The sequence below is a fragment of the Adiantum capillus-veneris genome, chromosome 3, assembly GCF_014529385.1.
Source record: "Adiantum capillus-veneris isolate H3 chromosome 3, ASM1452938v2, whole genome shotgun sequence".
In the NCBI taxonomy this organism is placed as follows: Eukaryota; Viridiplantae; Streptophyta; class Polypodiopsida; order Polypodiales; family Pteridaceae; genus Adiantum; species Adiantum capillus-veneris.
The window spans coordinates 3,196,664-3,340,842 of record NC_140933.1 but is presented as its reverse complement, the minus strand read 5'-3'; the positions used below and the strand labels follow the sequence as shown (position 1 = coordinate 3,340,842).

Below are 144,179 nucleotides of genomic sequence, written 5' to 3'. Positions count from 1 at the left end.
TGAGAGACCGATATACTTGCTGCTGCATTTCACATGTTCAAATGTCCTTCCTAAAGGATGCCATAAATCACATGCGAAGTTCTGTATTCGATCTGCATGGAAAAGCTTGTCAATGTCAATGAAACATATGCAAAGACAATGGTGGATGCAAGGCACCAAAAAACCCTATCAAGAGTGTAACAGCCTTATTGGACTCTATACTGTGTCCAAAATCGGATATGTCCACCTTCCATGCCCTTGCCTGCTTGAGTGGTCAATGTAAAAGGTGTGGCCCGGATAAGTTAGACTTTTGTGCTGCAGAGGCTGAATTTATTGCTAAAAAGATTGTGGTGAAGATTTTTGAGGACCTAGAAGTAGGAACTGCGCGTGACGGTCTGAAGAAGAAAAGGAAAGTCTTGTCGTATAAGGAAATATCATGCCAGGATCTCTCAGTCATGTTCAAAGACCATCTTAAGAAATACATAATGCATAATTTTGTGTATAGATGGCAAGCAGAACAATATAAGGAATGTATACAAAGCTTTCCAGAAGATATTGTTGGGTCGGTTGTTGAATTTGCTAAAAATTATAGTTTCAAAGAACAAAATGAGATTCAGTCCATGCACTGGTATTCAAATCAAGTAACTATTTTTTTGCACATAACATATTTCCGAATTGCAGGTAACGACATCACCCTAGATCAGTATTATTTCTTTTGTATTAAGCCTTCAATAATTTCTGATTTTTATATTATGCAGGTGACATCCACAAGACAATTCACTTCTTCAGTTCAGATGACAAGCAACATGACACACATTTTGTTCAACACTGTTTTCTGAAACATGCGGAATGGCTAAAGCAATTTGTTCTAAACATAAGGTGTCATTGGGTATGGTCTGATGGAGCAGCTTCACAATTCAAAGCAAGAAGACCATTCTATTTCCTTGCCAGGTATACCATGTTCTAACAAACATTATTTGAAGGTGGTTTTAATATAGAGACCTATAATATTGGCATTAAAGTTGTAATAAAATGCTTGTCTAACATCAGTAATATTATAATACGTGTTTTTTTTTGTAATTTTATCGTGCCAAGAGTATATTAATCTTCTTCTATCCATTGAATAAATTGCAGATACAGTGTTTTTACGGGATGGAAAATGTCTTGGAACTTTTTTGGATCCAGCCATGGTAAGGGAGAACACGACGGTGCGGGAGCAGTGATAAAAAGGTCTTTAACTCAATACCAATTGCAGCCAAACTGCCCAAAGATAGACTGTGCTGTAGATGTTGTGGCATTATTGAGACGGACCTTGTCAGATGGTGCTACAGTCACCTATGCATCCCAGGCCCGTTATGTAAGCAGGATTTTTTGGGTGATTGAATTGGGAGATGTCGAAAGGGAAAAAAATTGGGATGTAAAGGCTGTAAAAAATACCCGCTCAATGCACTCTGTTTCTGCATATTCAGAGCATGATACAACTGCTTTGAGAACACGTTCACTGTCGTGTTTCTATAGTGCATGTAAACAGGAAAAGTGGAGGAGATGTGTGAGAAAGTCACACGTTCCTTTCTAGACATACCTTATTTTGGAGCCTACAGAGAAAGGGGAAGACGATGACGATGAAATAAATGAGGATGCAGCGTATGAAGGACACTATGACACCCTCAGTCAAGCTCTTATTGTTGGTGATAATTTTGTTGTTCCCACACCAAATGACAATGAAGAAAAAGTGGATTTCTATATAGTGAAATGCACTGCAGCTATTCAAGAGTTTCATTCAGACGCTAAAGATGACTGGGGCAATATCATTGGGCGAGGATCCTATGCTATCAAAGGGTTTTACTATCGTATGATAAATGAGCAGACCTACGAGCTTTTGGACAAAAAGCCAGAAGTGTTCATATATTCACATCTTGTTCGGGCAATCAAAATCCCCATGATACCCCATTCCAGCAACTCAAAACTATATACAATATCACTTGATGTCAGTGAGTCTATCTACAATAGTATGCCTTTTGAGTTGTAACCATCTTAAGAAATGCATAATGCATAATTTTGTGTATATATGCCTTTAACTGTAAACTGAATTATCTCCCTCTCCCACTCTCTCTCTCTCTCTCTCTCTCTCTCTCTCTCTCTCTCTCTCTCTCTCTCTCTCTCTCTCTCTCTCTCTCTTTGTCACTTCTCAGTATCATACCAGTCACTTCTCAGTATCATACCGGTATCATACCAATCAATTCCCAGTATCATACCGGTATGATACGGTTTCATACCAGTCATTTCCCAGTATCATACCCATATCATACATTCCCTCTCTCTCTCTCTCTCTCTCTCTCTCTCTCTCTCTCTCTCTCTCTCTCTCTCTCTCTCTCTCTCTCTCTCTCTCTCATTTCTAAACATCATACCAATCACTTCTGAGTATCATACCGGTTCATACCAGTCACTCCTCAGTATGATACCGAAATTATACAAGTCTCTCTCTCTCTCTCTCTCTCTCTCTCTCTCTCTCTCTCTCTCTCTCTCTCTCTCTCTCTCTCTCTCTCTCTCTCTCTCTCTCTCTCTCTTTGTCACTTCTCAGTATCATACCGGTCACTCCACAGTATCATACCGGTATCAAACCAGTCCCTCTCCCTCTCTCTCTCTCTGTCACTTCTAAGTATCATACCGGTCACTCCTCAGTATCATACCGGTATCATATTAGTCACTTCACAGTATCATACCAGTCACTTCTCAGTATAAGACTCTCTCTCTCTCTCTCTCTCTCTCTCTCTCTCTCTCTCTCTCTCTCTCTCTCTCTCTCTCTCTCTCTCTCTCTCTCTCTCTCTCTCTCTCTCTCTCTCTCAATCTCAATATCATACCGGTCACTTCTCAATATCGTACCAGTATCATACCAGTCACTTGAAAGAATCATGCCGGTATCATACAAGTCACTTCTTTGTATCCGACTCTCTCTCTCTCTCTCTCTCACTTCTCAGTATCATACCAGTCACTGCCCAGTATAATACCGTTATCAGACTCTCTCTCTCTCTCTCTCTCTCTCTCTCTCTCTCTCTCTCTCTCTCTCTCTCTCTCTCTCTCTCTCTCTCTCTCTCTCCCCTCTTTTATTTGCAAGATACTTCAAATATAGAATACAACGTATTTCCGTGCAACTTGCTTGTAAATGTATTATACATGAATTTTGTTACATTGATTGACAAGAAGGCTGAGTAATTCTCCATTTACATCCATCGACAAAAAAATACATCTACAAAAGTCGCCCACTTCACAGACTTTATGAAGCTTTCTTTTTATATAAAAACTCTGTTCCTTTCTTCTTGAAAAAGTCAATCCGCCATTTCCAATAAAAACGACGCACATAGGTGTCGTCAGGTTGTCTGTCTGCACAAATTACAGTCCTCTTTGTATACTCAATTATGTCCTTAGAGTACAACCAGTGTGCCAGCCAGTTTATGACAGTGGTTGACAGAAAACAGGCGCGCACTTCTTTAGACTGCTTTTCTAGCTTGGGAAAAACAATAAATGACCCCAATGGATTAAACATTAGCTTATATCCAGAATCATCAAAGATAAGTGTGTCAGGTGGTAGGTCAGGAAAATTTTCCAGATTCTTGTGGAACACCGGTTTATCTGTCGCGCCCAATTTAAAAGGGGCCCTTGTGCACTGCGCCTAACTTACCACGAATCTTTTGTTGTGGTCAGGGAACACTGTCGCTAGTGTGCGTTTGAGCTTCTCAAACTCGCAGCAGCTCCATATCCACACTTCAAACCATCTAAAACAAAAATTCAGAAACACTTCTACATCGGACCTTACCCAAAACTGTGTATCCCCTTCAACAACATACCGCATTTCTGGCCAGTGCGGCAATTCTTCACCATATTTTCCATCAAATTTCTTGAGCAGTAATCCATTAAGGTCCAAAGTGAGAACCCTACGTTGGACGCTCAACGGAGGTGGTGGCCTTGGCCATATCATTGGGATTCTTTTAATTAGTCTATACCATAGAGGAAACACGAGCATTGCAGGAGACAACACGCAATTCCATATTGCACAAATGTCAGCCCTGCCATTCTGCTTGTCAGCCCTGAACCTATCTGCAAGGTGCCATTCTTCAACTAAAAACATATCTGCAGCTGCAAAATTACATAAGACTCAAATTTAAATATGCAATTAGGACATATCTATAGATTGAAATCATACAATAAAAACACACAATGTTCAAAAATTAGGCACAAGATGAAAGAGACGTCGAATGGGAAAGAAAGTTATATTAATTTCAGAAGTGGTTACATAAAAAGAAACGTAGGGGGGGCAAACTATAATCTTTTGCAGGCTCTGGGTTTAGGGTCAGAACTTGTGCCGGTATTCTGCATCTCCTTAGTGTCTTCTATGTCCATCTCCTCTTGTGGCTGCCCATGGGTCTCTTCCTCTTCCTTGATTTTTTGCTCCATTTCCGGCTTCTCATCTCCAGTCTTCTCGATTTTTTTTCATTTTGCCTTTCTTATATGTTGAGCAAGGGTCTCCTCGGGACTTCCCTCCAGCCTGACATCTACACGACCATCAGCTTTAGAAAGCTGTGCAACAAAAGATCACTTATTAGAGCCATAATCAATGAAAAAACTCTTGCCACGTTGGCCTCGTTTTCTCGGGGTCTTTGATCTTGTCACCCGCACGCCAGTGTCTAGCAACAAATTGTCTTCCTCATTCTGGGTTTTCCCTTCTGCACCAATCGTACTCTGCTCCTTTACCTCAAAGTTTTGTTCTTCTTCTGTTGTTTTCGAAATAGGTTTCTCAGCATTACCAGGGACATTTTCATCAAGCAATACCTCCACAGGTGTCTTGTATGCAGGCGTCACTGCATCGTTCCCTGTGTCTTTACCGGCAGTAGTTCTGAAGCAGCTTGACTCTAAAAAAACATCAGAGAAGACAAAAATCAACCACCTGAAAAAACATCAGAGAAGACAAAAATCAACCACCTGATTACCCATTGAAACAATTTTCTCACCTGTTTTTGGGCATGGTTCAACTGGCTTCTTCTTTAGAATGGATTGGTCTTCTGCAGAAATAACTCTGGGGCAATCCTTAAGCATGCACTTTCCTTTCTCAGCCAAGTGAGCATAGCAGAATGCATGGTATGCATGTGAACAAGGCAATAGAACAACATGGCTTGAGCGATTGTGATCATGAATTTTTACACCACAAGCATTGCACACATCAATGAGAACAACACTATGTCCAGGAGCTGAAACTCGTGCAGGCAAAACTATGGTTTCAGGTAGCATTGATTGACTAATCATGTCTATCACAAACGTGACATAGAGACCAAAGGTTTCTTCCTCACAGTCCAAGCATTTGGATAATTCTTCCTGTAGGCAAGAGACCTCTGTTATCAGACAATGTCAAACATGTATAAAATCGGTATGAATGCTTGAAAATCGATAGAATTATGTTATCATACCGGTATGATTACATCCTGCCGGTATGATGTTATCCCATCGGTATAATGTTATTATACTGGATAGTATAACATCATACCGGTAGGATAACATTATACTGGAAGCATAACATCAAAACGGTTGGATTTTATCATACCGGTTGGATCTAACCATACCGGTCGGATGTAACCATACCAGTAGGATGTTATCATACCGGTAGGATTATATCCTAAATCCTACCGGTAAATAAACATCCTACCGGTAGGATATAATCATACCGGTAGGATGTAATCATACCGTTAGGGTATAATCCTACCGGTATGATAACATCCTACCGGTATTGTCATCTACCCTTACCGAATATGATATAATCCTACCGGTATGAAAATCATACCGTATGGTACTTTGCAGGTATTATACTACAATCAGATGGAGTTAAAAGCATGCCTGTGTCTGCTGTAGGGTGTCTTTTGCTTGGTCAAATTTTTCTTGGAGGCTGTCAAGCAAGCCTTTTGGTACATTGGCATCATCAGGGAAGTGCATTCGGATGGTGTCAAGGGCACCCTCGCAACGGTGCACATCAGCAACAGATTTGACCACTGAATCCTTAGCCTTCTGACACTCGGCTGATACATTGTCATTAGATTTTCTAACCTCAACAAGAATTTCGTCGCAAAAAGTCCACTTTCCATTGGTGTACTTCCGGATGGGGTATTTACTAAGAAGATGGCAGAACCACTTGGGGTTCCTGTGGATACTTGGGAAGTCTCTAACTTCCATTGTTCTCTTTTCCTATCTAAGTGACCTTCATTGGTCACATTATTCACCACCTCAGATGCAAACTCAGCCCACTTTACCGGACCTGTGCATACAAAATAAACATATCCACGTGCAAACTTGACTCCCAGCAGATAGTTTGGTGGTTTGGATTGGTACACCTGCTTGTAGAGCTGGTAGAGTGCCTTGTAGTGATCCGGCCTTGCTGTTTTTATCGGCACTTTTTTCTCCTTCACTGGAAGACACGTGAAAACTTTCATCCAGTCGGATATGGGCACATCTACATCTGTCAACTTCCTAACATCTTTCCCCTCAAGACTTAACCCATATTCCCTATGAAAATCCTCCTTTGTCGTGCAGAATGCCTTTAATGGCACCTCCACATCCTTGGAGTGAACAAAGCGGCTGATTTTAGGAGGAGGATAGTTTGGTGGTTTGGATTGGTACACCTGCTTGTAGAGCTGGTAGAGTGCCTTGTAGTGATCCGGCCTTGCTGTTTTTATCGACACTTTTTTCTCCTTCACTGGAAGACACGTGAAAACTTTCATCCAGTCGGATATGGTCACATCTGCATCTGTCAACTTCCTAACATCTTTCCCCTCAAGACTTAACCCATATTCCCTGTGAAAATCCTCCTTTGTCGTGCAGAATTCCTTTAATGGCACCTCCACATCCTTGGGGTGAACAAAGCGGCTGATTTTGGGAGGAGGATGTAACTTCTGTCTCTGAAAGGAATAAATCCATATTCATTACTCAATGTATCCACACCTCAGTACTCTACTACACATACAGGTCCGATGTACACAACACATAGAGAGGTGACATACCTTCGTGGGAGAATGTCGGGTCTTTGTGGGGGAGACCTGTCGGGCTGCATTCCTTGGGCTCTTTATTAGGTTGCTATCCATAGTGAAGGATAAGCAGCGTGCACAGGGGGCTGTAGAGTGAGCTGAGAAAGGCGCAAAAGGAGAAAGGCACAAAGATACAAAGAAGTCATAGTCATGAAAACATTCGACTGAACATTCGTTCTGACGTGGGCTCCACACGTGTTTTTGAATCCTCCACATGATTTTTAAGATTTTGTATCCTCCACACAATTATTTAATTCAAACAATTCTTGCCCATAACACCAGTTTCATACCCCCTAAATTTTAAGCCTCCAAAAGAAACTTTCAACCGGTTAAAACCGGGCCACCTATTCATGCATCCACCCATCAACCAATAGCTTGAGCAAAGGTTTCCAAGTCACCTAAGTGAGCAGGTATAGTGGGGACAGGCACTCTCAAGACTGCATGTGGAATGGGGGTTGGCATTGTGTTTGGTGTATATGCAGCCCTAGGGTTCCAAGTTGGGTACAATGTTGTGCCATGTGGTGGCCCAAAGTTCATATGTGTGGCCCTAGGCATAGCAGATGTTGGATGTGACATGCTAATGCTAGCCGGTATGGTCCCATTGAAATAAGAGCTTGGATGTTGTGTTTGTGGAGCATAAGTTGTTGAAACAATGGGAGGGGTAGGAGCTACATGAGCATGAGGACCCATAGGTGCATATGATTGATACACACTTGTAGGTATTGTTGCAGGCATAGGGGCTACCATGTAGTGGTGCTTTACTAACAAATGAGGTCCGTGGCATGTTTTTTGTCATGCCCATCACTGGGATAGGCATGGTAGCCGTGGTGTCATCAAGTGAGAGATGGGCTAAACTTGGAAAGGTAAAGCTATCACTTGTGGGCTCAGATTGTATAGAGACCCCTAGAGAAACAACATATGGAGGATCCATCGGACTTATCGAGGGAGTCTCTATTTGTGATAAGGTTGGTTGCTTAGCCTTCCCTGTATCCAAGAATCTCATGAGACCCGTTGAAGGCATGTGGATCCCTTTGTTCTGCCTTTCTAGCTCAATAACCCTATGGATAACATCACAAACTCTTTGTTGTTGATCCTCTATGCTAGTAGCACCTGTTTTGGATTGTAGGACATCTAACCAACCCATGTGATAAGTGTGATCTATATATAGGTTGGTTAGAGTTTTTTTTTGTAGTTCATACTCCCATTTATCAATTAGAAACTCTCCATCTAGGATTAAGGTGCTAGGTGTGTCCTTTGAACTAGATGCAATGTGGCTCTCTATCGGTTGACCCTTAGTGGTTACTAATCTAGGAGCACTTGATTTCTCGACTAGCATGGATGTTGACATAGGGGCCTTTGCCTTAATCTCTCTCCGTTGCTCCGCCTTGCGTAAGCTCTCAATTTCCTCGTCCATCGCTGCAAGGATATATCCTCGCGTAAGCTCTCAATTTCCTCGTCTCTCACTTCAAGGATATATCGCTCAACCTCTTGCACTTCGGCAAGGCTTCTACCATCAGGCAATATAACCTCGGAGGAGAATAACTCTGAAGAGTCAGGTGGTGCAGTGGATGAAGTATTCACATGCACACTCTCCAGGAGCATGGGGTCTACGTTGGTCATGAATGGAAAATTTACTTCCCCGCCCCCTTCATTCACATCGTTAGCTCTATGTACGGAGCGAGTGACTCTACTAAAAGTCTCCTTCAAGTGGCTAAGCACACTCGGTCTATACCGTGGGCCCATGGCATGCATGTCTTGGCTTGAACTATCAGTATAGGCATCATGTAACCTTCCATAATGTCGTAATCAGAGGAAGAGTCACTAGACGCAATATGTGGGTCCTGAGTGGTACTACCTTGGGTTCCCGTTGAGGGCCTAGAGCCTAAGGTGGAGGAATAATGAGTGCCTGTGTAAATGGAGACACTCTCTATGTGATTGTCCTCTAGCACACGACCAGAGCGTAGGTGCCTGTGACCTCAACACTCTAGAAGTGTTGGTGAGTGCCCATGAAGGCTGCTCACCTAGTTTTTTAGGTGTTTACAACCCAGATTTTTTTTTTATTTTTTATCTTTTTTGTAACCAAGCCACGGAATATGGCATGTGATAGCTCAAAACGAGCGTCTTGGCTAGATGGGCGTGTTGTGCTTTACAGTCCCCAATTCAGTTACATAAATCCCTCGAAATTCTAAAAATAGATTTTTCCCAGGTGGGACGAGGTTTAGAATTAGTAAATCCAAAGGGTGAGTGTGAAGGGGATGGTGGAGGACTTGAGGAACTTGTCCCATGCCCTCCCTTCACTTGAGGTCCTAGTCTTTAGATATAAAGTGGTGTGTATAGTATATCATAAGACTAAGGATTGAGGCCTGGGCTCGGGCTCGGGCTCGGGCTCAGGCTTAGGCTCGGGCTTGAGGGAACGATCCCAACCCTTCTTTTTAAGATAAGGTTTTTTTAATTTTCTTTTTGGTGTCAATATTTTCGAGCGTTTTTTTTTAACGTTTCTCAAAAAATATTTTTTTTTAGGATAATGTTGCCGCGTGGGCGATGAGCTCACGCGCACGCACAGAAGCTCTTAGCAGCTATGTATAGCCTCCTTACAGCTAACATAGCTAATTACCCACTAATTACCTCTTCTCACACACTCTCTAACACAAAACTGCACACTCACAGACAGTCAACCTTCTCACTGTCTACTCTACTACTCACTGTCTACACTAACTAACACAGCAAAACTGCTCACTCACAGAGTACTCAATCTACTCACATAGCACATTACAGATTTACACCAGCTAACAGATCTACCAACATCTGCACATTACAAAGCTAAGCAAATCTAACAAAATCCCTGCACATTTCAACACTAACAGATTCTAACAAACCTGTTAAACCTACACATTACATCCACTTAGTAGATCTACACAAACTCAGACAAAAACTAAAAACATATGGAAGTAAGGCTTCCAAAGGTAGCACTGAGTGATCCTCAAGCTTACTGCAAGACAGTCCCTGGAAATGGCGCCAAAAATGTGCGCTTTGCTGCATGTGTTGGAGACTGGGAACTGCCTGTGCACTGTGTGCAAGCCTTGAAAGGCTACAAGCACACAACTAGACAGTCCTAGCAAGCTCAAAGGAACAATGGTGTGTCACTCACCGCTCAATGCTTCCGTCATGAAGGATCTTGTTCCACGAAGAAGAAAAAGCTGTTGTCGCCACCGCACTCAACCGCCTCGCTGCCATCGATGCCGCTGCAATGTTCTCTCTCTCTCTCTCTCTCTCTCTCTCTCTCTCTCTCTCTCTCTCTCTCTCTCTCTCTCTCTCTCTCAAGCATACACACACACATACACACATACACACATGAGTACACGAAGGGGAAGGAGACAGAGATGGAGCAAGAGCACTTCTTAGCTTGCAACTCAAAGAATGTGGATTTTTAGGTCAAATGGACCTTTTATAAGAGTTTGACCCATTCACACATGGGCGCCCATAGTGGCCAATTGTTGCAAAATTACTGTAAAAATAAGATAAGTGGTGCGCCTCTCATTGGCGATCACCTACACACCTATTGGACCGACAAGCCCGATCCATGACTCGATCAAATAAATAATAAGGTGTTCGTCGAAGGTCATAGGGTGTTCATGAGGGTTAACACAGAGCCATCGCTGCTTGCTAGAGTTCGAGCAGGCCATGAAAGGAGCCACCACCGTTTGTAGGGTGATTGGGAGAAACAAGGAGGTGTCGCCTTACAGGGGGTTTGCCAGGGCGAGGAAGCTAGAGAGAGAGCCAGGCCGAGCGTGACTCATGTAGGAGGGGGCACCGCCGTAAGTAGGGACTAATGAGCAAGGGAGAGAACAGATATCAGGAGGCCATGCAGGCCATAGCCACGAGCAAAAGAGAGGTAAGAGAGCGATGGGGGAGCCCGAGGCGAGGAGAGTTGGGGGCTTCCATTGTTGCAGAGTCGAAGGGTGACGGAGAGAGCTGAAAGCCTGCTTTAAAGGAAAAATGAGAGAGAGAGAGAGAGAAAGAAAGCTCTGTTTGAGCGGGCTGTCAAGTCCAGTTGAGGGAGGAGAATTAAAAAAAAACATGAGGAAATCTCCATTTAATTGAAACCCACAAGGGGGGTGCTCCCACCACAGGAAGGGAATCAAGGAGGAGAGAGAGATCAGTGTTGAAAATGAAGGAGGGTTGGAGAGAGAGAGAGAGAGAGAGAGAGAGAGAGTTTATCTTGGGATAGTTTCCTATGACGTTAAAATACTCTTCTTTTTCTTCTTCTTCTTCTGGTTGAAACCTAGAGAGAAAGAGAGAGAGATCAAATCTCTCTATAAGAATGAGAGAAAAAGACATAGGGAGAGAATAGAGTAGTCTATTCACTCAGCATTTGAGAGAGAGAAAGGGATATGTAGAGACAAGTCTTTTCATGCGCCATATTTGATAGAGAGAGAGAGACGAGGCTCTATTGAGAGATAGAGCCAAAGTTTTGTGCTACTGGATATGATGAGTGTTGTGCTGTCATATGGGTGTAAGCCAATTGCAAGTGCGCTACCTTATAGGGTGTAAGCCCATCGACATCTGTTATTCAAAATTTCTTAAAGCTTGGAGCCTATGAAGCTGCCTCAACAAAAGTTCAAAAGATTAGTTTTTGCTAAGCTGTTATAAAAACAATATTTTCAATCTTCATAATTGCATGATAATTCAGACAAAATCTCGTCTTTCTCTCTCTTTGAAATAAGACAACATTAAATTCCTTTGTCTCTCTTTTTTGATGAATGGTGGCATGATCACTTTGTTTGTGGATAGTCATTGATACGATCTGACACAGAGACTGCATTGAACGCTCCTTGAAAGTGGATTTTAGTGGCACATCTCCAGCCAGTTGGTGGGCTTGGGTTGGGGGTTTGATTATTATCCTTGCTTGGTTTTTCTTGTCTGGGTCTGCTCCATGGCCTAGGCCTAGAGAAATATCCATCAGTTATTCATACTCTCTTAAGATTTCTACCCTTCACAATTTGACTCTCATCTAATTTAATCACCAAAATGGCTTGCCCATTCACCTTCATATGTTGAAGATCATCAAATTTTATCATTGCCCTCTACAAAGTTCTCAAGTCAAAGAAGAGATTGTTGAAAGAGTTAAACTTGAGGTCTTTCTTCTTACCGGGATATATATCATTGGTGTGGAAAGGCTCTCCAAGCATCTCTATGACCTTTGAATTAATTTTGAGCATGTCCTATTGAACAAGTGATGGCTTTGGTAGCAAGGATCCCTTCACTCTTGATTGCTTTAGGTTTTTATTGATGAGCTTGAATAGCTTTTGATAACAAGTTCTATTGATTCTAACTTTGTCCACAGTGCCTTGAACTTCATCCTTGTCCAAAGGAGAACTTTGCAAAATTCCATTGATTCATTTTTTCCTAGTAACCCTATATCACCTTTATCCAATAGGTTACCAGTAAACATGTGGAATTACTTCACAAAATTATTGTGATGCACCTCTTATGTTTCCTTGTGAACATTCTGGTTGAATTAAGGACCTAAGGTAAACACAAACAAAGACTACAGCCAACTTGCAAGACAAAGATATCAATTTGAAAAAAAAAAAAATTACTTACTGCTTGATTCCTCTATTGCTGTCTTCACCTCCTCGCTTGAGACTCTCGATATTCTTCAACTTCCTTTGTCCTTGTCTAAAAGCCCAAGCTCTGTGATCTTTCTTTTGATTGTATTCAGTAAAGATTGTAGGTTCTTTACCTTCTCCTTACTTTCTTGAAGCATTGATGATTAAGAGATTCCTTCGAGTGTAGTAGCAAATGGTACTCTAGTTTAAGAATGTCCCTCTCTGTTGCAAGAGTAGCCCTTTCATACCATCTCTTACAAATTTCATCAATGAAGAGTAGTTGAAAAATGGTGGGGTGCATTTGGTGATGGGGTCTATGGGATACAATCTATCATCCTTCCATAGGTCAATGTGCTTCTTTTTTTCTAATCTCAATGCTTCTACGGGAGAAGCAGGAGCTTCACAAAAGCTAATCCTTTTTTAGAGGAAAATATTCATCTTCCAATTCAGCATGGAGATGATAGATACCTCTCTTAGTAGGGTTCATGGTCAGAGTTTGGATATGGGGAAGATGATGAGTTAGATATGGTGTAAAGAAAGATGCAGAGAAAGGTGTAGAGAAATGATGAGTTCCTCCTCTCTCCCTTTCCCACATTTGAAAAACAATAAAGCTCCCTCCTTTTAGGGGCTATTGATGGTATCACCAAAAGGTGCAAAAAGTGGTACCACCTATACATGATTTGACCCTATGTTCAATCCCTAGGAGCCCTCCTATTCTTTATCATCCTCATCCATAAGCTACTAGCTTACAAATTCTAAAGCTTCAATTACATCTTGAATGTACCCAATCATCTTTATTTTGAACAGTAGAAAACTATATCATATTGTCAATGTAGCTACTCTCACGTTTGGGATAGTCACTCTAGAAAACTTCATGATATAGTCACCATAGCTACTCTCATCTTTCACTTCTCTCATAATATAGGCTAAAAATCCCTCTTACATTCTTTGAACTCAATGATCCAACATCTGCACAAAGATCACAATCTAGGAGGTTCTAGCTACATCTTCTAATGGAGCAAGATCTCAGATTCCATCCTCTCACCTTAGCCTACATTCTGATTCTAACGTGAGCATTTCAAAAATGAACAGAGTTCAAAAGCGAACCCATATCTCAACTCATGTAGAGTAGCTCATGTAACCGATTGAGCTAACATGTGATGTAGCAGAGATCGCGATCTGTAAATTTCAAATAAAAGATTGTTTGCACGCCTCGAGCACCTCGCAGGACACCTCTCGCGTGCTTCTTATTCGCCAACCTCTAGCAGCATCGTCAGGCGAGCTTGCTGCCTCCTCAGCCCGCAACCTGTTTTCGTCGTGGCCTGCATCCATGGCTCTCCTTCTTGCATGCTTCCTCAGCTCCCTCCCACGATCTGTTTTTGCCGCCATGGATCTCCTTTACTTTGACTCAAAGCTTGCGGTAGGATATTGCTACATTCTCATTAATGGGATTTTTTTCAAAATCGTGGTCACATACTTGTCAAAAGAAACAACCAAATCTAAGGTCAACAATAAACAGACCAACTTAGACACTAATATGAAGCAAACCAATTTATAAGTTACAAAATTAAGGGTCACAGACATCCTTTTAGCCATAAAAGAGTGTAATCCTCCTTTCATCAATTTTCTTGCGGTAGGTGTACACATTGGGTCTCAAATATTTTTATCATAATTTGGATGTGATGGAGGAAATTTTTGCAAATAGTAACTTTAGCCATTCTACATTTTGCTACCCTTGGGTGCATAAAGAGGCATGGAACAGAGGAGAGTGAGAAGATCATTGACATGGACAAAAGGAACATTATTCATTACAATGTGGACATTGGATTCATAGGCATGGGATGAGGGAACAATGGCAGCTATGTTAACGTTTGAGGGAAAATGGATGTCATCTAAGGAAGAGGTTAGGGGCTTGCCAAGGGCCCCAAAGTCAAGATGAGTGTCCACATTGGTGGTGGGAAGGCTTGTAAACAATAGGACTTCCATAGGTACAAACCCGCACGAGCAATGCACTTGCTTGAACTCATTTGTGCAGGTTGTGAAGTTGAACTCTAGGTTTGCCTCCGCTTCTTGAATGAGTTGCAATGTGTAAACAAGGGGCATGTCCATCAAGTCCTCGGCCCTTGCTTTTGCTTGGCAATTGAATGCAAAGGAGCCATAGAAAGCAATGGGATGGTGTTGCTCAGCTTTGGACATAAAAAACAACCTGCCATTTGATGTTAACTATATTTTAACCTTAAAATTATACACAAGAAGGTTGCAAACAAATATTCTTTAGCATTGATTAGTGCATGCCTAGTGTTTGTCCTAGGATCAGTAACCACTTTGAGATCGCATCCATCCAAATGGAAAATGTAAGAAAACAATAGCATGAGAGCTATACATCATGAGAGGGGAGTTATATCATACACTATAGAGTGGTCGACACTCGATCTAGACCATTTATAAAAAAAAAACAAAAACAAAGGGATTTAATATTCAAAATGACCCCTGAGGTGGTCGCTTTTCAAAATGTGTGCCATATCTAGAGAGTTAACCGGAGAGGATTATTAATACTCCAGCATTCATGAAAAGATATACCTGGTTTCAACATTGCTAGGAATGTGCAAGGCTCTCGTCCTCTCACGCCACACGTGTGCCATAAGGATTTGTAAGGCTGTGCACGAGATCCTTTCTTCCACAAGCATCCACTCTGTGTGTGCCTTGATCACTTCAAAGGGAATGTCCACCTTGACTTTCTCTGTTATGGGTGCTTTATAGATTTTGCTATGATGTTGACAAGAGAATGTGCCTTGTCCTTCTTCAATTAACTTAGTAGCTTGCTTTTCCAAATTAGGTAAATGAACTTGGTGCCTTGTATTTTCATCAATAGCAATAGGGTTGATGGGTAGGGAGGTTTGATATCTTGAACTCTTATCAATATCAAGGGTATCAGAAAAGGAATCCTTGTGCCTTGTCTTATCACCCCATATAGGTAACACAGACACATGTGGCTTCCCTCTTGCCATCTCAGCCCAACCACAAAGAAAATGTATGAAGCCGGCAGCATCACAAATCCCCTTGTATAATTTGATACTCAAGATGAAGCCCCCGGTTTCAACTTCGGTTACCTATAGATGCAAAGCCATAAGACAACTAGAAAACAAGGTGAGGACTCGTGTAGGGATTCTAAAACAGAGAAAGTCAAATGGCACATTAAATATCTAAGAGAGTCTGTTGCACTCTAAACCAAACAAAACAAAGAAACTTCCATGCTTCACATGCCAAGGTAGGTCTGCTAGTTAGAATTTTGTCAAATGTCTATCTATCTCACTTCTTCTCTATGGATTGTTTTAGAAAGCCAAAAATGTTCAACGCGACAGTAATTTGTTGAGCTTAGATGATATTAAACATTGAAGCATGAAGATAACTAATATGTTTGATGGCACATTGTCTATCAATCGAATTTGTAAAACCCTTGCCCTAGTATGATAATAATAGCATGGATAAGGATTAATACTCCTAATGACCATTTGAAGTGTCATATTCAAAATTATATTTGCGACTTAAGAAACAAATACCATGTTCTACCCTTTGTCATTACAATGCGAATGGTAATGCTACATAGAATATGCATGCATTACCTTGAAAAGCTAGTGCATGCAACTCTTGTAAGTTTGGGGACGGTCTCTCCTAAATGTATAGATATAGCACGTGAGAACAACATAAAGGGTTTCTTAACCATGCATTTTAAACATACAAAAGGGTGGTGGTTTTTTACACAGATTGAATAGGAAAAGGGTGTGGATTATTCACAGACACAAAAAAAAAAATATTGATTAGGGATTATATAATTAAGCTTTGAACACACATGATATGGAGGGTTTATATATAGGAATTTGTAACTTAAGCCATGCATGTGTAGGAGGTGTCGCTCAAAGTCCCAATTTGGGGGCCACATGAAACACAAAATGTAGATCCGATCGTACCTGAACGACAAGTGTCGGAGAATGAGCAGGGGCGGCCGGCAATGGGGAACGAGAGGGGTGCACAATGACAGTTTCAGGCTCAAAGGAGGTCGCAATGTCCATGTGACTTGGTTGGACAACGATCTCTTCAAAATCGGGGACAGTGGTGACAATGTAGACGGCACCTTGGCCGTCACATTGCACCTCCCAACCGGTCTCATTCTCGACGATGCGGCCAGCCAAAGGGTAGTAGGGGACCAAGACTTGGGAGAGGCCGGAGCGGACAATGTCGGCGGGGCGAGCACCGCCCAAGTCCTTGTCGGGCTTGAAGATGAGGACATGGGAGGTGGTCAAGGTGTTGAGGCCGGCCATAACACTACCACGGGTGAAAGGGATGGTTTCAAAGGGGGTGGGTTTGGAAGGAGGGACGAGCATGGGCACGGATTTCATCTCCATAGCTCTTGGCAGCAGACACAAGGGTGGGAGCCCTTCTGTATAAACGACACACACACACACACACACACACACACACACACACACAGAGAGAGAGAGAGAGGGAGAGAGAATATATAAGCGCGCCTTTGCTTTCACAGCAAACCCTCTCTCTCCCTCTCTCTCTCTCTGCCGTCGCAGCCATACGCAATGCCTGGGCCTGTGCGGCAGTAAAAGCCCCCGATCTTTTTGCAAGCGATGCCTTTCGAAGAGTGCCCACTAAGACAAGCTTCGAATCTCACTCTATCGCTCTCTATACGTGACACACACCTCTCAATGGGTTAATTGGCAACAGATCAATAATAATCCCGATTTAATAATCCTCTTTGTCAACTATGCAAAGTGTGTGGGTGAATTACGCGTGCAACGAGGAAGCCTAAAGTTTACTTTATCCTTTCACCAATTGAATTATTAAGTTGTGTGCACAGGCATAACGATAAGCCAATCAATGGCTTGGAAATAGTGATGTTTCTAGTTATCCCTTTGGCTTTTTATCCCACTCAAGGAAACAAATGGCTATGTTCATCGAGCATCTTGAGCCGTCAATATCCTTTAGATTGGGGGTGTCGCAACTCACATACCTCCAAGTCACACTCTTTCATTTAAGGTCCTTTTGTTGGCACGTCGTTAGCCAAGGCTTACACAATGTGTCTTAATGACAAGTCAGTTCTTTCACTTTATTTTTCCACATTCAATCTCTCTCTCTCTCTCTGTGTGTGTGTGTGTGTGTGTGTGTGCAAGTTTGCACACAAGTAGGTCCTCGTAAGTTTCTCACAAGTTCTTTACTGGTTTAGACATAATGCAAGAATTTGCACAAGCATCCTACCACTCACTACAACAAAAACAGGTGCCTTCGACGCAGATTTTCACGCAAACCATCGAAATCCTCGTCCCTATGAAACAGTTGAAATACGCGTCGATATCTACGTCGAAGGCACCTGTTTTCGACGCGTATTTCGACGCCTGTATCGACGCATATTTCGACGACCATATCAGAAAAAAAAAATCTTGTGCAGAGGACAGGCAGCTTGGTCTGTGCCCAATGAAAAGATGGACACAGCCACAGCTAGACTGCCTGTCCTCTCCCCAAGAAAGCGAGCAACACCAAATCAACCGTGCTCCCGCAAAAATTTCGGCAGAGTTCCTTTCGTTTTAACATAAACTTTTCAAAAAAAACCATATGTATACGCCTCCTACCTGATATCCATGTAGAATCTCACATGAGATTTAAGGCACAACTTGATGGAAGAAATGAAACGAACTTTGTGCAAAACCATAACCATAACGAACTTCATATATAACGAATTTTGTGCAAAACCGTTGTTGTGGTTTAACGCTATGAAGCCATGGCGGTGCAGAGAAGGAGATGCAGCAGAAGGCGAGAGAGAGAGAGAGAGAGAGAGAGAGAGAGAGAGAGAGAGAGCTCGACACAAAAAAAAACGGTATTCTATTGCTTGATTGACAACCTTACATATAGAACTTTTGGTCATGCAAACTAAAGTGCTTTGCATGCCTTTAGGAGGCATTTCCCACTGACCGGCAAAGGGCTTGAACCCAACAATCCCCCCCTCAAGCCCAAACTGGACAAGCAACTCATGATACCTCGAGTTTTTGGTATACCCGTCAACCGTGAGTTTTAGGTTTTCTCACAACCAAGGATTTTTGGTTTATCCTTAACCTGGTGCTAGGTAACTAACCCCCCCTTGAACAGATAGGGTGTAGGCCAAAATATTTAGCTACCAAAAATGGAGTTTTTGGTTCACTGCCAAACCTTGGGTTTTAAGGTGCACCCATTAACCTCATGAGGAGCGGACAAAATGGTACTTGAGGACAAAAACTAATAAATTGGGAGGTCTTACCACTTATGTGTGGCAGTGTCTATAGCCCGTACAATTTATTTTGACTAAACAACATGAAAAGAGTTGATCTAATAAATTTCCTCATCAACAGAATATATTGGAGATTCAGTGTCTCCCTCAACCACATGAATTTGAGTTTTACCCTTATGAAAGAACTTATTTGACGGATGATTTGTTTTACCACAGTGAACACAAGGATTCTTCTTGAAACAGTCTTTCGTCTGATGATTGTTACGCCCACAAATGGCACAAGTTCTGGTTCCATTGAATGGTCGAGATGAAGCTGCTGTAGCAGCACATTAAGTGACTGCATATGCACTGGAAGTATTAAAAGAACTGGTGGGTGATACGACATTCGAGACTGTATATGCCCTGGGAATAATAGTAGAATTGGTACTAGGTACCCTGCGTTCTTCTTCCTGCAATGAATTGATGATATCATCCAAGGAGGGCAGCGGATCTTTCTCTTTTAAAACAATAACAATCTGATGAAATTTGTCAGTCAAACTTTTTAACAAAATGGCTATGAGATCTTCTTCTGGTACTGAAGCTTCGACATAAACAAGTTGAGTTCTAATACTCTTTAGTCTATTGGCTAAAGCTGCAATATTTTCATCTTCACGCATGCGGATGGAATAATTCCATTTTTAAACTCATTTGTGAATACTTAGCTTTGGCACCGAAAAGCTTCTCTAACTCTATTCACGCAGCACTTGAAGAATCAACATCGTCCAAATAATGAATAAAATCATCTTCTAAGGAGGTTAGGATAATACCAAAAGCTTGTTCATCTTTCCTTTATAGCTCAGCAGATAGTGCCCTTGTAACTGCAGCGGATGTGCCGGATTCGTCAGCTACAAGAGGTTTGACCACGTTCCATAAGTTTTTCCGCATCAAATAGCCTTTAACTTTGATCTGCCAAGTGTGGAAGCTGGTCCGTTGAATTTATCCACCTTTGAGGCCATATTCGATATGTCAAGGATATCTTGGTCTTGTTTGCTATGCTTGCGAGGACAAGTATACCTTGGCTAATAGAATTTCGAATTTATTTTGGATCCGTAGCATATAAAGTCGAGAAGATTGTGTTTCGACAATGTTGATAGAAACACAATTGCTAGTCACTATGGGAGATAATGCCCAAATAACTGCCAATAGCTGCAACTCATGAATGGACCTCACAAATTTTGGCCGATAAAGAATCACACTGTGTGTGAACCGTAGCTTGAATAGAAGACATGTTATTAATCAAAACTTTGATTTGTTTTTTTTTTTTAATAACAATCTGCACACAGTCGGCTCTTTGAAGTACCGCGAGCAGGGAGCGCTCTCTGAAGCATCGCGAGCAGCAACTCTGTGCTGGCTAAATTGTGCCTTGCATCTCTATTATCACCAAACTATGCAGTTATGCACCATCCACAAGCTTTGCAATTTGGCCAAGCGCTGCAATCGGCAGCAGTTCAGAACGTGCCTGAGAGCTATTTCATGCAAAACTCGACGTCGGCTTTATCACCTAAGAGATTTTCTTTGCCTCCGCTTGCCAAGGATGTTGTGCTGATATGATTATCTTCCTGCCTGCCTGAGAACGTGACGGTCTGTGTGCCAACGTTTCGAGATGGGAGGTTTGAAGCGCCACTGTATGCAGTTGCAAGCTGTGACACCAGTTGTTGTGGTTTAAGGCTATGAAGCCATGGCGGTGAAGAGAAGGAGATGCAGCAGAAGGCGAGAGAGAGAGAGAGAGAGAGAGAGAGAGAGAGATCTCGACACACAAAAAAACGCTATTCTATTGCTTGATTGACAACCTTACATATAGATTTTTTGGTCATGCAAACTAAAGTGCTTTGCATGCCTTTAGGAGGCATTTCCCACTGACCGGCAAAGGGCTTGAACCCAACAACCATAACCAAATTAAAACCATAACCATAACCATATTGATCAAAACCATAACGATAACCATAACCATAAACAAAACAATAACCATAAAGTTAAACATAACCGTAAACAAAACAATAACCATAACCATAACGTCCATAAACAATAAACAATAACCATAACCATATCCAACAACAACATCTTAAACCGTCTGAAGCTGACTTTCAAGATATCTGACACCAGACCACAGTAATCCAGGTTGATAGTGCTCTCGTTCGTGTCTCTGGCACTGGCCCTGCTCTTTTGCATGAAACTAACCATTACCCCACTGTCAAACATGTTTCTTCTACTGTCAATTTGTTGTGTTCTGAAATGCTTTCCGTGCAACCAGAGTGCCACGTATGTATGATACCTCTAGTCACATCCAATAGCCAGCTCTTCCTCTTCTGGAGATATGGGTTCTCCGATCTGTCGAGCTGCTCTCACTGTCTTGTCCAACCATGCCATTGTAGGGAATTCAGGTAGAGGAGAGACATGGTCTGGCACTTAGGATGAAGACTTTAGCTGGCACTGACTCGCCAATCGCATCTTGTTTGTAGCGCATTGCTCCGCACTTAGGACAGGACAGACAATTTGTGAATTCATTGCGAAAAATAATGCAATCATTTGGACATGCATGAATCTTGTTGTAGTCCAAGCCAACTGAGGTCAATAGTCGCTTTGCGTCTGGCCTAGAGGGGGACATTTCATTGCCAGCCGAGAGTAGTTGGCTTGTTGTAGTCCAAGCCAACTGAGGTCAATAGTCGCTTTGCGTCTGGCCTGGAGGGGGGCATTTCATTGCCAGCCGGGAGTAGTTGCTCCTGCAACAACCTGTTTAAGCCACATTAAATTAAAAGCTCTCCAAGCACGTCACCGTTGCAATTGGAAAATCTCTTTTGTAAGCTACGTACCTAAACAAAGCAGTGACGCTTGCATCTTACCACCCGTACACTGACTGCAGATTAAAAAACGACAGACAAGTACGAAGCACAAATATTTTGGCGCCTTCATAGATTGGTTGATGTGCCAACTTTCTCAACATGTCTTCGGGAGATAGGCGCACCTCTTCTGGTGCTGCTTCGTTAGCGTTCTCCTCGCTTGTCTGGAAGAAGGCATCCAGCATCTCCTCCATGCCGTCGTCTTGTGTCTGTAAGCCCTCCTCTGCTTCCATCCTTGGCTCTGGATTGGTCGGACCTTCACGCATAATCCTTTTTCTCTCTCTCTCTCTTAGATGTAGGTGTTATGTCACAAAAATCAATGCCCGTTCTGTAAGAGTCATATCATAGATTATGTACGGTTTCTCTAGCAAACTCTCCGTACTTGTGCACATGCTCATTACATATCCTACACTTGCGCAGGATTTGATACTTGTAGAGCGTGCACGAGCATGCAATCTTTTCCTCCATGTTAGTTGATGACGTTGCCATCTACAATGATTATGAATGTTGTCTTAATATATATACTCCTCACAATGTAAACTACCTCGCATTCTCTAGCCTTGCCCAATCTCCGCACACCTCTGTCCAGAGGTGTACGGAGATCAGGACCACCGGGTCAAATTCTCGTCTTTATTAGTCAAATCCTATATGGGTTGACACATACGTGTTCTCCCAGGTGTACATGACAATGCATGTAGCGAACAAAACCCCTTTGCCTCTTTTAGTTCCATAGTTTCTTCTAGAGGGAGAGAGAGAGATAGAGAGAGTTTCTGTCCTTTTCACACAATTGGTCAGTCAAGCTAACTCTTTCACCACTACTCTCTCTCTCTCTCTCTCTCTCTCTCTCTCTCTCTCTCTCTCTCTCTCTCTCTTATATATATATATATATATATATATATATATATATATTCTCTATTTCCCTCTCTCTCTCTATTTCTCTCTCTCTTTCTCTCTATCTCTATTTCCCTCTCTCTCTCTCTCTCATTCTCTCTCTCTATTTCCCTATCTCTTTCTCTCTCTATATATATCACTCTCTATCTCTCTATTTCTCTCTCTCTCTACTTTCCTATCTCTCTCTCTCTCTCCTCTCTCTCTCTCTCTCTCTCTCTCTCTCTCTCTCTCTCTCTCTCTCTAATTTCCTACACACACACACACACACACATACACACATTTCTCCCTCTCTCTCTCTCTCTCTCTCTCTCTCTCTCTCTCTCTCTCTCTCTCTCTCTCTCTAATTTCCTACACACACACACACATCTCTCTCTCTCTCTCTCTCTCTCTCTCTCTCTCTCTCTCTCTCTCTCTCTCTTTAATTTCCTACACACACACACACATTTCTCCCTATCTCTCTCTCTCTCTCTCTCTAATTTCCTACATACACACATTTCTCTCTCTCTCTCTCTTTCTCTCTCTCTCTCTCTCTCTCTCTCTCTCTCTCTCTCTCTCTCTCTCTCTCTCCTACACACACACACACAATGTAGCTTGAGAGAGAGAGAGAGAGAGAGAGAGGGGGGGGGGGGGGGGGGGGGGGGGGGGGGGGGGGGGGGAGAGAACAATGCCTACGCTATAGGTTTCCAAGAAGGTTCGATCTGTGCACGCGCTCGCAGGCGAAAATAACCGTCTACGCGCGGATTTGGTTTTTTCCCCAAATTTTTTTTCGTCGATATACGCGTGGAAATATGTGCCTTTCGACAGGCATTGCCATGTGTATCACCACGTATGCCCGTCGAAATGCACGTGGAAAGGTACGGTGCGTCGAAATATTGCGCGTCGAAAAGCGTGTAACATGTTGTAGTGACTGGCCAATACATGCTTTGAATAGCATGCATTAACAATGATAACAATGGAAAAAGTAGGAGTAGTATCAACAAGAACTAAATTGTATTAAGGGGCATATGCATTGACTATGAAATCTCATGACACTATGTTATGGTAAGCAAACCATAAAATTTGATGGTAGCTCTTGTTAGGAATTGGATCGTGCTAGCTATGGTGGATGAAAGAGAAACATGGTGCAAGTGTGTGAGTGTGTGTAAGCAAGGTTATCACTCAAGTGAATTAGGTTCCAAGATAGAATTAGCTTGGACTCATAAACACAATCTTGAGTATTGACTTAGCTTAGCACAAGCTCACCATAGACAATCATGTAGTGCAAAATGAAGTTGTTGTTTATTCATTCAAGAAATAAGCTTTAAGTAGCTCTACAGCCTTGCTCCACAGTATGTGGGATAAATCCACTCTCCTCTCCTTGACTCACACCTTAGGACAAAGCTCACACTTTACAATCCTCCCCTTGAGGTTTAGACTAAGACAAGATATTGAAGATGCATGATCCACATAGGCTAACAAAATCCACATAGGATGGTGATATCCACACAGGAAAATATAGTCCACAAAGGATGGTGGTATCCACACAGGATGGTAAAAAATCCACACAAGAACATATAGTCCACAAAGGATGGTGATGTCCACACAGGATGATAAGCTGGTATCCACACAGGAAAAAGTCCTCCCCAACAAGTAGAGAGTCTGCATCTTCAAATGGGTCTTCATAAAAGACAACGCTTTGTCGTTACCTGCAATTCGGAAATATGTTATGTGCAAAAAAATAGTTACTTGATTTGAATACCAGTGCATGGACTGAATCTCATTTTGTCCTTTGAAACTATAATTTTTAGCAAAGTCAACAACCGACACAACAATATCTTCTGGAAAGCTTTGTATACATTCCTTATATTGTTCTCCTTGCCATCTATACACAAAATTATGCATTATGTATTTCTTAAGATGGTCTTTGAACATGACTGAGAGATCCTGCATGATATTTCCTTATACGACAAGACTTTCCTTTTCTTCTTCAGACCATCACGCGCAGTTCCTACTTCTAGGTCCTCAAAAATCTTCACCACAATCTTTTTAGCAATAAATTCAGCCTCTGCAACACAAAAGTCTAACTTATCCGGGCCACACCTTTTACATTGACCACTCAAGCAGGCAAGGGCATGGAAGGTGGACATATCTGATTTTGGACACAGTATAGAGTCCAATAAGGCTGTTACACTCTTGATAGGGTTTTTTGGTGCCTTGCATCCACCATTGTCTTTGCATATGTTTCATTGACATTGACAAGCTTTTCCATGCAGACCGAATACAGAACTTCGCATGTGATTTATGGCATCCTTTAGGAAGGACATTTGAACATGTGAAATGCAGCAGCAAGTATATCGGTCTCTCAATTTCCACACAAAATATGGCTTCATATACTCAAACTCCCGCTGCCTTATTACAATTTCTGGGTATTGTTCTTTGAAGTTGAGAAAGAGCTCCACCTACAATGAAAGACATATATGGTTAAAGAACATTGAAGAAAACTGCAGGTTTTTATTATCTTTGAGGAAAACTGTTACATTACTATAAAGCAGTATTTTTATTTCAAACCACTATGTTTTTTCACTTAATTGGTTAGGTAAACCAGTATATATGAACACATGTCCTTGGTACGTACCAATGGTATATAAGTGTCAACCAGTGCAAATGTTCTTACTGCTGATCTAAACAGTCTTTTCATTTATAACCGGTATGTTATTTACCTAACCAGTACAAGTGAGCACTTAACCACGATGTTTACCAGTGAGAAATAAGTGTTAAAAAGAATGAACACATGACCTTGGTACGTACCAGTGGTATATAAGTGTCAACTAGTTCAAATGTTCTTACTACTGATGTAAACCAGTTTTTTCATTTATAACCGGTATGTTATTTACCTAACCAATACATGTGAGCACTTACCCATGATGTGTACCAGTGAAAAATAAGGGTTAAAAAAATGAACACGTGTCCTTGGTACGTACCAGTGGTATATAAGTGTCAACCATTTCAAATGTTCTGACTGTTGATGTAAACCAGTCTTTTCATTTATAACCGGTATGTTATTTACCTAACCAGTACATGTGAGCACTTAACCACGATGTATACCAGTGAGAAATAAGTGTTAAAGAAAATGAACACATGTCATTGGTACGTGCCAGTGGTATATAAGTGTCAACCAGTTCAAATGTTCTTACTGCTGATGTAAACCGGTCTTTTCATTTAAAACCGGTATGTTATTTATCTAACCAGTACATGTGAGCACTTACCCATGATGTGTACCAATGAAAAATAAGGGTTAAAAAAATGAGCACATGTCCTTGGTACGTACCAGTGGTATATAAGTGTCAACCAGTGCAAATGTTCTTACTGCTGATGTAAACCAGTCTTTTCATTTAAAACCGGTATGTTTTTTTACCTAACCAATACAAGTGAACACTTAACCACGATGTATACCAGTGAGAAATTAGTGTTAAAAGAAATTAACACATGTCCTTGGTACGTACCAGTGGTATATAAGTGTCAACTTGTTCAAATGTTCTTACTGCTGATGTAAACTAGTCTTTTCATTTAAAACCGCTATGTTATTTACCTAACCAGTACATGTAAGCACTTAACCACGATGTATACCAGTGAGAAAAATGTGTTAAAAAAAATGAACACATGTCCTTGGTACGTACCAGTGGTATATAAGTGTCAACCAGCTGAAATGTTCTGACTGCTGCTGATGTAAACCAGTCTTTTCATTTAAAATCGGTATGTTATTTACCTAACCAGTACAAGTGAGCACTTAACCACGATGTATACCGGTGAGAAATTAGTGTTAAAAGAAATTACACATGTCCTTGGTACGTACCAGTCGTATATAAGTGTCAACTTGTTCAAATGTTCTTACTGCTGATGTAAACCAGTCTTTTCATTTAAAACCGCTACGTTATTTACCTAACTAGTACATGTAAGCACTTAACCACGATGTATACCAGTGAGAAAAATGTGTTAAAAAAAATGAACACATGTCCTTGGTACGTACCAGTGGTATATAAGTGTCAACCAGTTCAAATGTTCTGACTGCTGATGTAAACCAGTCTTTTCATTTAAAACCGGTATGTTATTTACCTAACCAGTACATGTGAGCACTTAATCACGATGTATACCAGTGAGAAATAAGTGTACAAAAAAATTTATTGGATATGTAAACCAATATTTTCTTTTCAAACATATATGTTTTTTACCTATCTGACATGGCAAACAGTACATGTGAACACTTGACGAGTACATGTGAACACTTAACCACTATGTATACCAGTGAGAAATAAGTGTTAAAAGATTTTCATTGGTTATGTAAACCAGTTTTTTACCTAACCAGTTTATACATATCATACGCGTGTGAAAGTATGCGTCTGCAAACGTATGTTACAACAAACATATGCGTATGATAAAAACTATGTTTCCATTTATATTCTCCTTCACATCCAATATTTATCTACTCTTAGTCTAGGACCAAATACAGATTCCTCTTATTTCCATTTATAACTTCCTTCATATCCGATTTCATATCTACTCTTATCAACCCAATTATAGTGAATATAGGTCATGAATGCAAATATTAGAAAACAAAAATGGATATAGTGAAGCAAGTTATTACCTGAGATTGTTCAAGAAGATGCACAGGATGTTTGACATATGAATTTCTTCCAATATGCTTTCTGCACACATCCTTCTTATTGGATGAAACACGAGTGTTAGACATCCAAAAAGAGAAGATAAACTCTTTCTCATCAGGTGTTATGAAACCACGATCCATGGGATGTTGAGCACACAAAGAGATTGGAAAATTTCCATCACGTGCTGCCCTCAACCGATTCTTTGCAGCTATGAAGTTCCTCTTGTGCAAATTTAGCAACTGAGATGCAGCTGAAACATTCACTTTTGAGGTAGATGTACACTCAACATTCATAAGCATTGTGGTGATGAACCTTTTAAGAAAGAGCTCCTATCCGCTCTTGGGTAATTTGATTGCATCTATTGTGTTGCGTATGGCTTCAACGAAGGTTTGCGTATGGCTTCAATGAAGGTTGTTTGTGCCCTGGGCATTTCAAGGTCTCCAAGAGAAGGATGATTGACAAACTTGCACAAAATATCTGAGCGTGATGCAACATCGAGGGCCTTTGTACGCGGATTGAAGAGCATAACAAGGTCATTGCAAAGTTTTTGACGCTTTGCATCATCAACACCATTTTGATCATTATCTTCCTTACGTGTTGCCTACTCAAGCTTGTTCTTAGCACGCTGCTCCCTCTTTCTCCTAGCATGATATTCCTTGACCGCATCAACATCATACCTAGCACACAGTTCATAGTGAGGCTAAGAGCAGTCACATACAGTGTGAGATTCTTGCTCCATGCTAGAGAGGGAGAGATTGAGCAAGGTCATAGGGCTACAGAGAGCAAGAGTAGTATATGAAAGCAATAGATGTGTGATAGGCCTACAAAGTAAAACAACAATCTGTGCTCCTACATAGAGAGTTAGAGAGAGAGAGAAAAACGAGAGAGCGGGAAGACAAAGAGTTGGCTGACGTGCATAGTTAAGAGCTACAGAGCCGTCTTCTATATTTGAAAAAGAGACGTGGAAATAGTAATGGTGCAAAGAGTTGGCTGACGTGCATAGTTAAGAGGTACAGAGCCGTCTTCTATATTTAACAAAAAGCTGTGGAAATTCTATATTTAATTAAAAAGTTGTTCAAAAGAATATATCCAATTGAACTAATAGAGATGGTTTTATGTACCGGTTATAAAACCTCTATCCGAGACAAGGTTTTTGGTCCACCTATTCATGTATCCACCCCGATCCACTGCTGAAAACATGCGTAACATGCTTGATAGAGAGCCTAGAAGTAAGGTAGTACAAATGGCCAAGCTCACACAAAAATTTAGTGGAGGCGGATATGTGAAAAAGCATATCAAAGTATTTGAACAAATATACGATTCCCTAGGATAACATAATGACTTGCATAAGAGTAATGCTTTAAGCCCGACCTTAAGTGGAAAGGCTGGGGATTGGTATAGAACCCTAAGGGGGGAAGAGAAAAAGATTTACCCTACTCTTAGGATATTGTTCTTGAAAGAGTACATACGAGAGGGAGTGCTTTGGGGTGTAGCATCTCAGCTTCAGAAATCCCAACGAGAGGAAGAAGAGTCCATGAGAGATGTTATTAGTCGCTTGAAGCATTTGAATTCTCCTTGTAATCCAAATAAGCGCTTCAATAATAACCAATTGCTTGATAGATTCATTAGGGGACTATGATATGAGGATATCTACAATGGACCAGTCATGCGAGGCATCACCACTTGGGAAGAAATCACCACCAATGCGATCCAATTGGAGGACAATTTAATGATTCAAGGAGAAAGAGTGTCTATTGAGCCTAAATCTACTAGCTTGCAAGCATCAGGGCATGAGCCAATGAGCATAAAGCCTATTGCTAAAGAGCCAAAGATATGTGAGATGAATTTAGCAGACCTCACCAAGGCCATTCAAGAGAGTCTTAGAGACAATATGTATCTAAGAAGGGAGCAACAATGGTGCTCAGTTTACTATGGTCCACATAGTACCAATGAATGCCCTACTTTTGGAGTAAATTTTATGGGATTTGCAATGCCTGTGGAAGATATGGTCATCAAGCCAAGGATTGCATAGTATTTAAACGCGCAATGGCCAATAGACCAACCTTAGCATGGACAGACCCACCTCAAGTGCCTGCATTGATGTCGGCCCCACCTCTTGAACAAACGTCACAATACATGGTCCCTAGGGCCCAAAATGTTGTTCAAACAACACCCTTATCACCTCCAGTGCTAGGATCGCAACCACCACATCCGAGATTCACTTCTGTGAATCAAGTGGGTTGTGAGTCATCTATTGTTGGTTTGGAAGGTTGTGAGGAAGATATAGACCCTAATATTGCCTATGGGATTGATGCACTTGAAGAAAGTCCACATTATTACATGGAGGACTATTACAGACAAGTCAAACCTGTTTATTAAATAGATGCTCTTGTGACAAGAGACCTAAATATCAATCAGACTGCCAAGAGACTACCTCTTGAATGCTATGAGTGTGGAGGTCCACATCGTGTAGCCGAATGTCCTATTAGGCTACAAAAGAATTCCACACTGATGTAAACCAATCAAGAGAGCACATCCACAATGCCGCTACGGGACAAATCAAACCTGTCTATCAATTAGTAGCTGCTCTTGCGGGGAGAGGCCAAAATATAAATTACACTGCCAAGAGACTACCTCTTCAATGCTATGAGTGGTATCTCCACATCGTGTAGCCGAATGTCCTATTAGGCTACAAAATAATGCCACACTGATGCAAACAAATCAAGCAAGCACATCCACAATACCGATACTCATGTGTAATCGATGCGGCATAGATCATTTGATTGCCCAATGTCCTAATAATCAAACTGCACCAAAGATATCGGCATTGAATTTACTTGAGTTTACTGAGGACCCAGCACAAAGTACACCTGTGGTACCAGTAAATGTACTCACACGATCGATGCTCCAAAACCAAAATTATATTATTGAAGAAAGAGACACAACATCAATTGCCAAATATCAGAAGAAGAAGAAAACACAAGGAAGAGATACCAAAAAGCGGCAAAGTCAAACCCCATTTCAAATACCAACATAGGAACTGATGACGAACCCATATATATGAACGAAGCTGAAGAGGGTTCTAATTCAGGTGAAACCAGGAGGCCAAAACAACCATTAGAAAAGAAAAAAACAAGAAAGATTGTCATGAGCCACAATGGCCAGGAAAAATGTGTTAGGTATGTTCATAGTGGAATATATCATAGTGGGAATTGTGTAACAAATTCGTGTGTGGACTTTAATATCATTGTTGCACGTATTTTGTAGTTTATTTTACTGGTGGCCATTGAGGGATGTTTGTCTCTTGACGTCCGTAACACAATCTACAAACTTGCGAAGTTGGTGCAATGGATCTCACAAAAGGAGATCAACGTAGACTCCATACCGTTCGCCAAACTAAACGCTTCAAAAATTGTGTGCATGTTTGAGAAACACTTTCCTACTACCATGCTAACCATTCAGTTGCATCTTCTTGTTCACATAGTTGATGAGGTGGAAATAGCTGGCACAATACATTCCAAATGGATGTTCTTTTTAGAACGTTTCATGAAAACGCTCAAGGGATATGTGCGTCAGAAGGCACGTCCGGAGGGTAGCATGGCAGAAGGTTGGCTAGTATCAGAGTCCCTAGTGTACATTGGAGAGTGGCTAGACAGATTTGATAAAGCCTGGGATACGCTATGGCGAACCATAGATGATGAGCGCATATCTGGGATTGTCATGTGCAATCTCGGCGTTGAAAAGAAGATGATGGAATATCTAGAGGCTAAAATCAACCAATTTTGCATGCTTCACAATCCAGTGATGCAAAAGTGGATTTCACAATATGAGGATGCAAAGCAAGAGCGACAAAGGGCATGAATCGAGTGGAGACGGGGAAGACGACCACCGATGCACTATCCGACGGGTCTGGAGAGCCTACCAACATTCATGAGCTTAAGATGGTTGCACAATCAATTGAAAAGCACACAATATTGCGGTGAAGAAGTGACTGAGGAGGAGTGGGAGTACTCTCGGGGTTGCGCAACCAAGGTAAGTTTGCAATGTACGACTAGTGATTTTCTAGATGTTTGAACGGCCACTCATAATCTTTGTTGGTTGTAGTATAAGTCATACATAGCAGCATGGCGTAAAGGTCGACATTTTAAGATGGAACGGATCGACAAAAAGCGTTTTACTCAAGATTGTGGAATCATGGCAAAATTTGAACAATCTAGTCGACGATGGTCCTCTGATGCATATCTTGTGGTGGTGGAACTCACTTACTTCGGCATGCTACAAGAGATTTTGAGGATCGATTATAGAGGATTTTTTGTCAACTTATTCGACATGCAATGATTCAAGATAATCATGGAGGGTCACAATGCTACTATACATAGAGGAGAGTTTAGTTTTCTTGAGGTGGATTCAACTAAGAAATGGACTGACCTAAGAGACACTTTCGTACTACCCGAGCATTGTGAACAAGTAAGTATGTAAATATTTAACATCCAATTTTAGAAGTTATGTGCTTAGAAGCTCTCATTAAAGTTATGTGGCTTTGGCAAGTGATATTTCATCCTACAAAGTCTGCATCAAACTAGTGGTAAGTCATAGAGGTAGCCCCTCGTAGTGCACGGACGTATGAAGGCTACCATGTGCCAATCACAGCGGCATCAATGGAGGAGATCGAAGAAGATGCTTAGTCAGAAGCCGCTGAGGTGGTGCCAGAAGAGCATCAAGCTGCTACTCTCTATGAGGTGCATGCAGAGGATCTACAAAATGAAACGGAGGACATTTTTTTAAATGGAGAGCTCTATATAGATATAGGAAGTTATGTTGAGCTTTGCGAGGATGAGAGAGAGACCTCTTAAAGCCATAAATATTATATTTGAACAATTCAGCTCCGTTTTATAATGTATATTGTATTCACGTGGCTTTTTGTCCATTTTTCTCTATATGCATCATGCATCATTGTATTTCATGGTCATTGTGTCATTGTATTTAATGGTCTTTGCGTCCACTCCAAGTACGTATGCTCTAGGTATGTTCTCACAAGCAGGGACGATGAGCACTGCGCTCCGAGTGGGATGGAGACTGAAGCTACAATCGCGAAGCTGGTCTACTCAATATAGATTCTGCTCGTCCCACCGCTAGATCTAGTTGATCTGGTGAAAGAGACACTAAGAAGCACTACTATTGCTTCTCAACGTCTCTTTCACCCGATCAATTAGATTTAGTGGTGGGGCAAGCAACTTCTATGAGCAGACCTTCGCGATGCAGCTTCAGTCTCTATCGCACCCGGAGCGCAGTGCTTTTACAAATTCACATAAATTCAGCGAAATCTCTCTACACAAGAATCCCTCCCCCTTTATGAGTCCTCTCTCTCTCTCTCTCTCTCTCTCTCTCTCTCTCTCTCTCTCTCTCTCTCTCTCTCTACTTGTCCATGTTTTCTTCTCCATTCATTCAATATTAAGTTTAAATGTTCATGTGTTTAATGCAGGTATGGATGATGAGCAGTTTCTTTCTTCTTTGTCACCGGAGCAGAGACAGTGGTACCTGGAGCGTCGTCGCTCTGGCTCACCATCGCGCATTCCTACTCCTTTAGCGTCTCCCTCTGTTTCGGAGCATTCCGCGTACTCCAAAGCTTCAGTGTCATGAGACAATCTTCACACTCGTCTAGGCACCGGCGTTCTAGTGGTGGCGGTGGCGGTTGTTGTGCGGATGCCGCCGCCGATTCCTCGACACCACCTCGTGTTTGACGAGGCTCTTTACCCTCCCCTTCTTTGCCCTCCCCCACACCAGCCACGGCATCGCCATCTACACCAGGTTAGTGGCTACACACCACTAGCTAATCCTCCAGGAGTCACTCCAATTGACACTCCTCGCTTTGGGGCCCAGACTCCAGTGGAGACACCTGACGTCCGTACCCCCATCGACACCCCGCTAGAGACCCCTGTCGGGACACCCAGGTTCACGCGTCACCGGCGAGAGGGCTTGCCTTACTCCGTTGACTTCAGCGGTGGCATCATCTTGGATGATGAAGGCAAGAAGGTGATCTCACGCATGCGCGGTCTTTGCGCTCAGGTGTTTAGACACTATATACTAAACACCTGGAGTGAAGTACCAAGTGATTTAAAAGACAAAGTCATCAGCATGCTTCATGACGAGTTTCTCGTTCCAACACGGGATGACCGCTTCAATGAAGACCTGATGAAGGTCGAATGCGCGAATACTGCAAGCACAAGCGTTCTGAAGTGCAAAAAGCAATTAAGCATGGGTGGAATAGACCAAATTGGCTGGCCAAAGAAGATTGGAAGAATACGAAGAAAGAAGCACACGAGAATCCCGACAAGTGGAAGCAACAAAAGGAGGCAGCCAGAGCGCGAGTAGAGGCAGGGAGCTTGCACCACTTGGGGAGCGGCAGGTGGGCATCATTTGAGGCTGATTTTGTAAGTGTTTTTGCATTGCACTTTAGGTTTGATAGTTTAGGGTTTAGGGGTTTTTAAATTCTAACATAATGGATTCTTTGTATGTTTTGACAGTGGTCGATGTTGACAGGACATGACCCCACACCGTATGAGCGCGAGTGTTGGACGGGGAGCGGCTCACACACCCATGAAGTGCATGCAAACACTACCTAGATCAACATAATGTCAATCGAGGACATAGATGACACGATAGGCACACAGAGGAAATCTCTTAAGCTTGTCAGGCTGAGACCATCCTACACATACAACACTCTGGAAGGCCAACTATACCACAATCAAGAACCTCACTGCTCTCAACTACACCACCTAGCCACATACACACATGCGGAAGGTAACTCACCTAATCATGCCAGATTCGTACGAAACTTAAGGAACACCATCCCCTCACTAGGATACACCTGTCCCTAAGCTTCTACACTCAAAACCCTCACTCTAAACCCGTATGCGGAAAACGCATAGGATGACAAAGCAGAATTTTCAAAGTGCCCGAAACTGAATTTATGAGTACCTATGCGTAGCTTATGTTGCCACGATTCTATAGACTACTAGCACGCAGAAAACAGACATCGTTTGATACACTTACGGCCACAAATAGCTCGTAGATGCGTCAGCGTGTGCGCTTCGTCTCACGTGGAATGCTTGGCATTGTCGCGTAGCTCTCCTTGAGCCTACAGCAATGGTGCAGTCGGATCTCCAATGTGTTGAGCTCACTCTCTTTCTCTCTCACACACAGTAGACGGCAGCGCTAAGTTTTGATTATGATAAAAGTCACCTTTACAAAATGACCTAGGTACCTTATATACTAAGGCTACCTTAGGTTTAACCAAAAAATGGGGTTGAAAGGGTCAAATGGCTTTGTATTTACAATCTAGAAGTGCCATTGCACCCCGGCTTCTGAAACTAGAATAACTACTCATTACAAATGACATTTATAGCCATAATCCGCAGCATTTCATAACTCGCAAAAGATAAGACTTTGGTACGAAACTTGAGTTATGTCGTGTTGTTGACCCAGCAGTCAATAATCCCCCCTTCCGCGTTCATGTCGTCCCCGACATGACCTGATTGTCGATGGCGATGTGTTCTTTGTTGTCGTTTTGTTGTTGGAAAGAAAATATAGACTATAGCCTTTGCAGTAGCTTGTCTTGTTCGTCCAATCCGATGTACATAGTCTTCACATGATTCAGGAAAATCATAATTGATGACGAACTTTATGTCTTTCACATCCACGCTCCGAGCTGCAGCATCTGTTTCTGTCATTATAGGTCTACTGCCAGATCTAAATTCAAAAAGAACCCAGTGTCGTTTAACTTGACTCTTATCATCATGGATAGAGAAAGCTCCATCCATCATTTGCTCCAGCAAATCTGTGCATTCGAACTATTTGTGATTCTCATAAACAACTTCTACAATCTGTAGAATTGAGTGATTGGATTTCTCATCTTGTGAGCCAATGACAACTTTGTAAGGATTTTGGAGAAATTGTATGGCTAAACCCTTAACTGCAAAGTCTGTCTGTCAGGCCGAATCCAGAACTTAATTATTCTAATTTGAGGTTCAAAACCCTGCCGAGCATTCAATGCGCTTTATCAAGGACAAGCTTTTGAGATCCTCTGATTACTTTTATGTCTGCTCTTCTTCATTGGGGACTTCTTTGTTCCTGTGCAATCATGTTGTTAGTGTTGTCTGCAGCTTTGTCATGTAGGCCATTCTTCAACTCGCCATTGAGGAGAAGCATGCTATGATCTGAAATTGGTGCTCCAATTCATTTGTCAATTGATTTGAGTAGCATTTCCTTATTGTTGATGTAGAAGGAATATGTACAAGAGGATGGTGATAGGTGTCTTTAGATTAGGTTCTAAAACCTGGATGACCAAAGGGAAAAAACCCGGTGGGAAAAAACGCCTTTGGTATACGCTCTTATTGGAGTTGAGCAGTTGACGTGAAGTACATGTTCATGAAAGGTGAGTGCTTGGGTGAAACACGGAAAGAGTGCCTGATGCAAGTGCCAATTATGGGACACTCTATATGCATATGAGAAATTTTTCAACAAAAGCATGCAATGTGAAAGAAGGAGATGATGGGTGTTTCGAGGAATAAATGTAGCAAATGTGACATCTTTTGATGTCTCAATAGCTTCCACCTTTCCAAGAAGGGTTTTCAATGTAGAAGTTTTTCCACTCGTATCTCACTGTGCTCAATACGTGAGTGTCTTTTGGACCTTCTCCTTCACTTCACCAGACTTAAGTACTTAGACTTCGACTCTTTTGCTCACCTATACCATCATGAGCGACACAACGTAAATATGCTCAACTTTTCCAGCTTGAGCAGTACCTAGAATAGCTAAGACGCTTAGACCACAGAGAATATTACTTGAAGCTTTGGGACTAACACCTCACTCATTTTGTGGCTTAGCTACTCGACTCTGACTTTTATGACTTGTCGGTTGCCTCTTGACACTGCTTTGTGACAAGTTCTTCGGCTGTTGTAGTGGCTGCTGAGACATACTTCGTGAAGTTTCATCGTTTCCCTGTACCTTCTTCTCTTTGTAGTGCTCAGGCCTCTCGTCAGTCTTTTCTTCATATGGATTATGGATTTTTTAATTTTTTCTTAATAATAAACAAAGAAAATCTTTAAAAAAACTTAACAAAAGAAAAATCATTCAAATAGAAATCTAAATGCTATGTACACCATACACATGTCCCTAGGGGCTCATATATGGATTTTGTCCCCATACTCCTCTGTAACACTACTATGAGGGCATATACTCTAAATTTCGTCAAAAAATTATCACAATAAAACGCAAAAATTCAATGCATCTCACAAAACATTGCCCTCTAATAGCTATAATATTAGGTCCGCATTCAGAATGCCTCCCCCCTTCCTATTTGGAGTCATCCTTTACGACAGGGTATCACAAAGGGTATGTGTCGTGCTTGGGCAATTAAAAGTTGTGCCTATGCAGGCCTTGTAATGTAGCCCTATTATGCATACACAGTCAATGCATGGAAAAGATTTATGTTGTGCAAGATGTGGGTATAAGCAATTTGCTTATTGGCATTTGTTGGCGAGGCTTCCTATTCTAAGCAATGTAATGGTCTTTGAAGCTCCTGTATCGTTGCTTGATTGAAGCGACTTGCTCTCTTCTAATTGTACTATAATCGTAGGAAAAATTGTATGAATTCAAGCGGCGATGCACTGACAGCAGTTTTGTTGTTCTTCTTTGGGACCCATTTCTTTGTGATTATTGGCTGTTTTGTTGCTGACGCTCGTTTGGGAACCCATACTTGCCCGTGCTTCGTTTGTGTTTGAAGAGACTTCTTTGGGATCCACCTTTTTGTTGTGTGAGTCAACAGTGATCTTTGCTTCAGCCCTTGTACGCTTGGTTGGGGACGGGATTTAGGCTTTGAAATTTGATACTGTGGTTGTTTTGAAATCCAAATGAATTCCTGACTTTTTTATGCTTCAATCAACTTCTTTGGATCCCAAACCTGAGTTGTGAAAGCTTGAGACTTTGTGATATTCTTACCCGTTCGTGCACGGTTTCCTTGTTTTTGTTTTAGTGTTGGATCTTGTGATTTGTCATTAGAGATCTTTGTCTTCTTGATCCATATCTGCTTTTGGCCGATCTGGCTTTTTGGTATCCAGATTTGTCGAGCTTTTTGGATTTGACTTGTTGTCCTGTTCTTTTGACCTGTCATGGTTGTTTCTGAAGGGGTTGGTGATAGTGATGGCCTGAGTTGATGATAGGGGATGTCGTAAGATTCATCACTATCGCTACTATCCTCAGCAAGGTTGACTTCTTGTACTTTCCCTTGATTTTTTGGCTGGTAGTGGAAAGTTACTGTCTGTTTGCTCGTGGGTGGTAGTTTCTGGGAGGACTTTTCTAGCCCATTGATTAGAGCATTGTTAGCTCGTTGCTCTGGTCGTATTCCTCCTAGATGAGTCTTTGCATCCTTATTAGGAGCCATGTATGAGGATGCTTGTGGTGGCTGTGTCTTTACCGAGGACTTTGGAATCCACTTTTGATACACTTTATTCGTGTAGCGATGACATTGATTCCCGAGTCGTTGATCTTCTTGAAGCTCGAAGTGTTCTACAGAGTCATAGAAGTGGTCGTCTTCTTCATCTTTTGATTCTCCACATTTCTTTGTTTGCTCCTTATGTCGAGAGCTTGTTGATGTCTGGTTCTCTTCGTTTTCCTGGATTACACTCACTGCAAAATAAGGAACGACATCATAGCCATTTTCATCACAAAACTTTGTTGTGGGAGCATCCTCCACGGCGCACACGTCTAGAGTAGCCAACATGTGTTCCCATCCAAAAGGCTCTAACTCTTGTTCAGGAAATGGTTCTGAGATATAGTCCATATCCTCTATAACCAGTTCTAGGATACATTCCTCACGTTTCAAGCTATCACATTGTGAATCTCCACACATCCACAGTTCTTTAGGCTTACCCAACCAAGCTGGAAGTTCTGATCCTGCTACTGTGGCGGAATCAAACTCCTCAACCGGTGTTCTCGTCACATCCCTATAGCTATGGTCCCTCAAGTTTACCTTTGTTATGGTTTCCATATGTCTCAGGTAGATATGGTCATAACCCCAATCTTGGACCATTTTCAATTGTCGCATGAATGGTCTTCCTAGAATGATGTCATAGTTGTTCTTCTTGCCAAAGTCAACAACAGCAAAAGTGTGTTCATATTCAATGCCACAAGAAGTAACAAGTACTTTTTCTAGCAGTCCTAGGGGCTTTTCCTTGTGTCCGTTTGCAAGCTGCAGGGTCATTCGTGTGGATATCAAGACAGGTTTTCCCCATTTTTTCCAAACCTCTTTGGTTGCAATGGCCACACCAGCTCCACTGTCAAGGATTACCATGGTTTTTACATTATTCCTTATCGGAATCAAGCATATGGATGCTCTACAGACATCTACACAAGCCAATCTATACACTCATGTTCTCTAGTTCTTCTAATTCCAAGTGTGGTTTCCGCTAGAGCTGTTTTTCTCCAAGATTTAGAAGTGTTTAACATAGGTGAATTCGATGGTGCAGTTGTTGTTCTTTCCGACGGTGTGACCGGTGCAAGGCTATAGGGGCATTCATTTTCACTGTTGTTTGCACTCCACAACGCTGATAGCGACGAAAATACATTGGGTTTTTATACTCCCCGGCATCGCTAAGACCGTTGCTAACAGCGTCGATACGGGAACGTCGCTATGGACGTCGCTATAACGGTCGCTATATGCATCGCTATAGGCGTTGCTATATAGCGATGCCTATAGCGATGATCATAGCAAAGTTTACAGGCCACCTATAGCGACGTTTATAGCGATGCTGCAGAGCCTTATATAGCGACGGTCATAGCGATGCCCGAGAGAACTTCTTTTTGGTGGCAAGGCATTCAATGCCCTGCCACCCATCAACCATATTGAATGTTTCAATAATTGAGTAAACCTAAATGAATCCAAGATAAGCCTAGATTCACAACATCATAGGCAAAATCACTTTACTGTTAAACTTTGCAAATGTAATAGTTACAACACCATTGTCATTATTGAAAAAATATACATGGTTTTCAAAAGGAAGTATGAACGTCATCTCATGATACATATGCTATGACAGAAGGAAACTAATGCTATCTTGCTACAGTTAGACTGACGTCGTCTAATCAGACGTCTCATCGCGTCCAAGCGGCGTATTTGTCGGATTCTGCAAAAAAAAAAAAAAACTTTTTGTAAGTATAAACATATAATCAATAAAACAATACAACAAATAGAAAAGAGTAAACCCTAATACTAACCATGCCACCGCAAGAACTCAGAATGTTCATCAGGGCGTTTAAGCCTTTCCTACCTGCGTACTCGCTGTTGACCGCTGGGTCAACAACACGACATAACTCAAGTTTAGTCTTATCTTTTGCGAGTTATGAAATGCTGCGGATTATGGCTATAAACGTCATTTGTAATGAGTAGTTATTCTAGTTTCAGAAGCCGGGGTGCAATGGCACTTCCAGATTGTAAATACAAAGCCATTTGACCTTTTCAACCCCATTTTTTGGTTAAACCTAAGGTAGCCTTAGTATATAAGGTACGTAGGTCATTTTGTAAAGGAGACTTTTATCATAATCAAAACTTAGCGCTGTCGTCTACTGTGTGTGAGAGAGAAAGAGAGTGAGAGTGAGCCTTATCCTCTCGCTACGCCCGGCTCGCTCAACACATTGGAGATCCGACTGCACCATTGCTGTAGGCTCGAGGAGAGCTACGCGACAACGCCAAGCATTCCACGCGAGACGAAGCGCACACACCGATGCATCTACGAGCTATTTGTGGCCGTAAGTGTATCAAACGATGTCTGTTTTCTGCGTGCTAGTAGTCTATAGAATCGTGGCGACATAAGCTACGCATAAGTACTCATAAATTTTAGTTTCGAGCACTTTCATAAATCTGCTCTGTCATCCTACACGTTTTCCGCAGACAGGTTTAGAGTGAGGGTTTTGAGTGTAGAAGCTTAGGGACAGGTGTATCCTAGTGAGGGGATGGTGTTCCTTAAGTTTCGTACGAATCTGGCATGATTAGGTGAGTTACCTTCCGTATGTGTGTATGTGGCTAGGTGGTGTAGTTGAGAGCAGTGAGGTTCTTGATTGTGGTATAGTTGGCCTTCCAGAGTGTTGTATGTGTAGGATGGTCTCAACCTGACAAGCTTAAGAGATTTCCTCCATGTGCCTATCGTGTCATCTGTGTCCTCGATTGACATTATGTTGATCTAGGTAGTGTTTGCATGCACTTCATGGGTGTGTGAGTCGCTCCCCGTCCAACATTGGCGCCGTTGCCTGGGACACAAGGACCTAAGTAGGTTTCCTACTAACACTCATGGATGGTTGCTTGATTTAGTTTCGACTAAAGAAAGCGTTTCTTAAGTGGATCCGGAAGAGGATATTCCTCGATCAAGTGGATAGCCAGGAAGCGTGTGTCTTGCCGAGGGTCTGCGACTAGATAGGTTTAGTTAGGATCTGTGGATTAGAGTAGTTGTTGGTGGTCGAGTGATTTGTGAGGTGATAAAAGCGTTTACTAGTCCGTGTGTGGCAGTGAAGCGTTTTTCTACTCATAGATGCAAAAACCCATATGATTTGTAAGAGTAGCTTTAGGTAAGTGATCCGATTTTGATCTAGAGCTATTCAGCATTGAATTATTTGCTTAAGTGTTTGATTGCATTTGAAATCACGGAAAAGTGTGCTTTTGAGGGTAAAAATGCATTAAACAAGCTTTTGTGGATATTTTTGTATGACTGACTGATGCTGTGCATATAAAAGAGCATTTGCAAGGGTTCTGTGAAGGAAACTTGCAATTCTGTAAACATAGACATCCTACGCGTAGGATGTCTCAAGGGGGTTCTGGAGACCAAATTTGAAAATTTTGACTGCACCAGTGGGTTCAGAGGGTAGGCTTTACCCTATTTTCATATTGACTTGAGTGTTTTTCCCTATTTTGTTGACCAAAAGCCAAAAGGCGGAGTCAAAAAACGTAAAATTTCAGCAAAGGCTTAATTGAGTGATTTTTGCATGTTTTTGCAATTGTGAAGCATACTTGCACTTGCTGAGAGCATAAGGAAGCGTCAAGGACACTTCAGTAAAAAAAAATAAGCAGTAGACATCCTACGCGTAGGAAGTCTACAAGGTGATCTGGGCATTTTTTTTGAAAATCTGAGCTTACCAGTGTGTTCAGAGGGTAGGTTTTACCCTATTTTCACATGGAAAGGGGAACTTGACCATATCTTGACAGGATAGACCAAAAGAAGAAAATTGCCAAACATCCTACCCAAATTGTGTCCAAGGCCTAATTTTGAGACCAAACCATAGGATGACTCCATAGGCATGTTCTAAACGTTGTATTGAGTGCATGTGATAAATTTCATCTCATTTGGGTCAGTGAAAGGGAAGATTGAACATAATTTAGCATTTTTTGACTGAAAAAGGCAAGGATAGCTAGTTTTGGGGTCTTTTGACATCCAAATTGAAATCTAAGCATAGCATTGGGTTGCTGACATCAAGGGGAAGCTGTGGGACAAGTCTGGGGTCAAACAGGCCAAAAAGACATCCTACGCGTAGGATGTCTTCTGTGTGATTTTGGACTCCAAACAAAATTTTGAGCATACCACAATGATCAGCACCTTAAGAAGAGTCTGTAGTTCTAATTTGGGGCAATTCTGAGCAGTTAAACATCCTACGCGTAAGATGTCTAATGCATAATTCTGAAACCAAAATTCTATTGTGACCATACCATGCTGTCATATAGCCTGTGATAAGCCTCCTAAGCAAATTTGGAGTTGATTTGACTTAGGAATTCATCAGAACAGTCATCAGGCTTTTGAAACAGATTCTTGATCATTTGACCAACCTATAGGTGTCAGAATCAAAAAGTAAAACTAGCTGTGAGCTTAGCACATCAAGGGGAAGCTACAGTGCAAGTTTGAGCTGAAACAGAGCAAAAAGACATCCTACGCGTAGGATGTCTCTAGCTTGATTTAGGACTCCAAACCAACTTATGAGCACACCACTGTGATCAGCACATCAAGGAGAAGCTGGGGTGAAAATTTCAAGTCATTCTGAGCAAAAAGACATCCTACGCGTAGGATGTCTCAAGGCCATTTTTAGGTCCAAATGAAATTATGAGAACACCATTGTGTTGCTGGACTTAAGGGGAGTCTTTGAACCAAATTTTGTTCAATTCTGAGCATATAGACATCCTACGCGTAGGATGTTTCTAGGCCAGTTTTAGGGTCTAACTGTAATTTTGATCATACAGAAGTGTTCACAGTCTCACAGAGATCCCAAATCTTCTTTTAAATTTGAATTTGGACTCATTTTGACCATTCTAAACTGCATTTCACTGTTTTGGCCATAACTTTCACAAACGGTATCGGATTGGAAAAGTTTTTATATCAAAACATAGCCTGAGAGCGGATCTACAGATGTTGGAGAAAAAGATGAGCTAAATGCATGCCTACGGCAACCAATTAGGTCGATTTTGAAAAAAAAACATCGTGTGAGGCCTCAAAATTCATCCGGAAGTCAGGGGTGTCTAAAAGCGACAATTTGCGAGAATTGTGACGAAACGGTTGCGGTTTTGGACATAGTTTCGACTTTTCCCTAACCAAAGCACTTGAACACAGTGGACTAAGTCTACTTGAACCAAGAAAAAGCTCTTAAGCCCAAAAATCATGTCTACCCTAGATTCAAACGCAGCTTACACAAGCTTGGAGATCCCGACGATAGAGGAATATCCTCCCACAATGGATCTTCCAAACTTGCAATTGATAAAGATCCATCTTGTTGAGAGAGTTTGGATGATTGGTCATGAGAGTGAAGGACTATATAGATACATTGACGACAATGAGGTCAATCTTTATAGGTGCTCAGATCCATACCTAGAAGAGATAACGGATTACAAGCTCTTATATGTCTACACATACGGAGTCGAGTGTCAATGGAGATCTATAGTTGTTTACAAGTATGGACGAGAATACAGAGTTGTAGAAAGCACAAATCCACAGACTGTACTAGAAAGAGGTGGATATTTGGTCAATGATGGACCACAAATGCCTCCACCAAACACGAGAATTCCTATAGGAATTCCAAGAAGAGAGCCACCAAGATTCCCTTCAAGAGCGATAACGAAAGAAGGATTGGGAGAGTCTCTGGTTAGACTTGTAGACAATCGACGAGTTAGACCATCCCAAGTCCAGAAATAGGTAAACAGAAAATACTCCGGAGATAAAGATCCGAGAGATCACGTAACGGCTTTTAGAAGAGTGATTAGAGCAGAGGAAGTTTCAGATTTTGCGACACAGTTTGCGGGATTTGGATTGACTCTAGAAAATGATGCAGCTACATGGTTCGACTCGGTGGAAAAATGGGATTTTGAGACCCTAGATGAGCTGTTTGATGAGTTTATTGAAGAATTCTCACCAAAAGGCATTGCTCACAACACGGTCTCGCAAATCCATAGATTCAAATCCATAGAATCAGTATGCAAAGCATCATTACGGCTCAAGAGATATGTTAAGCTCTGTCCGAGAGCAGAATTACCTACGCAAGCACGACTGATGCTGATCTTTATCCAAGGAATGAGAGATGAGGGTCTTCAGAAGGATCTGCATATGATAAGGAGGATGACGCTAAACGAGTTGATCAAAGAAGCTCTTTATCCAGTGGATAATTGTGAGGCATACAAAGAAAAGGACTTAAAGAGTCAAGGAGATGACACATCCTCTCAGCACAGTGTTTCACAGATAAGTGAGTCCATTGCCAAGCCAACGGCACCTATTGATCAAGAAAAGCTTATCGACGACTTGGTCAAGAGGTTGATTCCTCTTGTAAGGTCTGATTCGGGAGAGCCGAAGTGGTGTGAAATTGAGAGAAAATGGACGAACCATACGGAGGAAGAGTGCTATTATAGCATGGAAAATGCTAGGGAGAGGTATGTACAACCTATTCCAGAAGCACCTACTCCACCTAGATACATTACGGGGAATGCGCCAAGACCAGTAGGAGTTTTAAGGCCACAGCTTGTCTTAGGACAACAACCTCCGGTGCCAGGTGCTAGAATGCATGTAGACATGAGATACATGCCAATGATGGAAGCATCAAATAAAACAACGCCAGTACCAGCTACAATGTGGTATAGCAACCAAAGTGAGTACTACCCTTCGGAGCAACAAAATGTGAGAGAAACACATGGAGTGGTGAGGCCGGTACAACCTCCACCTCCTGGGTTTCAGTTGAAAGAACGAAGGTATGAAATGGACGAAAGGACATTGCGATTCATTGCAAATAGCGGCTTATCTAGGTCAAAGCTTGCTTATAGCCAAGAGGAAATGCTAAAAGAATCTCCTCAACCAGAGAAAGATTGTCACAAAAGTCGTGACAACCACTTGGTCAAACAATGTCCTCATACGGAGATCACTGAAGTAAATGCCTATTGTCTTGAGTGTGGCATCACTCACTTGATCCCCGATTGCCCGAAAAACCCAAACCAAATCAGGAAAATCACGACAAATATATCAGGGATTGTTCAGCTACCTAGTAGCTCAGAAAATGAAAATGTCGTACCAGTTCAAGTAGTTACGAGAGCACAAGCTCAAAAGAAAGCTGATGAGATTCCAAAGACAAAGAACACGGAAAGTGACATGAGTCCAAAGACAAATGATGGACCAAAGACAGACGCACCTAGTCAGAAAACCAAGAGCAAATGAAATAGTTGGAAAGCTAGAAAGACTAGGAGGAAAGCACGCAGGGAACGAGAGCAAAAATCCCTAGCTGAGAAGCTTACCGAAGCTGAGGAGAAGATAAAACAACATGAGGAAAAGGAGGCACCTTCTCTTACACAGATGGTTAAACCTCTAGAAGAACCATCCACGGATGAGAAACCGAGAAGTGCTAGTTCAGGAGGATCTGTGTTGGCAGAGAAGGTTAATGAGATATTAGATATCCTCTTAAAAGCCTATGATGTGAGGCTCAAAAACAACCAAACCCAAGAACAGAGGTGGATGACATATCCCGATGCGGAACTAGAAAAGCAAAGGTTTGAAATGTGCCAGAAAATGATTCAAACAACCCAAGATTTACTAGAACCACGAGTTGCAAAACCTGAGGATGTGATCCGTGTCATGCCTACACAAGTAATCCCACCAAACTAGGAACTAAAAGAGCCAGATTCTAGTCATGAGCATAGACCAAACCTCAAAGACCCAGCACTAGAACCAAGGATAGTACTGAATACCACAGATAACTCTTTCGAGGGATTTCACCAAGCTATACCTGAGGATTGTAAAGAGGTAGATGGTCTTGACAAATTGTGGAAACAATTCAGAGAGGCCAATGAAGCCGATGACCTAAGAAGACGAGTAGACAAAACTAGTGATGAACGAGGAGTGTTTCTACCACCAATAGAGGAATTTGAGATTGGATCTCAAATGAATCTAGACGTGCAATCGTATTGGGGCGAAAAAGGATCTGTACAATCTATGGATAGTCAACCCCATTCGCTAAGAACACTACCGTCCTACATGGGACAGTACGAGACCAAGTCAGATGTGGTTGCAGTCCCATCACAGAGACTGTCTCCCAACAAGGCCACTGATTCAAAGGGGCTAGTAGATATTCTATCTACCCCAGTCACTTGTACAATAATGTTAGCCGAGTTTCTCAGAATAAGACCAAACATGTGGGCTAATGTGGATAAATGTCTAGAGAAATTTGGTGTAAGAACCCCAATGACTCAAATCGAGGAAGGCATCAAAGAGCTCAAGAGTCAAGTCACCAAAGCTCTCAACGCGCTTGCCTTTTAGATTTTGCCAAAACTTGCCACATGCATGTGCTTTCTCTTGTGCTAAAAGAAGTTGTTTTTCGACTTCCCACCTTCTCCTCTTCTTTTGAACAAGTGCTTTGTATGTGTGTGAACATTCCAAGTAAACTTCCTTGTCTTTGATTACATCCAATCTTAGCAAGTGTTTTCGGGCTTGACTACATTCCATGTCAAACCATTTCTTCTTGGTGCTACCCTTCTTAGACCTTTTGCAAGACATGTGTTTCACCGAAAAGCATTCCTTCGCACAAGAGAAAATTACTTCTTTGAAAACTTTCCACTTGCATTCTAATGTTGGGCTCCCTTGATGCTCTATCATGCTTAACATTTGGTCCACCATATCAGCATATATAAGTGCTCGTTTGAAGTCTAGACGTAGGTACAAATGATTCACATCATGATTGGAGGCTACATGCTCGGGCCGTTTACCACACTTGAGGTCAATACATAACATCCTATGATCCGATTCCGGATTCCATTCACCAAGTGTAAAGCTTTGTATGCATTCTAGAGTGGCTTCTGAGAACAACATATAGTCAATCACGCTAGCACCATTGTGTTTTCTACATGTAAAGTCATTGGTGCCTTGCCATAGAGATACACCATTTGCAATGAGCATTCCGGTACTATTGCACATATGTAGAAGTGACTTTCCATAGTGATCCACTTCTTTTGCATCATTAGAACTTCGATTATACATGTATGAGTCATCCACTCTTCTTGATACATGCGGCATGTCGACTTGTTGTGTGTCGTGTTGTAACATATTTGTGCGAGCATTCATGTCTCCAAAAACAATGACTTCACCTTGATCCTTGTAATGAGCAATGTCTTCCTCTAGTTCAACAAAGGGCTGATCTCTATCCATATTCAAGCGAGCATAAAAGTTGGAGTCATAGTGAGGAATGTAGCAGCCGGCCACAAACATGACTTGACCATTTGGTGGGCTGATTTTCAGCCATAAGTAGCGTTTATACTTATCTTCTTTGACAATGGAAACATCTTTCAAACCCTTTTTGGTCATACATGCTACGCCTCCTTGGCCTCTTCGTTGCTTTGCATTTTTGGCCCACATCAAAGAATGTACATCGTATTTGTCAAATCCAAGAATTCGTTGCGCATCATGCTCCCATGTATCGACAAGAAGTATCACATCGGAGTCATTGGTAAGCTCATCAATGCCAATTCCCGCATTCCATGGATACCCGTTACAATTCCAAAAGCTTATTCGCAAGCGTGAGTTGGTCTCATAGATCATGTGTCCCTATTTGTTGGGTGGACTTGCATCCTCCTCAAGTGACTTTTCTTCTTGAGATGATACCTTAACCTTCTTGCTTCTTTCCTCGTATGCTTTGCGACGTACATTTTGTTGCATAAGAGTGCGATCCTCATATACATTACAACCCGTTCCTTTGAGGTAGATCCAACCATTGTCAAGGATGATCTTTCTCTTTACCTCATCAGCCATGGTACATACAATAGGTCTTTCTCCCGAGCGAGGGACTCCTTGTTTTCCAACTCGATGTGCACCATAAGCCATGATTCCTGACATGCCAAAGTGTGTAGCAAAAAACTCTTCAATAGCAACCGCAAGAGATTGGGGTGTTTCCATGCTTTCCTCCTTGATTCCACGAATGACGATGTTCTTTGAGCGTTTTTGTCGTTCTTGCAATTCTTGAGTGTCCACATTCTCTACATTCTTTTTGAGAGAGAGAGAGAGAGAGAGAGAGAGAGAGAGAGAGAGAGAGAGATTTGACAAGTGATCGGAAATGGTAAATTAAAATAATCCATAATCCATAAAAATACAAGATAGAGAGAAGGAAATCAAATGATATTAGCGTCTTCAAAAGGCTAAAAGTCCTATGAGACCAAATTGTTACATGATTGTGAAGATAGAGAGAGAGAAATGAAATGTTATACTAATGTTTTTAAAAGGCCAAAATGATCTATCAGACCAATTTGTTACAAAATTGTGAATGTTTTGACCTAACTTAGGTAAATTAGGTCAAAAGGCCAAAATAACCTATGAGACCAAACTATTACAAAAAATGTGAAGAGAGAGAGAGAGAGAGAGAGAGAGAGAGAGAGAGAGAGAGAGAGAGAGAACGAAGTCGAATGAAATGAGATGTTATATTAACGTCTTCAAAAGGCCAAAATCAACTATGAGTCCAAATGTTATAAAACTGTGAATCTGATACCATGTCTGGGTGCTAAAAGACTAGAACAAAAATACTACTACTACTACTAGAATCCATCCTCATTTTCACTCTAGATATCGAGAGAGTATGGCTCAAATCCTTTGTTGTACTCTCTGCTATGGAGTTCTACCAGACATCGAGCGAACTTATCCGAGCAAGTTCCAAACCGAGCAAAGTTTCCAAGTGAGTTTCTCACGTGTATATATATACTTCTTTTCTAAAAAGAGATATCATAGAGAGAGAGAGAGAGAGAGAGGTAGATAGATAGATAAAGAGAGAGAGAGAGAGAGAGAGAGAGATAGATTTCTCTAAATCCAATCAATAAATGTCAGCACCATTGCTCCCGAATCATGATTATACAAATCTAGTCGTCCTTATACATGTCACCATTGCTGGCAAAAATATGTTTTTTTGGAAACTTAAATATAGATCAATTGAACAGCTTAGTTGATAAAGATGGAAGATGCGACTCCTTTCCATTTTGGATCATTGTTTGGAAAAATCTAGAAAATGTCTAGAAGGCCATAATTTGTTTGCGGCAAATTTCAATCTCTTTTGAGCTTGTGTCTACTCAAGTCAAGGTGGTAAGGAAATCTTGCTAGTTGGATGAGGGAAAGGGTTGCATCATATTGATATCCCATTTTTTGCAGATGATAGAGACTTGCCAAACCAAGAGCTACCATGTATGTCCACTAGGAAGAGCGCTATTAAGTGAGAGAAGATGCTTAGACCTCTCTCTCTCTCTCTCTCTCTCTCTCTCTCTCTCTCTCTCTCTCTCTCTCTCTCTCTCTCTCTCTCTCTCTCTCTCTCTCTCAAAAAGAAAAAAGAGAAACAATATCATTATCACCGACTATTTTCATCATATACAAAACATCTTTACAAGAAGATGTTGAGCTTGGAGAATCTCCAAGAAAAAGTTTTTTCACGTCTAGGGACCAAAGCTAACCAGGTCTACTTCGATCTTTGACTTATCTTTCTTCCCTTTCACTTCACCTTGCACATTCTCCCACTTAAGTTTTAGTCCTCATGAAAACCAAGCCAACGTGTGAGCACAACCAAAATACCTTGTAGGATCTTCTCTCTCTCTCTCTCTCTCTCTCTCTCTCTCTCTCTCTCTCTCTCTCTCTCTCTCTCTCTCTCTTCTCTCTCTCTCTCTCTCTCTCTCTCTCTCTCTCTCTCTCTCTCTCTCTCTCTCTCTCTCGCCGATTGAAAACTCAAAACAACCGATTGAAGGGAGGGAAAGAGGATAGAATCCGGTTTGAAAATTCAAGAAAATAGAGTTTAATTGTAAAAAATGCCGTTATTTTGAGAATTTTCCTCTATGGATGTTTATGAAATTGATTTTTCTCGGGAACACTGTCTGAAGCATGTGAACCGGTGCTCTCTCTCTCTCTCTCTCTCTCTCTCTCTCTCTCTCTCTCTACGCTGAGCATACACTCATTAGAAGTATAACAAGCTGACATTTGTCCAAAAATGATTTGTAGGAAAAAACCAGCAACAATACCACAGAGTGAAACTTACTTTAGCGGCACTACATTCTAGAGAGGCACCTACCTAAGATTAATTAAGCTAATTCTATGGAATCTTAACATCCCCATCGTCACACAATCTCTGTTTGTGAATCCTTGGGATCCTTCCCATCCACAGAGCAACCAACAAAAACATAGTGCTGAGAATTTCCTTTACTGTGCCAGCAAGCTCCTTTGCCATTGAACAGGGACGCATCAAATGGGCAATCTCGATCAAATCATCGAGAGAAATGTTGCCATTGTGCTTGATGTTCTTAAATGTATAAGGAGAAGTAAGAGGAATCTGCAGGTTGGAAACCGGCTAAGAGCCCATGTGGCACACTAGCATGGAGCAAAACTTATCACCAATGCTAGGATTGAGGCAAGCAGAAGAAGAAGAAAAAGGCAATCGAGTGCTGCAGTGGCTTGCATAGTCAGATTAATAAGAGGAATTCTGACAATGCAATTATGAGAGTACCCACTGGCCACCAATCATGAGGAGCACCTGCAGTATAACAATGTCATAAATGCAAATGATGGCATCTCTGATGTTTTTGTCAGTCGGCTTCATCATTGTGGTAATAATTATGCAGTAAATGGACAGGAATCTGATTGTCAGAGATCGCCCTCTTTGAGATTAGGAAGGGAGATAATTGTTGCACGAAACTTAGAGCAGATTAACAAGGCACTTAGCACTAATCATGAGCAGCTCCAATTGTCTTCAGAGAAGGCTGTGTTCACACCAGAACACAGGCGCCCACCATAGCAGTACTCGTTCTTGAGCAACGGTTATAACACGTTTAGCTACTATTTCAGACCCGCAAGGAGCAACAACTGTAGCAATGCATTCATCCTCTTCCTATCGCGCTCGGGCTCCTCGAGGGATTTGATCAGAAGGGCAGCGGTGCTAATTGCTCCCTTACTTCTAGTCTTGCTCCAGTTCAAAGTCACCATTTAGGGAGCCACCCGTAAACTCCACTAGACAGTAGACATGAAGCTGAGTGATGCATGTTTTGCACCCACGATGAAGATGCAATGCTGATAAAGAAAGGGCAACACGAATATGAGGAGGTGGTTTTTGTTTGTTTAACAGGAGGGGAAGTTGGAATGCCTCTTCATTGGCGCCCAAGATCGGTGTTGGAATTAGGGTTGCAGAGAAACGCACACAACTTGGAGAAGATGAAGGAAGCTCAAGGCACACAATAGAGAGTGTGTTACTTAGTGTGCAATGGAAAGATAGATAGCCCTAGAGTGATGGGCATATATACAATGCTCGGGGGAAAAAACCTCCTAAAGAGGGAAAAAATGCCCAGGTGGTCCTAGTGTGCTCACACACATCACTACTTCATGTATATGGTAACAAATCCCCCTTGGAGTGACGCAGTGAATGAGAGCTGGCACATGAGTAAAGGGAAGTGCCATGCCCTGAGGATATGATTAGTCCACAAAGAGGAGTAAGCCCAAAGCTTTGCGGAAAGCTTCAAGCTTCTCACGAGACAATGCCTTTGTAAAGAGATATGCAAGGTTGTCCTGTGTTGGCACATAAGCCAAGTTGATCTCTCCTGCTAAGAGCCTCTCCCTGACATAGTGGTAATGCACCTCAATGTTTTTTGTGGGAGCATGAAAAATTGGGTTTCTCGCAACTGCCAATGTGCTCTGACTGTCAGTGTAGATAGTGTTGGAAGTGTCCTGTCCAACACCCAAACTAGCCATAAGGCGTCTGAGCCATACACACTCAACCGTAGCGGTGAAGACTGCCCTGTACTCAGCCTCACAACTCGAAGTGGCCATAGTAGGTTGCTTCTTTCTCAACCATGATATACATGAACTACCAAGCATGAAACAAAAACCACTTGTGGACACTCGCGTGTCGAAACAGCCAGCCCAATCTGAGTCCGAAAAAGCATGTAAGCCTGTCGCGGCAATGATCCCCCCTTGGGATAAAACAAGCCAAGATGTAAAGTGCCACTACGGTAGCGGAAAATCCTCTTGACAACCTGCCAATGCTTAGACCGTGGGCTATGCATAAATTTGATGACCTGTGAGACTGCAAATTGGATATATTTCCTTGTGTTAATGAGGCAACCAATAGCAGTTTGGTAAAGAGTGACATAAGCAGGATCGCCAGCATCATGTAGACTCAACTTCAAACCTATTTCCATGGGAGTGGCAATAGGTTTTCAATCCTCAAGTCCAAACTTACATAGCAATGTCTCTATGTAACTTTTTTGACACAAGGCAATACCACCATCAGGGCTGCTTAAACTGTATACCCAAGTAATGATGCAACAGCCCCAAATCTTTCATCTTGAAAGTAGCATTCAAATCAACCTTAAATTCAGCAATATGTCTCTCATTTGGTCCAGTGATCAGCAAATCATCGACATAAAGAACCACAATGAGAAGTACATCACCCTCACACTTTACATACAATGTGCTTTCTGTTGGACTGTTACGAAAGCCTCGTTTAACCAAATGAGTGTCAGCTTTCTCATACCAAGCACGAGGAGATTGCTTCAAGCCATACAAAGCCTTCTTACATCTGCACACTTTGTCCTCTTGTCCTTTTATAACAAAACCGCGAGGCTGTGTTACATAAACTTCCTCAAATATGTCACCATTCAAGAAAACAGTAACAATGGCTGATTGATGTACATCCCAACCAAAATGAGCTGCCAATGCACATAGAAAACGCACAGTAGTCATACGAAAAGTGGGAGAAAAAGTCTCTTCATAATCTATGCCTTTTTGTTGTGCATAACCCTTTGCAACAAGTTGAGCCTTATGGCGATCGATCTCACCATCCGGCTTGGGTTTCAACTTGTAAACCCACTTCATACTAGTGGCCTTTTTGCGAGGAGGAAAATCACATAAAGCCCATGTGTCATTTTCTATAAGTGCATCATATTCTGATTGCATGGTAGCCATCCAATTTTTTGAATTCTGTGCTTCATCAAAAGACAGAGGCTCCTCAACATCATATAAGCTAGACACAGCCAAAGCATAACAACCTGATGCATAAGATGCATGGCGAGAGCTTGAACGAGTACGACTAGACAAAGGTGCCAAGTGTGCACCAACCATTTTGGCATACCTCTAGCCTGCTCATTTTCAGCCCTTTCCTCATGAAGTACATCATGTACATCATGTACATTTTCAGCCCTTTCCTCATGAAGTACATCATGTACATCTGCATCAGTAATAGGCTGATCTGTAACATTTTCAGAAACCCCCATAGGCTGTACTTTTGCCTCATTGGAAATTACATTCGTATTTCCACCACTGAAAAGAGGCAACAAAGTGTCATAAATGTCATGTGAGCTTACATTACTGTCTCTAGTACATGACAGCAAGGGCTGAACAGAATCTTCCACAAACACTACATCCCATGAAACTAGAATACGTTTTGTTTGCGGATGATATAACCTGTAACCTTTGCTTTCAGCACTATAACCAACAAAAATACATTTGACAGCCTTATCATCCAATTTTCTGCGATGTGTTTGTGGCACCAAAGCATATGCCAAACAGCCAAAAACACGCATGTGCTCAATAGAAGGCTTTCTATCATGCCATAATTCATATGGAGTAATAGACTGCAAAGCTTTCGTAGGACACCTGTTAAGTACATAAGTGGCACACATGATGGCCTCAAGCCAAAAAGAATGCGGCAAAGCTTGACTTTTGACCATACATCGTGCCATTTCTGTCAGTGACTTGTTTTTCCTCTCAGCAACACCATTTTGCTGAGGCGCATAAGGCATTGTACATTGGTGTCTTATCCCACGACTAGCCACAAATGCATTAAATTCATGAGACATATACTCCCCCCCTCGATCGGAACGGAGGGTGCCCATAAATGCCTGGATTAATCATCAATGAAAGTCATGAAGTATAGGTAATTGCCCAAGGACGGAGTTTGCATGGGCCCACAAACATCACTATACACAAGCTGCAACCTGCATGTGGCCCGAACTGAACCATCCTTTGGAAACTTAGAACGCTGCATCTTACCCAAAATACAGCCTTCACAAACATGTTTTGGCAGGTGCTCCAAGAGGCAGCAAAGAAGCAACCATATCAGATTTCTGCAAACGTAGCAAATGGCAAAATTTAGATGACCAAAACGTGCATGCCAAAGTTTTGCATCTGAGATAGCTCTTGAATCTGCAACAACATTTGCAAAATTTTTCCCACACTTGTCATACAAAGTAAGCTTATACAGACCATGGCACAAAAGGCCAGATGCAACAATTTCATCACCAAAACTGAGATCATGAACTGTACATCTGTCATCCACAAATTTGACTACAAGTCCAAGTCTAGCAAGTGCGGATACAGACAAGAGATTCTTCTTGATCCCAGGTACATAAAGTGCATCGACAGTGTGAAGGAACTGCCATTTGCAGCAGTAAGCACAATCTCCCTAAACCGGATAAGAGGCATTGTTGGCACAAGTGACTGAATTCCCATGAGGGACAGACTTGAGTGAGGTGAACAATTCACAATGTTAGGTTATGTGCTTTGTAGCACCACTGTCGAAATACCACACATGTGAATCTGCAGCCAATTGACAAGCATGCATCATGGACAACAGGATTGTAAGTGCACTCTACACTAAAAGCCCATTTTACATCAACATCAGCATTACGGTCTCCTTTTATAGAAGACTCAACAATGGCTGCATTTGTAGTGGAACCAGCATTTGCAGTGGAACCACCCTCTTTCTTCTTAGCCTCTTTGCCTTCAACTTAGGACACGACTTGATTAAGTGATCATTAGCTTTCCAATAATGGCAACGCATTTTCTTTTTGCCCTTATCAACAAAATTTCCAGATGAATTGCTGCCACCAGCAGAAGCATTAGGAACATAAGTTTTGCCACTCACAGTAGAACCATAAGAAGTGGCCGCATTGCTCTTACCACCCTTTCTTTGAGAAGCAATAAAAGCATGTTCAACTGCACACTGCCTAGTTCTGTTTTTTCTCAAAACTGACTCTTGCAACAGAAATGTGCATAATGCATCAAACTTGACAACTTCAGGATTTCCTTGGGTCATAAATCTCCAAGTACTAGCAAAAGTCTAGTAGGAATCTGGTAAGGCATCAAGAACAGTCTGCACAAGGGAACTGTCTGAAATGACTTCACCTGCAAAAATAAGTTGCTCATTGATATCCTTGACACTAGCAAGGAAAGTGTCCACATCATCTTCCTCATGCATAATCTTTGACTCCAGCTCTTTACGTAGCAAAGCAATGTTAGCTTCATTGCAACTTGCATAAAGACCAGCCAAAATATCCCAAGCCTGTTTTGCAGATTTTGTTGAATGGATGTGAGGAACAATGGTGTGCTTCACAGACAACGCAATCAATGCATGAGCCTGCACATCCTTTACATCCCAACGAGCTTGTTCTGTGGTAGGCAAAACAACTCTAATAGCAGCAATCCTTGCAGCAAGACCTGCAACATCCTCAACATCGCCTACATCCTCCAAACCAGGACGTACATCAATGCCCTGCACAATATGCCAGACTCCCTTTGACACAAGAACGTGTTGCATCATATAAGCCCACATAGGGTAATTATCCCCATCCAACCTGTCCTCAGCCAGCAAACATCTTGAACACATATGTGTTGTTGTTGTCAGCTATGGTAAATGTTGCACCTGATGTAAAAACTGCCCAAAATAGGAGAAACGGAACGAGAACAACACATGCTATATAGCACAAACCGTAGAAGGCTATAAGGCACCTGTTATGCAAAAAACAGCACTGATAGAATTTCTGCACAAAATGACGAAATTGCATGTGGAAACCTACCTGTAGTGGAAATGGAGGCCCAAATGAGCCCGAATCAAAAATCTGAGCAAACTAGGCTCTACGACCTCACCCGAAATATTTGTCGACTTGCGAATGCTTGCCAAAGCTCACTAAAATCAGAGAAAGTGAGCAAGCGTGTACTGGACCTGCTGCCGACTGAGCCCGGGAGGATGCAACCTGCTCTGATACCAATTGTTGGAATTAGGGTTGAAGAGAAACTCACACAGCTTGGAGAAGACGAAGGAAGCTCAAGGCACACAATAGAGAGTGTGTTACTTAGTGTGCAATGGAAAGATAGATAGCCCTAGAGTGATGGGCATATATACAATGCTCGGGGGGAAAAACCTCCTAAAGAGGGAAAAAATGCCCCGGCGGTCCTAGTGTGTTCACACACATCACTACCACATGTATATGGTAACAATCGGGCCTCTGGGCATGTCGCCCAAGAAGGTAGGAGAGGACATTTCCAAGGAGACTCCCAAGGACTAGAAGGGCATGTGCATTATCGTCAAGCTCGTTGTCCATAATCGTCAAGCCAAGGTCGTTGTCGTCCCTTCCACTATCTGCGAGGGATCCAATTTGGAGGGCACATCCTGCACGTAGGATGTCTACTGCTCCTTTTCTCATACTAAAGTGTTACTCTGCCTTGCCTATGCTCTCAGAAAGTGCCAATATGCCTTACAAGTGCAAAAATATTGAAATTTCTCTCAATTTAAACCTTTTCCGAACTTTTACGTTTTTTGAGTCCGCCTTTTAGCTTTTGAGCAATTCAATAAGGGAAAAACACTCAAGTCTATATGTTACTAGGGTGAAGCCCACCCTCTGAACACACAGGTGACCTCAGTTGGCTAAAATCCCTCTGGAGACATGCTACGCGTCGGATGTCTACTATTTTAAAATTTAAATTTTTTCTGACAGAAGTACTCCCTATGCTCTGCAACTCTCTCAGAAATACTCACAGAAACTTTTGAACTTCAATTCAGCTTCTAACACTCTTTTCCGTCTTTTACAGCTCTTTGATGAGCCTAACAGCAAATATAATATGCATGAAGTGCTCCATATCATAAATCATGATGTCCTACTTACCCTACTCCTACTCATCATGTGAGATGGTGATTTTGGTGTCTCGGTTGCTTCCTGGCCTCCCCGCACTCTCAAGCTATCCTCTCACCGCCTCTACCACTCCAACTCCTACTCTCCTACCTAATACTACCTAAGTCGAAGAATCTAGGCCAGACACTCACTTCCTAGACTCCTCCTAAGACCTAGAGAGTCCACCACCCTCTGATCCTATCTAAATGTAAAATAATACTCTGGAAAGCCAGAGAATCCCTATCCTCAAGGACTAGTCTCGGTCACCTACCGAGGGTTTTCGTCCCCGAAAACGGCGCCAATGTTGGCGGATACGCCGCAACGGACGTCAGCACTGCGAGAACTCACCTAACAAGATTTTTCATCTAAGGACGAAGCTCGACCTGCAGGCGCGTGGAAGCAAGCATAGGGTGTCAACCTACACTCGACCGACTATTGACTACTTCCTACAGAGGTCTCTACCCAATGTCTAAGTTACAGCCTTCAAGAGTACATAAGAGGAGATTTCCTACAACGCTTTCAAGAGCCAAATATCCATCAAACGTTCTCGAAACGCTACGGAACTTGAGGGAAGTCCTATTAACACCAATAGGTCGCTCTCCCTAAGGTCCGTGAACCAAAACTCCAACCATAAACACCCGGTGCAAAATCACGTAGGATGTCTAGTCAAAATTTACACGTCGACGTTTCTGAAAACTAAAGTGCTTAATGTATAGCTCTACTCATTGCAAACGTGTGGATATGCTGAAATGCAAAAACGGATAACGTATGCTCATAGATATAGCTTGTGGGTTGATCTCGCAAAGCCGGGCCGTACACCTACAATGTAGGTGTTGACGCGGAGCTCTCTCTGGGGGCAACACGATGCACTTCTCCACACTTGATTCCGACCACCAGTGCGCACGTAGCGTCAAGATAAACTCTCACTCTCTCTCCTACACAGAGTACGCTCAACTCACACAGACAAAAACTTATATGAAAAAATGACAAAAGGGTCTTTTGCATTAAGGTCAAAAGTGGTATAAATACCTTACAATCTCAAACCCTAATGTTCCAATTTAACCATTTACTAAGTCTAAATGTCAAAAATGGGATACAATTTGGAAGCTTCTGCAAGCCCCACTATTTACAAAGGTGAACTGACGGTTTCTTCTCAATTAAGGAATAATTACAAAGAAAATTAATATCCCGCCGGGCAATCATCCTCCTTTGAGTGTGTCCAGCCGCTAACACTCCATCCCCACACTTTCTATCCATTTGCACATACTTCATGCTAGGCCTCTAATAGTCGGGCCTTACATGAAAAGGTGGGCAAGGTCTTTGCTAGCCAATTTGCACCCTGAACATCTATCGGACCCGACGCCACGTGCTTGAATCTTGATGCCTATCGACAAGGCCCCCCACAGTACCTTCCACAAAAATATCTTCATAAAATGAGGCCTCTGTGGATTTCAAATATTCTTTGTAACATCAACCCATCTAGCCTCCGTCCATTGTTTCTTCCACTGCTTGTTCAAAGGGGAAAACCAATCAACCTCCTGTATTAACGCTTGGTAAATGGTTTAAAGAATTGGCTAGTGAAAGGCCATTTTCAAGCTTTCCACTCAAAAGTAGATTCACATATCGGCATCAAAATATTGTCCAGGCCTTCTACTATTGTGTTAACAAGCAGCTTCTTCGTGCCATTGAGTTGAAGTTGGGTTTCCACCTCGTGAGAGGATTTTCAGCACTTGAGAAGTGGCTCAATGACTGGAGTCCTTTATTGTTGATCCTTCTTGCAGCTTCTCTCCAATAAGGGTTCAAGATTACACTAGCAGCTTTAGACAGCCAAGGGAACCAGTGTGAGATGCAGTTCTTGAAGTATCTAGTTAATTTTTCCCATTCCAGTACCACTGTTGCTCTATTGCACTTTTGCATGAGCTCTCCTATGATGCCACCCAATCTCAAAATAGACCACCTTGGGGCTAATAGTTTGTCATGTACCTCGAGCCCTTTCCACTGACCACCTTCAGAGCAAATTTTTGCCTTGTCTATCATATCCTTGGTCATGACGACCCAAGACTGGTCCTGTTTTGCAATTGACACCACAAACTTGGCACACAAGGCCTTGACATGAACCGTAAGGTTGGGAATTCCAGCCTCCTTGGACCAATGGTCAAGCAATACCTTCCCACTTTGCCCATTGCCACGACAACGAGGCTTCCCACTTTGCCCATTGCCACGACAACGGGGCTTTAGTGTCCAATAAGGGTTCAAGATTACACCATCAGCTTTAGACAGCCAAGGGGGCCAGTGCGAGATGGAGTTCTGGAAGTATATGGTTAATTTTACCCATTCCAATTGCTGCTCTATTGCACTTTTGCATGAGCTCTCCTGTGATGCCACCTAATCTCAAACTAGACCGCCTCGGGGCTAATAGTTTTTTGTGTACCTCAAGCCCTTTCCAGTGACCACCTTCAGAGCAAATTTTTGCCTTGTCTATCATATCCTTGGTCATGAAAACCCAAGACTGGTCTTGTTTTACCACAAACTTGGCACACAGGGCCTCAAGATGAACCACAAGGTTGAGAATTCCAAGCCTCCTTGGACCAACGATCGAGCGATACCTTCCCAATTTTCCCATTGCCACGACGACGAGGCTTTAGTGTTGTTCCTCCATAAGAATATTTTAACAAGTTTTAAAAACTCCTTCTGGTTACATTTGGCTATTTTGAGGAGCCGCTAGTGAAGGCAGTATAAGGAAGCCTAAATGAGCCGATCACTTTGACTCGACTTTGGAAGGAAAGCAACACATACTCCCACCTTCTCTTTTTATTTTTGGATCTTCTCCAGGACCCATTGGAGCCTTTTCTTGTGTGTAACGTCCACCCCCAAGAAGCGGGCGCCCATATGTCAAAATACTCTTCCTTTAGACAGAGTCTCCCCTGACCAGACCGATGGGTCAAATGAGTTGTTTTCTATCAGAGAGATCAATCTAGACTTCTCAATCCTACACTTTGACCCCGAAGCCCACCCATGTAAAAATCTTAGTTGATCTTGTACAAAAAAAACAAGTAATAAGGGGGCTACAAAACATCCCTCTCAAACTTACCTCTTCAGATATAAAAATTTCTATGTCAAAATCTTCGTTGCCATTCTAGTCCTTGCATTACTAAAGAGTGGGAGGACCCTCCCCACTTATTCAAGGAGTGCTCGACGATCAGTGGCCTGGCATGAAAGATTTGCAAATGGTTGCAAAAGACATGGAAGATTGGTTTTTTCAAGAACGACCTCCTATTGGGTGGGATGTTTGTCAAGAACCATGCACTGTTTACCGGTACACAAGTCGTCAAAATCTTCTACTTCAAATATGTATAAAAGGCAAGGAACTGTCGAGTGTTTGAGAACGCCCTAGAAACTGCTAGATTCTCTGAGATCGTACAAAAAAGCAAGGAATCATTTGTCGCAAAAGGGAAACGTATGAACTCTAATGAGTGAATTAGGGTTATTGATGCTGCAATAGCTGGTCATTGCTAAAGTAGAGGTCTCTCAATATATGTCGCGGGGGTGCCAACGATGATATCCCATCTCTCCGTCTATACCATATCCAATGAAGATGCACTTGTGGTGATTTATGGTCCAACTTTTTTCTAAGCTCTTTTGGCACATGTGAGAATGCCTCACACCCAAATACATGTAATCTGTCATAATTGGGTTGTTTGTCCATCCACATCTCCTACGGAATCTTATACTCCAATGGTGTACTAGGTGACCAATTGATCAAATAAGCAGCCGTTGTAACAGCTTCTCCCAAAAATTCTTGAGGTAAGTTGGCCATAGACAACATAGAAGTGACCCGTTCCTGAATGCTTCTATTCATCCTCTCAACCACACCGTTCTAAGCGGGTGTGTAAGGCGTGGTAAACTATCTTCTAATGCCTCGTTTATTGCGAAAATCCTTGAACTTTGAGGAAATGTACTCGCCTCCATTATCACTTTGCAAAGCTTTAAGCTTTCTATCCAATTAGTTCTTTACCAAAGCTAAGAACTTTTGAAAGACATTAAACACGTCTCTCCTTTTCTTCAAGAGATAAACCCACACCTTTCTAGTAGAGTCATCTATGAATGTCAAGACGTATACACTCCCCCTAGAAATTTGATTGGCATAGGTCTGCACAAGTCGCTACAAACAAGATCTAGAGGACTTCCTAACTCCTTGCCTAAAGGCACTGATGTTAACCTAATTTGCTTGCTATAGATGCAATACTCACATAAAGAGAAGTTAGAGTAATCTAACATAGGGATAGAATGCTGCAAGCCTTTCATTCCTGTCTGACTCATACGACCTAGCGGGCTATGCCACAACTCTGTAGAGATGGCAGCTCGACTACACAAATGGAATTCTCTTTCACAGAAGAGACATAAAGTGAGTACAATGAGCCAGATTTCTGGCCTTTAAGCATGACGAGATTTTAAGCCTTTAAGCATGACGAGATTTTCCTTCTTGATAATCCAAGAACCATGAGAAAATATGATAGTGTAACCAAACCATCCAACTGTCCATCAAATTCTTTGTCAATTTGGGTACATATCTCACATTGTGCTCCATAAACTCAGTGCCATTACGCATAGAACTTGATGTTGTCCACATCGCATATATCAAGCTCATAAGAGTTTCCTAGATTCACTGTGCCATGTGTGACAATGTATGTAGAAAACCACTCCTTGTGAGGAGTCACGTGAAAACTAGCACCTGAGTCCACAATCCAATTCTGCGCATAACACTCGTCAAGAGCTAACAATGCATAAGGACTCAAATCCGATGTGAAAATCAACACATCATTTGGCATGTCACAAATTGTCTCAATGGTTGGATACTCAACCACATTAATCTCTTCAATTTTCACGTTGCTTTTAGGTTTGTCAGACTTCGCTTTCTTCTTTCCCTTATCATGCTACAATGTGCGGCAATCTTTCTTCAAGTGTCCCTTTGAATGGCAGTAGTAACACTCAACATTTCTCATGTCTTTGCCGCAACTCTTGCTACGACCTTGTCTGCGATCCTGAGAACGATCACGGCTACGACCACGCTGCCTTTGCTTGTCAGGATTACCGCTAGGCACATACGCATCACCATACCTACTCGCATCAAGAGATTGACGTCGAATCTCTTTAGCGAGCAACGCACTAGCAACATCCTTGGAAACTAGCTTCACATTAGGTGTAGAATTGCTTATAGTTGTGTTGAAGGTATCCCATGATGATGGTAGCGAACATAGCAAGAAAATGGCCTTCATTTCATCACCAAAATTGAGACCTTTTGAAGTAATATTGCTCAACTCGTTCAAGTAAGAACTAACATAAGTGCCCTCTTTCATGGTCATGCGCATAAGCTTCTTCATCAAGAAAACCTTGTTCGAGGCATTGTTGCCATCACATGCTACACATAGAGCATCCCATAAATCTTTGGCATTCGTCTTATCCATTATGGTTAAGAAAATGGATTAACCAAGCAGGCGAATGGTCACCAAGGCATGTTCATTCAAGTCTTCCCCACTGATCATCAGTGTACGCATTCTCTCTTCTTTCACGCAAGGGTGCTATCAAGCCTTTGTTGATCAAAACATCTTGCATACACTACCACCAAATAGCAAAGTTTGTGCCATCAAACTTTTTGTTGTAGTACTCTCCTCTTTCAAAAGCACTACTCGCAGCCATGACTCAAGAGAATGTGGTCAAAAACTTTATGGCGAATTTCCAGGGGTAATTTCGACAAAGTTTCCCCTAAAACAGGAGCAAAAAATTCAAACCGAATATAGTAAAATCGCTATGTAAAAACAACCAAATGTGCCAAGAATGCATAAAATGGACTCGCGAAAAAAATCAGGTAGTCTCCTCTATACGGGGAGCAAACTCTCAAACCCGACAGGACAAAAGTAAGCACATAAACTGCTCAAAACAACCACTAAACATAAATTGATCAAAACCAACTACCGTGTGACCATCAACTCGGCGTCAAAAGCAAAAGAGTTCGACCAGATACATATCCTATTTAGAGGGTATCGGAAGAGGAGAACTCCAGTTACATGTATCACCGAAGGTATCGCAACATTCAAGAATACTCCAGCTCAAAGAAAACCTCACGCAATGACCCTCCAAAGGCTAAAGCAAACTGAGAACGGCTAGCCATAGTCTCAAAAAGGGCGCTTCCGATCTAAGTCTCAAAAATGGCTGGGAAAACTACCAAAGTGTCATGTCAAATTGGCACCACAAACAACGTACATAGGCAGTGACCACAACTCGACGTACATGAGTGACCGCACACGAACATGCACCAAGAATGGCTGCGTGCAGTAAAAAGGATCCCTGTGGGGATATTTGCTCTCAAAAGAGCTCAATAATGCTCAAACAAACATGCATCTATCAATGCATTTGTCCCCGCAGGGAAACTGCTTTCATAATGACTCCCAAAATCGCATGAAAGGCGTTGTGCTTGTAAACATCTAAAACCTTGGAGAAACTGGTCTATGTGGGCTCGAAAACCCTCTATAAACCTGTGTGTCAGTGTAGAATGGGAATGTCGGTGCCGATTTTTACCGATGGACAAAAATACACTAGTTGAATAGTCGCCAAAGAAGTCGAAGCTGAAAACTATGCCATAGAGCGTAATCGGTGCACTTGGTGTCGATATCGAGTGTCACTCCTCTATGATTAGAGGTACCTCACTCGTGCATGTCGCAAGCACAACCATCCACGGGAAAACGCTCATCCACGGGAATGCTAGTGTCGAGGTCGGATGTCGAAAATCCGCTATGTACTGAGAGGTATCGCCGATGCCAAATCGCAAAAACCGGTGTCGAAACCGATGTTCCGATGTCGCAAATCCCTGCTCTCTCTCTCTCTCTCTCTCTCTCTCTCTCTCTCTCTCTCTCTCCCCCCCAAGACACCACCTCCCACTCCTGCTCAACGTGCCCCTCCACCAACTCTTGCACCAAGTGGCAATGGCGGTGGCTCCCTCCTTGGTGGTCTTGGGGCCACCATTGCTCAAGGAATGGCTTTTGGGACTAGCAATACCATCGCACACAGAGATTTTGATGGGATAACGGGGCAACGAACCGTGACCACTTGAATGCCATGCTTGCTTTATTGCTCACTTAAATGCCCTGCTTGCTTCACTGCCCGTGAGCTCCTTGCTCTCACCCGAGGGCTCACAAGCATTGTAGTTGCTCTCCAAGCTCGATTCCATCAAGCTTTCCAAAACTCCAAACCTGCTCGATCCTGCCCAATTTCCCATGCAGATATAGGCTCCGGTTTTGCTTCTTATTGCTTGGCTTTGCCAATGCTCACGGGCTCGATGCTTGCAAAATTTTCTGTAACCCAATTCAAAGGCTCAAAAGCACTCCCAAGCTCACTCGAATTTCCCTACTGCTAGCTCAATTCCTGGAGAGCTTCAAATGCTCTCAAACTTCCATGCTTTTTGGGGTTGTTGCACACGCGGGATGGGGAGGGGTGATGTGGAGCTCCTGAGGTCTGATACCACTCGTGGGGATGGAGATCTGTGAGTGCAAGAGAGGGAAGGAGAGAAGGGGGAAGGAGAAGGAGCAATACATTCTTGGGTGGTTCTTAGTGAGACAATGATCTCACACTCCTTATTCTCAGTATAACCAAAGAATAATAGAAATGGGCAAACACCCGGTCAAACCGCCCACTAGCTTGTAACCTAACACAAAGAACATGGAAGATAGGGTTTTTCAAGAAGGATCTATGACTTGGTGGGAAACGCGGTTTCGAAGTTCTGCACTTCTAATCTATACTCAAATTATGAGATATTGTTTCTTCAGTAATATTTGGAAGGCCAGGAACTGCCGTGTCTTTCATAGGGACCTCTCTATGGCTAGCTTCTCAGAGTTTGTACAAGAAAGTAAGAAGATAATATATGTGGTACGTAAACGGTCTAACTCAGATGATTGGCTTAGGGCAACCCTCGCCATCCAGTCGAGCCATGATGTGTAAAGGTTTGGGCATTTGATAACAGTTCTCTACCAAGTACTTCTGACTAAGCTTTGATGTAACCTTCTGTCCCTCAAGGCTCGGCATGAACTTGAGACTACTTTGTACTTTTCTTTGTGACCTTATAATACAATCACTCACAATTGTGAGTTTTGAAAAAAAAATAAAAAAGGAGTTATGCATGCGTGACTTTCCCAAGGCTCACCAATGAGATGTGTGTTCCAATCTACATATGAGGCCAATGCTATTCTATAAATGGCCCCACTTTCCCCAAGAGTTTGTGGGGAGCTCGTATCAAATTAGCCATCTATGTCAAGTAATTTTATGAAAAGAGACTAGCTAACCAAAATAGTAATAAAAGAAACTTTTATGTGAATGGTACTAAAATAGTAAAATAGATTAGATAGAAAATAGGAGGCTTGATCAGGGTTGGATTTGCTGAGGTCAAACCTCTCTTAAAAGAAATTTGTATCATTAGGAAAATTTTCAACTCATTTTTGGGCCTTTCAAGAGTGCCAGATCATCAAAGTTGTACAAAAGAAAGCAACCCGGTAGACCCCTCTAAATATTGCTTAGAACCCCATGATATGACCTATCATTGAAAAGTTCTTGAAAAATGGATTCTAAAGAGCCAAGGTCCGAAAAGTTTGGATGACTTCTATGAAAGTTATGCCAATTTTTTTCAATCAGCCAGGTTTTGTTACCGTTACGGTAATCTAAAATCACATTTTTCTATATCTACATGAAGGCAATGTCCGATACATGCATGCTATATATCAATAGATAGCATTTGAAGAGTAGATTCTAAATATCCAACCTCCGACAAGTTTGGATCTTATTTGCAAAAATATTACCGATCCCTACTTTTTGAAAGCTATGCCACATCAAGAATTCTTACAAGGCCCATTTTTTAGTCCAAACTTTTCCTAATGTAGGGAGAGAAAAGCCTTGTGTAGAATTTGAGTTGTGCTTCCTTCCCACTAGCAACAATCACCTCTTTGCTTTCTTGGATAATCTCCATGAAGCTAGATGTTCGCAAGGCGTTCACAAAGACTCGATCGTTCCTGGCCTTCCATAGGTCTTGTTCATGTGAGGTGTGCTCCCTAGGTAGCCAGTCTTTGTTTTGGTATCCTTGTGAGATTATGGTGGGGTGGCTCCCCTCTCAACCGATGTATCGTGACTGGTTTTGTGATGTTTGGGAGACGCCATGGCTCGGTATGAGCATGGCTTCAATTTGTCAATCTTTGTGGTTATTCTAATATATTACACTCACCATTGTGAGTTTTGCAAAAATAAAATAAACAAATTGAGTTGCGCCCTTCTTTAACTAATAGGAATTGTGAAGGCTAAGATCTTCACAAATTGCATGCTAATCGACTCTTGCACCATGCAGTTATCATAAACAAAACAATCCTAGCTCCTTCTTTGAAGCCATGTTGGCTACCTGAGCCTTAATCTCTATTGTACATACTTATGGGTGATTGCTAATCATTGCATTTACTTTTTAAGAAAGATGCAGTGGTTCATTACAGAGAGGAAAAGAGTTTCTAGTAGAGGGTGAGAAGAGCCTAAATATGCTCTAACTGCCCAACCAGAGGTTAATGTATACGTCCAATCTCTCACTATTATCCTAGGATCGACCTCTCTTCAAGAAAGACGAGAGGTCATAATGCTCCAATACCCCGTTGCAATCTAAGGCTTAGTCTAATTGTGCTCTAATATGCCCAACTAGAGGTCCCACAACCATTAAACACACCCCATCAGAGGCAAGGTGCCCTAGGACAAGCATGGCATGCAATGGTGGTGAGGAATGTAGACAGACATAGGAAATGCTTGGTTAAGCTTCATTCTTGCATTCTCACCTCATAGTTAACATGAAATGGAATCGATCAAAGGCTCCTAAATTTCTTTTCCTTCACCAGCAGTTTCATCTTGACGACGAAGGCCATGAATGTTTTTTGTTTATCTTCTAGTTCCACTAAAGAAATGAGCACTTTGTGTGGAGTGTGGAGAATTGATTAGGGATAGAAACTCGTACCAAATGCAAAGGTTTCTAGACTTGGAGCCTTTTACGTTACTTGGTAATCTTAAAAGTTTCAAAGTAACTATGAAACAAAGAGGGGAATGGGCCTTCAGCAAATTTCAAAGAGATATGTAGGTTTTCAACCATCCATATGGCAATAATACTAGTAAAAAATCACTTCCTCCTTGCTTCTATGATTTACCACATGGCTTGCTGGAGGCCATCATACTCTCCATTGGAAGATATAGATATAGTCTACAAAATTTCCTTTGGGGACGTGACCCCACTTAAAAGATGTGCAAAAGTACAATAGGACACTTATCATCTCCTAAAGGAAAAGGGCGGCTAGAAATTGTGGATACCCCAAGGAAGTCTAACAAGTTATTGGTTCAGTAGATTATTAAAGCTCTTGAAGACCTCTCTTTGGAATGGAACATCCTCCTCTTCATGCATACAGGCAAGGCAGCTTAAGGATAGACAAAGATGGCCATCCCCCACCCATTGTGGCTTTGCTCATTCTAGTTCATAGGCTAGCTAGAGAGAGAAAATGACTGTTTCAACTTCATTCTCACCTCATAGCTAACTTAGAATAGAGTCAAAATAACCAATTAAAGCTCCTAGACTTTTTCCTTCACAAAATTATCCATTTTGATGACAAGTTTCGAATTGGAACCTACGGAGGCATGAAAGAGCACCACAATTTTAAGAACTTAAAAAGTCCCATTGCCCTTTGTCTCGTTCAAAATTTCATTTGTTATGAAGAAAGAGGTAACATCAGGGGAAAATGACTTCAGATGCGCAGATAAATTGGAGGCTTTTTGAGCCTCCAACAGCCCATGTACAAGACATTACCAATTATCATATTGTGAATGGTTCAGCTATCCTAGACATATACATCCTCCCCCCCTACCCCGCACGGGCCCGCCACATGGCAGGCCCCACCCCAAAGAAAAAAGAAGGAACATGCTTATGAAGAGGCTGTTAAGTGTCGTAAAACCCTGCCCCAAGGCTACCACTGCATCTATAGTTTGTTATTGAGTGAGATGAATAAAAGGAACAATCGACGGAGTCAGATGCACTAAGCTTAATTGTAGCCAAATGCAGTAATGGCTTTGTATTAGATTGCTACTCACTCATGCAAGAAAGGAGAAGTGTGTAAATATGGAATCCAGAACCATATGAACCATGAGAAAAAAAGTAAACATCATGAATTTTTTCTCAATTATGATGACCTCTAGAAAGAAGCAACACCACATCAAGCATTATCATGCAAGTGAGAGCTTTAGCAAGCTTCTTAGTTGAGAAGTTCGATCAAGGTAACCCAAAAAGACCCAAGCCTCCTCAGACCAAAATCCCAACAAACAAACCTGGTATGAGCTTCCGGAACACTACTGCAAAAGCCATCTCCCCTATTCAGACATAATACCGAAAAACAAAAGGCAAAATTTATATGCTGCCAGATACTAGTACTGTTTCTCCTCTTTTAAGCAACTCTTTTCGAAAATGAAGAACACCACAAGAAAGTGCTTGCTGACAATCACAACATTACAAATGTGGGCAACACAGCCACAATAATTCAGCACAGAATATAAAAGATTTTCTGGCATGGACACAACAGACTAAGCAGCGGTCATGGTAATATGCAACCAAACTTTTTACCACAAGATCAAGCGCTGACTCAAGACTCTGAGACCCAGATGTCAGAATTTTCTGAAATTTTTTTGATTCAAACATTGATGCCAGATTCTACATAAAATAAGTGCAGGTTGTATATGGATGGACAGCTGTAACAATTAGACCCTCATTGATAAAGTACAAACTGCATGCTCCCATAGATCATGGGTTTCTTCTGAAATGTTGAATGAAGCGATGACTCCTGTTAACCTACACGTGCTGAAGATAATTTTCACTCTCCTACTTAGAAATTTATTCCTCATTGTCACCGTGGTCCTCCAAAAGATAGTTAGCAGCAAGGAGTTCGTTTCTATCACATGCCAAAAATGCTTCAATTACACGAGCTCTATCGAACCCCAAACCCTCGAGCTGCATGAAGACAAACCGCAAAAGAAAATATTAAGCGTCACTCGTATACGATAACTATATGCTAAAATTAGACGAGACATACCCGTGCAATAGCTTCTCTTTCTTCAGGTGTGATGTTGATTGTTGCCTGCGGCATTGCATCTGCCAACTGCCCCAGAAGATCCCTGGAATGGTAATTTGAATCAGCACGCATTGATAATGTTTTACAACCCTTCCAACAAATGCAAAATAAAACAACTGGCATACCCTTCTTCTCCTTCTGCACCTGGTTCATTGATGAGCCTAAAGAATTCAGCTTGATTTTCATTGATGAGACGTAACAATTGAGGATTTTGCTTCCCAAGCTCTAGTAGCATAGGCTGCACAATTGTAAATCATCATGAGAAACAGCCGTGCATACAAATTGTAAAACTGAATCACAAACTGTAAAGTCGACCGACATGTAAGATTTGAGGATTTGTTCGAACCATCGTCCTGAGAGCTTGAAACTGTCAAGCAAAAGAAGGGGAGTGATCTTTATTAATATTCCGAGATTCCAATAAAATATACAAAACTACAAGCTGTAACATTGAACGAATCAGATAAAATCAAACCACCAAGTAATCGGTCATGACATTACTATATTCTTCTGACAAAATCTTGAGCAAACAGATCCCTCTCCCAACTCTTTCAAAACAGAAGACATACTTGATGGCAGTGAATACTTAAGATATACCAATGCGTGGGCATTTTGAGACCTGCTAACGTTTTTACGACTGTAATCACTTTCAGTGAGAAATCACACGGAAACACAGAGATCACTACAATATGCAACACTTTGGAACATTTGATTACTTTAAAGAACTTGAAACCCGACCTGGAACGAAGAGCAAAAGGAGAGAGGGAGAAGATGTCCAACCAAGATGCCCTTGTACACAATCGGTGGCCCGAACTGCCACTGTCAGCGCCTCCTCATCACTGTATGGCACTGGGTCTGGGCCCATAGGGGACCTACGGCCCAAATTTAGGCGCACGGAGCGGCTTTGATCTCAGCTGTCCAATTCCCAGGGTGACCTAGGGGTGAACTAGGGTGAACTAGGGGGTTGAATTAGGGAGTGAACTACTAAGGCAGTGTACCCCTACCGTGCCGACCTGGTCTTGACACGTGCTAGCGTGGGGGTAGTGTGAGAACCACGAGGTCCCAGGTTCAACCAGAGCCCTGCAGGCCGGAGAACTAGGGGTGAACTCAGGGGGGTGATTCTCGGAGTGAACTGTTACAAGCTTGGGCACTCCAAGTGAACAATCAAAGAAACTGCAAATAATTGAACTTGAATAGAGATAGAGAGAGAAGAGGAGAGTCGACACGAAGCAGCAGAGTTCCGCTTCCAAATGCACCGGCACCAGTTTCAGTATTTCTTTCTTGATTGCTCAATCGTGTACAACACCCAACGGTCAAACTCTCCGCAACTCTGCGTCCAGATGGTCTGCGAGAGAGTAGCCCAAGCGCTCTTACAAATTGTACCAGATGGTCTGCGAGAGAGTAGCCCCAAGGGCTCTTATAAATTGTACAAGGGTTGTCTTAAAGCAGAGCCCCAAGAGCACTGATCCCAAAAACTCTTGCTCTAAAAAGCTATGGCCTCAAAAACTTGGTGCAAATCTGCCGTCCGTACAGCCCTTAACTACCATCCAACCATTATAAGTATTCATGAAGTGGGGTTAGACACCTAGAAAGAACAAGTACATAGTCATGGCAACATGCTATGTGAGCATGCCACATCAGAATGGAGCCAGGGTAAAACGTGGAACTTTCGTACAGCAGTGCCATGTCAACATTCAGCCCGGAAATCACGGAATTTGCAGCCACTGCTTACGCTCCATCTTTTTAGGGTTTAGGCCCCTTCGCCATGATCTTCAAGTTGGTCTGGGTACCCCTCTCAATTTGGGCGCCCCCAAGCTGGCCATGTGCTTCCCAGGTGGTAAGTTGTCCAACAAGCTGCTCTGCTGTTGACATGTGTCCATTATGCCCCTTAAGGTCAAGTTTCCTAACCCCTACCGAAATTCAGTGCTAACTCGCCCGACCAGCCACCGACTAACTGACCTAGATTCCCGATGTGAGAAATCCGCTTGGGTGAAGCCGTTTCAAACCGGTCATGCAATGTCCACGTGCACCTTTTCAAGGGTTCCTAGGGAAAACAAGCAAAAATAAAGTAGATAAAAATATGTAATATTTATTTAGTGAAGACAACAAGAAACATACACCTCCTGGAAATAACCTTGGTTCTCGACGAATTTGAGTAAGGAACACAGGTTCCTAGGAATAGGGTTTTGCCGTGAGATTGGGAATAGGGCCCAGGGAAAAATAGGCTAAGGCCGGGATAAAATATTACGGGCTTGCAAGAGCTCAAATCCCCATGGAAAGAGCCAAAAAGCTAGAGCTACACATGGCTGGAAAATCCCGACAAGAGAAAACTACCTCACTGTGGTAGGCACTGTCACGAGGACGTGGCAGCTGTTAACTATGTGACGAGGACGTGGCAACTGCTAACCTTAGTTGTTGGTTTCTTTCTAATGATTTTTATTTAATTTTTGAGACCCTCTTTTTGAAGTTGCAAATGGTCGGACATTGTATGGCCAATGTGAACGGTAGATTCACCCGCAGACGGGAAGTGATCGGCACTGGAATTCGTATGGTAAGAGGATGTCTAGGCTCAGAGCAAGATCATATAGGTCCCCCCGTCGCACTTAGCAAGTTGGTGGATACTAGGAAGTGAACTCAATTAAGGCGTAAGGTCAAGGTGGGATCACCAACAGAAAGTATCCGACAGTTGGGCCACATTGCACTTCTGGATGCGGTCCTAATGAGGATAGATGGTCAGAAGACCACTGGGAGTCCAACTGAAGCATCTCCTAAAATTTAGGGAGCTGCTATTTTGGGCCGTGAAATGTGTTCGCGTCATTAGCTTCAGAATGACAAGGGGAACATTTTATTACTCTGCTGCAAAGTCAACTGATGCACCAGTTGAGAGATTTTTAAGCAGGAAGCCCAATGTGGGGAAATTGCATACATGAGTGCCAAGTGGCACTTTTTGGCCAATTCCAAGTTTGGGAGAACAGAACTCGTAACTGACTTTTTAGAGCAGTTTTGGACGCAGATAACTGTGATTTGCAGCCATTTCTCTCCATTTTTGAGCTTCCCATGACTTTATCTAGGTCCAAGGGGCTCATTTTCAGCATTGGAAGGCATCAGATGCGTGTTTACAGGCTGTTTTGCTGCGTTTTTAGCGATACGCAGGTTTTGGCAGTCATGGAAATCTTCCTCTTTTTGCATCTATTTGTTCACATATGCATTACAGGTCAAGCGCAGAAGAGGGGGTGCTCGATTTATGCTGGGGGATGCTTCATTGAGACACTGTCACAGGTTAAGAGCTATGGAGTGCTTTCTTTCCCTCTCATGTACAGTGTGGTGCTAGGAGTGATGCCCTGCACGCTACACACTACTCTCTCTCCCCCCTACGTGCAGTTATGTGATGCCCCACAAGAGGGCTCTTCATTTGACTCATGTACAACTGTGTGGGTTCATGCTTTTGTGCTGAGGCAAGTTGCCTCCTTGAGCAGGAACAAGGGTAGCTAGCTGCTACTCCAAAGCAGGCACCGGTGAGGGTCACAACCTCACCGTACAGGTGCAAATTCAGCGCTGTGTATGCGCAGAAAATTGACTGTTTTTCAGCATACGGACGCCAAAACTCTTGGGAATCGTGCCCCGCTAGCATAGGACAGCTAGGGAACTGTTTGGGGCTGAAAACAGGGCAAAAACCAGTACATACAGCGAGCTGAATTTACTGTTTCCGGGCAGGAATCAGGGGGTTTACGCCAGTGCAAGTTTTGGTGTTGTTTGCTGCCGAAATTTGGCCAAATCAGGTAGTATCTAGTGTGATACAGGTAAAGGATTCCCAAGACCTTACTTTGTAATTTACCCTCTCAAAGAATAAAGAAATACCGAAAGGGGCGCCAATTTTGGGGCCTACAAGTTGTCGGCGTCTGCTCGGGGCATTCTAGCTTCCGAGCCGTGTGTGTATTCAAGTGTTAATTCCCGTCGCAGGTTCTCTTTGCAAAGTGCTCTGTGTGTGCGTGTCTAAAGTAAAGAATTTCGGGTGAAAGCCAACGCCTACCGCCCTACGGGCCACTTTCAGGCACAATTATAAAACAGCCCTATCACCTCTCCCTGAGAGATACTAGGACCAACTAGACAAATCCACAAAGATGCCATAACTCTTAACACCCCTCTCAGCTCTTAGAAAGGAAGACGGGCCAGAGGGTTTCGTGGACGAGGATATCTGCAACAAGATTCTGAGATCGAACAATACACATCTGCTATACCATCCAGCCACTAGCCCCAATAGACATGCAGGAAGTAATGTCACGTGCACATCTAACCCTATGTGCATGTGGACGAGCTGACTCCTCCTCTAGAGAGGACAGCCTAGGAAGTGTTCTAGCAACCTTGTGAGCCTGTTACAAGACAGGCAATTTAGATTAGTTGCATACCCTCTGATTGCACATGAGCACGGCCAGTGTCTGTAGGTATAGGCACGAAGAGTGTTCCCATACAGTTGCATTAGTACCAAGCCTAAAGAATTATCTGCATACGAAGCACTTCCTATAAGTGAGTTCATTAACTTATTAATAAGTGACAGATTAGGCCTTAAAACTTTTAAAACTAAGTGGTTGGGCCACTCTGAACACGGCCGAGTTTAATAAACATTAAAAAAAACTCAGCTTTAGTATTGGAAAATCTGCAAAACCAGCGTGGACACTTCATGAACTCTCCGAACACGGCCGAGTTTAATAAACATTAAAAAAATCAGCTATAGCGTTGGAAAATCTGCAAGACCAGCGTGGAAACTTCACGAACTCTCTCTCTCCCCCTCATGCAGCGCCACATGGCCGAAATCTCCCACAAGGCTATATAGAACAACTAGCGCTACCTCTAGGTACTCTGCAACAGTTTCCTCTCACACAAATAGCCTCCCCTCTCACTTCTTAATTCAGCCCAATCCCTCACTCCTCACGATTTCTGGCTCCAATGTCTGTGAAGGCCGTGTAGAGGCTATGAAGCCCACGGCGGAGGTAGAGTGCAACCATAGGAGCTTGTGTGCGTCCCTACGAGTAATAGTTGCACTCAGACAAGCGCAATACCGGCTGCCCACAAAAAGTTTAGCACTCTAACATGTTCCATAAGTAAATTCCAGCCAAGGAGAGCTCGTGTGGGCATATCCTACGCGAGCAGATATCAATAGAAGTTTCTCCCACACTAAGAATCCAAGTACGAAGCAGACATAGCCGTTTTCCGCTAAAGGTATGATGAATTTCAGCCATTAGGCTTATGAAATCTCGCATCCATATGCCTCAGAAAAATATCCGGAATATAAACAGTGAATTTTGTTTCGTTCACATGTTTGTAACTGTTAAGAAATTAATAAGAATCTCCTTAAAGGGGGGGAACCAACACATATTCTATTCCCTAGTGCTGTGTCAATTTTCTACATTGTTTTCTCAATTTTGTGTAGTGCAGAGTCCTACGAAAAATATATAGTAAATAAGATTTAAAGTTGTAAGTACACGCTTCCGTTTCTGTCACATCCCCTATCCACTGGTACCCCAATCTGAATCGTCAGAATTCTCTGATGAACCATCAATTAATTCCCTCGCTTGGTCGGAACCCTCAGATGTACTATCACATAACTCCTTTCCTTCTCTGGAATCCTCTGATGAACTTTCATCCAGTTCCCTTGGTTCATCTTCTCTTTATTGGAAGACTCGAGGTGGACATTGGCTTGTCTGCAGGATAAGTCAATGAGCCGGCATGCATTCCAAAACCTTGCTTGGCATGTCCCATAAGTCTCTAAATAGAGTCATACTTCCGTTGCAAACAATATCGTCAAATCTCTTTTGGCTAACCACAACAATACCGCTCAATCTGGTCACTCAAAGTGACCCTCCGAAACGAGGACATTGGCAAATACGCATCCCAAAATCTCTAATAGTAGTCATCCATCGTGTCTTTCTTAGTCATTCTCAGATGATGCCAAGTCGTGATGACATCTTCTTCAGATTCTTTTGTTATCCAGGCAACCACAAAATTCCACACCGGACCTCACTGATGTCGGATTAACTAATCCTTATTGCGATCATGTCCATAGAAAGCAGTCGATCCCAAAAGCATGGTCCAAAAACTGCCTCCAAAAGCAATTAGCACAAATTGCTGAAATCCTACAGTCTGCCATGTGGCATGTCAGCGCAAAACGCGGGGGACCGTACTGCTGCCACGTCAACATACTAGCGCAATCAACGGGAATCCATACGGTTGTCCACGTCAACAGCCATGTCATCACCTCCCTGCCCGAGCGGTCATGCCACATTATCAGATTGTGACAAGCTTACCTTTCTTTTCTTTGCTTGTGCCCTTTAACCTGTTGGTAACCCTGTTGGCCTCCCTGTCCTTGGCACCTCAATCTAGATCTGTGGAATTCTCTCATCTACCAGCTGATTCCCTTTCCTTTCTCTCCTTGTGCCCTGGGACCTATTTCCTTTCTCACCTTATGCCTTGGGACCTGTGGGTAGCCTCCGCTATCTGCTGGCACGAAAGTCTCAATCATCGAAACCCTGAGGCGCACTATTTGCTCATCCTTTTCAATTTTCCTTTCGTTGTGAAAGGACCTGTTCTGGAATGAGAATTTCGTTTGTCTCTTTCACTTCGGGCTGCTCCACTAGCTCCCTACCCACTGGCACCTCACCTTTAAAAGGTCTCAATAGACTCACATGAAGTAAATCTTCCAAGCATCTGATAACTTCACTCTGAAGGATACACCATTGAGCTTCTCTTGAATCTAGAAAGGGCCATAGTATCGCATAGTGAACTTTGGAAAAAGTCGCTCCTTATCCTTTCGTTTCTATAGGAGTGCCTTCTCAAACGGTAAAAGCAGCCAATCATCCTCCTTCAGCTACAAGTCACGTCGATGCTTGTCTATTGCCTTCTTATGCCGCTTGAGGCTTCTCAAGAGCCTCGCGCACCTTAGCAAAAGCAATATACCTTCATGAGTTCAAAATAGTCTGAACTCACGAATTATAAGAGAGAATAAAGCACTCATAAAACTATAAAAGCAAGGGACACAAGAAAAGAAAAGAAAAAACAAAAACAAACAAACAAACGAGCTAAATCACTTTGTTTGCTACGAAATAAAACTAGATTAAAACAAAACATTATTAACTTAAAAATGCTTTTAGAAAAGGCATGTGTAAAATAGGTTGACGCAACTTACTTGGCTTAAAACCAGTACTCAACTTAAAGCAAAAAAGGATAAGACGTCTTAAAAACTTAATCAAACTTCACACAACAACGTCTAAAGGAACACATTTTTAAGTCCTCAGGTAAGCTAAATACGAAATCGAAAAATGAATACTACTACAAACCTATGAAGAGCAAAGACCCAAACTTGACAATTTGTGACCTCAACTTCGCCGCTTGTCCAAACAAGAAGAATAAGATTATCACCTTTATCATGCATACTTGGACAACAGCTGTGACATCCCTACTCACGTCGTCAGTGCCCAAGAGTAGATGCAGGTTTGTATAGAGGTCATTCATGCTTTGAACGTACTCTACAAAACCAACAAGCTGAGTTTCTATCACCCTCCGGAGGTGATGGGCATACTCAGCCATGATAAAGGCTAGCATTTGTCAAGCTATAGTAAAAATACTAGAAGCGCTAGAGATCCTGAATGTACTGATCTGCTTAAAAATCTCATCCTTAGAGCTTAGAATAGGTAGAACCTTCTTAGCACCCTCGATAATTTCAAATGGCGCCCTCCTCGTAGACGTATGAAATGTGTTGTTGTAGGCAGACGAAACGCTTCCCAGACATCTCGTTTGCGGTCACATAAGTTGGTGGGATATTCTTTTTAAAATACGCCACTCGGCAACGACTTTGCAAGTTTGTAAAACTTCTTTTGTTGCTTCTAGGGTTTAGGCCTCTCGGCCGAGATCTACAGGTTGGCTCGTTCTTTAGTGACTTGACACGTCAGTAGTTTGTGACAAACTCACCAAGGGCAATTGATTGCCCATCTGTCTGTGGGTAGAATGAGGACGAGAATTGTAATCAAGTACCCATATTCTCCCAGATTGCTCCTTCAAAACAAACTTGTGAAATGGCGATCTCTATCTGAACCTATACACTTAGGCAAAACATGTACTCTAAAAATTTGTGAGACGAGCAGCTTAGCCAAATGATTGGGCTTAACTCTCTTCTTGACCGAAACAAAATGAGTCTCTTGCTAAATCTGTTGATGTTGTCCAAATGCCGTCATGCCTACTTTGAGTTTTGGGACGGTCAAAAATGAAGTCCATTGCTATACTTTCCCAAGGTCGGCTAGGTATTGGTAGGTTGCACAAGACCTTGTGCCTTATGCCAGTCAAACTTGAGCTTCTCGCATACTAAACAACTGCGTAATACTACGAACAAACTCGTCCAGATCCTTTCTGAGCCTCGGCCAATAGAAGAACCGTTCCATACCTAACAAGGTGGTGTCTATGCCGCGATGGCCCCAAACAGGTGGACAGTGTCACAAAATGATGACGTGGTTGGCAGAGCTAATGACGTGGCAACTCTGACGTGGCTAGCAGAGTTGATGACATGGCAACTCCGTAAAGTGCGATGACATCTTGTACGGATAGCACGCCACGTGAGAATAGTACCGAATCCTACAAAATGCGCTGACAGGTTGACAAGGCGATTGTACGGACTTTCGCGTTTCACGCTGGCTGCTGACGTGGCAAGGCACTACGAAGTTCCGTAAATTGCGCTAGTGCTTTTTGGCAACTTTTGATAACCAATTGCTTTTGGGATCCCTTGCTTTTGAGTTTAACTGCTTTTGGGGGTTGTGCTTTTGGCATCCCTTTGTAAGAATAGAAGGAACCCAAGTGCCTCACTTTGCAGAGCACCTGGACGTAGAGTCTGAGAGCCGAGAACCTACCGGAGGTGTACTTTGATCAAGCATTAATATAAAAGAAATACCGAAAGGGACGCTAGTCTATGGGGCCAATCTCTCTAGGCGAGAACCACGCCGGGCCGTGTCGACCAAGGTGAATTGTGAAAAGTTGTGAAATATTTTAAGTGATTCTCTCGTGTGTCATGCCAGATTTCCAACTTGGGGTGCCCATTGCCCAAGCCTGTGACAGTGGTATAAGAGCACGACCGATTTCTCTTCTACCGGGAAATCTGATCCTCTTGCCACAACACACATGGCTTCAAACGACAAATCCCGCAAGAATCAGACGAACCCTCCTGATACTTTTGAAACGTAAGGTGGTATGGAAAATTCAAATGGATTAGCAGAACATGAATACGGGCCACCTTGGCCTACGCAGCATCAGCTAATGGAGATGCAACGTCACCAACAGGTTCACGAGTGCGCTAAGCAGATGCTCAAGTTTGCAAAGGATCCACAATACGGAAAAAAATTGACCCTGCACTCGATCGACGAAGTGCACACCCATTGCCAAAAAGCCATCGATACCCCAATCAAGTCAACCCTCAAGCAACCTCCTATTCCACGGATGTTTACTGAAGATGAACTCGAGGATGTTGTTGAAAAACGTGTCAATAAACTATTGGTTCAAAAAAAAAGCAATTGAAGAAGCGTAGCAAGGGAATTGATTTCCCCACTTACTTGGACAAAACTCCACTTTTGAAAACGCCAAAAAACATGAGAGTAGTGTACGCTTCAAAGGATTGTCCAGTTCGTCCTCATATTCTTCTAACAACTCGGACACCTCATCTTCTTTTGACTCAAGTGATGAGAACAAAAAACGACAAGAAACGAAGGAAAGATCATATGATTTATTCAAAGAGGAAGCACTTTTACAGAGCCAATTAGTGTGATTTCCTCGGTACCTCCCTTTGAAAAGGAGGGGACGTCACGTGACACATCCAACCCTATGTGTGCGTGGACAAGCTACAGAATGACCACGGTTCAGTTCAATCAAGTCAGTCTAGAATAGGAAGTGATCTGGCACTTTTGTGAGTCTGTTCACAGACAGTGCATGTCCAGGCACTTAGAGTAGATACATATCTTCCGGTTGCACACAACATGATCATCAGCATTCCCATCAGAATCCATCAGGGGAATTTTTACAGTGCATAGACCTATTTTCCCTATTTTTGACATTTTTCACTTATTCTTTTTAAGTGACTTTTGCTGGAAAGTAAGTAGGGCAATTTTGCTAAGTCTGTATACATAGAAACCTAGCACTAGCACTTTCTGGCAGAAGATGTAGCACGGACCTTACATCCAACAGTGCACCTTCTCAGCAAGGAACCCCCCCGGGAGGAGACTTAGCGTTTTCAGCCAAGAACAGCCAGCGTTTTTTTCCATTGAAGAGCAGCCCCAGCGTTTTGCATTGCAGACTAACCGGGCAACAGCAAGACACCACAGAAGCCTAGCATTAGCAGTTTGCAACAACTGGAGGCTAGCGTTTTTGCAGAAGACTCCAAATCAGCCCTAGCGTTTTTTATTTGCAGATCAGCCCTGGCGTTTTGCAGATTCACCGCGACGGAACATCAAGTAGCACCAGCGTTTTCAGTTTTCAGCAGTTAGACCCCGCAGTAGAACCCCCGAACCTCGCAGATCTCACCTTCCCGCAGCAGTTCCTAGCCGCACGGTGGGATCCATCGAAGTTTGCAGTTTCAGTCCGGAAAACGCAGATTTCAGCATCTGCGTTTTCAGCGCGTCATCGTTGCATCATCGTCATCGCCGTCGTCATCGACATAGAGTCAGAATTCAGCAGATAAAGATTTGCAGATTTCAGCCCTTACCATTTTCAGATTTCAGACTGTCTCGTCGTCGTCCTCGTCGTCGTCGACATCGTTGGCAAGTCCAAGCATTGTAGAGATTTGTGCAATCATAAGTAGACCACTCTCGCCATAGAGAGTGGGGCCTTCGGAGGAGGGTTTGACAACATCCTGGTGTCGTATGCTTCTCTCTCTATCTCTCAGTCTCAGCACGTTTATTTCAGTGTTTATCCACTTTGTTTGTGATCACTTGCGCTCTCTCTTTCAAAAACGAAAGGCTGTCACACCGGACCACTCATGTTCGGGTGAAAACCACTTAGGTTTGGGTGATAACACTAGAGATTCAAACGGACGTCGGCCACCTTCTATAAACTGAAGTCAGCTCTGAAGATGACATCTACATTGGCAACACCTACTCACAGTGTAACAGACTTGGACATTCCAAGTCAAAATTCTACCGTGACACGACAAGAATTCACTTCAAAACAGTTCGCAGTTCACAATTGATTCGACACGGCCAGGGGGAGTGCCATGCCTAGAGATATTGGCCCCAAAGACTTGCACCCCTTTCGGTATTTCTTTTTGTATCAATCTATTGCAAAAGTACAATAGAGTGGTTGGGCCTCACTCTAAGACTCTGCATCCAGATGCTCTGAAAAGTGAGAGACCAACTTCATTTATAAAGAGTTACAAGGGATGCCAAAAGCAGAACCCCAAAAGCTGTACATCAAAAGCACTTTTAAAATAAAGCAAAAGGCTCTCTCTCTCCCTCCCCTTGCGTGGAATCCTAGCCCACGTAAAAGCAGCCAGAAATTCCGTACGCCAAATCTGCCACATCACCGGTGCTTTTCCCTGATCTACGCCGCAAAACGCGGGCATGTCCGTACGGTGTACTGCCACGTGTCACTGCAATCGGCAGCTAGGGCGGGAGTGTGTGTGTACAGAGGCAGCCATGTGTGTACGAGGGCAACCACATGTGTACAACGCTCGCCGCGTCACCAGTTTGTGACACACAAGGTGTACTCGGAGGATAAATTTGACGCAGCACTCGAAAGACGCGTCAGTCGACTCATGAAGACCAAGAAGCAACCGAGGAGACGAAGAGACAATCCTGGCTACTTGGGCCGGAAATTTACTTTTGAGAATGCACGAAAGCCGCAGAAGCGTGTGCACACTAAGGATGTTTCAAGTTCCTCCTCATCCTCTTCTAACAACTCAGACAGTTCTTCCTCCTCTGACTCTAGTGACGAGGAGAAAAAGAGCATGCAGAGGAGAAAGATTAAGAGGCATAGCAAAAGCAAGAAGAAGGCAAGACGAGCAGATCCCACCGAAGATCTTGGAAGTACTTTGACAAATAAGACGAGGACTCGTCTTCCTCTAAAAGTTCGGACTCGTAGACCTTTTCTACAAAGCGGACAGTGCAACAAACTTGGATACCCCAAGTCAAGATTCTACCGCAACACAACAGAGATTCACTTCAAATTTACTCACAAATCACAAGAGAGTCAACACGACTGACGTGGTTCCGTGACAAGACATATGGGGCCCAAAGACTGGCGCCCCTTTCAGTATTTATTTTTATATTAATCTTTGAGCAAAGAACAACTGAGCCGCGGGTGCTCGCTCTCAGACTCTGCATCCAGATGCTCTGCAGAGTCGGGAGTTTACAAGGGATGCTAAAAGTAGAGCCCCAAAGCCTTTAAACTCAAAAGCAGTAATCTCCAAAAGCAATTGATTAAAATCTGCAGTAAAAACCAGCCAGCGCAAAAAGTGGGATTGCCGTACAACTAACACGTCAGCCTATTAATGCAAAAAGCAAGAAGTCCGTACGTTGTTGCCACGTCAGCACAGTCAGTGCGTATCGCGGAAATCCGTACAACCACGTCGGCTTATCGGCGCATTTTTTGAGCGTTTGTACTTGCAGCCATGTCAGCATGTGTGTGTGTGTGTATGTCCGCGTGGCTCTGCCACATCACCACTTTGTGACATACCCCCTTCTTGAAAGAATTGTAGTCGCCCTTGATTACGCCTACAAAACAAACAGAGGCTATAAACTGTCTTAGTAGACACTGACTATTATTATCGATGCACTAGGCACGACACATCTAGCACTTGTACAAAACGATAGTCACAACATAGGACATCACATGACAAATCACAGAAAAATTCGTTTCAAATCTCAGACCATGATCATCAGCAGTGTATTTAGTAAACGCATCTAGATCCATTTCGAACCTCACTCATGCCCGATAAACTAATCCTTATTGCAATCATGTCTATAGAGATTTATGAGGCTCAATTGCTGCAGTCATTTCGTCTTTCAGTTCCTACACTCAAACAAATCAAATGAGAGGGTACAAATCAATCATATTCAATTTCGAGAATTTCGTGTCATAAAGTCATACAGCAGAATACTAGTCAGCCCATTAATATCCTTGAAACCCAAAGCGAACATCAGTAACCTTATTTAAAAAAACCAGGGTAATCTGTTGATAAAGGAGCGGAATAACTCCTGTCTTGTGCAAACATGCTACACTTGATTCACCCTCGTTGAGTTCGGGATTCTATCGGAGTAGACTATGCTAAACCGAAAGCTTCAAGATAAAGTTCCAAAATCTGAGGAGTATCTGCTAGGTCCTCTTCCTCCATCCACTTCGCATACAATGCAAGATAGTTCTTGAATTTAACCAAGACCCACCTAATCACTTTACCTTTTTATCTTTTTTTCCTTGTGTGCCATAATTTGTTCTCGAACGAGTATCTCCTTGCTTTCCTATACTTCAGGTTGCTCATCAGGCTGTCCATCAACTTACACATCGCCTTTAAAAGGCTTCAATAGACTCACATGAAATGCATTGTGAATCTTCCAAGCATCGGGCAGCTTGAGTCTAAAGGAGACATCATTTATCCTTTCTTTTATCTAGAAAGGGCCATAATACCTCATGCTAAGCTTTGCAAAAAGCCGCTCCTTTCCTTTTCATTTTCTTAGGCGTGCCTCCTAGACCTTGGCAAAAGCAATGCCCAAGTCCTTTGTGTACTGGTTGGCTTCAAAAATCTTATCCTTAGTGCTAAGGGTGGAACCTTCGAAGCACCTTCAATGATCTCAAATGGCGCCTGCCCCGTCGAAGAGTGGATCGTGTTATTCTATGCAAATTCCACCAAAGGCAAAAAATTTCCCATTCAATCTTCTAGATGTAAGACTTCAATAAATCCACAACAACTGAATTTGCAATCTCAGATTGCCCATTTGTCTGCACGTGGAATGATGATGAGAACTACAACTATGTGCCAATGTTCTCCCAAATAGCCCTCCAAAACAAACTCGTGAATCGAGGATCTCCGTCGGAGACTATTGTCTCAAGCATGCCATGTAGTCGAAAATCTGTACAATGAACAGTCTTGCTAAATGATCCGGCTTGACTGTTTTCTTCACTGGAATGAAGTGAGCTTGCTTGCTAAATCTGTCGATGACAGTCCAAATGCCATCAAGCCCGCTCTGTGTCTTCAGGAGATCAAAAATGAAATCCATTGCAATGCTTTCCGAGGGACGAGGGAATGGGTAAGAGTTGTAGTATATCCTTGTGCCTTATGCCTGTTAAACTTGACCTTCTGACAGACTAAACAACTGCGAACAAAGTCGTCCACATCTTCCTTGAGTCTCGTCCAAAAGAAGTAACGCTCCACACCTTTCAAGGTGGTGTCGATGACGCGGCGACCCGTAAAAGGTGGACAATGGCACTCAGTCAAAACCTTTTCCCTCAACGGCTGTGTGACGCACAACATCGTTTTCTTCATCAAGTAGCCATCCCGTATGAAATATCCCGTTACTACCTCCCTATTTTGTATTCGAGTGAATACATCGAAAAAATCCGGATCTGTGACGTACTGATCGACCATGCCCTCAGAATCGCCCAAATAGCCAAGACTAGGGGCTTCCTAGACAATGTATTTACCACCAAGTTTTTATGTCCCTAAACATGGACAATCTAGCAGTGAAACTGTTACAAGATGTTAGCCCACCGCCTCTGTTTTTCCGAGAGCTGCTTCTGTGACAAGAAGTAAAAGCCCCATTTCGCACGACTCATTAATCCTTGAATAGAATCTGACTTTTGCTCTAAACAGTGATCTTGAATCTCCGTAGAAAGTGCCAAGCTAAACCGCTCAATCTGTTCTCTAAATGAGATCTCCTTAAATGAAGAAGCGGGTAGAAAAGAGCTCCAAAATCTCTCGCAATATGCGTCCAAGGTATCTTTTTTATCCATCCAGAGATGGTTCCAAGCAATTCGTATGTCGCGTTTGTATTCCCGAGTCAGTCGAGCAGAAATAAAAAGCCTTTTAAATTTCAGCCATTTAACTGGCGCTTTCTTGTTCAAGAGAAGAGTGGACCACCATGTTCGAGCATTTCCCATGAAGTAAGAGGAAGCACTCCGAATCTTGGAGTGTTTAAGTAATGCCCTCCAGAGAAAGCTATATCAAACTGTTGTATGAGCACCAAAGCCCTCGAAGCATCTCGTAATCTAGAAAAAGTGTCAAATTTAGTTGATTGTCCGCCTTCTTTGAATTCTCATACTTTCTTGCTTTTATCCTCCAAAAAGTCATACTGATTGACTTTATAAAAATTATTCTTCTTTGCATAAAATCTGTGATCATTGGAGTCCAAACTATCTGAAGACGAGTCCTTTGTAGAATTGTCAGAAACTGGGCGAAACTTAGGCTTCTTTGCCTTTTTCTTGCCCTTTCCGAAGCTCTGGTTTTTGCTTCGCTTTTTCCCTTTCCTGTCTTCTTCGTTCGAGTCAGAAGAGCTAGAAAAACTGTCAGAAGAAGAAGAAGAACTAGATACTCCTTCAAATCTGGCACGCTTCTTTGGTTTCCTTGCCGATGTGAGGATTCTAGGTACTAATCCTTTATTAAGTACTTAAACTCATGATTAAGACTTAAGAAACTGAACTGAAGTCAAAGAAAGACTCAGAAGACTCTGTGTTTGATTGATTGAAAGTGTGATACAAGGGCTTCTTATATAGGAGACGAAGAGACACAAATGAAAAGACACATCTCTTGGTGAAGAGACATGACTTTAGATGTAAAGACACATCCTTTCGGTGAACAGCTGCAACCATTGGGCGAAGAGTCGCACCCGTAGAGCGAAGGGGTGTGACCAGTCGTCGAAGGAGTGTGGCTTTTGGTGAAGTGGCGCATCTTTTGGGTGAAGGGGTGTGACCATCCAAGCATAGGGGTTCTGCTTGACATGGCACTTCGCATATCTGCATCAATGAGTAAGTATGTAATGTAACTAAGTCACAAACGTGACATTCCCTCCCTCTTAAAATAAAACCCATGTGTCAAATGGAAGTTTGTCGTTTGTCGAAGAATTCTTGGAGGAGGTGAGGATATTGTTGCATTTCTTCATAAGTTTGCCAAGTAGAATCTGACTCATCCAAGTCCATCCACTTAACAAGAAACTCAGTTATGATCTTTTGACTTGTTTCTTTTTTACGAACGTTGAGAATCTTTTATAGGCCAAGAACGACGTGTTCATCTTCAATTTCTAGCACATAGGAAGATAAGTCTACAACAAGCAAATCTCCTTGAATATACTGTTTGAACCAGGAAATGTGAAAAGTTGGATGAATTTTTCCCCATGAAGGCGGAAGTTCCAACTTGTAGCTAAGAACTAAATTCTTCTTGATGATCTTAAAAGGTCAATAGAAGCAAGGTTGCAATTTTGGGAAGACTGACTTCACTGTTTTGTAGCGATGAGGTGCTACATACAATAAAACCAAGTCACCTTCTTTAAATTCTACATATCGACGATGCTTATTTGCCTCCTTCTCATAACTTTGTTGAACATGTAGCAATTTATCTCGAATCTGTAGGACATCTTGCATTTCTTGAACCAATTGATCTGCTAACGCTACTTTGTGTTGAAGAACAAAGTTCGTAAGCACAAGAGGCGTATGTCCATATGCTCCTTGAAATGGTTGTCATTCGAGTTACCAAATGAGGAAAGTAATTATAAGCAAACTCCACAAGTAGCAAATAATCCTCCCAAGATGCTAATCGAGTCTGAATGTAATGTCGAAGCATCTCCTCTAAAATTTGGTTCACTCTTTCTGTTTGACCATCTGTTTAAGGATGGTAGGCTGAACTGAACAATAGATTGGTGCCAAGAGACTTGAATAAAGATGTCCAGAAATGTCCTGTAAACTTTGGATCTCGATCGGATATGATGGATTTTGGTAATCCATGCAATCAAAAAATATTTTGGACGAACAGTGTTGCAACATCCGGGGCAGAAACTATTTTCTTGCAAGGGATAAAATGTGCCAATTGGGAAAATCGATCAACTACCACAAGAATTTGAGCATTGCCTTTAGGTGATCGAGGCAAAGTGGTAATAAAATCCATGTTGATACTTTCCCATCTTTCGGTAGGCACGGGTAAAGGTTGAAGTAAACCTTGAGGTAATTGTCGAGAAGCTTCCATGATCTGACATGAGTGACAAGCTTTCACAAACTTGATAACATCTGCTTGCATCTGCGGCCAAAAATATGTTGCTGACAAAAGCCGATATGTTTTGTTAACTCCAGGATGTGCAGCAAAAAGTACTTCGTGATGTTCCTGTATCGAAATCTTCCTCAAAGATCCTGTGTGGAACACAAATACAATCCTTATAGTAGAGTAACTCATCCAGAATTGTATATGCTGCAAACATATTCATCTCTGAAGGAGTGAGACTTAGAGATTTGAGGGCTTGAAAAACATCTCCAAAGTCTTTATCTGTCAAAGATTCATTCTTGAAACTTGCAGGAATTTCCATCTGCACATTTGTTATGGCAAAATTTGTTGCTTGAGGCATGCGGCTCAAAGCATCTGTGACCACATTTTGTAGACCAGGCATATACTGAATCACCATGTGAAAATTTGCCAAAAATTCAACCTATCTTCCTTAACGAGGATTCATCACTGGTTGACTAAAAATATACGTCAAAGACTGATGATCTGTTTTAACCACTAAATCTGTGCCAAGAAGGTAATGTTTTCAAGTGCGGTAAGCATGTACAATAGCCAAAAATTCCTTATCATATACAAGGTATTGCATCTGAATTGCTGAAAATTTTCGACTGTCGAAAGCAATGACACGATCATTTTGCATGAGAACACCACATGATGCTTGATAAGAAGCATCTGTCATCACGTCAAATGGTTGAGTAGGATCTACAATTGTTAAGACATGTGTTGTCGTCAAAGCATGCTTGAGTTCATTGAAAGACTTTTTTGCTTCAGGAGTCCAATGTATCTTATCCTTCTTTGTCAATTCCGTCAGAGGAGAAGCAATATCTGAGAACTTATGGACTTTGGTGTGATAAAAATTAGCAAGACCCAAGAAAGATCGCACATCTGTAATAGTGAGAGGTAAAGGCCAGTCAACAATGACCTTAATCTTGTCACGATTGTGACTATGTTAACAGCAATACATCTACTCCCAGTTGCAGATACGCGAAGTGCCATGCCAAGGAGGACCCCTGCGCTTGGATGGTCACACCCCTTCGTCCAAAAGACGTCTCTTCGCCAAAAGCCACACTCCTTCGACGACTGGTCACACCCTTCGCTCTACGGGTACGACCCTTCGCCCAATGGTTGCAGCTCTTCGCCGAAAGGATGCGTCTTTACGTCTAAAGTCATGTCTCTTCACCAAGAGACGTGTCTTTTCATTTGTGTCTATTCGTCTCCTATATAAGGAGCCCTTGTCACGTGACACATCCCAACCCTATGTGTTCGTGGACAAGCTACACCACAGCAGGGTTCCCGTCAGTCAATTCAATCTACATTAGTAGTGATCTGGCACTTTTGTGAGTCTATTCGTAGACCGTGCATGCCCAGTCACTTAGCATAGATGCATATCCTCCGGTTGCACACAGCATGATCATCGAAATTCCCATTAGAATCCATTAGCATCAGTTAGGGGAATTTTCCAGTGCATTTAGCCTATTTTCCTATTTTTTGGGATTTTCACTTATTCTTTTTTAATGACTTTTCAACAAAAGTAGGAAGGGCAATTTTGCTAAGTTAATATATAAGCAAACCAAAGTTCACACTTTCTGGAAAAAGAGGCAACAGGAACTCCCCGCTCAACAAGCAACTTCTCAGCAGTACCCCCCCTTCATGACCCCCATCGCCACCGTGATCCCTTCCCTTGGCGTTTCCAGGACAACCATCGCCAGCCCAATCTAGCAGGTCCTTGGCGATTCCTATCAGAACAGATTCCCGCTTGTCCCCCCTTGCATGATCGCCGCAAAGACCATCATCATTAGCGTTTTTCATTTGCAGAAAAGCCCTACTTCAGCCAGCGTTTTTCATCCAAAAGCGCCAGCAAGACTTCAGCATTCTCAGCGTTTTTCAGCCCATCAAAAACGCCAGCAGATCCACAGTTTTCAGCCATTGGAAAACACGGGTTTTCAGCAGCAGAACATTAGCAGATTCCCCCATTCAGTTGCAGATGATCCCCCAAGTTTAGCCCAACAAAACGCAGCCAAAACAGTCATTTTCAGCCACCAAAACAGTCCCCAAATTCAGCGATTAGAAGAACTCAGATTTCAGCCATCAAGTCATCGTCGCCATCACCGTCGTCGTCATCGGCATAGTCCCATTGCATCATTCCATTGCATACGCATTGTACACCTTTGTGCAATCAAAGAATAGACCACTCTCCGACGAGAGTGGGGCCTTCGGAGGAGGGTTTTAAAACCTCTCGGTGTCGTATCTCTTCTCTCTCCTTCTCTAAGTCTCATTCATTTGCACGCACAATATCCACTCACTTTGTTCGTGACCAAAGCACTCTACAAGACGGAAAGCTCTCTCTTTTCCTAAAGAACTAAAAGAAACCTTGAGCAATAAAGATATCTAATCTTGAGAAAATACAACATTCATTCCGCTGCACCTAACAGCCCTTGTATCACACAATCAATCAATCAAACACAGAGTCTTCTAAGTCTTATCTCTGAGTCAAGTTCAAGTTTCTTAAGTCTTAATCATGAGTTTAAGTACTTAATTAAGGATTAGTACCTAGAATCCTTACAGTGGTATTAGAGCAAATTTTTTCCCGCGACCCGAAGGTTGTGAGCCTCTCACCCTCGCCGCTACCCTCTCCCACCCTTCCCAGAGTTGCATGGAAGCAGAAGAAAGATGGTACGCATGTGCATACAAGCATGAGGTAACTTCAATCTATTCTGTTCCAATTACATACATATAGAACAAAGGACAGGGATGCAAATGTGGGTGTGCGGGAGTGCCATGTACCTGGCCTCCTCATCGGGTGGTGTCCCTTCGAGATTGTGCGTGCACCTCCTTATGTGAAAGGACGGTACCTCTTCACCTTGCTCGCACCCTTTCGCATACGGGTGTGTCGCTTCGCCTGTGTGCCCATTCACTCGGCAAGGGGCTGAATTCCCTTTGTTGGCTGCTGCATATCCAAAGGGCACCTCTTCGCAAGAGGGCACCAAGGAAGCCACCCCTTCCCAAAGATCGCACCCCTTCCCTAAGAGTCACGCAAATTGGAGGCTGAATTTCTGAAAACGCTGGGCTCAATTGTGCCTTTTTACTCGACTAAGCAGATGGTACTTGTGCCTTTTCTTCTTGCGCACACCCCTTCCCCAGGCACCCCTTGGCGCACCCTCATGCTGAAACGCTGAAACGCTGCCATGCTGACACGCTGAAAACGAATTCTGGAAACGCTGGGCAGATTTCTACGCTGCTGAATTTCTTACGCTGGGCAGTTTTTTTTACGCTGGCAACTTGTCCAATTCAACGCAAGGGTTTTTATTAAAAACACCCGGTCATGCACTTAATCTTAAAAGTGGCCGCCCAACCCCATATTATTTAAAAACCATGTGAAAGCCCCTTTTCACTTGAACCCTTCAATTAAAACTTACTTAAAAAAAGTAAAGAACCCAGCACGATAGTTAGCGAGAGTTTCCAGATTTGCCACCTTGCCCCCCACTGGTTCCTCCTCTCACACTCGTCCTCTCCTCCGTGCGCCATCGGCACCGTATCCATGGCAAACGTTGAATTCAAAGCGGACATCCCCTAAGTTTCATACAAAGAGGAGATTACGGGCAGCGTTCTCGCGAATTCCTACTACACCGAAGTCATAATTATTCTAGATACTCCAAAACCGGAAGTTATTGAGATTCCCGATTTGTCATAACCGGACGTGATAATTATTTCTGATTCCTCGACTCCAAAGCGCGAACTTTTTCCTCCCAAAGAACCTGTTCCCGACCGAGAACTTGCACCTGTTCGAGTTCATTTGAGGTGTAACCATGCCGAATTCTCAAGACGGAGGTGGTCAATCTGAAGATGTCCTTACTCTTATCAAGGAGCAAATGGCCTCACTTTCCATAGATCTCGCATCACTTCACAATCGCTTGGATGAGATGCACACGCACAACACTTCTCGAGTCGTCTTGTTGTTTCTCGGACTACTAATGCAGCATCTTCAACAACTTCTGAAGCTTCAGTGGATGAACCAAACGAACCAAATCCAACTGAAGAAGTAGACAATCGCGAACTTCAATTACTTTATAAAATTTTTAATGCTGCACAGAAGAAGAAGCTTGATGTTAAACTGCCGAAACCGTACAATGGTCGCCGCGACAAGCGCGTGCTGGACCAATGGTTGTTCAAAATGGAGGTTTACTTATCAAACACAGATTTGGTCGAGACTAAAAAAGTTGCACTTGCTAGTTCTCTGCTCAAAGACACAGCATTTCTTTGGTGGCAACGACGGGTTGTTGATGGTAAACACACACCTTCTTGGGATAAATTCCGGCGTGCTATTCGCAAGGCGTTCGAACCTGCCAATGCAGATTTTCATGCCCGATCCTCTCTTCGCCGCCTGAGCAAGACAAGTTCTTTGGCCGCGTACATCACATAGTTCCAAAGACTAACTCTGGAGATAGAGAACCTTAGTCCCTCTGATAAACTTCACCGCTTTATCGACGAACTCGAACCCAACTTGAAGGAAGATTTGCACAAATACAACCCTACCACCTTGGATGCTACAATTGCCTATGTGGAGCGTCTTGGCGATATTCGGCGCCCTACACGGAATTTTCTCCCTGATGAAGGATCTTCAAACAACGCTCGCTTTTCACAGCGCGATCGCAGAGACAGCTATAGCCAAAAGTCAGCAACATCAGTCACAGTTTAGATAGCAAGCAAGCAACCTTATTCAACTTCAAGGTTCTATTCTCAAGATCGACAATCTGAAAGCAGATCTTCTTCACATGTTCCTCCACTTGATCGTGGTAAAGGACGTGATTTTTCTCAAGATCGGCATTCCAATACTCAGCAAGGCTCTTCGTCAAATGCTTCTTGGACTTCAAAGAAGGAAGGATTATGTACAATTTGCAGTGGTGACCATAGATGGTATCAATGTCCAAAGAGACCAAATCCGTCTAATTCGAAAAGAAATTCAAACGCGGAAACATCATCGAATTTTGAACAACCAGACTCTGCTAAGGATAAAGGAAAATCTGTGGTCAATAGGATTCGTGTCTCCGGGGATACGAGTATTCTTATGCAGCATGCTCAATGCAATTCTTCAGTTTTGGAGCGCCTCTCAAAGCAAGTTTTGAGCCTTCTTGGAACACTCAATGGTCGCTCCATCAATATTTTGGTGGACAGCGGATGCTCGAATAATTTCGTCAGCACTCAGATAGTTCAACAGCTAGGCTTACCAACTCGGAAGACATCTCACTTATATGATGTGGAATTAGCACATAGATCAATTTTGACTTGTGATCAGACAGTTTGACAGTTGCGGTTCGAGATTCAAACTTATGCAGATCAACTGGATTTTGAAGTCATGTCTTTATCTTATTACGACATGATTCTTGGTCAGCATTGGTTAGTCCAATATGATCCAGCAATTAGCTTTCGAGAACATACTATCAATTTGTTCAAAGATGGACGTGAATTGACTTTACACGGGCTTTCTCATGCCGAAAGAGTAATTCAAGCCTCACGTGTACTAGTCAAGCGACATGATACAGTGGATTATGAAGAGAATATGATTTCCGATATAGATGCAAATATTATTATTGATGAATTTTTGAATTCATTAACTTCTCCTCAATCAATTGATGAAGACAAAGATAAGAAGATAGTTGCAAATTCTGAGTCTGAAGACGACTATGCTTTCTTTGATTCTTTATTGGATGATGATATGCCAATGGCAAGTCATGAAGTGACAGTTCCTGAAGATGATTCTGAAGAATTTTGGGATTCATTCTTGGAAGATGATTACATTCTCGAGCCAAAATCCTCTCCAGTGATTACTAAAGTTGAAGTTACCCCATCTAAAGGGATACCTTGAGAAGATTTCCTCTTCCCCAAATATTTCGCAGTTTCTGGAATATTTTGAACCAGAAATCTTACATCGCATGAAGAATTTTGAAGATCAACCTCTTGTTGCAGTTAACCTGATTATGCCAGATGCCTCTAAAAAGTCTTTGAATAATGCAATGACATGGGATTTAGCAGTCAAAGCAAACAGGTTTCGCAAGAAGCAAAGGTTCAAGACAAAGACTTCAAATAACTCAAAGACTGAAGATTTTCAAAGATTCAATGCTTTTCCAGAGTTCTATCAACATCAAAAGTCATTTCTTTGACACGGACTCTCATTTTAAATGGGAGGGAATGTCACAATTGTGACTATGTTAACAGCAATACATCTACTCCCAATTGCAGATACGCGAAGTGCCATGCCAAGGAGGACCCCTGCGCTTGGATGGTCACATCCCTTCGCCCAAAAGACGTCTCTTTGCCAAAAGCCACACTCCTTCGACGACTGGTCACACCCCTTCGCTCTACAGGTGCGACCCTTCGCCCAATGGTTGCAGCTCTTTAACGAAAGGATGTGTCTTTACGTTTAAAGTCATGTCTCTTCACCAAGAGACGTGTCTTTTTCTTTGTGTGTATTCGTCTCCTATATAAGGAGCCCTTGTATCACACAATCAATAAATAAAACACAGATTCTTCTAAGTCTTATCTCTGAGTCAATTTCAAGTTTCTTAAGTCTTAATCATGAGTTTAAGTACTTAATTAAGGATTAGTACCTAGAATCCTTACAAATCTTCTCTGGATCCACAGCAATCCCTGTAGCAGAAATCACAAGTCCAAGGTATTCCACGTGATCCTTGAAAAACTCGTTTTTTCTTCTTGTTGATGTACAATACATTTGTACGTAATGTCTCAAAGACAATATGCAAGTGTTCTTTGTGATCTGCAATAGTTTTACTGAAGACAAGGATGTCGTCGAGGTACACGATCACAAATTTATCCAAGTAAGGGCCAAAAATTTCATTCATCAAGATCATGAAGGTTGCTGGGGCATTGGTTAACCCAAAAGGAATGACCAGAAATTCATAATGACCATACTTTGTCCGAAAAGCTGTCTTGTATTCATCGCCAATTCTAATGCGAATCTGGTGATAACCTGACTTCAAATTGATCTTGGAATAGACCCTTGAAGCCAATAGTTGATCAAAGAGTTCATCGATGCGAGGTAAAGGAAATTTGTTTTTTATCGTCAGCTTATTGAGAGCACAATAATCAATGCAAAGACACATGGAGTCATCCTTCTTTTTTACCAATAAGAAAGGAGCGCCAAAAGGACTTTTGTTGGGACGGATATGACCTTTATCCAATAAATCTTCCAATTGTCGCTGAATTTCTTGAGATTCTGAACACGAAACGCGATAAGGAGCTCGAACTGCAGGAATTGTATGATCCACAGGACGACGAGGAGGTAATGTAGTTGGGAGCTCCTCAAGAAATAAGTCCAAGATGGTTTAAAGAAGGGCTATTGCAAGTAAGTAGTGGGTGATGTTGAGGATTTTGATGTTTCTTCCGTTTCTACTTCTTTTTCTCGCAACATAACCGAGGCTGTTGCACAATCACGCTTGCGAACCAAACGCTTAGCTTGTAAAGCTGAGACCAAGGTGATAGGCTTTGCATTAAAAAGACCACGAAGTTCCACTTCTCGATGATCATGATAAAGCCGAATGGGATGATCTCTGAAGCTAATGACAGGATCATACTGATACAGCCAAGATTGACCAAGAATCATGTCGTAGTGCGATAAGGGCATTACTGCAAAGCTTTACTGATCCTGGTAATCCTACATTTGAAATTGTAACTGTTGAAGTTTCTTGTTGCAGTTCAAAAATGAACCATCTGCAAGTTCCACTTGAAAAGCTTCCACACTCTGTTGGGTTGGTAGGTGAAGCTTGATGACTAAAAAAGTGCTCACAAAATGTGTGGAACATCCACTATCTACGAGCACATTGATTGGATGTTGACCAATGAAACCAAGAAGACTGACCACCTGGTTGGAAAGATCAATAGGAGTTGAGGTGCGATTGTGGACATTTAGCATTAAGGCGCTAACCACTTTGGATACTCGAATCCCACGAACTGCTTGTTTGCCTTTGTTCTTTATAGGAGGTGGACAGTGTTCTGAATCTGTATATGACTCCATATTTGAATTTTGCCGTATATTTGAAGGGTTTGGACGCTTCGGGCATTCATACCACCTGTGTGATCCACCACAAATTGTGCACAATCATGTGCGGTTGGACTGAGAAGTGGAGGGAGCTGATGAAGAGATTGTTGCTCTACTGAACCATTACGACGGCTATTACGACAACGATCGGAACGAAACTGTCCTCGATTCCAATTGTTGTTGCTCGAACAGAAGCCATTATATGAAGCTGCTGCTTGCTCAGAGAACCGAGGCCGAAGAGACTATTGTCTAGAAAATTGTTGTCCAGAAGACTGAGGCTGTTGTAATGAGCGCCGATTAGGATTAAAGTTTCTTGGGCGACCATGTTGAGAACAGCGGCCACTGGTTGAAGACTAATTGCCCATAAATGAGGTCCGTGTTGGACGGCGATTGTCTCCAAGCCGTTCAACACAAGCAATGGCAGCATCCAATGTACTTGGGTTAAACTTTTGCACATCATCCTTCAGGTTGGGTTCTAGTCTGTCGATAAAACTGTGTAGTTTATTCGAGGAACTGAGAGTCTCTATCTCCAGAGTTAGCCTTTGGAACTCTGTGATATACGCGGCCAAGGAACCTGTTTGGTTCAGGCGGCAGAGAGCAGACCGGGCATGAAAGTCCGCATTCGCAGGTTCAAATGCTTTGCAAATGGAGCGCCGGAATTTGTCCCATGAAGGGGTGCGTTTACCGTTAGCAACTCTACGTTGCCACCACAGGAATGCTGTATCTTTTAATAATGAACTCGCCAATGCAACTTTCTTACTTTCCACCAAGTCCGTATTGGATAGGTAGACCTAAATCTTAAATATCCATTGGTCTAACACACGCGTGTCGCGGCGACCATTGTATGGTTCTGGCAGTTAACGTCGAGCTTCTTTTTCTGTGCGGAATTAAAAAATTTAGAAAGAAGTTGTAATTCATTATTGTCTACCTCTGTTGTAGGATCTGGTTCGTCTTCGTGTGCGTCCATTGAAGCTTCTGAAGAAGAGGGTGTAGCAGCAGAAGGGTTTGCTCGAGAAGGTGTGTGTCTGCTGCATCTACTCCAAACGAGTGTTGAGGGAAGCAAGACTTGTTGTAAAAGTCTGTTGTAAGGCCTCCATTTTGTTCCTGGAGGAGAGCAAGCATCGGTGCCTGCTAACCATCTTCTTCTACTTGGGACGTCGACATAGTTATGCCTCAAAGAGAGAGTACCAAGGAGAAGCTACAAAAGTATGGGGCATGTAGACAGGAGAAGCCGCTTCCAAAGATTCGCCGAACTATGCTATGAAATCTGGATCCAGGTCCGAATCCTCGAGATCCTTGATCTCATCTAATGGAGGTGTTTCCTCTAGAGCGGGTGTCAAAGGTGTATAATCTGGAATTAGAATCTCGCTGTGAACACGCACCAACGGCTCGAGTGAAATAATATTGTTGATCACGTCCACTCTGCACTCTGTCAATGAGTAGGTGAGATGAGGGTTTCGACCAAGGAAGTACTCGTAGTGTTGAAGATGTTGCGGCTCGCACGTCAGAACAATATGCCACACCACCCAACTCTGGAACTGTGTCGAGTGGCGGTGGGTGACGTATAATAGGTATTGTTGCAGAGCCTGTACAACCTGGGATACAAGAACTGGTATCTCTGCTGGAACGGGAGTGCTTTCGGAAATTTGTGCATTCAAGGGAACAGGGTCAGGTTCCGGCGAATCGGGAATGATGATAAATTGGGGTTCCGGAGTATCGGTAATTACAATGACTTCGCGTTCCAACAGGATTTCGTTCGGAATCTCGTCTATGTACGAGAGAAAGAGGATTGGAACGTTGAAGGTATCGTCGGCCATGACGGTGTACATCCCGCGCACGCAAAATACCCCGAAGGCCAGGACGGAAAACTGGGACAGAGTGTAGCGTTGGCTGGGAATTGGGTATGCGCGGCCACTTTAAGCCAAGGCTTGGTCGGGAAGAAAAAATTTAATGAAGCCCTTTTTAAAACTTGCACTAAATTTAAAGTATAGTCAGCCCAGCGTAAAACAATCCAACGCGTAGCGTTTTTGGTTGTTAAGTGACACATCCAACCCTATGTGTCCGTGGACAAGCTACAATACGACAAGGGTTCAGTCAGTCCAGTCAATCTAGATTTAGAAGTGATCTGGCACTTTTGTGAGTCTGTTCGCAGACTGTGCATGCCCAGTTGCTTAGTATAGATGCATATCCTCTGGTTGCACACAGCATGATCATAAGCATTCCCATCAGAATCCTTCAGGGGAATTTTCCAATGATTTTAGCCTATTTTACCTATTTTTGACATTTTTCACTTATTATCTTTAAGTGACTTTTGTTGGAAAGTAGGTAGGGCAAATTGAGAAAGTTTGTATATAAGCAAACCTAGGCAGAAGAGGCAGCAAGAGCCCAAGCTCAACACGTAACTTCTCAGCAGGAACCTTGGTGGCATTGTCTCCTCCAAGCAAAGACCCCCAGCGTTTTCATCATCAAACACTAGCATCGCAAGAAGACATCAGCCTTGGCGTTTTCAACAAGCAGCCGTCGCCATAGCCCCCTTGTTGCTAGCGTTTTTCATCAAGGCTCCACCGCAAGGACCCCTCAGCCCCTAGCGTTAGCAAAATCCCCAAATCGCCCTCCATTGGCATGGCGATTTTCAGCATATGAAGACCTGCAGTTTTCAGCCCTAAAGCCCATCAGTTTTCAGCCCTAAAGACCTGCAGTTTTCAGCCCTCATAGCAGCAAATTTTCAGCGACAAAGATCAGCAAATACCAGCGTTTTTCCTAACGATTTCAGCAGTAGCAAAATTCAGCGAGCAGCATTTTTGGACAGCAGATAGGAAGCGTCAGTTTTCAGCCCTTAGATCGGTCTCGCCATCCCCGTCCTCGTCATCGATCTAACCTAGACTTGCATCAGTCACATGCATTCAGTTTGTACCAGTTTGTGCAATCAATAGTAGACCACTCTCGCAGACGAGAGTGGGGCCTTCGGAGGAGGGTTTTACGTCTCTGGTGTCGTATTTCTCTTCTCTCTCCTCTCTCAGTCTCATACACATGCACGCACAGTGTCCATTCGCTTGTTTGTGATCATTGCACTCTCTCATTAAGAACGAAAGGCTCTCCCTTCCATAAGAAGGAAAAGGAACCTTGAGCACAGTTCGGAGCACTCATCTGGAGCAAAGTTCAAACATTCATTCCGCTGCACCTTACATTGGTGATGCAGCTTGAGAAAAGTGACGCTTGGGAGAGGTGAGGTGCCGCTTGGGGAAAGGTACCATGCGGAGGGACACCAGCGGAGCGACACCAGCGAAGGGGTGCAAGGCAGCCCGTATGCAATTCAGCTCGTAGGAGCAGAAATTCCGCCAAAGGGTGCTCACACGAAGGGGTACTCACATGAACAGGTACACCTTGTAGCTTGAAAAGGCACACACTTCCGCTCTTACCCATGCAGCAGCACGAGAATCACACTTGCACATAGCCATGCTATTGTCTCTGGTTGGTTGTAATATGTTTTATACGAGAACAGAAGTAAATTATGTTACCTCATGTTGAGATGTGTGCAGAGGCCACCGTTCTTCAGATTCCATACAACGCAAGGGAAGGGATAGAGTGTAGCGTCAAGGGTGAGAGGCTCACGACCGTAGGGTCTCGGGAAAAAATTTTGCTATGATATCGATGTGAGGATTCTAGGTACTAATCCTTTATTAAGTACTTAAACTCATGATTAAGACTTAAGAAACTGAACTGAACTCAAAGAAAGACTCAAAAGACTCTGTGTTTGATTGATTGAAAGTGTGATACAAGGGCTCCTTATATAGGAGACGAAGAGACACAAATGAAAAGACACATCTCTTGGTGAAGAGACATGACTTTAGATGTGAAGACACATCCTTTCGGTAAAGAGGTGCAACCATTGGGCGAAGAGTCGCACCCGTAGAGCGGAGGGGTGTGACCAGTCGTCAAAGGAGTGTGGCTTTTGGTGAAGAGGCGCGTCTTTTGGGTGAAGGGGTGTGACAATCCAAGCGTAGGGGCTCTGCTTGGCATGGCACTTTGCATATCTGCATCAATGAGTAAGTACGTAATGTAACTAAGTCACAAATGTGACAGCCGAGGCAAAAGCAGATTGACGACCAAATAACCAGGGTAGTCAGTTTTTTTTCTTTTGCTTTTTGTCATGCTTTTTGGCTTTGTTGGTTGCGTCAAAAAGCTGGGTAATCCGTGTATCAACCACCTCTTCTAGTTCTTGGTCTGTAAACATCCTCGGAGTAGTAGGTTTCTTGAGTGCCAGTTTGAGGGTGGTTTTGTGGCCTTCGGCCACTGAGAGTGCACTTCGTCGAAGGATGTCTGCGTCAAAAATTTTACAAATTTGGGATCCTTCGCAATGTTGATCATCATCTTTGTCGTATCGTCAACAAATTGTCGACGCTTCATCTCTTCAATCTCCGCCTGAGTAGGCCGAGGCGGGTCACACTCCTCGTGAGAATCTTCTTCGTGATCTCTTTCCGCATTCCCAGATGCGAAAGAAATCAACTGATATCTATTTGAATCCATAAGTGTCGCGAGAAAAGGATCAGATTTCTCAGTAGAAGAGAAATCGGCCGAGCTCTAATACCATTGTAGCAGACTTGGACACTCAAAGTCAAGAGTCTACAGCGACACGACAGGACTTCACTTCAAAACAATGCACAATTAGATTCGATGTAGCAGACTTGGACACTCCAAGTCAAGATTCTACCGCGACACAACAAGAATTCACTTCAAAACAGTTCACAGTTCACAATTGATTCGACACGGCCCGGCGGAGTCCCCTGCCTAGAGATATCGGCCCCAAAGATAGGTGCCCCTTTCGGTATTTCTCTTTTATATTAATCTATTGCACAAAGTACACGTAGTGGTTGGGTCTCACTCTCAGACTCTGCATCCAGATGCTCCGAGAAGTGGGAGCCCAATTTCACTTATAAAGATTTTACAAGGGATGCCAAAAGCAGAGCCCCAAAAAATTGAAAATCAAAAGCCTTGCAATAAAGCAAGCCTCTGACAGGTCCTTGCTTAGGAAATAAAGCAAACTCTCAAAAGCTTTTTAGCCCATATCATTGCGGAGATTATTTGCGTAGAGAAAAGCAGCCAACGCTAAAGCACCTTCCGTACAGATTGCCATGATTTGCGCCGCGAATTGCGAAGGCTACTGTACAGACCTGCCATGTCAGCAGATTGCGGGAATTTCGGGTTTTCAACCACGTGTCATTTGTAGCCTTTCACCGGCATGTTCCATGCCAAAGGGAAGGTGTGTGTGTACTGGGCAGCCACGTCACCAGTTTGTGACATACCCCCCTCTTCAAAGCATTGTAATCGCCCTCAATTACGCATGCAAAAAAGACAGAGGCCATAAAATGTCTTAGTAGACACTGACTGTTAGCACCGACGCACTAGGAAAAACACATCTAGCACATGTGCCAATCGACAGTCACATCACACGACATCACAAGACATCACATGACAAATCACATTCACAAATTCATTCAAATCTCAGACCACGAATTATCGACAACGTATTTAGCAATCGCATCTAGATCCACTCAGGACCTCATAGATGCCCGATTAGCTAATCCTTATTTCAACCATGTCTATCGAGATCATTCAAACCAAAACGCTGCAATCATTTTGTTTATTAGTTCCTGCACTTAAACGAGTCAAGAACAAAGAAGTATCATATTATCGGGAATTCCAGTTCATAAAGTCATACAGCACAATACTGTCAACTCACAGTATCCCTGAAACTCGGAGAAACATCAATGACTTTAATATCAAAAATCGAGGCAATCTGTTGACAAAGGAGCGGAGCAACTCCCCTCTTGTGCATACCCGCTGCACCAGATTCCATCCAAGCTGAGTTCAGGGTTCCATTTAGTATCGACTATGCTCATCCAAATGCTTCAAGGTAAAGGTTAACTATCTGAGGAGTATCTGCTAGGTCCTCCTCCTCCATCCACATCGCATCCAATGCAGGATTGTTCTTGAATTTAACCAAGAACTGCCTAATCACTTTACCCTTAATCTTTCTGTTTTTATGTGCCAATATCAATAATCTTCAATAATCTTTATGTATCAATATCAATAACCTCGTAGCACCTTCAACAATCTCAAATGGCGCCTTCCCGATCGGAGAGTGTATCGGGTTATTGTAGGAAAATTCCACCAAAGGTAAATACTTTTCCCATTGAGTCTTCTGATCCGAGATGAAAGACTTCAATAAATCTAGTACCACTGAATTAGCAATCCCTGATTGCCCGTAAGTTTGCGGGTGAAACGATGAAGAGAACTGCAACCGCGTGCCAATGTTCTCCCAAATAGCCTTCCAAAACACACTCGTGAATCCAGTTGGGGTCCCTATCGGAGACAATCGTCTCAGGCATGCCATGTAATCTGAAGAGTGATCCGGCTTGACTGTTTTCTTCACTGGAATGAAATGAACTTGCTTGTTAAATTTGTCAATAACAATCCAGATACCATCGTGACCACTCTGTGTTCTCCAGAGATCAAAAATGAAATCAATTGCAATACTTTCCCAAGGGCGGATGGATATGGATGAAGGCTGTAACAATCCCTGTGCTTTATGTTTGTGACCTTGACTTTCTGGCATACCAAGCAAATGCGTACAAAATCATCCAAATCCTTCTTGAGTCTCGGAAAAACCCTTTCAAGGTGGTAGCAATGCCACAGTGACCCATAAAAGGTGGACAGTGGCATTCGGTCATAACTTTTCCCTCAACGACAGTGTAACGCACAACATGGTTTTCCTCATCAAGTAGCCATCCCGAATAAAATATCCCACTACTGGCTCCCATTCCGTATCCGAGTAAAAATATCTACAAAATCTGTATATGTGGCGTACTGATCGACCATATCCTCAAAGCTCCTATGATGTATCGCAGAAATAGCCAGAACCAACGGCTTTTGGGACAAAGCATCCGCCACCAAATTCTTATCTCCCTGCACATGGACAATCTGGAAGTGAAACTCTGACAAGATGCTCGCCCACCGCATCTGCTTTTTCGATAGCTGCTTCTGTGACAAGAAGTAGCGTAAACTCTGATGATCTGTGAAGACAGTAAAATCCGCTCAGAATAGGTAATGTCGCCACTGAGTAAGAGCATGGATAACCGCCAAAAGCACTTTCTCATAGATCTGTGCTGTCAATTCCGGCCTTGAGAACAATCAGCTCTAGTAGGCAATGACATGGCCTTCTTGCATTAAGACCGTAGCCAGACTACGACCACAAGAATCACAATATACTTCAAATGACTTCTGCAAGTCCGCCAAAGTAAGAACTAGTCCTGTGGTCAATTTCTCTTTCAATGTCTGAAAGGCAGTCACCTCTGTGAGTCCCCACAAGAAAGGGACTCCTCTCTATGTCAAGATATGCAAAGAGAAGGAACCTCTGCAAACTTTCTAATGAACCGCATGTAGTACGAACACAAGCCCAAGAAGCTTCTAACTTCATGGACATTCTTGAAATCGAGCCAATCACGGATAGTCTCTATCTTGACCGGGTCCATCTGCACTCCTGTTGCTGACACAATGTGTCGCAAAAAGTGTATCTCTGGTAGGAAAAATTCACTTTTCTTTGCATTAATCACCAACTTGTGATCTCGTAATGCTTGAAAGACCTGTAGCACATGTTATCTATGTTTTGTCTCATGCGCGGAGAAAACAATGTTGTCGTCAAAGAAAGTGCCAACAAATAGTCTGTACTCTCAAAAAATCTTGTCCATCATCCGGTTAAATGTCGCAGGAGCATTGGTTAGGCCAAAAGGCATCACCAAAAACTCAAATAACCGAAAAGTCGTCTAAAAAGCTGTCTTGTAGACATCTCCCGGCGGGATTCGGATCTCATGATATCCACTCTTCAAATTGATCCTGCTAAAACACAAGGATCCCTAAAGTCGGTCAAGAATATCATCGATCCTAGGAATAGGAAATCTGTTCTTGATGGTGCTTTTGTTGAGAGCTCTATAATTGATGCACATTCTCCAAGATCCGTCTTTCTTCAAAACCACCAACACTCGAGAGCAGTACGGTGAAGTACTAGGCTGGACAAGACCCTTTTCCAAGAGGTCTTTCACTTGGTTCATAATCTCTTCATTCTCGGCTCGGCTCACTCGATAAGGTGGCCGGTTCGGTGGTGTGCTTCCAGGTATCAAATCAATAGTAGCTGGAGGTAACTCGCCTGGCAGGCCCTTTGAAAAGCAATCGGCATGAGTGTGGAGACATATTTGTCGTATTTTCATTATTCAACTCTCTCAAAAAGATCGACTAAACAAACAGACTGGATTTCATTAATTTTGAAACAGTCGAGGCCGATACAAATAGGGAGAGACTTGCCCTTGAGTTTTACATCGAGTACAATGGTTATGCCCTTCTCTGAAGTCAAAGTCACTTTTCTCGCCTGATAGTCGACCACGACGTTCTTGTGGTACCAGGGAATTCCCAAGAGGACATCACAACCTTCCAAGGGCATTATGTAGAAGTCCTCATGCCCCAAATACCCCTGACAATGCAACCGAAGTTTGCCAATGACAATTGTAATGGCTACATCCTTGTCGGGTGCCGCTAGAACTGCCTCTGCTAGGGGTCCCATCTCATCGGGTGTGATCTTGAGCCGCGCCGCCAATTCAGGTGAAATGAAATTAGCCTTGGCGCCTCAATCAAAGAAGATTAGGGCTTCTTGGTCTTTCACTCTGTCCCATGCTCGGCAAAGTTTTGTACTCTCGTCCATCGTGCTTTGGTCAGTACCCATGCAATCTAGAACCAATCCTGTTTTCATCTTGCCTTTCCGTCCACATTCCTCAGATGCTTTCGAACCCTCTGGCTTGTCTTCATCCTTGCTAATCTGTTCTTTCCGTGCCTTTTTCAGGCACTTCGCGGAGATATGCCCAGTGTCACGAGGACGTGGCAGTTATTAACCATGTCACAGAGATGTGGCAACTGCTAACCTTGGTTGTTGGTTTCTTTCCAATGGGGTTTATTTTATTTGTTTAAGACCCTCTTTTTGAAGTAGCAAACGGTCGGACATTGTATGGCCAATGTGAACGGTAGATTCACCCGCAGACGGGAAGTGATCGGCACTGGAATTCGTATGGTAAGAGGATGTCTAGGCTCAAATGCAAGATCATATAGGTTCCCCCGTCGCACTTAGCAAGTTGGTGGATACTAGGAAGTGAACTCAATTAAGGCGTAAAGTCAAGGTGGGACTACCAACAAAAAGTATCCGACAATTGGGCCACATTGCACTTTTGGATGCGGTCCCAATGAGGATAGAGGGTCAGAAGACTAGTGGGAGCCCAACGAAAGCATCTCCTAACATTTAGGGAACTGCTATTTTGGGCCGTGAAATGTGTTTGCGTCATTACCTCCGGTATGACTAGGGGAACATTTTATAACTCTGCCGCGAAGTCAACTGACGCGTCGGTTGGGATATTTTTAAGCGGCGAACCCGAAACGGGAAAATGCTTGAAAATGCGCCAAGTGTCACATTTTCGTGAACTTTCCTCTTGCAGAAAAATGGGCGCTGATTTTTATGCTGGGAGAGGCCTCATTTCAGCTTTTGTCACAGGTTAAGAGCTATGGAGTGCTTCCTTTCCCTCTCATGTACAGTGTGGTGCTAGGAGTGATGCCCTGCACACTACACACTGCTCTCTCTCTCCCCTACGTGCAGTTATGTGATGCCCCACAAGAGGGCTACTCATTTGATTGATGTACAGTTGTGTGGGTTCATGCTTTTGTGCTGAGGCAAGAGCCTCCTTGAGCAGGAACAGGGGTAGCTAACTGCTGCTCCAAAGCAGGCAGTGGTGAGGGTCATAACCTCACCGTTCAGGTGCAAAATCAGCGCTGTGTATGCGCTGTAAATTCACTGTTTTTCAGCCGTACGGACGCCAAGACCATTGGGAATCGTGCCCCACTGGCAGAGGACAGTTAGGGGACTGTTTGGGGCTGAAAACAGGGCAAAAACCAGTAAATACAGCGTGCTGAATTTACTGTTTTTGGACAGGAATCAGAGGGTATACGCCAGTGCAAGCGAGTTCCAACAGGGGAATTGGTTTCGTGCAAGTTTTGGGGCTGTTATGCTGCCGAAATTTGGCCAAATCAAATGGTATCTAGGTGGATACACGTGAAGGATTCCCAGGACCTTACCTTGTAATTTACCCTCCTAAAGAATAAAGAAATACCGAAAGGGGCGCCAATTTTGGGGCCTACAGGTTGTCGGCGTCTGCTCGGAGCATTCTAGCTTCTGAGCCGTGTGTGTGTTTAAGTGTTAACTCCCGTCGCAGGTTCTCTTTGCAAAGTGCTCTGTGTGTGTGTATAAAGTAAAGAATTTTGGGTGAAAGCCAACGCCTACCGCCCTACGGGCCGGTTTCACCCAGTTTCCCCACATCCCAAGCACTTCCCCTCTTTGATGTAGAGAGCTCTCTCAAGGAGTGAGTTTGGGTTGTGCATCCTTTTCTTTCTTTTCTGGGTTGCTCTTCCTCTTTCTACTTTCATTGTTCGAAGTCTGTTCAGTCCTTTGCGTCATGATTTCATCTATGGGGTAGGTCAAACTGCCTAAATAAATGGCAAAACCCCGGTCCGCATGACTCATCAGTGCCTGAATGGAATCTGATTTTAGCTGTAAGCAGTAATCTCGGATCTCTGTAGGAAGTCCCAAGGTAAACCGCTCAATTTGTTCTTTGAACGAGATCTTCTTAAATGAAGAGGCTGGTAGAAAAGAGCTCCAAAGTCTCTAGCAATATGCATCCAAAGTATCCTTCTTGGTCATCCAAAGATGGTTCCAAGCAGTTCATATGTCGTGTTTGTACTCTTGAGTCAGCCAAGAAGAAATAAAAAGCCTTTGAAATTTCAGCCATTTAACTGGCGCTGTCTTGTTCAATAGAAGCGTGGACCACCAAGTTCGAGCATTTCCCTTGAAATAAGAGGTAGCCCTCTGAATTTTGGAGTGCTCTGAGTAACGCCCTCCGGAGAAAGCTATGTCAAACTGCTATATGAAGGCCAAAGCCTTCGAAGCATCTCTATGACCAGAAAAAGAAAAGGGCTTTCTGATCTTTCACTTTGCCCCAAGCTCGGCAAAGTTCTGTACTTTCATTTATATGGCTTGGGTCAATACCCATGCAATATGGTAACAATCCTACTTTCATCTTGCCTTTTCTATCGCGTTCCTCTGCTGCTTAGAACTCTCTGGCCTGTCTTCAGTCTGTCCTTAATGTGCCTTTTTTGGAACACTTTGCGGAGATGTGCCCTTTTCCCCCGCAACCAAAACACCTCCCCTAGCCCTTTCTCGAAGAGTCAGTCGAGATCGTGTATTCTTCTTTTCTTTAGAACTCCTTTTCTTTCTATTTTCATTGTTGGAGGTTTGTCTGGTCCTCTGACTTAAGATCTCATCAATGGGGTAAGTCAAATTCCGCGAATGTATCGAGAAACCCCGTTTCGCATGACCCATTAATTCTTGGATAGAATTCGACTTTTAGTCAAGGCAATAATCTCGGATCTCTGTAGGGAGACCGCAGCAAAATCGCTCACTCTCTTCCTTAAAGGTGACCTTCTTAATTGAAGAGGTTGGTAGAAAAGAGTCTCAAAACCTCTCGCAATAAGTGTCCAAAGAATCTCCCTTGGTCATCCGAAGATGGTTCCAAGCGGTTCTTATATCCCGTTCGTACTCCCGGGTCAGCTAAGAAGAAATAAAGAGCCTTTTGAATTTCGACCACTTAATTGGAGCTTCTTTCCTCATAAGAAGGGTCCATTGACCACCACGTTCAAGCATTTCCTTTTAGAAAAGATGCGGCCCTCCTAATCTTAAAGTGCTCTGAATAGTGCCCTCCAGAGAAGGCTATGTCAAACTGCTGGATGAAGGCCAAAGCCCTCGGAGCACCTTGGAATCCAGAAAATGATTCAACTTTTATTGATTGTCCACCTTTAAAATTTTGTGTGTCTTGCTCTTGTCCTAGAGGAAGTCATATTGGTTGGCTTTGTAAAAGTTATTCTTCTTTGCATAAAACATATGGTCATCGAAGTCCGAACTGTCAGATGATGACTCCTCCGTTAGAGCTATCAAAAACTGGTCGGAATCTTGGTTTCTTTGCCTGTTTCTTGCTCTTTTTGAAGCTTTGTTTTTTGCTTTGCTTTTTGTTGTTTCTATCATCCTCGCTCGAGTCGAAAGAGCTAGAAGGACTGTCAGAAGAAGAGGAAGAAGAAGAATTGGACAGTCCTTCAAAGCGTACGCTTCTTCTGCTTTATTGCAGATGCAAAAGAGGATTTATGGCCCAAATAACAAGGGTAGTCACTCCCCTTCTTGTGCTTTTTCAATTGCTTTTTGGATTGATTCTTCGTGTCCAAGATCTGAGTTTGAACCACCTCTTGAAGTTCTTGTTCTGTAAACATCCTCGAAGAAGGAGGTTTCTTGAGTGCCGGTTTGGTTGGTGGTTTAGTGGCTTTTTGCCACTGAGTGTGCACTTCAATGATGGATTGCTGAGACAGAAATTTTGCAAACCGAGGGTCTTTTGCAAATTGAATCATCTACTTTATGCACTCGTCAACCTGCTCTCAACGCTGCATCTCTTGAAGTTCATAGAACTTCATACTGAGTAGGCCGAGGTGGCCCGTACTCTTCTTCTGTTAATTCGTTTAAATCTTCTACGTGGTGTCCTCCCGCCTCAGCGGATGCAGCAGAAGTCGACTAATTCTTTCCGGAATCAATAAGTGTCACGAAATAAGGGATCGGATTTCCCAATAGAAGAGAAATCGGTCGTGCTCTGATACCACTGTGACATATCCCAAGTCAAGATTCTACCGCGACATAGCAAAGATTCACTTCAAACTTTTTCACAGATCACAAGAGTCGACACAGCCCGGTGTAGTTTTGTGCCAAGAGATATTGGCCCCAAGGATTGGCGCCCCTTTCGGTATTTATTTTTATATTAATCTTTGAGCAAAGAACAACTGAGTCGTGGGTACTCGCTCTCAGACTTTGCGTCCAGATGCTCTGTAGAGTGAGCCCGTAAGGCCTCTTATAAAGAGTTTACAAGGGATGCTAAAAGAAGAGCCCCAAGCAATAATCTCCAAAAGCAACTGATTAAAATCTGCTAGTAAAAACCAGCAAGTGCAAAACGCGGGATTGCCGTACAACTGCCATGTCAGCCTCTCAACGCAAAAAGCGAGAAGTCCGTACGATGAAGCCACGTCAGCACAATCAACATGTATCACGGAAATCCGTACAGCCACGTCAACCTGTCAGTGCATTTTCCGAGCGTCCGTACTGGCTGGAACGTCTACATGCGTGTGTGTCCGGGTGGCTTTGACACGTACCAGTTTGTGACACAGAGAGCAAATGTTTTCTACAAAGAGACAAAGCCAATCGATATGATTTTCTCGAGAGTGTCACAAGCTTGGGCACCCCAAGTCGGGAATCGGACACGACACACGAGAGAATCACTTAAAATACTTTACAACTTTATCACACTTTAAAATTGAGTCGACATGCCCCGGCGTAGTTCGTGCCCAAATGTATTGGCCCAAAACCTGGCACCCCTTTCGATATTTCTTTTTTGTATTAATGCTTGAGCAAAGTACAACACCCGAGGGGTCCTTTGCTCTCAGACTCTACGTCCAGATGCTCTCAAGAGGAAGGCCCCTTGGGTCTATTTATCGATACAAGAATGCCCAAAAAGCAGAGCACCAAAAGCTTCTAAACTCAAAAGCAAAGTGTTCCAAAAGCAACTGGTTCCCAAAAGTTGCCAAAAAGCATCATCGCAATTTGCGAAAATCCGTACAAGCTACCACGTCATCAACAACCAGCGCAAAATCCGAGTTCTGTACAGAGGACCACTCACCATCTTATCCTCGATTTCACCTGCAAAACAGGTAAGGAGATGGCTCACCTCATTGCAAAAGAGTGGATGTCCAGCTCCATGCTTCCCAATCCATATAGATGCGAGTTTCTCGCTCCTATTTCTGGTTATCCGTCACAAACAGCCAGATTGTAAGTACATCAATATCCCTTTCAGGGTCCATTTCAATATCTGGTTCAACTTCTAGTCAATAGTTTTGTTTTAGCTCTTCCTGCAAGTAAAGCTTCATCTTTTCTGCACTCGTCTGTCCTTTCAACTTTCCACCCCGTCTTGAGAGGAGACTCAATGGCCTCACACAATCTCGAGTAAATCTCATCAATCGGGTAATCCTTCACGTGTTTCGCAAATCTCGGGTATCTGGGGTACTTGATCAATCTTTTCACACGTGTCAACCTGCAGTTGACGCTTGTACTTTGCTCTGGCAAACATCTCCGTCGTAAAAATTTGCCCAAATCTTCATTCTTTTCTTCAATTCTCGTGTCGGGTTTCAACTTTTCTTTGACTTTCCGCTAAGAGGAGTTATCTCTGTCAAATTCTCCACGAGAATCCATGTGTAATCTGGGATTCTTTATGGCTTATGCCGAGTAAGACAGAGCGATGAAGACGGGAGCGCACCCGATGTGCGATGAAGTAAGGGTGGAGTGGCTAATAAGTCCGGGGTCGGGACACAGATTCTTCAATAACAATTTCCAAAGTGCCCAAGTGCCATGTCTGCTCTCACAAACTGATGACGTGTCAAGCCACTGAAGAACGGAGCCAACCTTCAGATCCCGACCAAGGGGCCTAAACCCTAAGAAGACAAGCAGCAGCAAAAGAAGTCGTCCTACCAACTTATGGGGACCCCATCCGATGGGGCCCAGGGGACATAAAAGAAAAGAAAGCACGACCCATACACAACAAGGACGTGCACAAAAACTGCTGACATGGCAGCTGTACGGAAAGCCTTGAATTTCTGCTAGCAATGCTGACGTGATAGATTTCCGCAAGACACGCTAACAATGGCTGACATGGCAGATTTCCGCAAAATGCACTGACAGTGCTGACGTGGCAATTGTACGGACTTCCGCAAAACGCGCTGGCAGATTTTGGGTATTGCTTTTTTACCAGATACTTTTAAGTTTAAAGGCTTTCCATGTAAACTTCTTTTGGACTGAGGCCCTTTAAATATCATGCCATGGGCTCATTCTTTGGCAAGCTTCCTGGAGAAGGTGCAGAGTCTGGAGTACCGGCTTGTACTGTGTTGATGCAATATAAAGAAATACCAAAAGGGGCGCCAAGGTTTGGGGCCAATACTCTCTGGGGTGGAATTTCGCCACTATGTCGCGTGTCGTCTCTCTCTTTCAGTTCGATTGTTATTGAAGTGCTAAAAGTCTCTTCAGTCTATTCTTTTCTATTGGCACGTGGTGCCCGTCTTGTGACATTTGCTGTTTGATAGGACCGGTATGCTTTGAGAAAAGCACATGCCTGATGCTCTGATACCACTGTCACATGCTTGGACACCCCTACGGAAACGAAGGGTAAGGAGCGGCTTTTTCCAAAGCTATGTATGCGATACTATGGCCCTTTCCAGATTCAAGAAAAGATCAATGATGTATCCTTCAGATTGAAGTTACCAGATACTTAGAGGATTCACAATGCATTCATGTGAGTCTGTTGAAACCTTTCAAAGGAGAGGTGCTAGTGGACAAGGAGCCTGAGGAGCAACCTGAAGTGGAAGAGACCGAGGAGATTCTCGTTTTACAACCGATACTGGCTCACAAGGAAAGGAGAGTGACAAGTAAAGTGATACGACGGTTCTTAGTTAAGTTCAAGAACTATCCGGCATTGGATGCGAAGTGGATGGAGGAGGACCTAGAGATACTCCTCAAATTTTGGAACTTTACCTAGAGGCTTTTACTCTAGCTTCGATTATTCCAAGAGTTCCCAATGATACTACACGAGAAGAGTTAGTCCGCTCCTTTGTCATAGATTACCTAAAGTCACTGACTTCCTTTGTGATTTCAAAGATACTAATAGGCTAACAGTATTCTGCTGTATGATTTTATGAAAGGAGTACTCCGAAATGGAAATTCCTCAAATGAATCTGTTATATGTGCTCTCTCATGTGTGCATTGTTTCAATGCATGTTTGAAAGACGAAATGACTGCAGCATTTCGGTCTTGTTCACTGGAGAGGTGATGTGGATATGATAGTAATCAGATTCACTCAATCAAGACATCCACGAGAGATCGGTGAGATCTAGATGTGATTGCTAAATACGTTACAATAGATCATGATTCTCATCCAAGATCTTGACAGGGATAGTGAAGTGAATGTGATTCGAATGTTTAGTGACTGTCGTCTTTGTGCAAGTGCTTCATATGTATTGTCTAGTGCGTCAGTACTTATCTACTAGACTAGTTTCTGGCTTATATTGTTTTGCAGGCATAATCAAGGGCGATTACAGTTCTTTCAAGAAGGGGGTATGTCACAAAGTGACGGCATGGCATGGCCAACTTGAGGCACTTCAGACAGAGGGAGGCATTGAGATAAAGTCATAATAACTTGCAGAACCAATTCAGAGAAGCCAAAAATGAAAGATTTAATTTTATAAGTTGTTTCAACTTACAAGGTCCTGTCCGTTGGGCCCAGACGACACGAACTCAAAAATTGCGTCAATTGCTAACATGGTAGCATTGTACGGAACCCCTGCGATTCGTGCTATCTGTTGACGTGGCATCATATGGATTTCCGTGATGTGCGCTCGTTGCTGCTAGCACCATCTTTTGGGCCCAAGATGCTTTTAAACCTGCAATTTTTCATGTAACTGCTTTTAGCAGGCCATGGGCCTATAAATTAATTGCCAAGGCCTCACTCTGGCCATATGTGAAGCTGTGAGAGCTTGGCAGAGTTGAGGACCCTAGAACATTGTACTTTGCTAAGCATCAATAATAAAGAAAGCCAAAAGGGGTGCCAATCTTTGGGGCAATCCGGTGCCGAACTTTGTCGTGTCGTGTCATCTCTCTCAATTTTGTTCAAGTTTGTTAAGTTGTTTTCAATTTCTCTCATGAGTGTTGTATCAAATTCTCGGCTTAGGGTGCCCAAGTCAATTACACCTAGACTTTTTCACAAATTTGCTTTTCTTGTTTTTTCTCGACTTCTTTCGCCTTTTTTTCATCCTCACTAGAACTAGAGGACAACGAACTGCCGGAACTCTCTGAATACGAGAAAAAATCTGAGTCATCCTCGAAACGAGCACGCTCCTTGGATCTGCTTACCACCTCAAAAGTTGACTTCCGATTCAAATAACTGGAAAAATCGACCGATTTCCTCTTCTTCCAAGAGTGCTTCAAGCCTTTCATTATCTGGTTCATCTTCTTTTCGAGACAGTTTCCACTTCTCTGCACTCCGATTGTCTCTCAGCTTTCTTCCAGACTTGAGAGACTTGATCACTCTTTTCCCACACGTGTCGACTTGTAGTCGACGTTTGTACTTCATTTTGGCAAACTTCCCCGCCAAAAATTTGCCCAATTCTTCATACTTTTCTTCAGTTCCCGCGCCAGATTTCAACTTTTCTTTGCCTTCCCGGTTTGAGATGTTATCTCTGTCAGATTCTCCACAAGAACCATGTGTAGTCTTGGGTTCATCGGCTTATGCCTCTTAAGACAGAGCGATGAAGATGAGAGTGCGTCCGATGCGCAATGGACTAAGTGGCTAATAAGTCCGGGGCAGGGACACAGAGATTCTTTAACAAACAAAATTCTCTTGACTGCTTCGTCAGATTCTCCTCCAGAATCTGTCCGCTACAGAAGGGATCAGATTCTACGGGTAGATTCTCCGTAGAAGAAGAATCTTTCTGAGCCCTAATACCATTGTTACAGGCTTGGACACTCCAAGCGAGAAATCAATAGCAACACAAACATAAACTGCAAAATCATTGAACTTTCAGAGAGAGAGAGAGAGAGAGAGAGAGAGAGAACCGACACAGCACGGCGGAGTTCCACACCCAGATGCACTCGCCCCAAAAACTGGCACCCCTTACCGTATTTCTTTATTATTTTACTTGCAACAGTATAACTCTCTGGGATCCTTTGCTCTCACCCTCTACGTCCACATTTCCCACACGTGTCGACTTGTAGTCGACGTTTGTACTTCATTTTGGCAAACTTCCTCGCCAAAAATTTGCCCAATTCTTCATACTTTTCTTCAGTTCCCGCGCCAGATTTCAACTTTTCTTTGCCTTCCCGGTTTGAGATGTTATCTCTGTCAGATTCTCCGCAAGAACCATGTGTAGTCTTGGGTTCATCGGCTTATGCCTCTTAAGACAGAGCGATGAAGATGAGAGTGCGTCCGATGCGCAATGGACTAAGTGGCTAATAAGTCCGGGGCAGGGACACAGAGATTCTTTAACAAACAAAATTCTCTTGACTGCTTCGTCAGATTCTCCTCCAGAATCTGTCCGCTACAGAAGGGATCAGATTCTACGGGTAGATTCTCCGTAGAAGAAGAATCTTTCTGAGCCCTGATACCACTGTTACAGGCTTGGACACTCCAAGCGAGAAATCAATAGCAACACAAACATAAACTGCAAAATCATTGAACTTTCAGAGAGAGAGAGAGAGAGAACCGACACAGCACGGCGGAGTTCCGCACCCAGATGCACTCGCCCCAAAAACTGGCACCCCTTACCGTATTTCTTTATTATTTTACTTGCAACAGTATAACTCTCTGGGATCCTTTGCTCTCACCCTCTACGTCCACATTTCCCACACGTGTCGACTTGTAGTCGACGTTTGTACTTCATTTTGGCAAACTTCCCCGCCAAAAATTTGCCCAATTCTTCATACTTTTCTTCAGTTCCCGCGCCAGATTTCAACTTTTCTTTGCCTTCCCGGTTTGAGATGTTATCGCTGTCAGATTCTCCACAAGAACCATGTGTAGTCTTGGGTTCATCGGCTTATGCCTCTTAAGACAGAGCGATGAAGATGAGAGTGCGTCCGATGCGCAATGGACTAAGTGGCTAATAAGTCCGGGGCAGGGACACAGAGATTCTTTAACAAACAAAATTCTCTTGACTGCTTCGTCAGATTCTCCTCCAGAATCTGTCCGCTACAGAAGGGATCAGATTCTACGGGTAGATTCTCCATAGAAGAAGAATCTTTCTGAGCCCTAATACCACTGTTACAGGCTTGGACACTCCAAGCGAGAAATCAATAGCAACACATGAACATAAACTGCAAAATCATTGAACTTTCAGAGAGTGAGAGAGAGAGAGAGAGAGAGAGAACCGACACAGCACGGCGGAGTTCCGCACCCAGATGCACTCGCCCCAAAGACTGGCACCCCTTACCGTATTTCTTTATTATTTTACTTGCAACAATATAACTCTCTGGGATCCTTTGCTCTCACCCTCTACGTCCACATGCTCGGCAGAGTGAGGCCCTGGGCTCCTTATATATAGAACAAGGCATCCCTGAAAGAAGAGCCCCAAAAGCATCTACTCCAAAATCTCACGCAAAAGCTGCCCAGAACTGTTAGCAGCGCAAAACGTATCAACACCACAATTTACCTAAATCTGTACAGCCTCCCACGTCACCATGCCAGTGCGATTAATAAAAATCTCCTTTCAAAGTTCAAGGTTCTGTCTTTTAGGGTTTTAGGCCCCACAATCGATGCTCCATAAATTCCTTCAATTGGTTTGTCACAAAATGATGACGTGGCATGACCACCCGCGAACAGAGCTCATAACGTGACAGAAAACTGTACGGATAGACAGGCCCGAATTCACGTTGACAGATGCCACGAAGAAGCAAAATGGAATTTTGCGTTGACTCCTGACGTGGACAGACAGTATGCATTTCTTGGATTTGCGCTGTGGCAGGTGCTGATGTGGTAGTCTGTACGAATTTTTGCAAATTGAGCTGATTGTTTTCTGGCAATTTTTGGACCAAGTTGCTTTTGGGATAATTTGCTTTTGAGTTTACTGCTTTTGGGGCTCTGCTTTTGAGGCATCGCTTACAAGAATAAGTAAACCTTTTGGGACCTCACTCTGCAAAGCATTTGGACGTAGAGTCTGAGAGCAAAGGTTCCCTCAGGAGTTGTACTTTGCTCAAGCATTAATATAAAAGAAATACCGAAAGGGGCGCCAGTGTTTGGGGCCAATCTCTCTAGGCATGGAACAACGCCGGGCAGTGTCGACCAAATTGAATTGAGTTTTAAAGTTAAGAAGTAGTTTAAGTGGTTTTCTCGTGTGTCGTGCCGGATTCTCGACTTGGGGTGCCCAAGATTGTGACATGGTTCTCGGGAAAAAAAATTGTGACATGGTTGGCTCAGTTTCTCTTGTCCACTCAGCCATTTCTCTACAAGTTGGGCATGCCACGTTATCACTTTGTGACAAAGGCAAAAGCAGAGCCCCAAAAGCATCAAATCCAAAAGCACTTGATCCCGAAAGCATCTGCTCTCAAAAACTCGCACAAAACCATCAAAATCTGCCAACGATGCAATTTGCAAAAATCATACAACATACCATGTCAGCATGTCAACGCAAATCACGAAATTCCGTACAACGTGATGTTAGAGTTACACCACCGTTGCTTCGCCATTTTGTACGGCTAGTGGTTGTCCCGGGTTTGCCACCCATCGCACATTATGTAGATTGCATGGGCGGACACTTTTAGCATGTGTCCGGTCGGTCATTTTCTGAGCCTGGTTAGGTGCACACATTTTTAGCCATTTTTGGGCTTTTATGTTTTTTGCACCAATTACACATTTTTGCCCTACCTCAACCTAAGATTCTATAAATAGAATGCTTAGGGTCTTGTAGTCATACAGATTGTGTATTGAAAGTATCATTTGCAGAGCACTTGTGTTTTCACTCTCTCTCCGTCCAGCATTTTCGATGTGCGTGGCTCACACTCTTTCCGTTGCTCACACTCACATGGTATCAATCGCCAATGGAGAATCTGCATCTATCTCTCCTCATGAGGCTAGCGCTAGCACTTCTGCCGGTTCCCATCGCAGCGGATCTCAAAAACGCTGATCAGCGTTTTTCAGCCCTGACGTTTTTTTGCAAGAACAGCCAGCATTTTTGCATCTGTAGCCTTAATCTGCATCCCTCTTCCTAGCGCTTCCCTCCTGCAACAAAATCGCACCTAAACCGGCATGAAATCTGCTGGAATTTTTGCAAACCCTAGTGTTTTCGGATAAATCTGCGTTTTGCAGATCTTGCTGCGTTTTTCCGTGTTTTGCTGGCGTTTTTGGTGATTTAGGGCGTTTTTCACAAAACGCCGATCTTGTGCACCTATGGGAGTGGCCAAGGAACACCCCGGAGTCTTCTACACTACCTTGCAGATCTACACCTTGGCCAGGTATCTACACCCAATCGGCACCATTTTCGGTACTTATTACTTGTTGTTTTTCTCTGTTTTCAGCCCCTTGACGACGGGAAAGTGCAAGAACCGTATCCTCTGACACTCTGCGACGCTCCCGCACCGACCGGTGAGGTACAAGCATGCTGAAAATCTATATACCTAGACGAATCCAGGATAAGCCCAGATTCACCCTTGAAGGAAAGTGCAAGGTATAGACCCATGGTAGTCACCCACAAGACAATATAACCATCAGCTCCATCATGCATAGTATTGACTAAATACCACGACATCCCCACTAACATCGTCAGTGCCCAATAGTGGGTGTAGAACTAGGTACTAACATATGCTCCCCAACACAACACACAACACACACACACGTGAGCATACATCAACACAAAGTTCAGCGTACTGAGTTTCTATAATGACTCCAGAGATCATGGGCTGACTCGGTCATCATAATGAAGCCTAGCACTAAAAGAAGCATTAAATCGAAAAAATTAGCACAAAAATGAGGTAGTTGATAGGGCATACCACTACAAAAGATAGAAAGAATTAGCACAATATCAACTGGTCGTAACTCGGACGAAAAGTCTGCATGTCCGCTATACGACTAAAAAATACACCTAGATGAATCTCTATTACAACACCGTTTTCAGCACCCTTTGCAGTGTTTTTTGGGCGGACAGCACGCTGAATTTTTACTCTTGTGCGGTTGATAATTGGAGAGCTACTACGGTTGATAATTGGAGAGCTACTACCTTATCTTGATAGTGCATGACAACATTGACCAGCCAAAGGCTCCTACAGACAGATCTCTTTCTTCCAAGGAGTTGGAGACGACGCTTGCAGAGCTTCAACAGACTTGGGATTGGCATAATGCAAGGACCCGGTCTTATATCTTCCTCAACAATACGCGACAGACACTTGGACATGTGCAGAGTATGACTAATGCTCGAGCTATCATGAACCACTTGAAGCAAGTTTATGATTGGATGACGCCTATGAAGAGAGCTCACCTAGAGGCCCAGCTGCAACTTTGGACCCTTGGCAATTGAAGTCCATGAGGGATCACATTGAGAAGATGCAAGAGATGAAGTAGGTGTTTTTTTATTGCAACGAAGTTGATCATGGGTGTGCAAGTACAATAATTTCTATGTTTTTCATTCTCTCTGAAGCTTGTGGCTTGCAGATCAAGTGAGAGACAGCTTATCCCAAGTGCATCTCCTCATTTGCAAAGAAAGAGGGATGACTCCATATCGACTTTTACATAAATCTTTTGAGGCATCTAAAAAGTTGCAGCGGAATATCATAGGGGAACAAGGTATGCATGGTTGACACACTGGTTCACTCAATATGGACCAAATAGTGAGCACCTGCCACCAATGGACGCACCGCATGTTTATAATTCACCTCTCCTAAATTAAGAGTAATAGAGTCTTACAACAAGACCCATGGAAGCACTATATGCAGGAGACATGGACCACACGGAGTCAGCCTCTCTTACCCAAGATGCTATATTACAAAGATCAGTTCACTCTGAGGATGGCTTTCTACAAAGACCTAGGAAATGAATGTATAGATGCCTTCAGTGTCCTAGTAGCGCTTGGCCACCTAAAAGTAACATCACCCCAGCTCGAGATTGAGGCTAGCCGAGCGGCACATATCACTCTTATACGGAGGAGTTAAGGCCCTATATATTCCCATTAATGCAAAAAAATATAGCAGCACATGGAGCTTTGCACAAGTAGTTCAGCACAAAGAATATAAAACTTTGCCTCAAAAAGTGCACACAATGCAACTTCATCATCAAAAAACACAAAAACACCGTCAGTAGCTATGCTATCCAAAAATAAAAACAAGAGGGGAAGGGGGGAGGCCCGAGGGGCCACAAGTAGGCCAAGCAGTGTATACCTGTGGATTATTTCTCAGAAAATCCAAGGCTCCTGGAGCAGCCCCACCAGCACCAGGAATGCCCTGGGCAAATAAGCAAAACAAGACAACCAAAGTGGTTGAAGGTGAAAGGGATCACAGACAATAAAGTATTGAACAAGAAAACCCTCAAAACCTGAGGAAAAAGGTCTAACGGAGCTGCATTGGGTCCACCAGTTGGAGGAGGCTGAGCTACAGCTGCAGGAGCTTGAGCAGGTGACGGTGCCGGTGCCGGTGCCGGTGCTGGTGCTGGTGCTGGTGCTGGTGCCTGAACAGCAGCTGCAGGTGCTGCAGGTTCGGCTGTGTTTGGTATTCCCTGGAACAAATAAGAACAGACAAAAAACATTGTTAAACCTGCATGCACTCAGTATACTCTGATTTGAAAGAGAGGAGAGGGCATCTCCTGAAGGCTGAAATGACCTATGGTCAAAGAGAAACATTCAATGTTGATAATTTAAAGTTCACTTCAGGTTGCCACAGCACATATCATCATTAATTAAATACAACGTAAATGCCTACGAGAAAAAGACAATTCTTCCAAAGAAACGCCCAAGTGCTTCATACATTAAAAAAATTGAGAGCAGCTGTGTGCGCAAGACGCCATATTAATATAGTAGAATGCAAAAGGAACGTACATTGTAAAGATATTCCACAGCTCGTTCTGGATTGTTAAATGCAGCCCGTAAAGCTCTTGTAACTGTCTCTCGATCCCAGCTCCCTCCACCCATGTCCATGATCCAATCGACAGTTTGCTCAAGATTCGTACCTGCAACGAGATTGGAGGCAGCCTGCCCGTACACATCTCCAGACCTGAATACACACAGTGCTTAATACCTCAGCATATAAATATGTACCATGCTTGAAAAGAAAAAACAATCCACCCGTAACAACTTAAAAAAATTGTAGAGAGATGTTACTGAGTCGGAGCTGTGGTAGGGGTAGCTGCAGGAACAGGCCTGTAATGCAATATCTAGTGTCAGTCGTAAATACGACTACAACAGCTCAGGTACCTTCACAATTTTCCTGAGATGAGGGGCATCCTTTACCCCGATTTGAGACTTACGGAACTGTAGTAGGCGGAGCAGGGGCAGCTGCTGGTGATGCAGGTGCAGCTGGGCTTGGAGCTGGAGCAGGAGGCACAGTTGTTGATGTGGCCTACAAAACAAAAGATCTTCATCATTTATCACCATGATTGTTTCTAATCTTCTTGGCATATAGACTATATTGACCTGAGCACCACTGGCCGAGGGAACTGAAGCAGGTGTGTTCGATGATGCTTTGGTCTGCACAAAAACAACAAGATAAGGAAAAGACTTTAGGACTACCATAAAAACAAATATTGCCAATACTGCACAAACAGGCATATTAACCATGCCCGTGCTTTGGGAAAAAAAATTCTACAAAGAGTAGAATTATAGCGTGAAAAAATTATGGCCAACCTTTGTTAGCATCACAACTAAGAAGCTGTTCTCAGCTACATCGTTCTCCTGCATTGTAGTGTGGTCATCTTTCAAAACTTTACCCTTGTAAATGAGCACTTGCTGAGAACAAGGGAATGTATCTTTTCCTTGAGTGTCTTCTATACGTTGTTTGACCATGAGCACCTACATTAACAAAAAATCAGCATGCGTCATATGATCATATAAATGGAAGCTCGTGTGTGTGTGTGTACGCGCGCGCATGCGTGCACATTTTTTTTGAGAAGCCGGGGCCGGGGGGGGGGGAGATAAGCTAAAAGTCTAAATCTAGATCCACTGTTGGAACTTATGCCTGTAGTGTGGATCATAGCTGCAATACGTTTCAAAGTTGCAACCTTTCAGAAATTCCAGACCCCCTGAGGCTAAGCGTCTAGCAGATGGAAATTTTTTTAGCCTTTGAGGTATCTCGATCTCAAATAAATTCAAGTACCACAATGTAGAGGCCTCAGAGTACAAGATACAAGACTTATTTTCAAAATCATGATATAAATCATACCGTTACATTGCTGTCAACAAGTACCAAATTACAATTTTCAAGTAGCAAAACAAACCAACTGCAGACTACAGCTTAATGCGCCTTATGAGACATTGCTCATGATATTTATCCAAACGCCCACAATTCATAAACATTTTATACCTTTTCTTTTGAAAACATGCTTCATTTTCTGAAATGTTTTGGGAGTTGTTCCAGAATTTTGAATGAGCTGAACCACGTTCTAGTGATAGGGATATCAGAGAATTTGCAACACATAATGGATGATGCTGTTTGTCTTTTCAGTGTCATCGCCTTGGTATTCTTTCCTAGATCTAGGAAGAGAGGACTTCTTTGTGGCTGTGCCCTGCCTTGTGAAGCTAGTTTCCAGCGCTTTGGTCTTGGGTGGTGCCCACCTCAAATAATAGTAAAGTTCAAGGCTATTTTTGCATCCTTTTCACATACCACAGAAACATACCATTTAAGTGATGAACGATCTATTTGATTGATGAGCTATTGACAACTAACAAGTTAGACAAGCCAAAAGCCCAAACCTTTTGACCCTCTTTGTATGGGCTTGTTAATAGGTTTCTATTTTTCAAAACAAGTAACGATGTGCAAGTTGACAACAAAAAACAGTAATCATCGATCAGTGATCTAGAGAACATTACATACATCCACGTTATGCTTTTTCCTGTGATGCATGTATTATACGACACAATGAAATAGACACACCCCAATAGAGAAAGAAAACCTTATATGCATCAGCAGTGTCCTTGAGGTCTAAAGCCAACACACCCAAGAGGCTTTAAAATTAACTGACAACCAAAGTTCTAACTTCCATAGACTGATCAAAAAACGCTTCTTCCACGTAAATTAGGTGTCATTAAGTTCTCACAATTTCATGCAGTCAATAGCCCATGAAAGAGAAACTCGGATAAAGTAAAAGTCAAAATCAAGTTAGCAATATGAGCACAATCTGTGCTTCAGGGCGAAAGTGATGGATTGTAGAGAAAGATGATCAAGATTAAATTATTAAACTCTCTTTCTGCTTGACATAACAAGTAACAAGAATAATGTATATGTGATGAACAAAGACAAGATTTGCCAGGTGCAAAATCGCAGCATAAAAACGTCTCAACATTTGCCACCCATATTAAAATTACAAAAGTATGAAAATCCTCTGTGCAACGTCGTCACCATTGAGGTGAATAATAGTGTACTGTGTACAATATGGTTACCTAGGCACCAACAGAAAAGGTTGTCTTTTTTTTCCTTTTTAAAATGTCGTGCGTTTTGCAGCCTAAAGTGTGAACCATGCGCCTACACTAAAGGTTCGGCCACAAGATATGGCATCCTTGACAAATACATGTGTGACGATAGATCAACAGCAGGAAGCCGGTGCTGCTTAAAACCACTTTGTTAGCATATAAACGGTTGCAATCGACCATAGGATTGACAAACATAAAAGTCTGTGTGCCGAGGTGTACAACCCAATGACTCTATCGCGCGCGCGCGAGAGCGAGCGCGCAGGCCTCCCTCTCTTACTTACACAATAGGCTAGTGGAAGGAAAGCTTACTGTATCTGTGCTGGAAACATCTATGTCGAAGTGGTTTCCCTTGAGAGTCTTCACAGAAACCTTCATCGCGCGTTGTGGCAGCGAGCAGGTGAATTTGACAGAGAAGACGACGACACGCAGAGTGAACTAGAACAGAAGCTACTTGCACAGGGCAGCTTTACATTAGTTTGCCCTTCCAGCATAAAATTAAATTGCAGTTTCAAGCACGTTTGAAAAATCTTCGATAGAGATATCTTAAGGTTAGATGAAAGAACTGTCGTTTATTACTTGCAGTTGTAGACATGAGGCTAGAAATATTGAAGTTCAATCTATACTACAATAATGGGGGGAGGGATTCCGGGCCCCTTCCCTGCCACGCCTCAGCACCTCCTTTGTCCGGGAGGTGTCTTCGGCAACCAGGCCACACAGCAAGAGACTAAGAGAGAGAGACAGTTGCACGAAGAAAGAGAGAGAGAGAAAGGCGGTCGGAGGTCGCGTCGGCAGCTTTAAAAAGGCTCCACTACCGTGTCATCCTCCTACAGCGACATTCGAAGGCAGCACCACACGTGCATGGACACGCAACAGACAACAAGTCACCGACGATGCGTAGCACGGTTACGTGCTCGTGTGTGTGTGTGTGTGTGTGTGTGTGTGTGTGTGTGTGTGTGTGTGTGTGAGAGAGAGAGAGAGAGAGAGAGACTCCCTTTCTGTATCGTTGGATTAGGCACCATGTGTGTGAGAGAGAGGGAGACAAAGAGCCTTCGACAAACGGGCGCCTACTTAGGGGGGGGGGGGGGGAGAGAAGGGAGGAAAAAAATGTGGGGGCGGTTAAATTTTTATCGGCCTCATATTAATTAGAAACTTGTCTCTCCTTTCAATTTTGCAAACCGAAACATAGTTCTCAGCTAAGGATTGCCTCATATTCCACATAAACTCACCTCCACGATGTGGTTGCTCTATTGTCATGGTAGATAACGCATTGAATGAGGGGTTGTGAGGGACTGCCTCATATTCCACATAAACTCGCCTCCACGATGTGGTTGCTCTATTTTCATGGTAGATATTCCAACACATTGAATGAGGGGTTGTGAGGGATCCACGGCCCATAAGTCCACGCATGGAATCCACAACGATCCCAAGCCCAAGTGTCACATTAAAACTAAATTCGGATACAAATTAAACCCAAAAAACCTGGGTAGCACGTGTTGGCTCACAATAAAAACGAGGAGGGGTACATGATGTGCACAGGGGGGAGGTGGTTAGCCCATGTGACACAAAACTTGGGCCATGAGATTGTGGGTTCAAAACCGCCTTGTGGAGTACCCGTACAACCCCAATTTCTGTGTTGCTTGATTTCAATTCGGCTTGATTTTCGCGCTACCCAGGTTTAGTTCGCCTCAAGATGTCACCTTAGACTTCCGAGCCGCCTCACCACCCCTCATTGAATACTCTGTGTTATTTAGTCTCCAGGGTAGCTATTGACTAGACACAATAAAACATATTTCTTCATTGTCAATACATGAATCTTAGAGTGTCGTCTACAACAGCTATGTATATGCTAGGTGCCTAATGGCTAAGCATAGGATAGGAGCTTATATGCTAAGAGCCTATGGGATAGTGCCCATCCTAGAAGGATAGCGAGCTATCTCAAGGATGCACACATGGCAACGGATTCTATAAATAGGGGACAGAGCCTGGCTATATAAGGAGTTGGTTGGATGGAGCTTCAATGTGCAAATCCCACTCTGTATAAAGTCTTTCGAGTTGAGGCTTGAGGGCATAGAGGTCATGTCCTCCCTCTATTCTCACATCGGTATTAGAGTAGGTTAAGAGAATTTCATGTTCGCATGTTTTGATGGGTAATCGGAGTTGCATGTTATTGTATGTCCTACTTTCTTGAAGCAACGATATTTTTGAATAAAAAATTATACTATGTGGCTCTTGTGTGCAAGTAGGCTCCTTCTATTTGTACATAGGCAAGGCATGCTTGGAATCCAAGGAGGATTAACTTTATGGATTTTCTTGTCAAGGTATCTTAACTCTCGTGCTTGATGCATACATGATTGCATGGAATGAAACTGTCACTAGAGAGGCAAGGCCAAATGTGATTGACATGTTATGCATAATGCATACATGAGTTAGATTGCCACAACATGCATGTTGATTGACATGATTACAAAGTCTTGTATGATGGGAGTTGTCCTTGATACAATTATTGCCAAAGATATTTGCCACAATAAGTTGCTCAAGCAAGGCTTATAGCAGTACAACATCGCTCAGAAAGGGAATCCAAGGTGGTTCAAGATGTCCATCATTCGTGCATGATACATATTTGACTGCATGCATGTAAAATGATTTCAAATTTTACTATCTAAGCAAGGCTTGGAGGCAATATATGATGATTGGCGTTTAGTCAAGGAACATGTGATGAATTTTAATACTTCACTTCGTAAATGGAAGCCAAGTTTTTCACTCCTAGAGTGTGGTCAATTTGTTAACTTGAAGGATGCTTTGATCGTACATGCAAGGCAGAGTTGACAACGCCGCCTCAGAATCATCAATTTATTAAAAAATCCCTTTACTCCCCATGATACCATTCAAGTACATGCAAATCATGTGAGCATATATAAAATGTCATTTTTGGTTATGCATGCAAGACATGTACCGTACCCGTACCGTACAATAAAACTAACTGGCAAAGATTGTCATTATATCTTTTTCTATATTGTCAAGTAACAAGGGTATGATTTTTGATATTTTTTCAATCTTTACATGTATATGGATTTTTCATGGCACTTTCTTTGAAGCATTGTCAAACAATTGGGATTAAAGTGCATCGAAAATTATAGATTGACTAGAGTAATCAATCAATTTGTGTAACATTGAGCCTATTTGAGCATGACAATTGCAAAGCAAGCATTAACTTAGATTCAATCACACGTCATATACACGTACCAAAATTGCGTGTGTGCGTGTGTGTGTGTGTGTGAGAGAGAGAGAGAGAGAGAGAGAGAGATAATTCGACACCAATTGAGGGTCGGACTTTTTGGAGTCGGTCCCCCTCCGAAAGGACTTTGTATTAATCAATTCTTCTTCTTCAGGAGAGCTTTTGATCGATACAGCTGGCTAATCATACTTTTAATTGCACAAATTGAAGAGATTAAAGCTTTAAATTTTGGCAAAGGTTGTGATTAGACTTTTCACCTAAAACACCTCGTTGCACTCAATCCCAAGGCCCTAAAAAACTTGCAAGTGATAATATTTGTGGGGATTAAGCAAGAATGAAGTTGGAAAGAAGACACGTAAGCATTAAGAAGTAAGTAACTAGTGTAGTTAATTATGTAAAAGCTTGAGAAGCCATAGCTATGAAGACTTGTGTGGGAGAGAGAGAGGAGGAGGTGATGAGCCTTGAGAAGAGCATGGAGATCTCCTTTTGGTTGAGGATTGCATGGAGCTTCAAGAGCCACAAAGACAGAAGTTTCCCTACTCTCTCTAATGCAGCCTTGCAAAAAACGAAGAAATCTCCCTCTTGCGATCCTCAAATGAAAAAACTCTAAACTATAAAGTTATTGATCTTTCTGTTTTTTATCAGCTGAGCGGGTCATGTCAACAAAAACGCTTTCTTTTTTGAGTTATTCCAAATATACTCACCCTAGGTCTTGTAAAAGAAGTTTTCTATTTTTAGGACTACTCCTCTTACCTTCTCTTTTGCAAGGGAGGCTTCTGGACCACATCTCTTATCTTCACATAGCTTTAAATTCGCATGTGTGGATATAATAACACCTTGGCTCCCATTCCCACCTTTTGGTTAGCCTTTTCACTTTCAAAGGCTTTTGGGATTCGTTTCGGACTCGCAAATATCCCATCTTCGTCCCATAAAATCCTCATTGAATCCTTATCAAATTCTGTTGGCACTTTTGAAAAATGCATTCAAATTTTGGAACTCTTCAGTTCACGAGCACTTTCCTCTGTCCGTCGTACATGATTGGCCCTTTTATTTTTATTTTCTCTCACTAGAATGGCCAATTCTAGAGAGAGAATATTCATTTAAGTAGACAAAAATGAAATTTGATGACATTACCTCACCCTTAAAATCATAGTCATCCTTGACTATGCTTTAATTTAAGAGAGGTATCTTTGGTCCATTGGCTTTTGCTCAGTATCCACTTTTAGCACATTGGACACGGTTCCAAAGTAGATGACCAATCTACTTGGCACTTGGGAGAAAATTTATTACAAGTATGTCTACCCTATTAGCACACTACCTCCATGGTAGATTGCAAGTCTACTCAGTACTCGGGATAAACTCTCCCACGAATATGCAACATTTGGTACGCATACACATTACATTTAATCATTAATAAAGGACTTGAGACAATTGAGTTGAAAAGAGAGTATCATGTTCTTCTTCATTGCATTTTCATTGAATACATCGATGTAGAAAAACAAAAGGGCTTTGCATGTAATTCATTGTAGGTGGCTACAAGTGACATATTATCTTTCAATTGTGGTTCTTGCATCCATTTAGTATCATCAAAAGGGTAGTTTTTAAATTTAATGAGCTACTTACGTAGTACCTTACCATTTCATAGCACCTTGTCTTCATGGTGGAGGATATGCTTGAGTTGCATTATCTCTCCAACCCCTTCAAATTCTAAAGGATATTCCGCTATTGGCTCTTGCGGTGGATCACCCTTGTAGCCCTTTAGTAGACTTACATGGAATGCATTATGGATTGGCCAATGAGAGGGTAACTTAAGTTGATTAATCGTTTCATTGATTGGTTGTAGAATTTGTAATGGTCTATAATACCTACATGATAATTTTGCATAGTAATTTTGATGGAGTGCGAGTTTTGTATGCCAACTTTTTCCCCTAGTGTGCTTTAGGCGAGCTTTGGGAAATTTTAAGAGAACCCAATCATTCTCTTTGAACTGAAGGGCTCTTCTATGCTTGTCAGAACTAGCCTTGTGCTTTTGTTGTGCGATAGAGATAGCTTCTTTGATCTTAGCATAAGCATTGCATAAATCACGACTAAAATCATTAACAACCAAGATATTCCCATGCATTTTCAAAATGGAGGGAACTTTTGGCCTTCCTTCAATTACCTGACAAGGCTCATTACCTGCACAAGAATGCACAGTTTTGTTGTATGCATGTTCTACTAAAGGTAGATACTTCTCCCATTGATTGCATTAGCCTACTTTTGTTACATAGGCTTTGAGTATATCAAGCACGATGGAGTTCACAATTTCACTTTGCCCATTTGTTTGAGGATGATAGGTTGAAGAGAAATTGAGTTTTGTTCCAAGATTGTCAAAGAGTCCCTTCCCAAAATTATTGGTCATTTTGGGATCTCTTTAAAAAACAATACTTGTTGGTAAACCATGATACTTAAATACGTGAGAGATGAATAGTTGTGCCATATGTGAAGAGTTAATACTCTTTTTGATAGGTATAAAATGAGCTTGCTTGCTAAACATGTCTAATATTATCCATACCCTATATTCCCATGGATAGACTCCGGTAAGCCAAAGATAAAACTCACAATGATACTCTCCCATGGACAATCAAAAATTGGGAGTAGGTGGAGCAAACTAAGTTGCTTTCTATGATCATATTTGATCGTTTGGCAAGTAATGCATCAAGTCACATATTTGATCGTTTGGCAAGTAATGCATCAAGTCACATATTGTTGTAGGCCCTTTTTCATCGTAGGCCAAAAGAAATATGTCTCAATTGTGTTCATGATTGCATGAATCCCTTTATGCCCAACATATGGTGGAGCATGCGATTCATATATGACCTTATCCCTTAAACTTTTAGTAACACATATCCGAGAGCCATAGAGAAGATATCCATTTTGAACCACGTACGGTTCTTATTTCTTCCCTAGTGCTTTGGAAGATATAACATCTCAAAAATTTGGTTCAATAGCATACTTAACTACCATAGAGGTTAGATCATGTGAGAGGCTATTGACACAACATTCCATTGAGGTCTACGTGAGACTTCGTCGGCTATTTGTTGTGCTTGCCAAGAATGTGAGCAATGTGAGAATGAATTTGCAAAAGGAAACTTTCGACCTCATTTCTTTGTTAAAAACCTTGGTTTGTGTCATAAAGTACTTGAGACTCTGGTGATCTGTTTGAATGATGAAGGGCATCCCAAGTAAGTAATGCTTCATGTATCCAAGGCATGTAAGACAGCTAGAAGCTCTTTTTTGTAGATGCCAATAATCATCTCATTAGAGTGCAATTGACGACTCTCATATGCTATGGCATGCCCTTCTTGAAGTAGTATCGCTCCAAGGCAATCACCACTTAATGTGCTCATAATATGGAAGATTCATTGTAAAATTCTCGACCATAGCATGATCATTACACGATTTGACCAATAATAATGTCACCTAAAAAACTTCGTAGCATGTAGATTCCTTGGTTCAAGCCATTCATTCATCACCTCAAGCTTTTGTGGATCCATTTGAATACCATCCTTTGAGATAATATGGCTTGAATATTAAATCTTTTCTAAGAAGAATTCACTCTTTTTGTGATTAATGAATAACTTCTCTTGCACAACTTGAACAATGCTCTGAGATGCTCTTTGTGTTGTTCTGAGGACTTAGAGTAGACTTTGATATCATCAAACAATACTCTAGTGTAAGCCCTATGTACATGAAAATTTCTTTCCATCATTTGATTGAATGTGTTTGGAGCATTTGTCAGCCCAAAAAGCATGATAAGATATTTGTACAAGCGAAAGGTAGTCCTAAATGCTGTCTTATGAATAGCTTCCGGTGCAATTTGTACTTGAAAATCACTTTTGAGGTATATTCTACTTAAATAGATCGATCCTTGTAGCTTAACAAACAAATCCTCAATCCTTGAGACCAAAAATCTATTCTTATTACTGTCATCTTGTTTAATGCATGATAGTCTACACACATTCTATCTATACCATCCTTTTTGTGCACTAATAAGATAGAAGAACGGAACAGAATAGAGCTAGGTCTTACCATTCTTTTTTGCACAAGTTCATATGAGCTGAATTATATGATCGTCATCCCCCCTTCTAGGAGGTAACTCTTCTTGTGGTCCTCAAATGAAAAAATATGAACTACAAAGTTATTGATCTTGCCGTTTTTTATATGCGCGTGGGCCCTACCTACAAAAATGCTTTCTTTTTTGAGTTATTCCAAAAGTACTCACCTTAAGTCCTGTTAAAGCAATTTTCTATCTTTAGAACTACTCCTCTTACCTTATCTTTTGCATGGGATGCTTGTGGACCACATCTCTTATCTCCACATAGCTTTAGTTTGGCATGTGTGGATAATAATACCTTGACTCCCATTCCCACCTTTTGGTTAAACTTCTCACTTTTGGGAGCTTTTAGGATCCGTGTCAGACTTGCAAATATCCCGTCTTTGCCCCATAAAATCTCGATTGAATCCTTATCAAATTATGTGGGCACATTGAAAAATGCATTCAAATTTTGGAGTTCACGAGCACATTCCTCTGCCCATTGTACATGATTGACCCTTCTACTATTTTTTTATCTCTCATTAGAATGGCCAATTCTAGAGAGAGAAAATCCATTTAAGTAGACCAAAAATGAAATTTGGTGACAAGAATTATATGTGAGTCATAATAATACCTAACATATGACATACACTAAGTTATTCCGAGGAAAATGACATAGCTTTTTAACATGGTGTGGATGTTATTACTTGGTTCTTTGGAGTCGTAGATAACAGCTCCAAAGAGTTTTGATGTTATTGCTCAGTTCTTTGGATTTGTACATAACAACATACAAGAGTTGCCATGACATCCAAGGCCTATCACAACATGCTAGGTATGCTTGTGGTGATTGTTTTTAGCAAATGAGCTAAATATATTTTTGTTCTTTTTATTGGTCATGGTTCTTCTTTTAGAATTTATGTTGATAACTTCATTTTTTGTTGTCATTGAGACATGTGTGAACTTCATCATGATTGTTTTCACATGGAATGTGTTTAGAAATCATATCATCCAAATTCATTCCTCTTAAAAGTTGAGAATAGCATGAAATTCATGACAGTTGACCGCACATATGATGTATTATTCTTTCTTGAATTTAATGACATCGATCAATTGTAGGTTTAGTATCATACTTTACTCAATCTATGATCTCCCTTTATGGCATAGGAGAATTGTCTTAATAGCAGGGCATGTCAATTAATTTTGAGTACCAAGGTTTGCAATAATTTCTTCCAGGTTGAGGTTTGAACATGATCCCACTCAGAGTTACCAATAGCTATGAGCAATAAAGAATCATGTTTGACAAGGTATGGTATGTATGTTATATGATTGTAACCAAGGCCTCTTCATCGTTGTTTAGAACTTTTGTTTTGCACAATGGGACAAGGTTTTTTCCCAGTTTCTTGGCAACGCAAAGGATATTTCAAAACTATTAAAGTTTGTGAAACTAACAAATTGGTTATTGTCATTTGGAAAAGCTCAACATACGTTTTTACAACACAAAGAAAGATCCCAAGTATGTCTTACTGATTAATTATGTCAATTAATCTTAGACTAAGGTAGTCTACAATCAAAGATCATAAATCTTCATCCTAAGCTTTGTTTGCAAGCACACATCTAGAAAGTAGAGTACACGATGCACAATTTATTATTGCTTGATGTTAACTTTTGCTTTCAAAGCTCACTTCAAATCAATAGTTTATACATTTTTTCATGGATGGGACATCAAATACATGTACTTTAATTGGTCGTAGATGAACAATAGTCAGGGTAATACTTGGTTGTAGCATTTTTTATGGGATGGATGCTATCAACAAGTGTTCCTCCTATGTCTTTTTCTATGAGGAATAGAGTCTCTACATTTTGAATGCTCGATGAAAATGTGTGATCTTCCAAAAGAGTGTTAGCACATTCTAATAATATTACAAAAGTTTTGGCAAGGATGATGCTCGTGGATGACATCTCACAGTGGTTGACCACCCTAGACAATCAATGTTTTGAATGGTTATATCTAATGAATTACAAGTATGACTAACATCTTTTAGAAAATTTTTTAGCACGGCTAGTGACCCTTACTTCTCATCATACAAGTTGCAATCCACAAAGTTGATATAAGCTAAGAGCAATTAATCCAACTTTATGTTTGGAATAAGGATCTAAGCTAAGAGCTAGGAATACAATTTTATGGTTGGATTAAGAAAGCAAATACACAAAGAACATTAGTATAAATGTTTTACTTTTGTTTGGACCTCTATGAATTTTCTATGGGCCTCCATTGAGGTATTATGTTACAGAGTATCAGGCATATGCAAGGCTTGGCAATACATGGGTTACATGAAAAGATTAGTAAGCTCTAGTAAACACAACTAAATACGAGGCTTAAAAGATTGAGCACAAGGAAGGATTTGAAATAATTGAAGTAAATAAAAGAATTAGTAAATACCTGATTCAATACTTGTAGTGATTCTCTCTGAATAGGGTATGTAATTGCAATAGATAGTACATCAATGGTTTTTTGGACATAACAGAAAACCCTTGTATGACAAATTAGCATCTTCTTTGGGCTAAGGTAGGCATGATGAGCCTTATACTTACGAGTTTAAAGTAAGTAATATGAAGGATCCTTCTCATTGCACAGACATTGTTTACGTGACTCCACACATTATTCAACTTTTTGACTGCCAAACTAACTTAACAAGGACATACTCCACATGTGCAAAGTATGAGAGTTCCCTAGGATTAGACACATGGCACCAAATTATTTATTATGTGAGATGGTCCAGAGTGTTGGTCCTCCTTCTAGATTGAGCTTTACAAGCACCATGATGGCAATCCTAAGAGTTAGGATTGTAGAGATCAACAAGTGAGGTACTTAGAAAGGTAGGCTCTAGTTCATACGTCTCAAGGAAAGGGACACATTCTCTAAGGATTAGGAAGTGTACATAGTGGAAAACTTGTCACTCTCCACATAAGAGATGTCATGACTACTATGATTTTAGGAGCAGGCTCTAGAAAATATAGCTTAAACACATAAGAGTCCAAGGTTAATTCTGCATGCTAAACTCATAGGGTCACATCATTTGATGAGCTACATTAGATTTAGCCGATCCAACTTTAAATAGAGGTAGTAGGGTATGACCTATTTGTGATCCTATTTATACAAGATAATCTTTATTCAATCCAAGAATCTTCACAACATGAAGCTTAGACTACTTCTAGAATATGATGTCTAGAACTTAAGGTGTTGCCAACAAAGATACTATTCATACTGAACCCAAAAACCTACAAAAGTATGCAAACATTCAGGTTCTCCATGCGAGATCTATCACTCTTGTTTTTTAATATGAACACTATTATTTAAGGGGAGAGTAATTCCATCCTTGAGTGCCCCACATGATGATGGGGAAGCATGGACTAGGATCTTACAGAATACAAGCCTAGGGGATACGAATCTAAGCATGGGCTAGGATCCTAGGGGGTACTAGCCTAGGGGAATGTTTATCCTAGGAGGATAGTGACTAGCTAACCCCAAGGATGCACGCATGGAAAGGGGTCCTATATACATGGGGCAAGACCCAACTGTAGAAGGAGTTCGTTGGGTGGACCTTCAATGTGCAGATCCCACCCTATGGAGAGGCTTGAGAGCAAAGGGCATTGAGGTTGTGCCCTCCCTCTGTTATCACACGGTCATTGACCAATTACATATGTTCTCATATCTTTTGGTGCTCTCGTAGAACTGAAATTTCAAGCCCTTTTTTACGAGATTCTCACTATGGAATCTACTCCCCACTCCCTAACTATGAATTCCACGATCCTAGACACCAAAGCCAAAGTCAAAAGTGATAATAGCTAGCACTCAGACACATATCCCTCTTCCCAAAGAATAAGGGGCTTGGCAAGACGACTAGGCCCACCAAATAAATGTTTCACCCACTCAAAAGAAGAATTCACCCCTCTCTTTCAATCCCTTGAGTCCCAATTCTCATTGGTGCTTTGAACTTGGACTTCGCCAAGAATCACTTTGAGAATGTTTTTAGCTCCCCAAAAAGTTGATAAGGCCACATTTCTTCCAATTTCTATCTCTAAAATCAAGATGGCCATACAAGGACTTAACCCAAGAAGACCACTTGTTCAGATGGCCTACGTGCAAAATTATTCCAAGTCTTCAAAGAATATCCAACACCCTTCATCTTGAAGGTTTGAGAGGTATTGGTCTCTTTCAAAGCCCTACCTTGCTCAATCAGCACAAGAGTTACCCTGAAAAAGACCACTTGTTCGAATGGCCTATCTGCAAAGTTATTCCAAGTTCTCACAGAATAGCCAACACCCTTCATCCTGAAGGTTTGAGAGGTATCAATCTCGCTCAAATCCTTGCCTTGCTCAAGCAACACATAAGTTATCCTGAAGAAGACCACTTGTGCAGATGGCCTACCTGCAAAGTTATTCCAAGTTTTCCAACACCCTTCATCCTGAATGTTTGAGAGGTATCAACCTCTTTCAAAGCTATGCCTTGCTCAATTAACACATGAGTTATCAAACTCTTGCACAATAGAGGACCCAAGGAAGACCTTGGAAATTGGAGAGCTTTAAATATGCTTACCACAATTTACAAAATCTTTGCTAAAGCGATTGCCAACACTGTTTCCGTACAACTAATGAAGTGGATTTCTACTTAACAAAAAGGGTTCATTCAAGAAAGGAACTTGTTGAGGTTGTTATCTCCCTTTAGGAAGGCATTGAACATGATCAAGGCATTTCAAGATTTTCTTTTCATCAAGATTGATTTTGACAACGCATATCATGGATTGGAATGGTCATTTATTCTGAAAAGTCTTGAACATGTGGACTTTGTCCCTAATGTCAATGGGTATGTCTAGACTACTCTGAGAACTGTTTGTACCTAGAGCTGAAGGTGCTCTGTGCACGATGTGGGGCGGATCACCCTTGCTCGAGTGCATGCAGGAAGGAGGAAGGAAAAGATGAGAAGAGACAATTGGGGGTAACACATAGCCAAGAAGGAGAGTGTGTGTGCGCTTCTTTATTCTTATGTATAGGAGAAGAATACAAAGGTTAGTAAGCTAGTGAGTGTAGGGAGTGTCCGAGTGGCCGGCCACATGGCCTTTACCCAACAACCTCCCACTTCAAGGCCGATGTGGTTGTAAGTCATGAAACCTAGTATGTACAACCACGAAGCATGACAGCTTCACCCTTGTACAAATCTGTTCACCTTACACCCGTTAACTTGATGCAATGTGCAAACCACTCTATAGCTAGGCCCTTCATAAGAGCATTTTCTAGGTTGTCATCGGTGTGGACCTTGGCAAGCTCCAAGCGCCTATCTGTCAACGCATCCCAATGAGATGATACCTCACCTCAAAGTGTTTTGACTGGAGTGAAACATGGGATCCCTTGCCAAAGAAATGGCACTCTGACTATCACAATGCAAAACTGAAACTATTGGATCTCCCACTAAACGTGCCAGCCATATAGCTTCCTTGCTGGAACCTGACATTGCAACGTACTCAACCTTTGTGGTGGAATAAGATGCACAATATTGGAGAGATAATCTCTAAGAAATGGCTCCTCCTGCAAATATGAAAATGTAGCCAGACATAGATCTCCTACTGTCTTTGCAACCCACATATTCTACATCTATGTAACCAACAATAGATGTATTGTTGTTATTGAAGCATAAACACATGCTTGATGTACCCTTCAAGTATACAAGGATGTGTTTCACCGCTATCCACTTGCCAGGATTAGCCATATACCGACTAACCACTCCCACTGCAAAATGCAACGTTTGGCCTTGTAGCTACCATAGCTTACATAAGACTCTTTCTATAGCTGAAGGGTATGACACACTTGCCATTTTTGGTCTCTCAGCATGTACTTGGGAGAATCTTCCTTGCTAAGTTTGCAATATGACGGTATTGGGATACTCACTACTTTCCTCCCTACATAATGAAACACTACAAGACCTTGTGTATATAAGATTCTTGTGATAACTCAAGAAGGCCTCTTTTTCCTATCTCTCTTGATATTCATACCAAGAAAATGATTTGCTTCACCCAAATCCTTTATATCAAAGCTTTTGTTCAACATTTTCTTCAATTTTTGGCAATCTCCTCAGTGGACTTTCTTGCTATGAGCATGTAATCTACATAGAGAATGAGAAGGACCAAAGAACCATGACTAAGTTTCTTTGTATACAAGTAGTGATCCTCTTGACTCCTTCTAAAACCTTGGGACTGCATAAAAGTGTCAAACTTTTGATGCCACTGCCTTGAACCCTCCTTTAAGCCATAAACTGCTTTCTCAAGGTTGCATACAAGCTCTTCCCTACTAGGATGTTCAAAACCTTTAGGTTGCTTCATGTAAACATCCTCTTCTAGATCCTCATGAAGAGAGGCTGTCTTCACATCCATTTGGACAAGTTCCATTCCATGTCCTCCAAGCACTATACAAAGTGTAGTCATCTTGACCACGGGCGAGAAGATTTCATCAAAATAAACTCCCTTTTGCTACTAGAATCCCTTAGAAACCAATCAAGCCTTGTACTTAGGCTGTGGATCATCAACTGTAAACTTCTTTTTGTAAACCCATTTGCAAGGTAAGGCTTGCTTGCCTTCTGACAATTCAACCAAGTCCCATTCTCATTACTGATAATTGAGCTATACTGAAATTGCATGGCGTACTCCCACTCAACCTTGTCATTTATTTGCATGGCTTCTTTGTAACAAGATGGCTCAACGTAGCAGTTAGACGGTATGACATAGTTCAACCCTGGCTGAAATTGCTTAGGTGGATGTGAGGATCTAGTAGATCGTCTCAAGGCCTGACTACTACTCTCTGCCTTGTCAATTGGGGTGTTTCTAGTGGAGGGTACATCTAGGCTTTTGAGTTTTCACAGATTCTAAGGGAATGTCCTCGAATGCGACTTTTCTATACTCAACCTCTTTGATAGGTTTCTTATCTGCACCATAACCAAGGAAAATGCACTTGTGTGACTTTGGATCTAGCCTTTTCCAAAGCTCTTTAGGTACATGTGCATATGTCTTGCATCCAAAGGAAAGCAAATTATCACAATGTGGTTTCTTTTTCGACCACATCTCCTCTGGAATCTAGTAATTCAACGACGTACTAGGTGACTGAATGATGATATGTACTGCTACTAGTAATGCCTTCGCCCGAAAGCCTTGAGTCAGATTTTCCATAGAAAGCATGGTTATGACTCACTCCTGAATTGTACGATTCATCCTTTCTGCAATTCCATTCTGATTAGGTGTGCAAGGTACAGTAAGCTGCCTCTTAATACCTCTCTTGCTACATAAATTCTTGAAGTCCTTAGAGACATATTCTCCACCATTATTAGTCCTCAAGATTTTGGTCTTCTTGCCAGAGTGATGCTATACCAATGCTTAGAATTTTTGGGAAATAGAGAAGAATTGATCCTTATGTTGCAAAGGATAAATCGACACCTTCCTAGTGGAATCGTCTATGAAAATCACAAAGTAGCTAGCTTCCCATAGAGACTTGGTCGGCATAGGACCACAAACATCGTTATGGACAAGCTCTAGTGGCTGTAAACGCTTCATATTCAATGACAATCAGGTGGTCCTAGTTTATTTACCATAAATTTAGTGCTCACACATAGAACGTCTGAATAACTTAACACATGCAAGTACCAAAACGAGCTAGAGTTTTCATTCCCTTTTGGCTCATAGAGCGTAGCCAACTATTCCACAACGAAATTGAAAGTAGCTTGGCTACGGATATACAATCTTCTTTTACACACGAAACAAACATAGAGTAAAGTGTTCCATGGTTTTGACCCTACAAAATCCAAATTGACCATGAATGATTCCCAAAAATGGTTGTTTTACCAAAATCATCAAGCTGACTAGTAGACCTTTTGCTAACTTGGGAACATGTCTGACACTCTTGACTATGAAGTCTGTGCCATTTGGCATGACTAGCTTGATGTCTCCAACACCATGTATCTTAAGCTCATAGGCATTATCGAGCTTCACTCAACCACTAGTATGTACATACATGGTGAATCGTTCTCTATGAGGTGTCACGTGGAAACTGGCTCTAGAATCTATGACCCAATTCTGATCAAAGCTAGCATCGTGTACAATAAGAGCATCTGGACTAAGGTCTGCTATAAAGACGAGAACATAAGGAACTATGGACCTCATGCATATGCGCAATCTTAGGAGACTCTATCACATCGAGCTCCTCAATCTTAGCCTTGCCATTGCCATCATTGTCAGACTTCTTGCTAGCTTGAGACTTTTTCTTTTCTCTCTTCCACTTGTGACAATCTTTCTTTAAGTGTCCTTTCTTATGGCAATGCGACATTGTGTAAAGAACCTCTAGATTTTCTTCAAGAATACCCACTAAGTGCCACCTCTTTCACCTTTGCTATCTACTGGCAACGTATGCATCACCTTGCTTTGCAGGCTCCATTGACTTCCTGCATATCTCTTCACACCCAGTAGACAGGATACTATAACATCATAGGCCAAATTGTCCTCAGGTGCAAAGTTGCTTACCATTGTGCAAAATATGTCCCATGAAGGAGGTAGAAGAAGAAGAAGAAGAGGATTTTAACATCGTAGAAAACTATCCCAAGAAACCTCAAGAGATCATAGTAAGAAGATGAACCGCACTTCGTTGTCAAATTCCAATCTCTGGGATGTCAATTGACTAAAAAATACATTGAACGCACTCAAGTGCTCGAAAATTGCTTCACCTTCTTTCATGTAGAGCTCAAAAATCTTCTTCATCAAGTACATTTTGTTATTTGCTCTCATATGTGTTGCATAGCTTATCCCACAAGTATTTAGCGGTAACTTTACCCACTATGGTGAAATAAACAAATTCAGCTAAGTGTATATGTCTTTCGCATCAAGTATCTTCCACTGCAATTTTGTATAGCCATCTCCCTCTACAGGCTCAAAGATCATCTCTAATTAGCCTTTTTGGGCTAGCATCTTGTGGATTTGTTATTTCCACATAGAGAAATTCGTGTTGTCAAGTTTTTTGATATTGTAAATATATTTCTCAGTAAAAGATGCCGTATTTGCAAGACTTGAGTAGTATGGAGATAAGGCCAAAAGTTATGGCGAGAAAGCCTTGCGAGATTTTGACAAAACCTCCTCTGTTATTGAGGGCAAAATATCAAGCCAAAACAGTGCTCAAGGACTCATAAAACGCATAGATAGACTTGCGGTTTTTTCTTGGCAGAGTCTTTTTTCTTGGCAGAGTCTCCTTGTCCAAGGAGTGAAAACTCAACCCAAGTGACACATGAAACGCATAAAACCAACTCAAGAGAGTAAATTAGGGCATAAACTACCAACTATCATTGACAAATGACTGCCATACTCGATGCTAAGCAAAATATCCGATTAAATACATAACCTATGGTGAGGGAACCATAATAGGGAACTCTAGCAACCTGTATCATCGAAGGTATCTCAACATTTGAGAATACCCCAACTCAATAAAACCTCGCACAGGACCCTCCAAAAGGCTAAGTAGACACAAAGAGTAGCCACAGTCTCCTAGCCAAGGTCTCAAAAAGGGTACTTCTCGTTTGAGTGTGAGAAATGGCCAGGAAACTACCAAAAAATGACTCCACATGGTGTACAGTGGGCAATATTCGCAACTCAACGTACATGAGTAACCACCCACAAATAGGTGCCAAAAATTGTTGCATGAAGTAAGCAGAATTATGTACTGGGATATCTGCTCTTAAAGGAGCTCCATAGCACTATGTGTGTGCTCAAGAGAATACGCATCTTTCAATGCATAGCATCCCACAGTGAAACTGCGGGTCAAAGCGGCTGCCAAGAATGCAAGTGAAGGAATTGTACCTGTGTGTGTTTGAAATGCTAAAAAAATAGGGGTATTCATGCTCAAAAGCCCCCTTGAAAACCTGTCGTGTGAAAACTTGTGTGTTAGTATAGACTAGGGATTCGATGTAGATTTCTCCTATTGAATGAAAATGGGAAAAACGCCAATGCTTGAAGCCAAAACTAGGTCAAAATCGTGGTCGATGTGCTCAATGCAGATGCTTTGTGTCACTCTTTTATGAAAGAGGTACCTCAGCCAAACATGTCATGAGTGTTGTCAGTCGCAGGAAATTGCCCGTCTACAGGAACATCGATGTCGAGGGGAAATGGTTGAGAAGGTCACCAATGTCGATGTCGAACGCTAATGCGGAGCGCCCTTAAAGCAAGTGTGCTCTTTCTCTTGCTCTCTACCCCAAAAATTGCCAAAGCCAACGGATGCTTGAAGCCGTCGATGATGTTGAGTTCCTCTTACTTTTATCTCTCTCAACCACAATGTGTGCTCTCCATTGCGACAGTCATCCGCAAAACTCCTTAAGCATCCACAATCACTGATAAGCCCCACAATAGTATGTCACATGTATCTTTGGTCCCAATAGGTCATGCTTGACCTCCAAGGACAATAATAAACTCTCTCTCCCTCTCTCTCTCTCTCTCTCTCTCTCTCTCTCTCTCTCTCTCTCTCTCTCTCTCTCTCTCTCTCTCTCTCTCTCTCTCTCTCTCCCCCCCCCCCCCCCCCCGATACTAGTTGTGGGGTGGATCACCCCTGCTCGAGTGCGTGCAAGATGAAGGAAGGAGAAGATGAGAGGAGGCACAAGTGGGGGAAACACACAAGCAAGAAGGAGTGTGTGTATGTGCTTCTTTATTTTTATGTATAGGAGAAGAATACAAAGGTTAGTTAGTTAGTGAGCGTAGGGAGTGCCCCGGCGGCTGACCACAGGGCCTTTACCCAACACACAACACATACGTGTGTTGCAAGAAGAGGAGAAATGAGAGAAAGGCTATTGGGGGAACTACACATTGTGAAAGTGAGTGGTTCCTTTATTGCTTATACGAGAAGAGAGTAAATAGAGTATGTGCTAGTGATGTAGGGTTAGTCATATAAAAAGAACAAGCGGCCACTACGGCGTTTACCCCAAAATTATTCTACTTAAAGGCCAATGTGGTTGTAAGTGGCTATGAATAAAGTTATTATGTACAACCGTGAAGCGAGATAGCTTCACCCTTGTACAATTGCATTCACCCTACCCTTATTAACACAATGTAATGTGCAAACCATTTCATTACGAGGCTCTTTGTAAGAGCATCCGCTGGGTTGTCATCAGTGTGGACCTTGATAAGCTATGATAAACGGCCATGATGTTGAGGTGTGAGATACACATGTCAAGGGGTTCCTACTTGAGATCCATGGGTATCAAAGAACCTTGGATTTTCAAGTTATGAATATGAATAGGGCAAATGTTTTTTTGAGTCAGGAGTGGTTACATGGGTTGGGGTCCTCATTACGTTGAAGCTATGAGCATAATAGTCTAATTTTTGAGTCCAATGGTGTGTATGCGCTTCCCTTGGGGGGAAATGATATGCCTCCCTCGCCACTTATTTGTACAGTTGAGCTTATAAAGCTCTCTTCTAATAATGAAATAGAAGAACTCTTTTTGTGTTACTCCTTGTGTCGGTCTTTATATAATGTTGATAATACTTCCGGTTCACTAGATGATTCCTCAACGCCACATTCTACGTTTCTCCTTCTCTTCCTACTTCTCTGTCATCACAACAATCAAAAGCTGCTAACCAATTGAAGGAACATTTAATGGAATACAAAGATGCATTGCATGAAGATTTACCTCATGGGTTACCACCAATGCGTTCTGTGCAGCACCTTGATTTCACCAACTAGTAGTCAATGAAATTGTGAGATGCATCATTATCTACCAGGATTCTCCCCTTGTGACCCTTGATAGACGCATCCATTTACACAAGGTCGTGTGGACCAAAAGTCGGTTGCTACATAGAGGCTATAATACAACACTCATGCACTGCTTTGGCATAGGTTACTTCCACCTTGGATTAATGAGAAGAGGAATCTAGAGGAAGTAATTGCACCATGTGCACAATTTCTCTCCTTATCCTTGAATAGCAGATTTCCCTTGGGACAATCCTTTTTGCCATGCCCACTTCCCAAGCAATGTAAAAACAGCTTATCTTTTAGATTTTCAAAATCCTGAGTTGACAAATGGCCACAAGGCCCCTAGGGCTTTTTGGACGCAGCAGACGAGGCTACCACAAAATTTGTCTTATTATGATTGTGAAATGCACGTGCATTTGCAGTGGCATGCGTGTGCGTGCTATGCAAATTGGTTTCATCTAGATCATCATGGATATGAGCTTGCACTATCGCTTCCTGAAGTGTGTTGAGATCCTATTTTTTAACGTGTTTGTTAAGCTCAAGATTAAGCCCACGTATGAATCCTCTCAAGTCTTGCGAGCCTTCAAAGGAATGGATTTTTTTCTTTGTGAGTTTGCATTCATCACCAAGCTCCTTGATTGTCGAAAAAACAAACCTAGAGGCCCATTGTCCCTAAATACAACCATGAAAGAAAGATCCGTGCCTCGAAGCAAGTTTATCAAGGTAACTGACTACTGTCAAATCCATTGATGTACATCATCCAACCTCTATCCAAACAATCACTGCTCTCTTTTATCCACTTTTTTTTATGCTCTTCCCATCCTTTAACCTCAGCTCTTTCCCTTTCTGTCTTCTACCTAGTAGCATCAACACTAATTGTGCCATCTTTGATAATGCATCCCTTTAGTGAGGGATACCTAGCTATCTGCTTACAAACATGCTTTGTAGATGCCTTGTCCCCCCCCCCCCCCTCCTCTCCCCCTTTCATTGTGCCTCATCATTCCAAAAAGCAACCCCTTGCACCCTCTCCACACCTAGGGAATTTGTTGAACTCAACCAAGCTATCTCTCATGTTTAGCCTTAATTTTTTTTTATATTAGCCCTCATGGCATGTTTAGCACTCTAAAAACCTCCGCTTTTATTCCAAATTAATACATCTTACTCCATATTTTTATGCCTATCATACTATTAAGTGTACTTTTTCTAACCTATTTATGCATGGACACCTATAACCAGTTTGTGATATGCAAATACCTCAAGACAATGAATACTACCCAAAGTAAACCTTGCCCTCACCCCAGCCGTATACTAGGATAACCTTATATATCGACCACTCCTTGCCCCATAATCGAACCTTGTACACTTAGAGCTGGCTTTGTCCTCATAAAGACCCCAACCTCCTCCTAAACTAACTCTTGACACCCAATGTTAACTTAATCAAGCCTTATACATTCACCACAATCTTTACCTTCTTAAAGAACCCTAATTTACCACATCATCATAGCATCCCACCTTCACGTTCTTGCTATTGCTAGCAAAGAGTGGGTTAATATCATCCTTAAAACATCCTTCATATATTCTTTTTACCTCTTATCAACATCATGGTGCCGCTATCCAAAATGAGCTGTGTGTGTGTGTGTGTGTGTGTGTGCGCGCGCCTCTACCTTGCTTTCCCAAAAAATAAACCTTTGAATTTCAACAAAGTGAGTACATCTCATGGTACACACCCACCGATACTCCTTGACCTCAAGTAAAGCACAGTAAAGTTCCCACCTAACCACATTTTCCTCCAAAACAACTTTTCAATTCTTCCTCCAAAATTGCCTCCAAAGTGCTTATATAAGCAAAAGCCTCAAAGAGGGGATGTTGTATTCATCCCCTGATGAGACTCTATAAGTTGAAACGTGTTGGCCTTTTTGAATACAATCTCTCTTGCATTATCTCCCTTTTCCCTCTCATTCTATGTTTAATACTTTTTAATCCTTTGAAAAGACTCGCTCGTCTGATGTTATCTATTTACAAGCACTCCTATTTGAAGATGTTGATTATGCACTTTCCAACATAGAAATCTTTATTTACCCAAAACTACCCCATACCTACCCTTCCTCTTACATCAACGGGTGATCCCTTCATTCCACTTAGTAATATGAAGCGATACTCGTTAGGAAGGGTGGTGAGCTTCTTCTCAGATCTGCGTCATTACTCAATTGAGGGATGTGAAGCTACTCTTGGCTTCAACCATGGCTCACGTTTACATCAATTTACTTGCATTGCCTTGTCATGTGATAGGAATTTCTAATGTCTCCAAGCTGTCACAACCCTCGTGGCCATGATGGCAAGCTACCTCAAGTGACTACCGCATGTTCATGGAGAATCTACAGCACCCTCCCTACTACTCACCAATCTTAAGGCTCCCGCCCAATCTCACCCTTTTCAACCTCTAGAAGGGCAGTCTCATTGCTTCTTGCCAAGCTTAAAAACTAAGTGAGCCAGTGGGCCTAGGTTTGAGAGAGTCTCTCACCTTTGCTCTTGTACATACTAGTAGTTTAGCTAGTAGCACTCACTTATCGGCACATCACCTTTAAGTGGGAGTTTTTTGGGGTAAAGGCATGTTACCTCTGCCTGAGCCCGGGCAGTCGATCGCCCGCCCACTATACATACTTACTTTATTCTTTTGGTATACTAAAGAATAAGGGGATTTTCACCATTCTTGAGGCCCATTCCACCCACACAATGCTTCTACTCTCCTCTTCCTCCTCCCGCGTTTCACGGTGCACACACACGTCCGCACTACATGGACTCACAATTGTAAAGCAATAAGCCTACTTAAGAGGCTATTCTCTAATGAAGCATTTGCACTTTGAGCATTATCATTGTGTTTATATTCTTTCTCTTTATGCTCTTGCACTTGGCACCTAACCCTAATATCCATCTCTCTAACCCTAAACCTAACACCATGGTTAAGTTACCATAGCCTATTGGTAACCATTGGTGATTAGGGAGCACACTTCCACATCTAACCGAACAAGTGGTATTAGAGCCAAATGGTTCACTTGTACGTGTTAATCTCTATGCTAGATTACATTGGCACACTATCTCTCTTAGCCATTGTAATCGTTAATTAAAAGCTTTTTGCATTGCACACCACAATAAACATTGCTCACATTCTCTTCTTCTGAATTCTATTAATGATGGGATACATACTATTAAAGTGCCACTATCCACATTGATGGAATAAGAAAGAATGAAAGTGATAAAGTCCCTTGCATCATCAATTAAATTGATTCTTGCATCTCATTCCACTCAATTTTTTCATTTTTGCCCAAGCATATTATCCCTTTCTAGCTTTCATTTGCTTTATGTGGCGTGTGTGCTACAAGCCCTTGCCAATAGCTTTTTGTAGAGCTGCTAAGCTCCACATTTGGAGCCTAGTTAGCCCTTCTATTCCTTGATCGATCTCATGTGTTTTTCTTGTATATTTCTTGTGTGCATATGTTTAACAATCATCATTTCTAGGATCAAATCAAGAAAATCTGTGTGGGCCCATGGTCTACCTCACTAAGGATAGAACGTTGCTTATCATGAGGTTTGGAGGTCAAGCTCTCCTCCAAAGTTTGTGAAGGCATCATCGGTATACATCAAGGTCGATTTCATTCAACTTGTGAAGTGTGGGAAAGTCCGTAAATGGTGGTTCTGGCGGAGGCAAAGGCACACGGGACACGAGAAAGCCCAAAGTCATAGTTTTGTGGATCCTTTTTGGATCCACAAGCTGTGGGTCATGCAAGCATGAGTCTTGAGCCACAAGACTACAAATTCTCATAAGCGTTTACCTTTGACCATAAAAGACTTCTCCCATGAAGCAACAAATCCCTTGGGCCATCTTGTTAAGAGCCTCGTCCCTCGACATGCCTGCAGCATTGCACCATCTTCTAAGCCCCTTGTTCCTTGCTTTCAGCTCCACTAGAGTTGCTTCTTTCAAGCAAAAGATTCAAACCCAAGGTCTTAAGGCTCCAAAACCTCCAAGCCATAGGGACTCTTCCCATAGCTAGCAAGCAACAAGAGATCGACAAAAGCCAAGGCTTCAAACGAAGAGAGGAAAGTCTCATCATCAAAGATCAAAAGTTGTGAAGAGTGACTTCACTTTTAAAGGTGAAGAGGTGCTTCACTTCAAAAGAATCTCTTTGCAAAACTCAAACACTTCTTCAATGGATCAAAGCTCCTTGCACATGAACTCATCTAAGCATAAAGCTAAATTTGATATGTATGCTATCACTCTCTTTTGAGATGATCTTGTATTTTTTGGCATATCACAAGGAATAGACACTGCCACTACTGTGGTAAGACCTTCCCTGCAAGATACACACACAAGCATCATAATCATTGTAATGTATGTACACTTTGCAGCATTTTCCATGAAGGCCGCATCGTCAACATATCAAGAAACCAAAGCACAACATCAACATCAACATACAAATGAAGATGAAGCAAACGACGAAAATGACATCAATGA

The 144,179-nt window shown here is 42.4% G+C and overlaps 2 protein-coding genes across 2 annotated transcripts; both read right to left on the bottom strand.

The window, feature by feature from the left end:
• Window positions 1-14,238: 14,238 nt before the first annotated feature.
• LOC147460432 (taxadien-5-alpha-ol O-acetyltransferase-like) lies at window positions 14,239-17,192 on the bottom strand. The gene is made up of 3 exons (XM_086507635.1): window positions 16,621-17,192; window positions 15,233-15,762; window positions 14,239-14,858 (listed from the first exon to the last, which is right to left on the bottom strand). Exons 1-3 carry the CDS (start codon window positions 17,053-17,055, stop codon window positions 14,372-14,374), a joined length of 1,452 nt encoding a protein of 483 aa, XP_086363761.1. The 5' UTR covers window positions 17,056-17,192; the 3' UTR covers window positions 14,239-14,371.
• Window positions 17,193-68,489: 51,297 nt separating this feature from the next.
• LOC147460431 (ubiquitin receptor RAD23b-like) lies at window positions 68,490-121,109 on the bottom strand. The gene is made up of 12 exons (XM_086507625.1): window positions 120,906-121,109; window positions 118,815-118,979; window positions 118,605-118,658; window positions 118,439-118,530; window positions 118,293-118,331; window positions 118,011-118,185; window positions 117,512-117,691; window positions 117,358-117,420; window positions 69,275-69,322; window positions 69,081-69,193; window positions 68,917-68,998; window positions 68,490-68,834 (listed from the first exon to the last, which is right to left on the bottom strand). The coding sequence occupies exons 1-12, from the start codon at window positions 120,969-120,971 to the stop codon at window positions 68,718-68,720; spliced, it is 1,194 nt and encodes a 397-aa protein (XP_086363751.1). The 5' UTR covers window positions 120,972-121,109; the 3' UTR covers window positions 68,490-68,717.
• Between the last annotated feature and the right edge of the window lie 23,070 nt (window positions 121,110-144,179).

Bases quoted from the DNA above. Each gene is read 5' to 3' on its own strand.
- LOC147460431 (XM_086507625.1), bottom strand. From the start codon at position 120,971: ATGAAGGTTTCTGTGAAGACTCTCAAGGGAAACCACTTCGACATAGAT. The intron at 118,980-120,905 runs GTAAGCTTTCCT...TTGTTAATGTAG, and splicing joins ATGTTTCCAGCACAGATACA to GTGCTCATGGTCAAACAACG. The intron at 69,194-69,274 runs GTCGGTCGACTT...ACAATTGTGCAG, and splicing joins CAAATCCTCAAATCTTACAT to CCTATGCTACTAGAGCTTGG.
- LOC147460432 (XM_086507635.1), bottom strand. From the start codon at position 17,055: ATGGAGATGAAATCCGTGCCCATGCTCGTCCCTCCTTCCAAACCCACC. The intron at 15,763-16,620 runs GTACGATCGGAT...TTGCATCTATAG, and splicing joins CTCCGACACTTGTCGTTCAG to GTAACCGAAGTTGAAACCGG. The intron at 14,859-15,232 runs GTATATCTTTTC...ATCAAATGGCAG, and splicing joins CCTAGCAATGTTGAAACCAG to GTTGTTTTTTATGTCCAAAG.